This window comes from Cryptomeria japonica, chromosome 7, assembly GCF_030272615.1.
Source record: "Cryptomeria japonica chromosome 7, Sugi_1.0, whole genome shotgun sequence".
In the NCBI taxonomy this organism is placed as follows: domain Eukaryota; kingdom Viridiplantae; phylum Streptophyta; class Pinopsida; order Cupressales; family Cupressaceae; genus Cryptomeria; species Cryptomeria japonica.
In genome coordinates, this window is record NC_081411.1 from 412,644,131 (window position 1) to 412,788,309 (window position 144,179).

The window sequence follows — 144,179 nt, forward strand, 5'->3', positions numbered from 1 at the left end:
CAAAAATCCAAACACATTCTTTTCATTTGTTATTTACTTTCAAGCAATTAAAACCTTTAGAGGGTCTGCCTTCCTGAACACCTTGAGGGTGCTAGTGAGAAGGGAATGAGCCAAGTGGGAAATGACTAAATCCAAGTTTATCAACCCACTATAATCAAATGTGGAGGCTGATGAAAATCCCCTCCAACAGTAGCGTGTGTTTGATAGCCTTCCCCTAGCATCCTTGTGACGCAAAAAGCCTTTGTTCTAAAGGTTGGGAAGCCTCTTAATTGAGTTTATTATTTCCCACATTGAACAAAACCTTTACTATAAACCATAAAAGTAGAAACCTTGAGGTGAGTCAGTTTCCATACATTGACAATATGATAGTGCAAGGGTGGGGAAGAATCCGCCCCCGAGATCACTCACCATACATCTCCCAAGATAACTACTCAATTGAGAAGCAATCCTCTTTGGGTTAATTTATGGAAAAAGGCAAAAAAATGAGCGCCCCCTAGGAGGTGACATGGATGTTTTAGCTGAAGGAGTATCGAGTTGTGGGCTATGGTATTGTCAATGACCCTTGCATAAAGAGCCTACTTGGTGTGTCTTATTTTTATCCAAACTAGTGAAAACATTGGGGATTTGAACACATCCTCAAAGAACATACACTAAATTTTTAGCATTAGGATGATCATTGTCTTCATGTGTGCTATGTATTCTTGTCACAAATGTTAAAACATCTTGCAAAAATATCAATCAACGAACTCAAAAATTAGTTCAAGCAAAGAGAAATCATAAGTGGAGGATATTTTCAAATCCAAAAAAGCACCTTTTGAGGTGGTTATCAACTTTTCAACTATCTTTAGGAAAGACTTTCATCCAATAAGATTAGAGGAGTATCAAACCAAGTGATCACAAGTTATCATCCAAACTATCTCAACAACAATACCTAGCTAGGTATTCAAGTTTGTCAAATTTGCTTTCTATATTAGGAAACTTGATCCATATCATTTGACATACTTTGTCATAGGGGCATATCGAACAAACCCTCTATTAAGACTAGTAAGCTTGAGTATCTAAATGAAGTATCCCTATCCACCAACAACATCAACATTTTGATCATTTGTATGACCCCTCCCCATATTTTGAGAATAAGAAGTCTTTGTCAAAAGATTAAATTAAAGAAGAGACAACCTAGTCCTAAGGAGTTATTCAAGAGGATAAAGTTTCTCTACATTAACTATCACCTCTTTGTATCACATCATATCTTCTTATGTCACATGCAATTATATCTTCAAGGAAAAACCAATGAGTTTGATGAAGAGCCTTTGAGAAGTAGGGCTTATAATCAGAAGTTAGCATTCAACCAACGTCTCAACAAAGGGGGAAAAATTAATCCTGCCTTCTTTCCAAACATTTGCATCACTTACAACAAAGTTTGACCTGAACCACAAACTCCAATAAGAGAAGAATAAATATCAAGCCCACTAAGAGAAGAACTCACTTATCGAGAAGCATATCAATGCCTGTTTTCACTCGATCTCATAAAAGCAAAGAGTGGGACCCACAACTAGAATCAAGCATGTTTTGTAGGGAGTCCAATCCTTTTTATGAATACACACATATGGGGGAAGATGAGATCACTGAGGATATCATCCAACAATTCCAACAAAGTTCCACCTTCCAAAAACTCATGGAAAGGCTTATAGAATTAGACAAACAAAAATATCTCCTCATGCTAAATAGTAAAGGAATCAAGATTCCAAGGATTTTGACATGAAGAATTAAAGGAATACCAATGATAGAATCCAAAGAACAAGGGCAAGGACCTACATATTCAATACTCAGAATCAAGAGAACTTGGGAGGAGACAACACCCATGACCAAGACAACAACCATGACCAAGATGATACCTATAATCACAACAATATTAGTGAACAAGGGGATGCCAATCATCAAAGGTTCAACAAAGAAAATGTTCCCTTAGCCAACATCACACAATAACTCCAAGCACTCCAATGATAGATGCAAGATATGCAACAAGGGCCCATGACAAGGTACTCTTTGGAGGACATTTGTCCTTATCCTTTTAATACAAGATTAAACATGGTGCCCTTTCCATCGAACTTGAATATACTAAAGTATGACAAATACATGGTAAGAGTGATCCCCAAGACTACGTTAGGGAGTTTTACACTATGAGCTTAGAGTTTTCCCATAATGACACTTACATGATGAGGCTATTCCCAAAAAGTTGGGGAGGACAAACAATGTAGTGGCTTTCAAAACTCACACCTCCTATCAGGTCATTTGATGAGTTAGTGAACAAATTCATTTGCCAATATTCTTATAATATCCAACCTAAGGTCACCATTCTTGACATATGAAATACAAAACAAAAGAACAATGAAAATTTCATGGTGTTTTTACAAAGATGGAGGCGCATGGTCTCAAGGTACCCATGTGATGTGCCCGAAAAGGAGAAAATGGAATTTTTTATAGATAATTTGAATGGCGAAATAATTTATCAAATCAAAATACAATGTCTACCTAGTTTTCAAAAGTTAATTGAGAATGGCCTTCAAGTAGAAGAAGCCTCAATAAAAAAGAGAACCTTGAAATTCTCTAGGGAAGGTTCTAGTACATCAAACAACAACACCTATGACAATCAATGCAACAACAACTCAGACAAGTCCAAGTTTTGGACTAGGAACAAGAATGTTGTTAATGATGGTGTGGTTGATGCCAACAATGTAAAATCCAAGCAACTAGTGCTAAATTTATTAGGCAGTACACCACCCAACAACAATTAAAGAAAAATGACCTTATTCAAGTGTGCCTTGACCGAACTCTTATTTCTGATGATTGGTACAGTCAGTACTTCTATTCTTTATCTACTAATATCTGGGTTGGTTCTGATCACTTTCCAATTACTTTTAATGCTGATTTGATCAACAAAAGAAAAAATTATCCCTTTAGATTTGAAAAAATGTGGATTCTTCACCCTGATATTAAAAAGTATATTAAAAAATGGTGGAGTATCCAAGTTGAGGGAATGACAATGTTCAAAGTGGTTAAGAAGCTCAAAAGTGTGAAGGACAACATTTGAATCTGGAATAAGATCAACTTTGGGAATATATTTGAGGCTAAGAGTAAAATTTAGGAAAATCTAAAAGAGATACAGGACCAGATCCAGAAGGATGGTTTTAGCACTGTCTCTATTGCTGAGGAGAATGAGATTCTTAAGAAATACCATGATATTATTACTAAAGAGGAAATGTTCTAGAAGTAGAGATCGAGATGCAAATTGCTCAAGGAAGGAGACAGGAACACAAGATTCTTCCATATGTCAACTATCAAACATAAGGCTGCCAACAGGATGAACAAGTTAGTTGTGGACAGTGGGGAGTTGGTCAAGGAAGATGAAATAAGGAATGAAGCTAAGAGGTATTTCTCGGACCTCCTTTCGAGGGATCTAAGTCTGGATGCTGAAGCTCAGTCCTCTTTTCTTCAGAACATTCCTCATCTCATTGATGCCCAAAATAATGCTTTTCTCTCTTCCATTCCTTCCACCTTAGAAATTAAAAATGCTATTTTCTCCTTTGATGGAAACAAAGCTCCTGGTCTTGACGGCTTCCCAATGTTTTTTTTTTCAAGAGTTCTGGGACATTATCAGGTCTGATGTTGCTAATGGGGTTAAGGAATTCTTTGGGGCTAGAAAACTCTTGAAGGAAATAAATGGTACTTTTATCGCTCTTATCCGCAAGATTCAAGGTGCTGACACTTTGGATAAGTTCAGACCTATTAGCCTCTGTAATTCCTTTTACAAGATCATTTCTAAGGTCCTGACCTCTAGACTCTTGTCAATTCTTTTGGCTTTTATTAAAGACCAGCAGAATGGGTTTGTTCCTGAAAGACAAATTCTAGATTCCATTATTACTATTCATGAGAATATTCACTCTCTTGTTAAAGAGAAGAAGTAGGGCCTCATCCTTAAGCTAGATCTTTCCAAAGCCTATGATAGGGTGGACTGGTCTCTTCTACAGAAAGTCCTCACTGCATTTGGGTTTGGCCCAAGAGTTGTGGATCTTTTATCCCAACTTACCACTTCTGTGTCCTTTTCTATTCTTGTCAATGGTTCTCCTTCAAATTTTTTCCAAGCTTCGAGAGGTCTTAGGCAAGGAGATCCTATCTCCCCCATCCTATTCATTATAATGGCAGAATGCTTTGGATGAACTATGGAAAATCTAGTGCAGATAGGATCCTTTAAGGGTCTCCAACCTTCTTCTGTCGACCTTATTTGTTCACACCAGTAGTTTGTTGATGATACAATAATTATGGGGGACTCGAGCATCTTAGAAGCTAAAGTTTTGAAGAATACTTTGTGCAAATATGCTTCTGCAATGGGGCAGCTTATTAACTGGGCCAAAAGTGATGTATTTTTCATTAATACTCTGGAGAGAAGACAACAAAGGATCAACATAATTCTGGAGTGTAAGATTGTTGACTTTCCTACTACTTACCTTGGTCTCCCCATGGGGATTGCTCCTCTTGATGCCTACTAGAGTTCGCTGGTTGATAAATTTCACAAAAAACTTGCAGGTTGGAAAGGGGCTCTCTTAAGTCAAGCTGGTAAGCTCCTTCTTCTTAAGGCTACTCTTCAAAGTATCCCTATTTATGCTCTTAGCTTATTTAGAATTCTAGTCAAGTATGCTGAAGCTATTGAGAAAATTCAAAAAGATTCCTATGGTTTGGGGTGGAGGAAAAGCAAAGAATGTCCTTGGTGGCATGGGATCAGGTCTGCAAGCCAAAAAGCAAAGGTGGTTTGGGGCTTAGGAGGATTCAAACTTTAAATGAAGCTCTCTTGTCAAAACAAGCTTGGAGATGGTTTAACTTTGATTCTGATTGGTGCAAAATTTGGAGAAGTAAGTATTCTCTTCTATCCTCTTCTCTATCTTCTTTTCTTAATTCAGATCTTAGTATAAATAGATCTCATATCTGGAACCATGTTTCTAAATGTAAAGAGGTGATTGCTAAAGGTGTGACATGGAAACTTGGAAATGGTAGAAAATTGAGATTTTGGGAGGATCCCTGGCTTTTTGACAAACCCCTAATGGATTTCAATGAGTGGGCTCCCCATGCCCCTTCTTGTATTGGCTTTTATGGTACCTTAGTGGCAGATTACTGGGACAGGAACAACTGGTAGAACATTGATAGTATTCATCCCAACCTCTCCAAGCTCAAAACATAATTGTTTGCTATCTGGCTGAATAAGGAAGAGGATTCCCTGATCTGGAGATATAACCCCAAAGGTACCTTTACTATATCTTTGATGTATGGTATCCTCTCCCCCTCCCCTCCTATGAATCCTTTCTAGTCTAAAGCTTGGTTAAAAGGGCTAACTCCTAAAATCAATATGTTCTTTTTGACTATTCTCTAGAATAAGATCCTTACTGTTGACAACCTTAAATGCAGAGGTTTTGCCCTTCCTAATAGGTGTGTGCTGTGCTGTCAAGAGGAAGAGTTAGTGGACCATCTTGCCTGCACTATTCTTTCTCAACTTCTGTTTGGGAAAGCTTCCTCAAAAGCTTTAATCTTGCTTGGGTGTTTCCTAGTAACATTAGAGATTTGTTCTCTTCCTGGCAAATTCATTGGACCGATTCTTTTCTGAGGTGTATGTGGCAACTCTCTCTGCCTCACATTATATGGGGCCTTTGGAAGGAAAGAAACAATCAAATTTTTAGGGATGTGTCCTTAAATCAAGACATTGTTTTTCAAAAAATTAAAAGGGCTATTCAGGAAAATATGGGAACTATGAAGGTCTCTTGTTACTCAAACAACTCTTTGGAGTCAAATATCTTAAGAGCTTGGAATATGAAGATCATTGATGGTCACAATATCAACCACAATAAAAGGCTTGAAGTTAAATAGCAAACCCCTCCCCATGGTTGGCTTAAAATCAATTTTGATGGAGCAGCCAAAGGAAATCTAGGTCCTTCAGGCTGTGGAGCTATTCTCAGAGATGACATAGGCATTTGCAAAGGTATGGTTGCTGTCCCTATTGGCATTCAAACCAATCATAAGGTGGAAGCTATGGTAGCCCTTCAAGGCATTATTCTAGCCAAAAAATTGAACTGTACCCATCTCTGGATTGAAGGGGATTCCAACAATATTATTAAGTGTCTCAATGGGACCTCTCAGCCCTCTTGGTCGATCTACAATATAATTTCTTCTGCCATTGACATTATTAGAACCTTCAAAAAATGCCACATATCCCATATATATCGGGAGGCCAACTGTTCTACTGATTGGGTTGCAAACGTGGCAGTGAAGAATGATGCAATAACCATGTGGACAGGTGAGAGCGGTCTTCCCAGAGATGTAAGACAAATCATAATTAATGAAAGATAACAAAGTACCCCAAAGAATCTTGATTGACAAGGTAATTATGAAAAGTACCAAAGCTAGCACTTCGAGTTACTTTGATAATGAGGGAATTACTCATTATAACATCAAAGTTAGAAGATCGTGCATTACTACTTGTCAAATCACTAATGCTACACACGCTTTCTAGGCTTTTGCTTTAGCTTCGAAAAGCTTTCTATTTCAACAACTCTGTAACCTGAACTTGACTGTGAGAAACAACACCATGGGCGGAAATAGGAGAAGATATGAGCCAGGAAGTTGTAAGGAGTGGAAACAGAATGAAGAAGTGTGGGAGATTTTGCAGAAGAGCGGTCCTTCGAGCTTCCTTGAGAGACTCCATGGTCGTGACGAAAAGATAACCAGCTTCTTCTGCAAAAATTGGAAGAAGGGAAAGCTTAAAATGGGCGACCAACTGGTGGAAATTGACGAAGAGTTAATAGCTAAAGTTATGGGACTCAAAAGGGAGGGCTGCAATTTCTACAGAGACAGGAAGGTCAGTAGGGAAGCCATTGAAAGGTACCCGATCACAGAGAAAGAGAAGAAAAAATTGGTAAAGTTGAGCAAAGCCTATTTCCCACCTAGGGCATTTGCAAAGCCCTGGTGGGAAATTCTCTTTATTTTAATGAGATATATAACTCTAGATGGAAGGTTTACGAAAGTATATGGATATCACTTTGTCCTCTTAAATCATTTTAGGCATAACAATAAGGTGAATTTCCCTTATTTCTTGCTCTATTCTATGAATGCATCCCTAAAAGCATATAAAGAAAATCCTCGGGGTGACACTGCAATGCACCAGGGACTTATGGTCCTCATTTATGATCATCTAAAGGCCAATAAAATCAATTGAATGCAGCTCTTTGTGGATTCAGAAGAAGAAATGTCTGATTTTGATTTCTCAGAGGAAGAGGATTTCGATTATGATTCCTCGACTGATAATGAGGAAAGCTCTGACGACTCAGAGTATGAGAGGAGCAAGAAGAGGAAATCAAATCCCTCTTCTTCTAAGGGTAAAAAACCCCAAAGCAAACCCTTGATTATTTCTTTAGAAGAAGAGAACTTTGATTACCTTGAGGAGAAGAAGAACCCTAAGGGAGTGCAGAAGGGAAAAAGCAAAATCCAAGCTCGACCCAGGAAGAAGCAAAAGAAAATAGAGGAGATGGGCCAAGATCTAGAGGACACAAGCAAGGAACTGGAAGAGGACAAGCAAACAAGAACCCTGGAAGCTGAACAAAGCCTGGAGATGGAGACTATGGAGGAGACCCTCAAGGCCGCTGATACTATTTCTGCCCTCCATATTGCTAAAGATGAACGTATAACCCCTGGTAAAGTTCCTCCTTCTCCTGGTCCTCACCCTGAGGCCTTGAAGGGTTTTATGAAAACAATTGAATGGCTTATTGATGGGAATAAGAATACTGTGAACGATTACAAAAAACTCTACAACAGAGTCATGATTCTGGAGATCATTAACATTGGAGAGGGGAACACTATGACCAATTATATTGAAGATTTGAAGAATACAATTGCCAAAGCGGAAGACATCAGAGATGCCTTTAATCCTAGGTTTGAGAAAATTGAAAAGCAGATACAGGATAGAAAAACCATGGAGGAAACTAATGAAAAAACACTCTCGGATACAGCTGCCAAAGTGGACAAGATAGAGGAGTGCCTCAAGAACATTGTGGAGCAGAGTCTCAGCATTCTAAAAATCTCAGCCAACAACACCCATACCCTCATGAGAAAGCTCGATGTTGAAAAGGAAACCCAGGAAATTGACCTGGATGCAGAAGGAACTGGGGAAGCCCAAGGCCCAAGAACTCATACCCGTGGAAAGAAGAAGGAAAAGAAACTGAATAAGGACCTGGAGGAGCTAAAAGTAGTTGGGGCGACCTATGATGAGTTGGTGACCAAGGTAGAGGAGCTGTTGAAAAAAATTACTAGTTAGTGTCTCCTTGGGTTCTTTGCTGTTTCTTGTTGTTTTGCTTTTTTTTTCTGTTCACTGGTTTTTTGGACCAGTCACTTTGTATGTGGACTCTTTTTTATCAGCTTGTTATTATAACTATGGTGTAAAGGTTTCGGGTCGTTAAAACCTATTTTTCAATCAATCAGAACAATTAAAGAAATATCAATCAAGGCACTAATAACTATCAGTGCACTACCTATCAAGGAAACAAAAACAATCAAGGGAACACCAACAATCAAGGGATCAATAATCAAGGGAGTAACACCAACACTCCACCTCCCCAATATCGAAGAATGTTTACACCATTGGGCCAAACCTGTAATGCCTCGCCAGGAAACCTCGAAGGGATAAGGCTAAAACTCAAGAATAGAGTGCAAACACACACACACACACACATTTTAAGAGTTTTAAATACAACATAATGATACAACGAGTTACCATAAGCTCAGACCACACAATGGAATACTTAGCTAACACCTAAAGGGTTTCCCAACGTGATTACTTGATTCGACACTTAACTCAACCCATGCTAATTAACCCAATTACGTTGATTTACTTAATTACCAATTATTACTTTAAACAAGGATATAATTCATTCGGTAAATTAAACTTATAGCTAACAGGACGAGTTCATCCATTCTAGTTGAAAATATAGATAACATGATGAGTTCATCCATTAAGGTTAAAATATAGATAACTTGATGAGTTCATCCATTAAGGTTAAAAATATAGATGACATGATGAAGTTCACCCATTAAGGTTAAAATATAGATAATATGATGAGGTTCATCCATTAAAGTTAAAATATAGATAACATGATGAGTTCATCCATTAAGGCTATAAGTATAGATAACTTGATGAAGTTCATCTGTTAAAGTTAAAATATAGCTAACATGATGAAGTTCATCCATTAAAGTTAAATTATAGATAACATAATGAAGTTCATCCATTAGAGTTAAAATTTAGATAACATGACGAGTTCATCCATTAAGGTTAGAAATATAGATAACTTGATGAATTTCATCCATTAGAGTTAAAATATAGCTAACATGATGAAGTTCATCCATTAAAGTTAAAATATAGATAACATAATGAAGTTCATCCATTAGAGTTTAACAATGCATCTCGCCCAAACTTTTATTAAAACATAAGTCATGCATCTAATACATTACATACTTTAATTTTATAGTAAACTAACGAGTGCTTTCCAAGCATACTTTAATTGCATTATCAACAAGCGAATACATTCCAATTATTCGAATTTACATTCTTCGTGATCCAAATTACTGCATTAATGAGATGACTACATACGTGCATTTACGATTAAATTCATCTAATCCACATTACACATTTTAACATAATGCCATCCATACATAAGCTAAATTAAAGAGGAAACAAAGGGACATATACACCGCATAACACCGAAATGATATCAGAGTTCACCCCTAGTGAGCTACATCTCCAGGTTTTCTCAACTGCAAGACTCCTCTGATAAAATAATAGGGTGTAGAATACATAAGGTTCACATCATTTACATCTTGCCATCAAGGCATACGTAAACCAATAATACATACGACCACATCGGTCATTAAATACAAGAATGATCCTTGGATAGGAAAAGGATCCAACTGAACATAATAAGAAACAAATACAAAAATCGACTGGTGGATCCGCGAAACTAAGTCTTCGCAACCCATCATAAGCAACCCATGATCTAACATAGATATCATATTCTCACAAGGGCAAAAGCAACAGGATACGACCAGATACAACACCAACACATGGAAACAGTAAATACTCGAGATCAAGGGCATAAACAGGTACCCAAATCAACATGCAACAATATCCAACAATCAAAATAATAGACTTGCCATTTCTTAAGCAAATGAGAATACAAAAAATTAAACATGCAAAGGCATAAATCAGAAATGACAATGTACTCCCATATTGTTTAAACGTTATAGTCGACCCAGTTTTCTAATAGATCTAAGTTATTTTCTATCTGTCTACTTTGTCTAAAAACATGACATTTATGGTTTACTAACTCACTATAGTTTATTAGCATCACACAGTAACATAATTACATTATTATGAGTTTCCAAACCAAAAGCACAATTATATAATTGAAAACACATTAATAAACTAAAAATACGATACGCATTTTTAAATAAAACATCATTTTCATTTTTGATAAAAAACGATAATTAAATCTCATCTTTGGCAACACACATATAGACTTTCCAAAAATGGAAATGAATTTTTTAAAGGAAATAAAGTCGATGATCATTTCTCCAAATAAATTGATACCTCCTTGCATACATATAGGAAAAATACCAATTAAATATTAATTAATATATATATTAATCCACCATTAATAAAATATATACTAATTAATAATTAATAATAACATTACAAATTAAATATTAATTAATATATATATATATACATATTAATTCCCAATTAATACCATACATACTAATTAATAATTAATAATTAAAAAATTCCATTCTAAAACTTTTAATAAAATATATTAAAAATACTTTTTATATAACCCACATTGTAAAAAGGCGATAGTATATTTTTTTTGTTTTATATAAAAAAAATTAGGGCAATCCACGGGGCCCACCTCCCTCCACGAGAGTGGAGGTTGTGCCCTAGTCGCGGAGGCTATGGCCACCAATGTGGACGCAGACCCGCGACCTCCACAATGTAGACGTGGGACTCTGCAACCACCATGGGGTCATAGGTCTCTGTAGCCGCCATGGGGTCATAGGTGTCTGCGACCGCCATGGGGTCACATGTCCCCGTGGCCACAGTGGGGTCGCAAGCTTCTGCGGCCACACTGTGGTTGCAGGCTTTTGCGACCACCAGTGTGGTTGTAGACCTCACAATTGCGAGCCTGCAGAGGGTAGGGGGGGGCATGGGTTGAGCCTCGGCTCCTCGACCTTCCAAACCCTAAATCCGCCATTAAAATTACTTTATAAATTTCATTTTATTTATTTAATCATTTTTTTTATATATGCAAACATTAAAAGAAAAACAAAAACCCCAGATTTCATTTATTCACAGTCTCATACAGAGACTGAAATTTATTTTCCAGAAAATAAAAAAGAGATTAACACATATAAATGCAATAAGATAGACTTAGAAATTTTCTGAGATAAAATAAATAATGGATCCAATCATTTTTAATCAAAACATTTTCATTTCCAGGCAATCCATTCTGGCGAAATTTTGCCAGCATAACCCCTCTCAGGGTAAAATTAACAAATCTACTTAATCTAAAAGCATGAAATCCAACTAATTTAACTATCTACAAACCAAATTGCAAGATTCAAAAAGGAATTTTGGATTTCTTCCAACTCCCATATTCACACAAAATTTTAAAATGTAACACATCATTTCTTTCCCAAAATGAAGAAATGGATTCAGACAGATTTCAACAAAAAATAAAAGGGTTAACCAAATGCCAACCTTGAATGCTATCCTGGAGGTGTTGAAGATGAGCTCCACCTAAAAAATACCCAAAATCCTCCCACCAAATGCCCCCAAAAACTTTCCTCCCAAAAATCCTTCTCCCAAAATGTTTTAAAAAATGCTCTTTAAAAATAATCCCCCAAAAATATTTTCAATCCTAGGTTAAATGGAGGAATGTTTGACCTAATATTTATTTTTGAATTTAAAACACTTTCTTTTAAATAAAATAAAAAACCATTCTTTTCAAACTATTCAAATATTCTAAACTTGTTTTTCTAATTAAAAATCAAAATGCTTCTCTCCCTCATTTAATTTTAATTTTCTCAATTCTAACAAAAGCTAGCATTTATATTTCAAAATGTTAATGAGGGCAAAATATTTTCAATCTTCCAATTCTATTTAACCTTTCTCCCAAAATGCATTCAAATGTTTTAATTTACAAATTTTTTGAAAATAACCATTAATCAAACTTGCTTATATAATAAATTGATTTTCTCAAATAATTGAAATTAACCTTTCTATTCCAAAATGCCAAAGAGATTAAATTATTTCTATTTAGAATAAATTTCAATCTTTCTGTTCAAAATGCATAAACTGAATAAATTCATTATTTAAATTTAACCATTAAATTGAACTTGCTACAAACATGAATAGAGCGATCTTTTTAATTAATGATTAATCGCATAAAGGGGAACCTATTTAATTTAGTCCCTAAAATACTAATGCGTAGACACACGTTAAATCAAATTAAATACTAGGGATTAAATATTCAATTTAACCACACGCAAAACACGCAACCCAAGAAAGACAACCAGATACATGACCCGCATACCCAACTAAAGGGAAACTGACGAACGACTAACGACGCTCACTTGAGCATGACTAGGGTAAAATGAGGGTTTTACGACCACCTAATCCAAACTCTAAGGACCAAAGAGGTACACTCAAACCTGCGAATCCAGGTGAAGATGAACCTCACACCTAGGCAGTATTGTACTTGCAATCTCTTGCAACCATGAGTCACACAAGCATATATATATATTTAATGAAAGTGTTAGCTCGAGATTAATAACAAGAATCAGGAGAAAAATTAAACTTACATAAGAATCGATGTGAAAGCACTTTAATAGGTACACACAATACTCATAATATCTGACTACAACATTACATAATGGTAAATCAACCATCCACGAATGCTACACAAAAAAAAAAAATCAAGGTCAAACCGGTTTTACAAAGCTGACTAGGGTAGGGGCACTACAAAACCCTAGAATCCGCATTTTGAGAGATCTTGGCAAATAAACTCATCACATTGCCAAACATAGGCAATTTTTAACCCCAAGTCAAACCACCATGGTGGTATGACTCACACTATTGCGATTATCATCAAAACAAGGGGCATTGCATAAATGATTTCCTAAGGTTGAAGAACCCAATTCAAGACATGATAGACAAGGGTGATATAATGGTTGATGGTCATAAGACCAATGGTGATCATGGGGCATTCAAAGATCCCCTTCCTAATTATGACAAGGGAGGAGCAACAACATCCAACAACAACAAAGGAGCTCGCATAAACCACATCTACGACATTGTAATTAATCACATATCAACATATGACAACTAGGTGAATGCTATAAAAATCAAGAATAAACAAGAACATGTGCTGGTGAATGTGACAACAAGGGCAAAAAAATATGTCTTGAAGGGGAGCACCTCTAAAGCAACAACTCTTCCTGAAACACAATACAACTTGGTAGACCAATTCCAAAAGACACCAACCCAAATATCGATATTAGAGTTGTTCAAAATATAACCAAAATACAAAAGGACATTTTGGAACAAGCTCTTACAGATACTATGCTAGGATAACTGGTGGACAACTGAGAAGGGGGGGGTGAATTAGTTGTCAACAGATTATATTAATCAAACCACTTTATAAACTTTAACCGAAACACATAAACATTGAATACCAGAATAACAGAAACAAATACAGGTAAGCTATAAAACTTAGAATGAAATGAAGAATTAACACAATGCAACCATACCACATAACACCATGATTTGTATGTGGAAAACCCGGTAAGGGGAAAAACCACGGTGGGAAGCCTACCCACAGTCAGATGATACTTCTACAAAAAGTGTGTGATACAATGAGGGGCCTACACATGCAGGAAGGTACATTGCCTAGAGTGTACTACTCATTATGAAGGAGTCTCATTGACTATGGAGAGTGTACAATCATTAAATTTTCATTCCCATACCATTGCCATGATCTTCAATGTGATCTTACATCAATTTATACAAACCCTAAGGCCTAAACCAATTAGGTCAGCCACCTAAAAGATATTACAATAAGTTCATTACATACATCCACATTACAATGATATGCCATGTCGTCTTTAGGCCAAAACAACATTAACCAATCCATAAATCATCTTGGTAATGTGTAGAGAACGCGTTAACATGATATCGGTCCATAACCTAGATAGGTACTAGACCTAAATAGATTCACCATGACAAAGTGATGTCTCCAATCAGTCAAGGCACAAACAAGGATCCCCTTATGTATCTAGAAGTTTCACAATCACCACTTATGCATCTTGTCAGTGATTCTTAGTAAAAGCTTCGCGGGTAAAACCTTAAACCCTTACCGGTATAGGCTTACTAGAGTATATGATAGCATCCGATCACCAAGTCAATACCAACTGACCAAAACATGCTCCAAAAACATGTAACACATAAAACCAAAGATACTCCATTGATCCAAACATGCCGAAAGTGTCCAACAGATAGTCGCTTCTACCAGTAACACTAGTTCTTCTACTAGTAACCAAAACCTGTATGCCAGTAACCAACCATAATATCTAGTGTTGACATCAATGCAACACATAATCAATTCCTTCATATTGCCAACAATATCCCCCTTTGGCATTTATGGCAACACTAGATGTGAAAAAAAAAACATCTAAGTGCCAAGAAGCGCCAAACATTTCTCATAGAAGATATAACAATGAAAAACTGAAAAATCCTAGCAACTCCCGCTGAGGAGTGTAGTCCAATCTGAATCCGATGTGAATCTCTCCCATAAACATTATTTTTCACATATAACTCCCCCTATTTGACATCAATGCCAAATATATGACATATATATCAAAATTCTATGAATCTCAAAGCTAATTACTCCTCCTGAGTAGTAGCACTACTACATCAACTCAGAGCAAAGGATAAAGCTAATGATCCATACTGGACTGATGCCAACCTACATCACTTAAGTCTCTGCTGGAGGGGTAGATACCCCTAACCTGTCTCTCAAATACTCAAATGATTCCTTAGACAACGGTTTAGTGAATATATCTGCAATCTGCTCTTTAATGATCACATAAACCAATTTGACTTCATTTTATTCCACCTTGTCCTTCAAAAGTTATATTTTATTGATATGTGCTTATTCTTAGAGTGAAATACCGGATTCTTAGACATGTCAATAATTGTAGAGTTATCACAATAGATAACTACCGGTTCACTACAATTTACCTTGATATCCTTCAACATTTGCTTCATCCACAAGACTTGAGTGCAATTAGTTGTTGCTGCAACATATTCAACTTCTACAGTAGATAAAGAAATGCATGACTATTTTTTTCTGATCCATGAAACTAATTTCTTTCCAAGAAAGAAAGCTCCACTAGAAGTTCTCTTCTTGTCATCAGTATCTCCTGCCAAATCTGAATTTGTATATGCACATAAAGTGAAGTTATCATTTCTAGAATATCACAAGCCATATTCTATTGTTCCTTGCAAATACCAAAATATCCTCTTTAATACATATTCATGATTTTCTTTAGGATTACTTTGATATCTTGAAACAATACTTACTACATTCATAATATCTGGTCTAGTCCGAGTTAGATATAACAAGCCACCAATCATAGACTTATACCTTGTCAAATTTACCGGTGCAAATGTGTCTTTGATAGATAATTTCTCATTTGTCACCATAGGAGTACTTACCAATTTGGAATTATCCAAACCAAACTTCTTCAACAATTCCCTTAGATACTTAGTTTGACAGATAAAGATGCCTTTTCTAGTTTGAGTTATCTGCAAACCTAAGAAAAATATCATCTCATCAATCATGGACATTTCAAATTCATTCTTGATATTATTAGAGACTTCCATGCACAATTTATCTTCACCTCCAAAAATGATATCATCAACAAATACTTCAATAATCAGAATATCCTCATCAGTGATATTATAATATAAATTATTGTCAACACTACCTTTAGTAAAACTAAGCTTCAAAAGACATTTATCCAACCTTGCATACAAGTGTCTGGGAGCTTGTTTCAATCCATATAGTGTTTTCCTTAACCCACAAACCATATCTTTGTCACCTGTCAGTGAAAATCCATTAGGCTACTCAATGTATACATTTAACATCCATATGATTGACCTTATAGTTCTTATCAGCTGCATAGGAAATAAATTATCTAACAACTTCAATTCTAGCTATAGGTGCAAATGTCTCACCATAATCAATTCCTTCCATTTGAGAATATCCTTTACAAACCAATCTATCCTTGTTTATTACAACTTGACCATCCTCATTTAGTTTATTTCTAAAAACCCATTTAGTTCCAATATCATTCTTATTTTTAGGTTGGGGAACTAAAGTCCAAGTGTTATTCTTCTCTATCTGATCTAATTCATCTTCCATAGCCTTTAACCAATGTTTATCTTTACAAGCTTCAATAACAAATGTCAATTCAATTTGAAAAATAAGACATACCTCTTCATTTACTAGTCTTCTTCTTGTCATAACTCCCTTGTTCCTATCTCCAATGATTTGATCTTCAAAATGATTTAATCTTACATACCTTGGTGTCTTTTGAACTTTAGGTTCACTGTTCTGATCATCAATCACAGTTGAATTTTTTGATTGTACCAATGTAACTGTCTCAGTGTCTTGTACCAGTTGAGGCATTGCTTGTTCAGTTATGATCATTTCCATTGTTAGTTCCTTTTCATATGATATAGATTGATTTATGTATTGCTCATCCACTTTCACATTTGCACTCTCCACAGTTTTCTACAATCTTTTGTTATAACATCTATATGCTTTGCTCTAAATTGAATATTCAAGAAATATTCCTTCATCACATCTAGGATCAAACTTCCCAATTGAATTATCCCTTTTGATATAACATTTACTTCCAAAAATTCTAAAATATTTTATAGTAGGTGTATGTCCAGACCATAATTCATAAGGGGTCTTACCAGTTTCACCTTTGATATGAACTTTGTTGAATGTGTAGAGTGTTGTACTCACTGCTTCTCTCCAGTAGATGTGAGGCAATTTGACTTCCATCATCATGGTTCTTTCTGCATCGAAAATGGTTCTATTCTTCCTTTCCACTACTCCATTCTGCTGAGGAGTCTGGGGTGAAGATAACTATATCCTAGTTCCATTTGTCTCACAATAACTATTAAATTTATGAGAAGTGAACTCACCGCCTTGATCCAATCTCATAAATTTGATTTTCAATCCAATTTATGTTTCTAGCTTTGCTTTTAAGATCTCAAATTTCTCAAAAGCTTCATACTTCTCCCTTAGAAAAGTCACCCACATCATTCTAGAATAGTCATCAATTATTAGCATGAAGTACTCATCACCTTGAAAGCTTCTGGTCCTTGCTAGACCACATAAGTCAATATGAATCAAATCAAGCACATCATTAGATTTATCATGTATTCTCTTAAAAGAAGTTCTAACTTGCTTTCCAAATTTACATTCCTTACATACCAGATTATGAGGCTTTATAATCTTAGGTATATCTCTGACTACCTTTGTTGAATTGATCTTAACAATACAATCACAATTAACATGACACAACCTCTTATGCCATAACCAACTCTCATCAATATGAGCAATCAAACATGTCTTTTTTTTTTGGCAAGGTGGCAATGCCACTTGATATATTTTATTAATAATAAATATTTTTTACAATATATTTAAAAAATGGTTCAAACTGAGCTCCCAGAGAAAGGAACCAACAAGAAAAACTCTGGTCATTTCTCATCAACATGATTATACAAGAAAAATAGTGAACAATCCTCTAGCCAGAGCTAGTTACAAAATAGAGATCAACAAAGGAGTATGCAGGCTCATTTAGACATAGGAGCATGCAAGCTTGTTTTATAGAATAGATGCATGAAAGCTTATTTACAAAATAAGTTCTTGGGATATCTTGAAGGCCCTACAACAAAGAACTCCTGCAATCAAAATTGACATGCCCCTGCACCAAAAAACAACTGCAACCAAAATATATATATACTATAGAATGCAGAGAATTTAGAAGAAATGCAAGGTTCCAAAACATGACTGACACCAATGACATGAGATCTGTTGTCCACCATTATAGACAAATGCCAAAGGAGAAGAGGTGAATGCGGAAATTCTAGAGAGAAATGAAGCCCAAAATTTTTATGCCGTAAATGAAAAGAAAGAGGAGATATATCATAAAAAAAATCACAAACCAAAAGAAGTGGCGTACAGAGATAATCATGAAAACAACACTACGTCAAACTTTAAATGACATATGAAGGACAAATTCCCAATGTGAAAATAAATATCTCCAGATTTCACACTTAGAAAAGAGTACCAAACACACGAACAACATCAATAACAACCAACTCATCATTAATGAATGCCAAGTGATGATCAAGTAAAGAAAAGTACCTCAAATAAAAAACAAATGAAATTATGAAAAGAAATACCTCACCAAGAGAAGAGAATATCAACTCGTATAAATGAGAAATCATATAATAAGAAAGATTAAATCCTTAACTCTCTACAAGCTATAATTAATAGGTTTGGGAAGCTCATCAAATCACCCCCAATCAAGAGGAATCAATAATAGTTTTGTCACAACCCATATTAGCGAGGCAATCAACCAATGCATTACCTTCACGATAAACATGTGAGATGATGAGGTACTCAAACATATCAAGAAGAGTCCATATTTGTTCAAGAATATACCAGAAATGCCAATTATCAGCTTTTCTTGCCTTGCAAGCATTAATGACAATAGCTGAATCACCTTCAATATGAAGGTATTTAAAATTCAAATCCTTAGCCATAACAAGACCTTCTAAAAGAGCACAAGCCTCGGCCATATTAATTGTGCCAGGAGAAATTGGCATAGCTTTTAATGCTAATAAAGAACCCAAATGATTATGAAAAACTATCCCTATTCCTGAATCACCAAGATTTCCACGGGAGGATCCATCAAAATTCAATTTACAAAAAGGGGCATTAGGAGGATGCCATTTTATAGAATTTCCATCTACAGGTGTTTTCCAAATCCTTGGAAAGGCAGGTGATACTAGAATAATGATACTTTTCCAAGAAGAGATCATAAAATTGTCCCAAGAAGAGAACTTTAAATTCATGTTAAAATATTTTTGGACATGAGCATTAACTTGCTCAATAATACTTCTTTCCAAAATCCCAAGAACAACTAATAAATCTGATGTGTCACATCTAAAAATGTGATTGTTTCTTTCCCACCAAATGGCCCATATGACTGAAGAGGGAATTATAAACGACAAACAAGCAAATAGAGAAGATGAATACAAAACTGGCCAAAACTGAAACATGTCCCATAAAGATAAAGGTAAAGGGAATGAAAGAGATAACTTTTGGAGGACAAAATGCCAACAACTGCTCGCAAACTCACAATGAAGAAAAAGATGATTGACATCTTCAAGAGATTTACCACATAAGACACAAGAAAAGGAGGTTGTAATATTGAATTTGACTAAATGATCACTAGTCAAAATTCTATTTTGCAACGTGACCAGGAAAAAACACCAGCTTTAGGTAATACTGAATTATTACGACAAGTCAAAAAGGCATGATGAGGAGCATTTTGATTCACCATTTGTTGAACAACAAAATATCCTTCTTTAACAGAGTAGTTTCCCAATTTAGAAGGGCACCAAATAAGTTGATCTTTGATGTTAGAAACGAAAGCCACTCGGTCTTGCAAAACAGATTTAAAATTTTGAATTTCTTGCAAGGACAATGGCAGAGTAGAGGGATCCTTCCATGAGACCTTGCCAGAAAATAGATCAACACTATCTACATAATCAACCAATCTCACTCCCCATGATTGAAAAAGAATAACTGAAACAAAAGCAAGAGAATCATGCTGTGAAAGAGGGGGAAAGCCATTCTAGGAGTCTTTCCAAAAAAGAATATCCTCCCTCGAATGGACTTGCTAGGAGAGAAAATTATAGACCACTTCGCTACATGAGATCATAAAGTTCCAAATAGCAGACCCCTGTGGAGGATTAGAAATTGTGAAGATCCTAGCACGATTCTAGGAATCCAAATACTTAGCTTGCATAATTTGGCACCACAAAGATTGGGGCTTAGTATACATAGACAAAACTAGTTTGCCCCCAAAAGTCCTATTTATTTTATATAAGTCTTGAATCCCAGCACCACCAACTTGCTTGGAAAGAGACATCTTGGTCAAAGAAATTAGTGGAATCTTTTTATCTTCTATCATGTTGTTTTTCCAAAGAAAAGATCAAATAATCTTTTCAATTTGGGAGATGACTGATCTGGGAGCTTGAAGAACTGAGATATAGTAATTGGGAATGACAAATAGGACCATTTTAATGAGAATTATCCTACTTGAAAGAGACAACCACCTAGCCTTCCAAGCAGAAATACGAGATTTAAGTCTCTCAATAACCGAATTCCAAATAGAAGACTTAGCATATCCCATAAAGAAAGGAATCCCCAAATAGGTAGAAGGAAGAGAGTCTATTGGGAAACCTAAGATATTCACAAGTCTATCATCCACAAACTGAGGAGTATTAAAAATGAAGATCTTGGATTTATGGGGGCTAATCTGTTGGCCAAATCTAGCAATATAAGTATCCAGAATAAATTTAATATGAGTATCCTCTTGAATAGAAGAAGACCCAAATAAAAGTGTATCATCGGCAAAAAGGTTGTGATTGATTGACATATCATAGTTAGGAATTAATACCCCTTGCCAAAAGCCCATATCCCTTTGCTTAATAACCAATCGACTAAAAGATTCTGCCATAATGATAAATAAGAAAGGAGATAAAGGATCTCCTTGTCTAACACCCTGGGTTGAAGAAAAGTATCCAGAGGGAGCTCCATTAATGATGATAGAAAATGAAGTAGTAGAAATACAACTCTTGATCCATTTACACTAGCTTTCAGAGAAACCAAATTTTCTCAAAACTTTGAGCAAAAAAGCCCAGCAAACTTTATCATAAGCCTTCATCATATCAAGTTTGATGACAAAAGCTGGGATATTGGATGAATTTATGAAATGTAAAGTTTCATGAGCAACAATTGCTCCCTCATGATTTTCCTGACCTAGAACAAAACCTCCTTGTTGAGGAGAGATGATATGAGGAAGGAGAATTTTAAGTCTTAAATAAATAGCCTTGGTGAAGATTTTGTAAATAGAGTTGTACAAAGAAATGGGTCTAAATTTAGAAAAGGTTTGGGGATTCTTAGATTTTGGGATAAGGGCAATATAAGTGATGTTAATTTTTTTAAGGATATACCCACCCCTCCTAGACTCTTCCAAAGCCATTAATAAGTCAAAACCAATAAAAACCCAACATTTCTAAAAGAACAAGATAGTAAACCCACTAGGACCTGGAGCTTTGTCAGGGGCCATGGAAAAAACAATAGAATGAAGCTCATCTAAAGAAAAAGGCCTCATAAGAAAGTCATTATCCTCATGGGAAACAAGGGAGGGGATAGAATCTAAAAGAAAATCCACATGATGATCCATGGAGGAAGAAGGAAAAGAAGGAGATAACAATTCCTTAATAAAAGATACCCCCTCCTCTCTAATCTGCTGATCTGAATTAAGGACATAACCAGACTTAGAATTCTTAATACTAAAAATTGTAGAAGTAGCTCTTTTAAGCTTGGCTTCAACTTGAAAGAAGGAATTATTCCTGTCACCTTCTTCAAGCCAAACCTCATGAGACTTTTGCTGCCAATAGATTTCAACTCGGGAGCAAAGGATCTCCCACTAATATTGCAATTTCTTTTGAGCATCATTAGTGGAGGAATTAGTGCCATGTCTAATAATCTCCTCATTAACAACCTTAAAATAACTGGCAACTACCTCTTTTTCATGAAAAATATTCTTAAAGACCAATTTATTCCACACCATAATTTGAGATTTCACGAATTTCAGTTTGGAATAAAACTGGAACAGCTTAGTACCTTTGCAAAATGAAGCCCTTATCCACCATTGCTTTAATAAAGAAAGAAAATGAGGATGAGTGAACCACATTTTCTCAAACTTAAAAGAAGGTCTAACAGAAGGAACATGATCCAATTTATCAAAATTGAGCAAAAATGGGAAATGGTTAGAATTTGAGGAGGTAAGAATCTCAGAAGAAAAGGAAAAGTTGCTCAAACGTAGGTTTAGGGAAATAAGAAATCTATCAAGGTGAGAGGCAATCTAGCATTTATATCTCCTATTAGTCCAAGTGAAAGAACCATTAGAAGGGAAAATATTGAATAACACATTGTTTTGTACAAAGGAAGAAAAGTCATTAATAACCTTCTGAGCTGTAGGATTACCCCCTCTTTTTTCATTCGAGGAAAGGAGTGCATTAAAATCACCTCTAAGCACAATAAAAAAATCATCATATCATAAAAACAATTTAGATAAGGAATCCCATAAGTCAGTTTTATCTGAAGGAGAAGTCAGACCATAAATATTAAACATAACAAAAGAGACTTCAAACTAGTCAACCTTTAACAACTGCCAATGAGAAGCACAAGATAACTTCTCAACTTTGTCTGATTTAGGATTCCATAGTTATAAGACCACCAGAAGCACCCAAAGAAGGAACATGAACAACTTTCCAAAGGGACCATTTGGAAATTATGTTATCAAAAGAATCATGAGAAAGTTTAGACTCTTGCAATAAGATGATGTCCACTTTTGAAGAATCAAGAAATTTCTTGATCCTTCCCCTTTTGTCACGGGCATTTAAGCCCTTGACATTCCAAGATAAAATCCTCATTTATCACAAGGAGAGCAACATGCCCTCCTTGTTTTGACATGGGAAGAAAATTTCTCTACAATAGTGGATTGAATACCAACCACAATCTCCTCCTTGATTTTAGCCAATTTTGGTTTTCGACCCCTCTTCTTAGGAGTTTTAACAATAGGGGGGAAATAGAAGGAGATTGCTCCAAGGCTAGCTTCTGAGAGAAATCAAATCCATACACATTAGAAACAACTGAAGAAGGACTACCAATTAGATTCACATTGACACCTTCAACTAAATTTGGCCGAGAAGAGGAAACATGACAACCATCATGGATAGGCCCTGAAGAGGCAGAAGCAAAAGAAAAAGAAAATTTAGGAAATTCCTTTGCAACAATCTCATCAAATAGATCAGAAGAAACTGAAAACAAAATATTTGAAGCAATAGGCTAAATCTTCTCTTCAGAAATGGAAAGAGAAGAAGGAGACATTGGAATGGGAAAAAAAGAATCACTATCAAAAATCAAACTATGAACAATTTTGGTATCATCCACCAGACCCACAAAAGAAGAACGAGGAGAAGAATTAACAGAGTAATGATTTGTGCAACCATTCGAAGGTAACAACAATTTTGGAAAAGGAATCGAAAGACAAGAAATTTGAAAAAAACTCACAGAGGAGAACAAAAAAGGTTCAAAACAAAATTCAGAAGACCAATAATCCTTGAAAGGACTAGAAAAAAACTTAACAGAACAAAACTGACGAATGGCAGACAGAACAGAGAAGAACATGACTAGAGAGCAGAGAAAAGTAAAATCCATAAGAGGCACATCACATATTGTGTATCCAGAAAAAGGAATGAGAGATGTAACAGAAAGAGGTAAAGGAGCAGAATCCTTAACATTATGAACCTTTAAAGACTGACAATCCTTCCTTTAAAAAAGGGAACATTGGTGAAAATCAGATGAAAAATCTGAACAAACTTGTAAAGGTGCATTAGAATCACCACAACATTGAGAGGTGAAATGACCAAGTAATGAAGCACAAGAATGAATAGCGATCAAATCTTGAATCACCACAGGCTGAATCCATGCACCATATTTGGAGCAAATAGTAATCTTAGAGGGAGTGGGTTTAGATGGATTTAATAATAAACAAACTCTAACCGGAAGATGAGGTCGTTCAAAAGGAACTAAATCATTCTTAATAAAAATGCCAAATTTGTTTGCCAAGATTTCAACCATATACACATCACGATACTCCAAAGGAAGACCCAAGAAAGTTACCCAAAAGGGCATAAACTATGGCTTTGCTAATTGAATATCAAAATGAGGAGACCAAGCATAGGTAAATAATCATATCCCAAAACAAAACCACCCTTTAAATCTATGCACACAATCCCTATACTTTTCAAAATAAAAAATCATAGTGAAATATAGAGAATCTTTATCAATTAGAAATAAATCCTTCATACCATCTCAATTAGACTTTGCCCATGTTAACAGTTTACCAAAAGAAATTGGAGAAAGAAGCTTACCAATGAGGGCAGTAGAATGCAATAACTTCACAAAGTCTTGAATCATGTAATCAGGGAATATAACCTTATACTGCACAGAAGAATGGAGATTACCCCTTATCGAATTGGAAAATGTAGAGGGAGAGTTATGGGGAAGTGGATTTGGATGGAAGGGAGCTCATTTAGCAACATGAATGTTATTCAGGGAAGAAAGGAAGTGAGGGTTCGAAACCAAAGTGTTATTTGGCCAGGTGACATAAGATGGGAGGGAAGGATTACAATCTTGGGAGAGAGATCCAGAAGAAGCTAATGGGGAAAAACCATCAGGACGCGGGGAGCCATTAAAGATGCTGAATGGTGGTTGAGGCAAAACATATCTATGCTTCCTAGGTTTTTAGAACCAAAAAAGGAATGAAAATGCTTAAAAGGAGCCTTTGGGTGATCAATAGGATGAGGACCCAGAATACCCTGAAATATTAATGCCTTGGGAACAAAAGATTTATAATAAGAACGTGAAGTTTTTGGAACATAATTACCTTTAAATTTGCAAAAATATGACGAAGCCAGCAGGAATTTGTCATAAGCCAAGTCATGCCAATGACCATCCTTGACAACCCACTGAGGAGAATGATCAAAAGTTTGTAATTGAGCGAAATCATGATCGTCAAATGGCACATCTGTCCATCACATCTACCTGTTTGCCATTCCTAGGGGTTTCTTCAAATATCCCTGGATGCCATCACCATCCGCCATCCTTAGTGTGTCCTTGTGATCTGTATTGGTTGCCTAGTTTCCATTACTTAAACAATCCATGGCCATTCTAAAGACTTTTATTTGAGGCACCTCAACTATTGCCTAAAGGTCAAATATTGGTGAAGGAAGTTCCCAAAATCTCTAGATCTCTGTGCCTTCATTGCTACTTCCTTCCCTTTCCCTATGTTTAGCCTATGAGACGTAGAAGACATGCAATAACTGCCTAACTTCCAAACTCACACTTGAGAGACGCCCCCACAACCATGCCTTAGGCTTCCCCGCAACTGTGCCCTAGGCTTCCCTTCAGCCGCCCCTTTCGATGGTTTCTTACTAGCCTTGGACACCTCGTGTCCCTGCTGTTTGTCACTGCCGTGGTCTACTTCCGGGAGGTCTCGTAATCAAACATGTCTTATTACCAGTGTTCAAGTGAAATATATTACCTCTAGTCTGAATATCAGTTGCAATCTCCAAACTAGTTTTGTTAATGATTTTGCATTTTCTAACTTTGAACTGAAGTTGGAATCCCTTGTCCACCAATTTACCAACACTTAAAATATTATGCCTTAAACCTTCTACATAATAGACATTGTCAGTATTATGCTTACCATCCAGAGAAATAGTACCTCTACCTTTGATCATACATGCTTTTTCATCCCCAAATCTGACTTGACTGCCATTGTATTCTTGTAGGGGCAATTTTTTTCTTTTATCTCCAGTCATATGATGTGAGCATCCACTATCAATTACCCATTCATCCTTGTCTTCAACTTTTTCTTCCAAGGCCTTTCCTTCTTCTTGATAGCCAGTTATGTTTCATCTTCCTTTAAAGCATAGAACACCCATTCCTTTCCATTTCCAGATCCACTAGCAGAGTTTGTTGTCGGTTCATCCTAAGAGTCATCACTTACTCCTTCCTCATCCACTATGTAGCAGTGTTTGTTTTTCTTTTATCTATATCTATTTTGATTAGGCTTAAATGATATCTTAACTCTTTCTTCAAATATTGTATTCCTTTCAGGACATCTAGATGCAAAATGACCAATCTTATTACATGCAAAACATTTAAAATGTGCTTTTCCTTCATACTTACTTCCTATCGGTCCTTTAGGTACTCTTCTAGCAAATAAGGCTTCAAGTTTCTCAAATTCTTCATCCTCTTTCCTCATATATTTGAATTCTTTTGCATATAGGGCTTTCCAATTACTTTTGCTGGTAGATGATGATGCATGAAAAGTAGGTTCAAATTTTACAGCTCCAAAAGGTCCAAATTCATCAAGCTCAAAAGAAGATAATTTCCCAATCAGAATGTCTCTGTTAACTGAAGTGTTTGCCATTGTTCTTAATTCATTAATTTTAGTAACCTTCATCTTGTAAGTGGGTGGAAGGGCTCTCAAGACTTTAGAAACTATTTCATCTTCACTCAAAGATCCTCCACAACATTGAATTCCCATGACAATCTCATTTACTATTTCCATAAAATGTAGCAATTATTTCATTATATTCCATCTTCAAGTTCTCATATCTTACCCAGTAACCATCAAGTTTAGCAATTTTGACAGTAGGGTCACCTTCATTCAGAGTTTGCAATTCATCCCACATAACCTTTGCAGATGATTTATCAGTCAATCCCATGATTTTCTGATCAGTAAGTGCACACAGGAGGGCTTCTCTAGCTCTACAATCATTTTCAATATTCTTGTCCAAGTTAGTAGGAGTAGGATTTCCAGATACTGGATCATAAGGTGTATATCCTTTCTCAGTGATCTCCCAAATATCCTTGCCAAGACATCTAAGATGAGTCTCCATTCAAATTTTTTATATCCCATTATTTGTTCCATCAATCTTAGGGATTTCTCTTCTGAAAATAGTTGCCGGTGGATTTGAAGTATTAGTTGCCATAGGATCTACCTCAAGTGGTCAATCTTCTACAAAAGAGGACCAATGCTCTGATACCAATTATTAGGATAACTGGTGGACAACAGAGAGGGGGGGGGGGGGCGAATTAGTTGTCAACAGATTATATTAATCAAACAACTTTATAACCTTTGGAACACATAAACATTGAATACTGGAATAGAAGAAACAGATACCGATGAGCTATAAAACTTAAGAATGAAACAATGAATTAACACAATGCAAACATACCACATAACACCATGATTTGTATGTGGAAAACCCAATACAGGGAAAAACCACGGTGGGAAGCCTATCCACAGTCAGATGATACTTCCGCAGAAAGTATGTGATACAATTAGGGGCATGCACATGTAGGAAGGCACACTGCTTATAGTGTACTTCTCATTATAAAGGATTCTCACTGACTGCATAGAGGTTATAACCACATCAATATAATTGGACAACAATCCAGAAGATTGAACTGCCAGAGATAGCATCTACCATGCCTAATTATAGTCCCGAGTAAGCTCAATACCAGAGGCCTTTGACCTCTTACATAAACCCAATTCGATCACCTATGATCGACCAAATCTCCTTCACATATGATATTTCATTTTATGACCACGATCATTACATTTTCATTCCCATACCATTTCCATGATCTTTAATGAGATCTTACATCAATTTATACAAACCCTAAGGCCTAAACCAATTAGGTCAGCCACCTAAAAGATATTACAATAATTTCATTACATACATCCACATTACAATGATATGCCATGTCATCTTTAGACCAAAACAACATTAACCAATCCAAAAATTATCCTGGTAACGTGTAGAGAACACATTAACATGATACCGGTCCATAACCTAGATAGGTACTAGACCTAAATAGTTTCACCATGCCAAAGCAATGTCTCCAATTAGTCGAGGCACGAACAAGGACCACCTTCTGTATCTAGAAGCTGCATAATCACCACTTATGCATCCTGTCAATGATTCTTAGTAAAAGCTCTGCTGGTAAAACCTTAAACCCTTACCGATATAGGCTTACTAGAGTGTATAATAGCATTTGATCATCAAGTCAATACCAACTAACCAAAAAATGCTCCAAAAACATGTAACACATAAAACCAAACATACTCCATTGATCCAAACATGTCGGAAGTGTCCAATAGATAGTCCCTTCTATCAGTAACACTAGTTCTTCTATTGGTAACCAAAACCTGTCTATCAGTAACCAACCATAACGGCTAGTGTTGACATCAATAAAAAACATCAATGCAACACATAATCAATTCCTTCATATTGCCAACATACTACAATTCGAAACAACCTGGACATCAATTGATTCCAAGCTATGGTGGCACATAGGACGGTGCCTCATAACCTATCTTTTTTCAGAGAATGATGATGTCTCTTTGAGTCATCCACACAACACCCCACTCCATATCAAAGTTCTCATCTAAAACCATTAGGTAAAATGTGTGCTAATAGATGGAGGAGCTGGCCTAAATATATGTACCTTAAAACTTATTTGTGCATTGGGATTCTCAGAGAAAGTTATTGATCCCAAACAAAAAATCACTATCAAGGCATATGATGATGAAGAGAGGTCATCAGAAGGAATAGTGGTGCTACCCATTTAGGTAGGACCTGTGCAAAAGGACACAATTTTCCAAGTCTTAGAAATATACTTGACATATTACATACTCTTGGGTTGTCCTTAGATCCATGAAATGCAAGCAGTGCCTTCTACGTATCACCAATGTCTCAAGTTCCCTTACAATGGACAAGAGATCTCAATATCAGTGGACACCAACCCCTTTCAGTATTGTAACACTACGAGGGAAACTCAAAATGTTCTAGTACCACATAACAAGGAGGCCCAAGTTTCCTCATCATCCAATAATATGAAAAACTCAATTCTTTGTCAATAGAATTTTTAATTAAGATGAAGATAAAGGAACAAGGCATGGGGGAGTATTCTTTTGAATCCCTATCTGTCACAATTACCCATATCGCCAAGGTCTCATGGAAAACCTTCAACATCAAGCCACATAGTAGCACAACCCCTCAAAAAGTTTGATGGAAAATTTATCCAAGTAGGCACACTCGCAGAGGAATTAGAAGACAAGGATATCCTCAACTAGCTATACAAAGATGAGGAAGAGAAGAGTCGCTACTCTCGAAGTATCTAAAAAGACAAACAAAGAACAAAAAGATTAAGAATATGAGAAACAACAAGAGGAACTTTCTATTCAAAGAGAGAAAGTTTCCTATAAATAGATACATCATGTGCAAGCAATAAAAGAACTTGACAAACCAATACATAATCAACAACAAAAAGAGTAGTTGGAAAACAAAGAGAAGATGAATATAAACCACAGCAAGAAGAACTTGCCATTAAAAGGGAGGAAACTATTTATGAACAAATACAAAGAGTACAAGCAAGAACAATACCGGAATCAACACAAGCAATAAAACTTATATCAATTATGAGCGAACTCTTCTCGCCATATAATATTTCTATCAGATACAGTGGTGTAGCCTTAGAAAGTGATTCATGAGACATAATCAAATGAATATGAATGGGGTACTTGCTCTGATGTCAAGAAATTAATGTAGATACAATACACACATATAATCCCATACCCTATCATGGCCAAGGTTCGAGGTTAAGATCATTTGAATTTGGACCACTATATATCTATGAGACTAGTGAGAATGAGAAACATCAATACAAAACATGCAACATCGAAGAGAGTACTATTGAAGACCTTGATACCATCATAGACTTTGATACATCCAATGGAAACTATAACAATGTCTCCATCATGACTCTTACTATTGTAGACCTTAACGAGCTAGAAGATCCCTTAGCATTAATCCATCCTAAACTTATAGACTGGGAACAACCTAAACACATTGACATACCAAACTTTCAAAATGAGGACGCCATTGTCCAATACCTTTGTTTCGTGAACCTAGAAACATGATCCACCATTTGACTCCATGATGATATATACAATAGGGGGAGTATTGGAAACCAATAACACTGAGAGGGGGGGGGGGGGTGCGGCGTGAATCAGTGTTATACCGAAATAGTATATTTTAACTTTAACAAAACATTCATACACCAACTGGTATAACCGGTATAAACAAAATTGAAAGAAGTAATGCAACCAATAAGACAAACACATAAATGATAATCACAACACATATATTTATACATGGAAAACCTCAATGAGGAAAAACCACAGTGGGATTTGTGACCCACAATATCAATTCACTAGCCATATGAAGAGATATTAAAATGTATGATGGGCTTGGACTTGCAGGAAGGCTTACAACATAGAGCACACTGCTCAATAACAATAGGAGACTCACTGACTACAAAACAATATAGACAAAAATCCGGAGAATAGTGAACTGCTAAGATAGCATCTCCTATGCCAGAATACAGTTCCGGTTTAAGCTCTACTTGTTCTTGTTAAAACCCTAAACCTTTGTACCGGAATAACCCTTACAATAAATTCCCCTTACATAATCTCCTTGATATATTTCACATTACATTACATGCATATATCCATCCTATCATATCAAAATGTTCTAATCAATCTGCCCTATATACCTTATACAGATTTATGCCTTATGTTGGCTTACAAGGATATATATAATATCAGATTACACGTCGGCCATATAACATAAATGAATAAACATTAAAACAAGTTGTCAGTGTTGGATCCAAGATGTGTCGGCCTCCAATACTGATGACCTTTACTATACCATGTTAGCCTGCATTTTCCGGTGACTGAAGAAATCTTCTATCCTGCTAGTGCTGGTGCCGATGTAGAGTCTATGAAGTGCCTATCGATACACCATATGAAGCCAAAACCCAAAATCACGTTGCCATCAAAGACAATATAGTGAAACCAACCAATAGAGTGTTAATTGCCAACAATCTCCCCCTTTGGCATTGATAGCAATACTCATGTGAAAAATGGTCATGGTTTCAACTGTTGGTTTCATCCTGCCCTGTTCCCCCTGAGTTGAATATGCAAAGTAAAGTACTCCAATACTCCAAAATATCTATAACTTCCCCTAATGTATGCAACTCTTTATTTTTTTCACATGTATACTACTTTCCCTTTGACATCAATTCCCAAAAATTGTAAAAAGAATGTCAAAGAATAATAACTGTACACTGAATACCTCCAAAAATGTCTTACCAGAGCTTGACCAATTTCAAAATTTTTGGGTAAGATTTCTCAAGTAACTCCATATAAGTATCCCAACTGGTTTTGAATGTGCTAGAGATAGATACAAGTCCACTTAGTAAATATGCAAGTGATTCTTTCTCAGTGACCTCTGTTGGTGTGGGATTTCCCAGCATATCCAAGCATTCCTTCTTATGTACACTGAGTGAATCCAATCTTGGACTCACTAAACCTTTGAGACTTCTGGCTCTCTGAATGATCTTATCTCTTTCCTTTTCAAGAGCAAAAAATTGGTTCTCCAAAGTCAAAATTTGTCCATCAATAGATGTTGTCAGTGAAATTAGTCCATCGAAAGAGTTATAAATATTAGAAATTTTCTCATGTATCTCTTTTATCCTTTTATCTACATTTGTTGTCAGTATCTCAGTATTGCAACATACCTTGTATATATTAGTACATTGTTTCAAAGAATTTTCTATCAAAATCAGCTTCTCCTCAATCTTTTTCTTCTCTCTATCAATGATCTGATCAAAAGCAACTCTCTTAGCCAAAGTGAATTTTTCAAGTGCTTGCCAGTTTGAGATCTATTGTAGTGATTGAAAATCTTTAGAGATGTGCTATGTTATTACCTTAAGCTTTTTGAAAGGTCTCTCTTCATTCTCAATCTTACATTTTGGGACCAGTTTGTGCAAAACTGATTAATTGATCTATTATCCCCTTATCTATGGTGCCCTCCTTCATCAATTTTTGAGCAGTTGTCATCATTAGTTATGTGGGACTCATCTCAGTGATGGTTTTCTTTTCAACTAGAGATGTGTCAATTGTCAATAATCATTTGCCAGCAACTGGTTCCCTACCAGATTCTCCTATTTTCTTTGATGATTTATCCTTTAATACTTCCTCACTTGCATCAGTGGCTTCGCCACTTGGTGCAGTCTATACAACTACCGATTCCTCTATAGGAATAGTATCCTCAACCTGTACATTAGTATCCAGAGGATAATTGTCCTCAATATTAGTATCATGTACCATGTTCTCAACATTAACCAGTGTCTTTATGTTTTTCTGTACATCTGTCGATGGTTCAATTTCCACTATCTTGATATTTTTCAAAATTGAGGGTGAAGTACCCATAATTCATTTACCTTTTCCTTCAATTGGTATATCTCTAGTCTCAGTTTTTGTCTATGGTGAAGTGAAGAATCCTCTATGCTCTCCCAAAAATTTGATCCAAGCCTTTTGTGTTTCCTTTATCACTTCATTCATTCTCCCTAACATTAGGCTAGTTATTCTATGTTTTCTATTGAATACCTTCCTATCAACAACCTTAATTGTCTTTTCCATTTCATTTAGAGTTATGCTAGCACAGATAGCTAAAATTTCTTGCATCTTAATGTGTTTGTCTTCTTTCATTGCAGATAACCTGCTAGCATCCAACATGTTATATAACTCTGATGGTATTTGACTTTCTATTTCTATTAATACTTTCTTATAGATATCCAAATATAGAAGAAATGCTTCCTCTACCTCTCTCTGCTCATCAACTTCTAATGTATCATAATAAAACTCAATATTTTTCAATATTCCATCCTTAGTGATTTCATCAACAATTTTAGCACAAGTCTTTGGTAGAATAATTGTTTCATTGCCAGTCTCAAGTGCCAAGTCAATGTCACTCTTCTTCCTCCTCCTGGTAGTACCAAATGCAATTGTTGATGTGGCCTTAGGTTCCTTCTTTTGTGTTGGTAACTTGATGGTGACCTTCCTAACTAGTTGTTTCTTTGCTTCCTGTGTAGGAGAAAAAGTGACACTAAGCAAACATGCCCTAATCTCACTTTCAATCACACATTTGTGGAATACGAAAGAGCCTAGAGGTATCACACAATTGGCTACTTCTTTTTGTGGAAGAGAGAGCCATGGGATACCTATTAGGATTTCTATTCCTTTGTTGCAATTGAAAGATAAAATGATGCAAGTTCAATCCCTAACCCCAAAGTGCAAGTATGAACTAATAACAAGATTGCAGAATTGAACTTAAACAATGAAAAGCTGTAAACACAAGGATAAGGAAAGAATGAAAATTTGTACTTGGTGTTAAAATCTAATTGAAAATGTTTAGGACGGGGGCGCGAGCGCCACTGTCCTGATTCTGCCCCTGAAACTGCTCTGGAAACTACTGTTTTGCAACCTGGAAAAGCTGTCAAAAATGCTGAAAATGCTGTTTGTCAGGAGGACCAGGGCACCCAGCGTCCTTGTCCCAGGGACCAGGGTGCCCAACGCCCTTGTCCTGGTAGGACCAAGGCACCCCATGCCCCTGTCCTGGTCTTTTGCTCTGAAATTTGGTGGGAAGGTTGGTCTCAGTTTGCTTCTCCCGGATCTGCAACCTGCAGTGTTGTCCGAGTCCCAAAACCTGCACTTATATCTGAAAAGGTGTTTGGGCGGCTATATAGGGTTTTGCCTTAGTCAAACCCCCGCTTTGGTGATTTCCACCTCCATGAATAGCCAAGTTGTATTGTAAAAGTAATGTGTGTGCAAACCTTGTGTGTGTGCAAGATCCTAAAATGCAAGTAACAAACTAGAGCAACCTAGAAAGTAAACCCTAATTGCTTGTAAATGATAATGTAAATGCTCTAAATCAAGATGCAAAGTGATCTAAAGCATGAATAAGTAATGTATTGAAGCTTATGCAAAGACATGAAAACAACATGAAATCATACCCAACCCCAAGGGAGAGGTACAAGCCAATCTTCAGTCGGTAATCTCCTATTGTTCTTCAATGCCTTCCAAGCCCTAAATGAATGAATGAAATTGATGAATTCTTGATGGAAGGATGTTGAATGTTGTTTAAGTCTTCAAAGATCTGCTCTTTCGCTGCATAGAAGGTCCCTGAAAACAAAATTCGGATCTCTTCAAATGAAGAAAGAGAGCTCTTATGTAGGAAACCCTAGATCGTAATTTTGTCTTTTGGCCGACCTAGAGATTGAATATCCCACCAATTTCTTGGGGTTAAGCTTTATTTTATGATTGGATCACACTCCTAAAATTCTGGGAAAAATGTCTGGGACCATGTGCACTCCGGGCGCCATGGTCCTGACAACTTTTCACCAAATTTTCAGGGCCGTCAAATATGATGATTTTAGAGAGAATCCCGAAGTTACAGGTGATTTCGAGATGTTTTGACCCCCAAAATCAAGCCCCCAAGTTCAAAATAGGACCTAATTAGGGTTTTTGATTAAATGATGTATAGGATGAATAAAATGAAAGGGGCACACTTTAATGAAAGGGCCCAACTTTATGATATGGGAGATGATAAAATAGGACCTTAGACCTAATTAATTTAATTAATTAAGTGCTAAAGGGGAAATGAAATGCAAAATGTAAAATGTGCCAAGGCGGGTGCTAAACTAGGTGTGAAATTGTACCACCCTAGCAAGTGCGTACAATTTACGACGCTACACTTCCACTTTAGGTTCTTCCAGTTTCTTCCTCACAAATCTTTTGAAAGCTATTGGTATGTCATCTTCAGATTCTGAGTTTGCAGTCACAAGTTCAATGTGAACTACCAGATCCTTCCTCTTTCTCCCTTTCTCTAGGACAACATCAATGAGTTCCTTGATGTCTTTTGAAACTTCTTGTACAAACTTGCTCACCTTACTTTCTTGTTTTTCCCTCTTCTTTAGGTTGAACTCAGTTTCAACCTCAAGAGTCTTTTGATGTGTAGTTCCACAAGGTTTTTTTACTTCATCTATTTCTGTATCAAGTAGAATTTTTGCATATGCATCAAGAATTAAGGCATCTACCTCTTAGCCCATTTCTAGATATCCAAATCTTTCAGGGATTGACTACCTCCATGAGGGTCTCATCCTTTTTGACCATGAAACATATGTTGGTAGAGTATTTCTCTACTATATGCTCAGGTAATCTTATTCTAGGCCTCATAGATTTATCAAAAGCTTTAAAGTAACCCCATACCTTATCATCTCTAAGAATTCCCAATGCCGTAGTTGATTGCTTAAGCTGTCTACCTACTAGGATGTCAAAAGTCCATTGCTTCCTACTTGAACCAAGAGTATCATTCAAAAAGTATAGCATTAAGCAGACTAATAGATTTCCATACTAGAAGGTGCCCTTCTTCTCACCTTTAATCTTCCCTAAGTTGATCAATAACTTCTAAAGCATCGAGCCACAAAGATCTAACATGATATTATCCCTCATCATCTTATATGTGGCTAAAATACATGAACTTGAAACTGAATTCAGTTAGTTAGACTGACTTACCTTATAGCCTATAACCATGCTGCCAAACTTGATGTCAGTGTTAGTGATAGTGCTCACCTTCATCGATCTCTTGTCTAATGTGGCTTCGGTGATCTTCCTTATGAAGTCATTAGATACTTTATTATCTAGATGTTTCCCTATTGATGATAGGCCTTTAATTGCCTAGATGGATTCCTTAGTAATTTTATAGGGTCTATCCAGCCATATGAATTCCCCATATACTCTGCTTAGTACATATCTGACTATTTCATACTTAAACTCTAGAATATCCTGAATATCCGTGAACCCCAGATTGTCGATGTGTTGATATGTCGATTTGATCTTACCATATTCTCCCATGAGTTTTTTCATATACATCCCTTTGATCTTCGAAGTGCCTAAGTCCTCTATATGACAATGAATATAGGCCCTAACATATTCCACACATACCACTCCCTCCGGAATGCAAGAAAATGCTCCAACTGAATCTTCTTTTGTAGCCACATGTGGATACCATTTGAAGATTGGCCTGGGGTGGTCCTTAACCTCTTCTACAGTTGCATTTGCAATGAAAATAAGAAATGAAGATGATCCCACTTCCATGATTCAAGAAAAATACATTTGAATGTTGTTAGTGAAAATCTCCAATAAATCCTTCCAAATGTTAGTGTGATCTCTCAAGAAGAATTCTAAAAGCTTCTGAATCACTCTAAAATCACTATGAATGTTGGGTGAATAACAATGAAGTTTAATCAACTTTTTATCCATCGAGAAAACCCTAATCTTCCATTGACATAAATGACTGCTAGTGATAGATACCAGATCTCACTCTGAACATATTAATGCCGGATAATCCTTTCCAATATCTAGAAAATCTTCCAGAATCTCCTCCAGGGGCATATGCATCATCTTCCATGAAATTTACCTACCTCTAAGGCATCTGCCTTAATTATCGGATGAGCTCATTGCCGGTGTAGGAGCAACCTCTTCTGCTAGATAGGTAACTGGGATATTCCCATTCGATGATTTCTCTTCAGTATTCCTCACCCATATTTGAGTATGATCTTGCTGGACTTCATTAACCTTCTCTTTTCCTTTTTCATTTTATCCTCCATTGCCAACCGATGGATTTCTGCTTCTGCAGAACTTAGCAATATGTCTAATTTCATTGTATGCATAACATGTAATATTGTTCTTTTTAATTGCCTTGCTAAAATCGATGAAATTGCTTGACTTGGATTGATTAGCCATATGTCCAAATTTTCCACAAGCATAGCATTTTACATTCATTCTGCAATCTTCTATCTTATGACCAAATTATTGCATGGAGAACATTTACCGAGAGCAGAATCAGGGTTCTGATTTGTTCTATTTCTAAATTGCCTATCCATGTGACCAAATCTATTGCAAACAAAACATCTACCATTGAATTTGTAAGCATTGAATTGACTTACCGGTGCCTTATGGTTTTGATCTTCATTAGTAGTATTGGAACTCTATCCTTGCTCAAATCCAAGTCCACTGGAATCTCCAATCTGCCTTTGTCTCTTCAGTTACTCATCAAGTTGTGCTGAGATGATCTTGAATTTTTCTTTGTACTCACTTGTAGCAGTTAAATCATCTCTTAATATCATCATTTGTCTCTCAAGCTCTTTCTTATTGCTCTGGGATTTTACCAAATCAATCCTCAATATCTCATTTTCATGAGTCAACCTACCACACTCTTCAAATTTGTTCTTCAGGGATACAATGACATTTTCTTCTTTTTTCTTTCTATCCTCAATCTCCTTAGACATCTCATAGTCATAGTTTGCATTTAATTCTTCATAACCATGCTCTCTTGACTCAATTTCTAACATTGTTCCTTAAGTGCATTTTTCTATTCGTCATCATTTTTTGCACAAGTTGCTTCCTCCTAGCTTGAACAAACGAAAGTCTCTCTTGTAGGACAAGAATAAATTCTTTAGCAAAATTCAACTCATCTTGTAGCTTTAAGTTCTTCAATCTTTCAAAATCATAATCTTCAAGTGCCATCTCAAGTTGCTTCTCCAAAGCCATATTGAATGATTCCAGTTTCAAAATCTTCCTCAAGATGTTAAACTTCCTTAGAGGCACAAGGCTCTGATACTAATTGTTGGAAACCAATAACACTGAGAGGGGGGGGAGGCTTGAATCGGTGTTATACTGGAATAGTAGATTTAAACCTTAACAAAACATTCATACACCAACTGGTATTACCGGCATAAACAAAATTGAAAGAAGTAATGCAACCAATAAGACAAACACATAAATGAGAATCATAACACACAGATTTATACATGGAAAACCTCAATGAGGAAAAACCATGATGGGATTTGTGACCCATAATATCAATTCATTGGCCATATGAAGAGATATTACAATGTATGATGGGCCTGCACTTGCAGGAAGGCTTACAACCTAGAGCACATTGCTCAATCACAATAGGAGCCTCACTGACTACAAAAAAATCCAGACAACAATCCAGAGAATAGTGAACTGCTAAGATAGCATCTCCTATGCCAAAATACAGTTCCGGTTTAAGCTTTGTCTATTTCGGTTAAAACCCTAAATCTTTGTACTAGATTAACCCTTACAATAAATTCCTCACTTACATAATCTCTCTAATATATTTTGCATTAAATTGCATCCATATATGCATCCTATCATATAAAAATGACCTAATCAATCTGCCCTATATACCCTATACAGATTTATGCCTTATGTTGGCTTACAGGGATATATACAATATCAAATTACATGTTGATCATATAACATAAACGAATAAACATTAAAACAAGTTGTTGATGAAATATCGATGACCTTTACTATACCATGTCGGTCTGCATTTGTCGGTGACCAAAGAAATATTCTATCCTGCCGATACTAGTGTAAAGTCTATGAAGTGCCTATCGGTACACCATATGAAGCCAGAACCCAAAATCATGTTTCCATCAATGACAACATAGTGAAACCAACCAATAGAGTGTCAATTTCCAACATGGAGTGCCAAGTCTCTTAGTCACAAAATGAGTAAAATAAAAAATCGATCTAATGGTGAAAAATGTTTAATGGCACTATTAGATCATAAAAAAGTAAAAACAAAGGATGTATATTATGATGAAAACCTCTTTGAGGTGCTTGAGGATGAGACAATTGACACTCTTCCAAAACATTATTAGGAAAAATCACCAATTTTGATTGATCCAACTCAATTAATCAATATCGACACTGAGGCAGCAATAAGAACTATACATCTGGCAGAATCATTAATAGAACAAGAAAGACCTAACTTCATCAAATTATTCAAGGAAAAAAAAATTAAATTTGTTTGGTTTTATGTAGATATGTCGAGAGTTGATCCGAACCTCATTATGCATCACTTATCAATCACTCCAGGAACTAAGCCCGTTAAACAAAAACTCAAAAAGATGAATCCACATGTGGCATTGCTAGTCAAAGTTGAACTAAAGAAACTACTAGATGTCAGTTTTATTTGACCTATAGACTATACAAAATGGATTTCTAACATTGTACTGGTCTCCAAGTCAGACCAAAGCATTTGAATATGCACCGACTTTAGGGACCTCAACAAGGCTTGTCTGAAAGATGACTTTCCTCTACCAAGCATTGATACAATTGTATATCTCATGGTAGGGAATGCAATGCTATCACTTGTGGATGGTTTTTCAGGTTACAACCAAATAAAGATAGCTCCAGAGGATCAGGATAAAACAACATTCACATGTCCATGGGTTACATATTGTTAGAATGTCATGCCTTTTGGTTTGAAAAATGCTAGTGCGACCTATCAAAGAGAAATGACAACAATCTTCCATGAAATGATGTATACTTTTATGGAGGATTATGTAGATGACTTGCTAGCCAAATCATTCACAAGAGAGGGACACCTGGACATTCTTGATAAAATATTTCAAAGACTAGAGCAATTCAATGTTAGATTAAACCCTAAAAAGTGTGCTTTTGGGGTCACATAGGGAAAAATATTTTTCTACATTGTATCAAAAAAAGGAATTGAGGTGGACCCCAAAAATTTTCAAGAAATTATGGAAATGCCACCTCCAAGGAACATTTGTTAGCTACAATCTCTTCAAGGCATGCTACAATCTATCAGAATGTTCATTACTCAACTGGCAGAAAAATGTCTCCCATTCAACCATCTACTTCATAAAAATGTACCTTTCAGATGGGAGGACAAGTGTGCAGAATCATTCCATTAGCTCAAGAAATATCTCATGAATTCACCTATTTTGGTGCCACCAATAGTGGGCAAGCCACTCATTCTCTACATATCAGCAACAAAAGTGTCATTGGGGGCATTCCTAGCACAAGAGGACTCAACACAAAAGGAAAGAACCATTTATTACATTAGGAAAACACTGAATGGATACGAACTCAATTACAGTTTCATCAAAAAAGCTTGTTTAGCTATGGTTTTCACTTCCCAAAAATTGTGACACTATTCTAGCTCATACTATCAAGCTAGTAGGGAAGATCGACCCATCAAAATACTTACTTAGCAAAGCCGCTCTCACAGGGAGGTTAGCAAAATGGGTTATGATCCTAAGTGAGTTTGACATTAAGTACACAAAATGGAAGGCTATCAAAGGACAAGCAATAACAGATCAATTGGCAAAAGCACCACTACCAAACAAATGCCCACTACATGTGGAATTTCTAGATACAGATGTGCTCACTATTACACCAAAGAAATGGATCTTATACTTTGATGGGTCTTGTACAAATCATGGATCAGGTGTTGGCATCTCATTCATCACTCTAGGACACATAATTATGAGATCCTACAGGTTGATGTTCCCATGCACCAATAATATCATTGAGTATGAAGCTCTAGTGACAGGTATCAAAGTAGTTATGGAGTGGAAAATCACAGAATTGAAAGTCTATGGGGACTCTCAATTAGTTATCAATTAGATCAATAATGACTATTAGACGAAGGATGATAAGTTGATGCCCTAAAAATGTATCATGGATGATTTTAAGAAATACTTTGTACACATCACATTTGAGCAGATTTCAAGGCTAGACAATGGAGCTACTGACGCAATGACCACCATTTCCTCACTCCTTAAAAATACTAGACAAACAAAATTGTTATGAATTCCCAATGGAGCAAATTTTTTTCCCCACCTATGACACCTCAAAATCCCAAGTCATCTATACCCTAGACGGTTATGATTCCCCCGTATACGAAAATATATACACCTACCTAAAAGACAATATCCTTCCATTAGACCTATCCCAAAACCAGAAACACAACTTCATTCATCAAGCATCTCGTTATACCCTTAGCACTAACATGCTTTGCCACTAAGGTTGTGATGGTACTCTTCTTCGATGTCTTGATCGTAACGAATCTGAAATCGCCTTGCAAGAACTTCACAAAGGTATTTGTGGCACATATTCAAGTGGTCCTACTCTCACCAAGAAACTTCTAAGGATGGGCTATTATTGGCCAACCATGGAAAAATAATCATATTAGTTTGCTAGAAAATATCCAAAATGCCAAATTCATGGCAATCTTATACATTCACTAGCCCAGGAGTTACATCCATTCACCACATCATGGCCTTTATGCCAATGTGGACTTGACCTTGTAGGAAAGATTCATCCTTCCTCATCAAATGGTCACAAGTTTATCATCACAGCTATTGAGTACTTTACAAAGTGGATTGAGTTAGTTTTGTTGACCACAGTTATTGGCAAGTAGATATCTTCCTTCATTTTGTACTACCTCATTTGTCACTATGGAATTCCTAGTTCTATTATCACAGATAATGGATGACCTTTCAAGAATCAAGATGTACAAGAACTTTGTGAATGATTCCATATCGAACATCTCTTTTCAACACCATATTATCCACAAGGGAATGACCAAGCAGAGGCCTCAAACAAAACAATCCTGAAGATCCTCAAGAAGATAGTGAATGATGTTGGTAAAGATTGGCATGTCCAGCTTAATCCTGCACTTTGGGCATACAAAACAAGTATCCACACACCTACAAGAGATACACCATACTCATTGGTGTATGGATCAGAGGCTATCCTACCTATTGAGGTAGAAATTTCATCACTCGGGGTATTATTAAAAAGCCTCATTCTAGATGAAGAGTATCGAGTCAATAGACTACAAGAGCTAGAGCTACTAGATGAACACTGATGGTGTGCCTTTGATCATCTCAAGGCATATCAACAACGAATGTGCTGAAGCTACAATCACAAGGTCATACCAAGGGTATTCAAAATTGGTGATTTAGTCCTAAAAAAAAATCCCCGAAATCAACAAGATTGGGAAAACAAGGGGAAATTTGAACCTAACTGGTTGGGACCATTTGTCATCATATGAGCTTATGGATCAAGGGCATATCAATTATCAACTTTAGAAGGGGACATTATTGATGAGCCAACCAATAACATCCATCTAAATAAATTCTACACTTGAGTTGTCCAATGCATGGATCAAGTGAAAAAGCATCCAAAAAATCAAAAAATTGTCAAAAATAATCGTCCCTAGGGTGAAAACCTAGTAAACAGGCACCTTGTGGCATACAAAGAAAAAATCAAGAAAAATACAAAAAAAAATTTAAAAACAAATCAAAAGGTGCAATAAAAACAGGGTTTGAAAACCTAGCAATGGGCGCTATTTGTGATAGAGCAACTCCTCTATCTATTAATACCCATATCATATCTTTGGCTCCATCTGATATAAGCCAATAGCCATCATAGAACACTTATACACACAACATTATCTCAGACATACTTAGTGTAGTCACTATCCTTGATTATCTAAATAAGTTATCCAAATCATGTCCCACTATGGCTTGGTGATCTATGTACATATCCATATTGAAGTAGTATCGGCAGCAAGGGGAAAAAATCCTAACCTCGCTGGTATTTCAGCATGTGGGTTTAGACACTAGACCAAACACATACTAAGATAACAAGAATTTGAACAACCAACAATGAACATAGCAACATGAGAGTGCAACCATCAAGGATGGACAACAAGGACTTGAATTGATTTCAATTGAACAAAAGATCTATTTGCAAGATGTTTTATTTAACAAGAATAAACTTCAAATTAAAATGCATGCTTACTTATGGTTCTTGATTTTTACTTATCATATCTCCTAAGCAACTCAAGGATGTCTCAAATACTAGAGAAGAAAGGAAGGAATGTGATGTTTTCTTTGTCTATTGTTTGGGAGTGAAGCCTTATACTATGCAAATTTGTCTTATGACGTGATCAGACAACATATCACTGAGGACATTTCGGATTTGTATTGGACTAAGGTTAACTCTTGTCTATTTTACGCAAGCAACAGTAAGGTTGTCTTATTTCAATTATACCTTGACGCTTGTGTCATCTTGCAATATCAACATCCATGTAAGTTATACTTGTAGACACTTAAATTAATTATTTTAAATAATTTAACTCTCCCACATAATTAATTAATTTAATTATGTTGATCCTTATGCTTCTCAATATTAATTAAAGTTAATCTAATTAATATTGTCACTATAGTCCAATGATTGATTTATTTAATAAATAAATTTTATTTTCTTCTTCTAAGGAAATCAAAAGTAATTCTTCTTAATCCTCCCCTTTAATTAATTAATCTCAATTAATTAATTAATCTTTGTGATTCCTACAAATCACCTTTTCCTAATCCATCATTAGTCTAATTAATTCTTCTAGAAACTCTCTTAATCCTACTTAGCATTATTCTTCAATTTTTAATTACCTCCACTCATTATCTCTCCTCATCAAATCCTCCTACAAGTCCCACTTGCTCTAATCCCACCTAATCCCTTTTCTAATTTCTTCTAATCCATCTTCTAATGGGCTACTAGTGGCTAACCCCCATGATTAGCTACAAAGTCAACCCTTAGCCCTTCTAGGCTAGATCTCCTTGTCCTCTCATCCAGCCACTTTCCTTAAATGCCCTTCTCACATTTCTCTATGCATCCCCCCATCCAACCACCTTCCTTAAATGCTATTTTCCTAGGTTCCTCTATGAATCCCTTCACCCAAGGAATTTTTAATTCCTTTTTATTCCTCAAATCCCCATGCTCCCTTTTTGGAGAATTTTTAAATCCTCCTTCCCATCATCCAAGGAATATTTATATTCATTTTATCTTTCCTAAGTGCATTGGGAATCCTTCCCAATGAACCTTGAGGAGTGTGGAGATAATAAATGCCTTTATGGCATATCTCTTGGGTCCCACACTCATCATATCAGCCTCTATTGATCCATGTGTGGGCTCACATGCAATCTTGGCCCTCCATCTTGGATCAATCATAGCTCTCCATTTCTTCTCCCTTTCTTCTATAAATTAGGGACTCCACCCCCTCATTTGACATCTCAAAGTTTAGTAAGTTTATGTTGTCATTTTGAGTCCAAAATCCATCCAAGCAACTAGACTATAGCAAAATTTCCACCCATCCACCACTTAGTCATTTTTAACATCCACCTTGCATATCCATTCCATCTTCAACACATTCATCCCATCATCCTTTTAATCATCTTTGTGCACAATTTGAGAGCCACCACATTCAATCAAGGAGCACATCAAATCAGGTTGGAGAAGGAGTGCTATTTCAACCTCATCCTACTCAATCTGAAGAAGAAGGTAAAATGAAGGTATAACTTGGTTATTTGATTGATTGTGTTTTTTTTTTGTTCTTTAACTGTGTTATTTCCTTCCATCATTTTAGCTTGCTTCATTTTTGGCATGCTCGGTGGGACCCACGTCTCTAATTTAACATATTTTTGCAAGTTTTTGTGAGTTTTTGTCGAAGGTCATAGATTAGCGTGAATGAATGCATTCTAGTGTGAGTGATACAGGGTTTGGAACAAGCGCTCGCGTTTCGGCGTGAATGCCAACAATTTGAATTTTTCTTCCCGCCTTCGGATCAGACTGTAGTTTGACATGAGTGCTGCAAGAATACTGCATCCACCTGCAACCTTTCTCCATTCACTTCTCTGCTCTGATGTCCATTTATTCTACTTTCTATATTCTAACCAGTTATTAAAAAACACATAAAAAGGATAAATTCATCTAAAAAAAACAAAAATTAGTTAAACTATTTTATTTAGCTTTTTTTTTTCTAACGCCACTTTAGCGTAAGTGCTCTACGAATAGCACGAGCACCTTAGAAAATCTCCCACCTCCTTTTAAATTTTAATTTTTTTAAATTTGTCATTAATCTCTTACATTTTTTTTTGTCTCTAGCACAAGCGCTTGTGTTTCAGCACAACTGACTATAGAACAACACATCCACTAGTAGTATTTCCTGCTTGCTATTTTTGGGTTTAAATTTTTTTATTTTTGTTTGTTGTCTGTTTATTTTCCTATATTTATGTTTTAGCACTAGCGCTAGCATCTGCAGAACAATGGAAGCATTGTATTTGTAGAGTTTTGTGTTACTGATCAGATTTTTGAGTCTTGTAGATTTTATCCAAGCGGTCCAAGGCTTAATTTAAGATTACTAATCTATATTTTTTTGCAGGACGCTGTATACAAGAAAACATTCCCAATAGATTAGTTCTTGTGTGCATTTTTCTAGTTAGATAACATTTGGATTTTGGACCTAAAATCCACATTTGCTTTCTTTAGACTAGTTACACACTTGGATTTGTTTAAGGGAATTAACCACTTATCTTCCATGTCTTATTTTCCTCTTGTTTGCATGCTTTTTACCTTTAGCGAGCCTGTCCTCCTGACATGCCTGACACACTAGCACAAGCATTGGTGAGAGGAGAATAACCCAAGTGAGTACGATTGAACCCAAGCATTCCAACGCACTATAATAAAATCTCCTTTTGAGATGAAAATCTTGGAGGATGGAGCTATTTGAGTCTACTCTCACATCATGTACTTTGTAGGGCCCTTGAGGTCTAAATCATGCTTGTGTGACTACTATTGTTCTTGGTACTTTGTTGGGCTATAGGCCTCAATCGTGCTTGCATGACTACAAAGGATAGTCTTCGAATGGAAACCCTTACTAAGAACTCTAGGAACAAAAGCTACATGGTTCACCTCTAAAAGGTGGATAATCATTGTGCAAGGGAGATAGTAACTCCCCCAATAGACTTTCCATATCGTGCCCCCATTTGCGTTTGGAGTCGGATAATACAACATTGAGAATCCATTGTGTGAGACTCAATGGTTGTATTCTAATTAGCTATTGGGTATGTACCTGAGTCAATAAGAAAAGGTTTTCCTCCTCAACCAACTTCCTAAGATAGAATGTTGTGCTTTAAGTCTCTATTCGTGTCAATGGCTAATGTGTTTTCTATGTCTTCTTGCCAAGAGTAGAATTAGTATATCCTAGTCAACATCCTACTCATCATTATAGTCCAAGCCTAAGTCAGCCTTTGTCACAATATACTCCAAGTCAAGCATAGTCCAAGTCATAGTCCTTAGCCATTCTTAAGTTATGTCCTAGTCATAGCCAAGTCATGTACAAGTTGTCATCCTAGTCATGTCCTAGTTCTATCTTATTCATATCCTAGTCAAATTTTGAGTCAACCTTAGTCAATTTCAAGTCACACTTACGTCCAAATTTTCCAACAAGTCAAAATTACGTCGAAACTCCATCTGTCTCATGTATCACATGCCTAAGTTGTACAAGCATCCCAAGAAGTCAATCCATCATCCAATAAAGAAAAAGAATCTCACACAGGCACAACTCATTAGACGCTAAAATTTTTGGTATACCAATCGCAAACTCTTTCTTAAGCATAGGACCTTCTTGCATAGATTTCATGACTACACACATGGTCATAGAAATGAGTTTGATGCTAGAGATGAACTAAGATTCTGCGCCCTACACCAAGAATCAGGCTTGTCTTTCAATACCAACTATGTGTGAACAAGTGGAATAAGAATCTATAAGCTGCAAGACATAACACTTCAATTAAGTCATTAGATGCATGGTTAGTAAATCAATAATAAATGAATAATAAACCATTACAAAGTGACCAATTGCCTTCTAGTAAATGCGAGTATAGATTTCTCTCAGATTTGTATAAGCAAATACTAGTGACTAGACAATACCTAAATGAAGGATTTAATCTATATGAGCATGAGATTAAGCTAAATGGATGCAAGATTATGCTATATGGATGAATAGTAAGCTAAATGAATTCAAGCAATCATGATTAAGCTAAATATGCAAAAAGCTAAACTAAGATGCAAAAATCTCAAAAAAGCACAATATATTCAATGACTCTAGAGTGAAAAGTGTATAATAACGAATCTCTAGGGTGATTTGAATGAGAGTTGAAGGCCGAATTTATAGAAATTCACAAGAGAGGTCAAGAAAAAGCACAATTTAGGATTAATTGAAATAATTGAGAAATCAGGTTCAATTAACCTTGAGATAGATTCCAATTATAGCTTAATTGAAATGCATTCAGATTTTAAGTTCGAGTTGCATTGGAAATACGAATTAATTAATTCCATGCACTCGAGATAAAAAAATAGCTAATTCCATGCGTATTCTTTGATTTATTCAAGAAAAGAGTCTTTTTAATGAAACTGAACTTCTTTTATCAAAAGCTTTGAGTTCCAATTTTAGAGAATAATTAATAATTCAATTTAATTGCTTTTTCTGATTTCAAGTTCTCAATTTAGAAGAAGAAATAATATCTCAAGTTTGATTTCTCTTCGAATTCAATTCTTTTATTCTATTTTCAATTTAACTCTTTCTTTGCATATTGATTCTTCTTTTGTAATAAATTAATTCCTTTTTGCATGATTAAATGTAAAATTTATTAATTAATTAAATATGCTAGGATATTTAATAAATTAAATAGGATAATTGATCAAAATAATATTCTTGGAATGATTCAATTAATTAAATAAATATTTATTTAATATTGAATAATTGATTTGCCATGTGACATTTGATGATTAAAGAATTAATAGTGTTCTCAAGATTGATTTAATTGCCTTCAGTTAGGACCTTGGTGATGTTGTCGAAATTAGGGGCCCATGGTTTAGGTGACCAAATTTAGGGTATTACATTTTCCCCTCTTTGAATTAATGTGTGAGCAAAACGTTGGTTCAAATAATAGTTGATGTCTAGAAGATACTAGTTCTGAACTTGATTGATCATGAACCAGATGAAGAGTGAGATGTTTAGCTTGATTTGAAGCGATGAAGCTGAACAGAGTTGATTAAAGTGATATTGATCCCAAACTTGATTGAACTAGGAATGATAGAGAGAAAAGATATCAAACTTGAACTTGATCGATCAAGAAGCAGATCTTACTAATCTAGAACTTCATTGAACTAGACACGATGAGCAAAGATAAAATTGATCTTGAACTTGATGGATCAAGACACGATGAGAAAAGATAAACTGTCCAGCTTGATTTGATGCAATGGAACTGAACACCTTCTTAGATTGAGCATGTGATCAAGGATACTATTTAAACTTTTGATTGAGTTTAAATAAATAATCAGCTTGATGAAAAGTGATGAAACCGATTAACATTAAGAGACTGATTCAGATGAAGACAAATATCAGCTTGATATGAAATGTTGAAACTGATATGCCCCTAGTGATTGATTCAATTCAAATGATCAAGAGATCTCAACTTGGTATGAAGCGATGAAGCTGAGATGCCCATTAACAATAAGAATTTGACTTTCTTTAGTTTGAAAATATTTTTTCTCGACTTTTGATGAAGATTTGAAAATTTTTCTCAACTTTGAAGATGTGAGGTCATAAGGTCATGAGTATTCCCCCTTGGGAGCGAAATCGAAAGATATTGAGGGTACATGATTATAGGCAATTATTGGCAATGATAATGATTTGAGCACAAATTGATTCAGAGGAATTTTTGAAAATCTGGCTTTGATTAATGAGAAATTGAGTGCAAAGTTAATTTGTAGAATAAATTGAGATTCAACATTGATTACCGTGAAATTGAGCTCAATGTGAAGAAAGAATGAGCATTTGATGAAAAGCTTTAAGTGGTCCAAATTGTACAAAATTGACTAGGATAATGATCTCGAATTTTGATTTTGATCCAATTTTCATGTCTGTCGAAGCAAGTTGAAAAATTAGGGTTTTGGCTATATAAGGGGTAAAAAGTGTCATTTTCAATTCATTTTAACCTTGCAAGTTTGAAAATTCAAAAAGCCTTCTGAGAAGAAAAATGGTGGTTCCCACATAGGAGCATCAATTCAAGCACTAGAGATGACATAATCAACCTCAAAACTATGAGCTGGTGGTAAGTGATCGATCTTAAGCCTCTTAATCATTTCATTTTTGAATTTTTTGTTGAAATTTTGTTTTTTTAGGCATGTAAAAGTTAGATTTTGTCAATTTATCGTGCAAGACGAAATCCTATCTTGTATGACAAACTGATATAATTTCTTGTGTCGTTTAAGTTGACTAGTTTTGTCATCCTAGATATACCCTTGTATCGTACGAGAGTATGTCTAATAGACCATTTTGTCATCCTAAGGCTTGTCTTGTGTCATATCAGACTATATTTGTCATCCTATACCCATTCCTGACTCGTATGAGTTTTTGCCTCTACTGTGTTATGTCGTTTTAAAAAACAGTGAGTATTTTTGAAGGTGCAAACTTGAAAATTTGATTTTGCAATTGTTTTTTTTGGATTTGCATGATGTTTTACTTGTCTTATAGCATAAGTTGACATGTTTCCTGATGATCTTTTTTTTGATTCTTGCAGGTTCGACTACATCATGTTCTTTTCTGATGCATCTATCCACTGACTATGACATTAGTTTGTGAGTTATCTGATATAGATAGAGAACATATTGATTTGTGTGGACTTACTCACCTTTTATAGATGCCACATATCCATGTGAATCACAGGATGCTCACTGCGCTTGTAGAGAGATTCCATTCTAAGCATAACACATTTCATTTGCCAGTTGGGGAGATGACTATAACTCCCGAGGATGTATACAGGATTCTCTGAATTCCATTTGCTGGGGATAAGGTGGATTATGATTCAGCACAATGTCTCGACCTATTAGCTCTGAGGTAGGTATTCCATGATGTAGACATTCTTACATGGGAGATCAGCTGGGATGACATGATGGCTAGGTACAGTGATCAGTTTCCACTGGATTGTGTTTTAGCAAGGTTCATCAGTTGTTTTCTTATGCTAGATAGGGGACAAGGTTTCTTATGTGGTTGGGGTAGGATGATAGAGAGACTTATGTAGAACCCCCAAAGATTAGGATGGGGTTCTTGTATTCTAGCACACATGTATCATGAGATGCATGAGATTGTCTACCGGGAGGGGAAGAGCATGTCTGTAGGGCTGTTGATATTATAGATATGGGTTTGGGAGCACCTCCCAGTTTACAGATTGATTGTGGATGATGCCAGAGATCCACAACAACCCATTGTTTACAGATATTCTAGATACATTACGTAGCCCCATCTGGGCAAGATAGATTATTGGAGATGACAGCTGGTTGACTTGATAGTTGTGATATGGAGTTTGTACAGGAGTTTGGAGCCTTGGGATGATTGGAGAGATGTTCATAGGGACCTATTCATGACCCAACCTTTCATAAGTAGACCAGTGCTAGTGGTTGAGTGGTTTGTTCTTACTCAAGTGATGAGGCAGTATAGCAGATCTCAAGGGATCTCATAGGATTTTATTGCATATGTGCGTTATGTAGATGAGGAGAGGTGGGGATGGGAACTGAGGCTATCATACACCCTAGGCATGTAGAAGTTGACTGGGTTATAGAGGATGAGATGAGATTATTTAGAGGATATTGCAAATGCGGGGGTATTGCCCCAGTACAGGGATTGGTTCTAGTAGCACCCTTTCCCAAGATTTACTAATCCAATAGAGCAGGCACCTCATATAGAGGAGGTTGAGGATGATGCCCCCATGCAGGGATAGGGACAGGGACATAGATAGGGACCGAGAGCTGAGGCTCTGAGGCGGATAGGTGGTGATCCTAGTGCTAGCAGTAGCAGGGTGCTAGCTAGGGATAGGTAACAGAGAGGAGAGGGTGGATCCCTAGGGGTTGTTGGCATTAGAATGAGTGGAGGTAGGGTACCAAAGGGTGGAGGTGAGGAGGAGCGAGTAGCTCTCAGGTAGGTGAGATAGAGGAGAGATGAGCAGGGGGAGTCAGAGGTGGAGATGGAGGCAGTGATGGAGGCGGAGAGCCTGCGAGGGAGCATGGGGTGGATGCAACATGGATGATGAGAGCATGTTTGGTAGGTCTACAATCATAGTTGATAGTGGCATAGACACAGCTGGTAGAGCAAGACCGACAGCTAGCAAAATTTAGAGCTGAGCGGGATTGTCAGGTCCCAGAGATGAGAGTAAAGTGAGATTGTCTTCAGAAGGAGGTTCTCCATCAGATCAGTTAGGCAACCTACTATGGTGTAGCATATAGTGTAGCGGTTCTAGTAGCACAGCAGGTTTACCCTACTCACAGTATATGGCTCGATCTGAGGGAGCTTGGGTACCTTGTCAGGACCCTAGTCAGTAAGCTCCACCTCCTCCACCAACTGGCAATGAGAGAGAGGCAGAGAGCTAGATTTTTATTTTTTATTTTTATGTAGCTCTTAGATTTTTTGTAGACACACCCATTTTTTTGTAGCCCTTATGATTCTTTCTCCGATGGGAGTTTGTATATGTCAGTTGACATTATTTTGTACCCCGAGATATTGATGATTATATATACAAGATCTTGATTTGACTTCATCGTACTTGTGTCAATCGATTTATGATGCTTTATTCTATATTTATGCATATCTTTTCAGTATGGATGTATGTAATGCAAATGAAAATGAATATTTATTTTTGTTTCTTTTCATATGCAAATAAATGATGAAAATGAGTAACTAGTAAAGCAAATTTTATTTTTTCTATGCAACAAGATGAATGTAAATGAATGTATGAATCTATATAAAATGCTTATGTATGCAGCTAACATCTCAATACACAAGTACTCAATCTAAGAAATGATGAAAAACATACCACTTAGTTGAGAAATGGTGATGCTTCCAACTCTCATTTAGAAGATAAAGAGATCATTACTGTAATACCCTAAAATTGGTCATTTAAACCATGGGCCCCTAATCTCGACAACATCACCAAGGTCCTAACCAAAGGCAATTAAATCAATCTTGAGCACATTAATTAATTCTTTAATCATCAAATGTCACATGGCAAATCAATTACTCAATATTACTTAAATATTTATTTAATTAATTGAATCATTCCAAGAATATCATTTTGATCAATTATCTTGTTTAATTTATTAAATATCCTAGCATATTTAATTAATTAATAAGTTTGCCATGTAATCATGCAAAAAAGGAACTAATTTATTACAAAAGAGGAATTAATCACAAAGGAAGAGTTAAATTGAAAAATAAAATAAAAGAATTGAATTGAGAGAAATCAAACTTAAGATATTATTAATTATTCTCTAAAATTGGAACTCCAAGCTTTTGAGAAAAAGAAGTTCAGTTGCATTGAAAAGACTCTTTTCTTGAATAAATCAAAGAATTATCTATTTTTATCACAAATGCATGGAATTAATTAATTCTTATTTCTAATGCAACTTGAACTTCTTATCTGAATGCATTTCAATTAAACTATAATTGGAATCTATCTCAAGGTTAACTGAACCTGATTTCTCAATTATTTAATTTAATTCTAAATTGTGCTTGTTCTTGATCTCTCTTGTGAATTTATATAAATTCAGCCTTCAACTCTCATTCAAATCACCCCAGAGATACTTGAGAAACACCTTGGAGTTTATTATTATGCTTATTTTTCTCTGGAGTCATTGAAGATATTGTGCTTGCTTTTTTGAGATTATTGCATCTTAGTTTAGCTCTTTTGCATATTTAGTTTATTCATTATTGCTTGAATCCATATTGCTTGAATCATTGTTCTTGAATTATTCATCCATCTTGCATCCATATAGTTTAATATCATGCTCATATAGATTAAATCCTTCGTCTTGGTGTAGTCTAGTCACTGGTATTGCTTATAAAAATATGAGAGCAATCTTATACTCGCATCTTTTAGAAGGCAATTAGTCGCTTTGTTATGATTTATGATTTATTGATTATTGATTTACTAACCATACATGTAATGACTTAATTGAAGTGTTATGCCTACAGCTATCAGACCTTATTTCACTTTTTCACACACACAATTACCATACTGAAATCACTCTAAATTCACAAAATATAGAATGAAATACAAAATAAGATGCAACCTAAACCTTATCACTAGATTTGAAATGCTTAAGTTTCATCACTGAGCGTTAACAAACATAGCAGGCAAATTAGAGTTCCTTCCTTTTCATGTGCAATATTAATTATCTTGTCCGCAATGACCCTTTTTTTGTTCATATCAATGGACAGATTTCGTAGGGACCCAGATTGCATGATAAATAAACTCCATCAAAATAAACAAAGAAATGATGAGAACCTCCCTGTAGCATTCAAATAAGTGGAGTCAAGGTATGTGTGGTGATTTCACCTTGATGTGAAGGCTCTTATCACATACACCCAACTGATTAGATGTTTCTAGATCATCATAATTATTCCTACAAGAAGAAAAAAAAGAAAATATTATGCCCCCAATCCTTTCTCCTCTTAGTCAAGATATACTTCCTTGAGTTACTAAGAAGGATAATAATCAAAAACCAATATAAAAGACAACATGTAAAGAAAATTTTCATGCATAGCTCAAACTATTTAGTGATTGTTTTTTGTAATGTTTTTTTGCTTGTGTACTATGTGATAAAACTCTTCAGTAGTCAGGAGACAGGTGACTGAATTGGAGTGAATGATTGGGTATCATTGACAGAATGATGACTTGGTTGATACTTCTTAGGACATCTAATGTGCTTTGTCGATTACCCTAAGACTAGGGCATTAATCAGTTTCAAGCCATGAGGGTTCCAATGAAGCAGGATTTCACAAACATGACTGGAATATATGTACAAGCGAAAGCAAAGATGCATGAAATCAAGAATGCAACATTGTGTTGATAGATGGAGTGCTTGAGTACAAGAGGTGCCTGTTTGCTAGGTTTTCACTTGCTTTATAGAGACTCATTTTTTTTTACCAAGGTGTCTGTTTACCAGGGCATTTTCTCTTGTTTCTTTTTTTCAGGACTTTTTATAATTTTTAGGATTTTTTCAAGACTTTTTCAGCTGTACAGGTTGTTGGAGTAGAGAATACTAAGTGATTTTTTTTTGAAGTGGATAGTGTTGATCAATTCATGGAGCTATTCTCCTTTCAATGTTGAGAGTTGATAGGCACCAGAGCCAAAGACTGTAGTAACGATGTAGGGACCCAACTAGTTAAGTTCAAACTTCCCTTTGTTGTCTCAAAACTGTTCATTTTTAGGATTTTCTCTCATAAATAGGTCACCAACCTGAAATTCTCATTGTCAAACCTTCTTGTTATATCCTCTTGACATTATCTTTTGATACAGTCTTAGATGATCAAACACCACTTGTCGATGTTCATCCAACAATTTGAGTTCTTGCAATCTAGATATTTGGTAGTCTTCATCAGTAATAAGACCTTGCAAAGAAACTCTTAAAAATGGTATTTCCACTTCAATAGGTAATAATGCTTCAGACCCATACACCAAAGAAAAAGGTGTAGCCCCACTAGGTGTTCTCATACTTGTTCTATAAGCCCATAATGGAGGATTGAGTTGTAGATGCCAATCCCTCCCAGATTTGTTCATTGTTCTGTGTAAGATAGTCAACATGTTTTTGTTAGATGCCTCTGCTTGTCCATTACCTTGAGGGTAATATATAGATGAGCAGTGCTGTTTAATTTTGAATTTATCAAAGAGCTCATCTAGATCTTTATTCTTGAATTATCCTCCATTATCAGTCATGATGGACAAAGGTATACCATATCTGCAGATGATATAGTTAAGGATGAACAAAGCTACTTGTTTACCGGTTGCTTTGATGAGAAGAACCTCTTCTACCCACTTAGTGAAATACTCAGTGGAAGTTATGATGAACTTGTGTCCGTTGGATGATGCAGAATATATTTGACCAATGAGATCAAAGGCCCATTGCTGAAAAGCCCAATGTGTAATGAAGGGTATGAGATCTCTTGCTGGAGAATGTATGAGGTTCCCATGTAGCTGAAACTTCTCACAAGTTTTAGAAAACTTTATAGCATCCTTCTCCACGTCTGGCCAGTAGTTGCCAACCCTTAGTAGTTTTTGAGCTAAAGTAAGACCATTTGAATGAGAACCACAAATACCTTCATGGACTTCTAATAATGCACGTTTAGAATCTTTAGTTTCTAGACACCTAAGAAATGTACCATCCAAACCTCACCTAAATAGATCATTAGCGATGATGATGTATCGTGAAGCATTTTGGGTTAGGTTCCTTTTCTCATTACAAGTAAGATTTTTTGAGATAATTTGATCACGCAAATAAGAGTAAATGTGGCTGTAGTGAGATGAGTCATGTCCTATAATAGAATAGACTATCTGAGACTCAAGAGAATCATAGGCAGGGTAATGTAACTCTTCCACTAGGAATTCAAAGTGAAAATTAGATTCTTGTAACTCTAGTATGGATGCCAAGGTGGCCATAGCATATGCTGCTCTGTTTGCAGATTTGGGAATCTACTGAAATGATACAAAAGTAAAATATTTCTTGAGATCATCTACCATTCTCTTATAAGGCATCAATTTCTAATCTTGAGTCTGATATGTATCATTGATTTTATTGGTGATTAACTGAGAATCTCCATAGATGTGTAATTCCAGAACCTTCCATTCGATAGCCAACTTGATCCTGTTTACCAAATCTTCATACTTTGGAATATTGTTTGTGCAAGGGAAGAGAATTTTGAAGCCTTTGGGATTGAATATTTTTGAGGAGTAATAAATAGTATTCCAGCATTGGAACCATGTTGGGTGAAATATCCATTAAAGAACATCTTCCATGATTGTTGAGTAAGGTGCATGATTGACCAGAAGTGCCCCCAATGATGAATCAGTGGCTGATATGTATAAGATCAATGGTTTTCCCTGAATTGGTGGCATTAGTATTGGTGGATTGGATAGGTACTCTTTGATCTGCTGAAGGTGTTGTTCACATTCTCGATACCAATTGTATATTACTCCTTTCCTTAATACTTTTGTGAAAGGTTGAGATTTGTCTGCTAGCTGAGAAATGAAGCATCTGATTGATTGGAGATGTCCCTGTAAACTTCTCATTTGACTGATGTTCTTTGGAGGTGGCATTTCCATTATAGCTTGGACCTTCTTAGGATCAACCTGGATTCCCTTCTTTGAAATGATGTAGCCAAGTAATTTTCCCGATGTTACCTTAAATGCACATTTTTTTGGATTTAGCCAGAGTTTGAATTTTTCCATTCTGTCTAGTATAAGGCCTAGCTCTTGAATATGCATGGATCTCTTCATAGTCTTCACTAATGTGTCATCAACACAGTCTTCCATATTCTTATACATCATATCATAAAAGATAGTAGTTACCGCTCTTTGGTAAGTTGCTCCTGCGTTATTTAGCCCAAATGGCATGACATTCTAGCAAAAGGTTCCCCATGCACAGGTGAAAGTTGTCTTTTCTTGATCTCCAAGAGCTATTTTGATATGGTTATAACCAAAGAATCTATTCATTAGTGAGTACATATCATACCCAAAAGTCATATCGACTATCATATCAATGTTTGGCAATAGAAAGTCATCCTTTGGACAAGCTTTGTTGAGATCTCTGAAGTCTGTGCAAACCCTAATAGATTTTTTTGCCTTTGACATAGGTACTATGTTAGAAATCCCTTCTGCATAGTCTATAGCTCTAATAAATCCAGCTTTTAGCAGTTTTTCTAGCTCAACCTTGACTAGTAGTGCCACTTGAGGGTGCATTTTATGGAGTTTTTTCTTGACTGGTTTAACTCTTAGTATGATAGAAATATGGTGCATGAGAAGATCAGGATCTAGGCCTGGCATATTAGAGTATGTCCATGCAAAATTGATCTTCTTTTCTGAAAATAGATGAGTGAAATCTTTCAATTCTTCTGCTGATAGTGATTGAGCTAAGTGAATGATGTGTGGTGTCTCTTGACTCCCCATGTTCACTGGCTAAGTTGGCTCGATTAATATAGAAGACATTTCCTAAAAATGACTTGGAAGTATATCAAGTATCTCACCTTCAGGCACCTTAGAGAGGTTTGCACCCTTAGGTACGTCCTTTATTTTCTCTTTTTAAGATTCTGACACTGCCACAGTGTGGTTTTCACCATTAGATCTTTTATTTTGATTTTTTTGATTTTTGCGACCAAGATACTTGATATTTGTTTCAGTCATGTTTTCACTCTGTCGCTAGTGGAAGAGTACATGGGTTCAACTACGGTAAGGTATTAGGCTAGTGTGTAGTCATTGGTAAAAGTAGGTACATTCATGGGTTGGTCTTGTAGACTACAGTCAATTAATTTAGGATGGACCAAGGATAGAGTTTGGATAGGTTCGAGGGAGTTCACAATATTGTCATCATGGATGTGGACCAAAAGTTCAAGTTCCAAAAGGATCCTTACGTAAATGTCTCGAGACCAGGAAAAGTCTGAACATGATTATTAAAGTGCAGGTTAATATTTAGTTGACCTAATTCAATAGAACTACTTGTAGCATCGTTCTCTATGCCAGACTGCATTTCATATTGTGGTTCAATAGTGACAAGATCAGTAGACAGATTTTCATCATTTACATCAGATGATTCAAAATTTAATGCTGAGTAGATCTTGTCCTAATTAGGACCACTGTCAGAGTCATCAGAGTCATCGGATGAAGTTTCTAAGTCTTCTTCAAGTGATTGAGTGAATGTATGTATGGTATTAACACCAACATCTTTAATGCTGCAAGTTCCTTCGAGCTTTGGCTCATTTATCATTTGTATCTAACATACCTGTTGACACAACCTTGACGGTTTTGTGAGTCCCTATCATCTACTCCATTCAACTTCCTCTGGACTAATGACCGGTTCTGCTTCTATAGCTTCCAATTCTTCTTGTGTAGTCCCATACCTGATTTGTTCTATCTTAGTAGAGGGGTATATAATAGATGAAAATTTTTCTGGTATTCTTCCTTCTTTCAACCTTTGTTCATAGTCTTCTTATCTTTTAGTCTTATTTCTTGTATCTCCTTTTCTAGCTTTAAGTGCATCAGCTCTTGAGTTTCATCTGTGATTTCAATCAACTCTTCTAGAGTTTCTATAATGGATGTATCTGAGAGGTGGTCTGGACCCCATTCATACTCATTTGAGTCAGTCTCTGAATCTTCTACTTGTTGCCTACCAGTGTATGTTACTAGAATTTTTAGTGGTGCAAACAATTCTTTGATTCTTTCTACTTCGTCTTTCATATCTTCTAGAACTTCAACTTCTTGTAGTGTTGTAGCTAATACCATTGGAACTTGAGTACTAATTATTGTTTCTTCTCTCTTGATTGGTAGTTCCTCTTGTTCTTTTCCACACTCTACTTGAGTTTGTTGAGTGTTGACTTCTTATGATGTTGAAGGTGATATCTTTTTCCCACTTAGACTTAGAAGCATGTTTTTGGTCTAATGTCTTTTCTAGATTGTATCCCAGTCCAGCCTTATCATTTGTAGATTTTGTTTGCAGCTGAATCGGTTCAATAATACCCTCTTGATGTTTTCCCAGGGGACCAATACCTGATTATCCCATGCGTTGAATCATTTTGTAACCTGGACCATATTGTGTTGAGGAAATATCACAATGTCGTACTTCTTTGTTTTCACTATCTTCTTTAAAAAGCCATTTTAGAACAACATCCTCTTCTATTTCATCTTCCAAGGAAGTAGAAGACTGTACAAAAAGAGCATCATATATGATATTCGGAGTTGAAGTCTGTGTTTTCATAGCCTCTGATGGTTTGCCCAACTGTTTTGGTGATGGAGGGAGAGAGACTAATGAAAGTATCGGTTCTATCTTGTAGCCATCCATACTGGTATTGGTAATTTTAAATTTCTTTTCCAAGTCCTTCATCAGGGTTTCTAAACTTTCATTTGTAGAGGTTTCTCTATTATGAGGCACAAAGGTATCAACACCTTTTGTCAATGCATTACAGGGGACATTTGTATCAGCAGGAATACTGACCTCAACAATATTATAAGGAAATTTTAAGCATTGATGGAATGCAGATGGAAATGCCATCATTTCATGAATCCATGACTTGCCCAGTAAGATATTGTATGACAGAGGAAGATCAAGTACCTGGAAAATGGCATCTCTTTCTACAGGTCCCACCCTGATTGGTAATAATACCTGACCTTTAGAGGTCCTTTCTTCTTCATCATAGGATTTAATTGTTATTTTCTTGGCCAGATCAATGATATTTTTAGAAAATCCTAGTTGTGTAAGTAGACTATAAGTACAGATATTCAACCCCGTGCCTCCATCTATCAAAACACGTTTAACTCTATGCTTATGGATCATGGCTTCAATATGCAATGGCTGGTTATGTGGACGATTTAGCGAGTTGTCATCTTCTTCGGAGAAGTTGAGTTAGTGAGGTGAAGTCAGATGACCCACCATAGATTGAAACTAATCAATATCTAAATCTTTTGGAACATTAGTGGTGAGCAAGGACTTGTCCAAGATCTCTTTGTGAGCAGAATAGATTTTTAGTAATTCAAAGATGGAAATTTGAGCATTTATCCTTTTCAACTATTCAACAATGCTATATCCAGAGGTTGATGATGAAGTTAGCCTTTTAAATTTATCAAATGTTTATTCTTTTTGTTTGTTTGACGAGGTTGGTAGGTTTGGCATTGTTTGAGCAGGAGTTGAAAAACTAGCTCCTTGGAGAGTGACTTTCTTTTGAGAACAAGTCATAGAATTTGCATGTCATGATTCATGTTGTTTGTCTTTGATTATAATCACATTGCAATATTCAGATTGGGAAGACTCAATCATGTTGATGACGTTGTCATTGATAGTATAAGTGTAATTTACTTTGGCAGCTCCTTTTGTCTTTGAGGATTCACCTTGTTCGTAAATAGGTAAAGGATCTTTAAATGCTTTGTGATCAGCATTTGTCTGGTGATTCCTGACAACAATTTTACCAATGTCTATGAGATATTGAATCTCATGCTTGAGCTTCATGCAATTATTCATGTTATGACCTTTATTTCAATGGTAGTCGCAATATTCATTTTCTCTCCACCATTTTGGTTTGACTTCGGGATCATATGGCCTAGAATTATCTGGTAACATTATTAGATCATTTGCAAGTAAAGTTTTGAAAGTAGATTCATATGATTCTTCCAGAGGAATGAATTTGCATCTAGGTTTCAAAATCCAAGGTTTCTCTTTGAACCACTCCTTTACTTTCTTCTAAGGATTTTCTGCTATGGTTTCAACTACTTTGAGTGCTTATGTGCCACTAGCCAAGTTGAATATTGTGGGATTCGAGTTGGTTTTAATAGTGTCTACTACTCTGTCATTAATAAAGTTCTTGTTTTTGTCTTTGCCATATTTCCAATACTTGTTCTTTTCTTTAGAGCTAGATTCTAGTTGTGTTTCTTTCCAAGGTGAGATACTCCTTTCTTTATAAATATTCCATTCAGATAGAATTATCTACCATTTTTTTGAATGATGGGTGCACTTGCATTTTGATACTATATTTCAATTCAAGGACCAGATTGTTGATGAATATATCCATTTTCTCAGAATTTGGAATAGGTCATGAATATCTAGAGAACATCTTTCTCCAACGTTGGAGGAAAGTGAGAAAAGGCTCCCCTTTTTTCTATTTGGTATTGCAAAGCTCGATCATAGTCACGGGATGCCAAATATTATAGGAGTATTGTTGTAGGAATGATTGAATTAATTCTTGAAAAGTTTTAATCCCTTTAGGTAGACTTGAGAACCATTCCATAGCTTGTCCTCCCAAACTCCTCGGAAAAAGGTGCATGAGATACGTTTGTTCATGCATGAACTCCATATTAAGCACAAAATTCTCTGACATAATCTTGAGGATCTGAGTTACCATCATATTTATCAAATTTTGGGATCTCAACTCATGGAGGAAATGGAGGCATGCATAGGTTTTTGTCAAAGGGAAATGGGCATATTGTCTCCAGAGAATGTTGTTTTGGGGATTTATCCTTGTTTTTCAGTTCTGTGATCTTAGTCTGTAAGGCTTGTAATTGTTTGTGTACCATTATTATAGGAAATTCTTCCTTTTTAGCAATAGAGTTTGACCATCATAACCAATAGGAAGTTTAGCGTCTTGTTTTGCTAGTTCTAGAAAATAGTCTTCTTTTTCTCTAGCCATGATAGCCTTCATCATTTTTCAGAATTCTTTATCCTTTTGACATTTATGAATATCTTTTTTTGGAGGTTCAGGGTCTTGAGATTGACTTGATAAGGAATCATTAGTGGTTTCTTGAATACTAAGGTTGTCTTCGTCATTTTGTTTTATTCTAGGTATAGTGGGAGATAAAGGTTGATAAAAATACATCCGATGATGAAGGTTTATCAGTGAGCAGGTCCTTTACAAAAAATGGATTATCTTGATATGAAAAGGATTCTCCTTTCCCTTTGGCATCTTTATTATGAGAACTTCTAGTTTGAATAGGCATTTTTATTGATTGAGGTGACCTAGAGCTATTTGTGATGCAAAAGTCAAGATCAAAATTCAAAGCTAGTTGTTCGGTTAATGTATTGATTGAGAGAAGCAACTAAGATTTAGTCTGGTTTCATGATAGATCTATCCTATGTAAGATGTTTATCTAAGTTGATTCAAGAGAAGTGACTAAGACTTGGTCTGGTTTCAGGAATGATCTATCTTGTATAAGATGTTATCTAAGTGACTTATGTTTGATAAGTAGTTGATTGAACTAGCTGAAAGATGATCAACAAAATCGTGCAACACAAATGGTAGAGGTACACTGTTTTAATCTGTTTATGCTCAGGATTATGATAACCAATTTAATGCTCGTGGTAGACTATTTTAGGCAAGTTTGACTATTCTGGACTGACAAAATTAGAGATTCATATGACAGGTTTTACAGGACCAGACAATAGTTTAATAGCTTCAGGACGATGATAATAGTATTCCGTACGAGTTGCTGCCTAGTACCGTACGACAGATGGGTATATCTGAAATGACAAACTGATCAATGTAATGCTTTATTGTACAACACATGATGTAGGCTCAAATGATAGATCTCTAAACAGGATGTCAGATAATCAAGACTCGTACAACACCGAATGCAGGTTCAAATGACAGACTATTAGGATTAATGGAATTTCGTACGATGCAAAATATGAAATAGGACAATAAATCAGAGGACTCATACAACTGTTTTCTGGACAAAGGCAAAATTCTGAGTTTTCAATGACCGAGTATGACCAGTTTTGAGATGGATTGAGTTTTTGGACAACTGAGATAGACTAGTTTGTAACATGGACAGTTTTGATCACTAAGTTGTTTCTTGTTTTCTCAAGTTTTGGTATTCTAGTTTTAGTTTTAGGGATGAAAACACAAAAAACATGTAATATGAATAATAACTCCAATCACAACATGCAAACCCTACAGAAATTGGTGAGTGAAGAAACCCTTTACTTGTAGACTCAGGTACACATCCAATAGCTAATCAAAATAGGGCTATTGAGTCTCACACAATGGATTCTCAATGCCATATGAGCTAACTCCAAATGCTAATGGGGGCACAAAATGGCAAGTATCTTGGGAGAGTTACCATATCTCTTTCACAAAGATTATCCCCCTTTTAGAGGTGAATCGAGTAGCTTCTAATTTTAATTGGAACTAGTAAGGGATCCGTTCGGCCCATAGAGGTATAAACTCAATTAAGAGGTCTCTCAACATTGAAAACCAAGGTTTAATATACCCTAAGGTACAAAGGAGAGCTATTCTCGAGCATTTTCGTTGACTTGATTTTCATCAAATCATGTTTATTTTATAGTGCATTGGAGTACTTGGCATTTAGCCATTCCCACTTGGGTCATTCCCCTCTCATTGACTGTGGCTATAGAGTTATTAGCTCCTTGGGAGGGCAGGCCTGCTAAAGATATACAAATCTCAAACTTAAAGAAAATGCCTCAAGGGTTTGGATTTCTGATTGTCTATACAAACAAGAGCATACTCTCCTACCTCTCAGAATTTTATTAAAACACAAAATACAGATTTGTTCTTTAACCAGATAGCAATTTAGGTGCCTAAAAATGAATATAAAGAATACACGATGTTTGGTCGATTCTCATTAGGCAACCTGCAAAGACAACGAATTAGTATTCATATTGTCTTTGTGCGACAAGCATATTCTTCGACAAGCATTCTGCAAAAACTAATTAGGCTATGAAAATTTCTCAGATAGATGAAGAACAAGCCAGGGTCAGCATTAGTATGATAAAAATTGAATGAGAAAACTTGACAAAATAAATCTTCTTTTTAACCCAGAAATACAGATCCATATGACAATTCACACTGACTCGTATGATAATTCATACAGGATCGTATGATAATTCATACAGGATCGTACAATACCTGCAATTTCTCATTCTAGCATATGGGAGATGTATGATAATTCACAGAAACTATATGGACGAAAATCTGAAAAGATAAAAATCCGAAAAAAAAAAAAATAGTCTTCGAGGCCAAAAGATGTAGTCTTCTGCCCCATGGTGGGCACTAAAAAAGTGTGTGAAAAAGTGGAATAAGAATCTGTAAGCTGCAAGACATAACACTTCAATTAAGTCATTAGATGCATGGTTAGTAAATCAATAATCAATGAATAATAAACCATTACAAAGTGACCTATTGCCTTCTAGTAAATGCGAGTATAGATTGCTCTCAAATTTGTATAAGCAAATACTAGTGACTAGACAACACCTAAATGAAGGATTTAATCTATATGAGCATGAGATTAAGCTAAATGGATGCAAGATTATGCTATATGGATGAATAGTAAGCTAAATGAATTCAAGCAATCATGATTAAACTAAATATGCAAAAAGCTAAACTAAGATGCAAAAATCTCAAAAAAGCACGATATATTCAATGAATCCAGAGTGAAAAGTGTATAATAACAAATCTCCAAGGTGATTTGAATGAGAGTTGAAGGATGAATTTATAGAAATTCACAAGAGAGGTCAAGAAAAATCACAATTTAGGATTAATTGAAATAATTGAGAAATCAGGTTCAGTTAGCCTTGAGATAGATTCCAATTATAGCTTAATTGATATGCATGCAAATTATAAGTTCGAGTTGCATTGGAAATATGAATTAATTAATTCCATGCACTTGAGATAAAAATAGCTAATTCCATGCATATTCTTTGATTTATTCAAGAAAAGAGTCTTTTTAATGCAACTGAGCTTCTTTTATCAAAAGCTTTGAGTTCCAATTTTAGAGAATGATTAATAATTCAATTTAATTGCTTTTTTCTGATTTCAAGTTCTCAATTTAGAAGAAGAAATAATATCTCAAGTTTGATTTCTCTCTGAATTCAATTCTTTTATTCTATTTTCAATTTAACTCTTTCTTTGCATATTGATTCTTCTTTTGTAATAAATTAATTCCTTTTTGCATGATTAAATGTAAAATTTATTATTTAATTAAATATGCTAGGATATTTAATAAATTAAATAGGATAATTGATCAAAATGCTATTCTTGGAATGATTCAATTAATTAAATAAATATTTAATTAATATTGAATAATTGATTTGCCATGTGACATTTGATGATTAAAGAATTAATAATGTGCTCAAGATTGATTTAATTGCCTTCGGTTAGGACCTTGGTGATGTTGTCGAAATTAGGGGCCCATGGTTTAGGTGACCAATTTTAGGGTATTACACCAACTATCATCAAAATCGGGGTGGTCGCATACCTTCATACAATTTTCCATTTGAACCTTACTTATTGAGTCATTCCCATTTCAAGGATAATCTAGTCATCAAGTTCTTCTAGTCATTGTTATAGCCCTCTGATCTTTCATTACTCACACTTTCTAAGGGCTTAGAACATCAATCAATCCTAAATCAATCATCCTTAATCAATCATCTTCAATCAATCAATCCTTGATCAATCATCCTTCAATCAAATCAACCTCAGTCTAAGGTTTTATACCTTGTGAAGTTCCATTTAGACATCATATTTATTCAATTAATCATTTGGCTTTTGTGTTTGAGAAATAATCTCCCCCAAGTACCTTTGCCTCATCTTTTGAGTCGATCAAGAATCCTATCCTACATCTTTATTTTGCTCAAGATCATTAGTCAATCCTTAGTAGAAGAGAGAGTTTGATCATTATCTTAAGGTCTAAATTTTACCCAACTTGGTTGTCACCTTGTTTGTGGTTCCATCAACATCCCCCACCTAAAATCCTCACCCAAGGACTAAGGTGCAATCTTAATCAAACTTTTTTCCTAATCCAAGGACCTCATTAATCATCCTCTCCAACTTCATCAAATCCAAATCAAATCAAAATCCAAAATCCTAGCTAAGTGCTTTCATCAAATCTTTTCTTCCAATAAATTTTCCTAAGATTATTCTTGCATGGTCACAACTCGATCTCAAAAGAAGAAGATGGCCGAACAACAATATGGTATGCTGAACATTAGTGTCCTATATCAAGACCCTACAAAAGATCCTATACAAAGTGTGCAACCCTACATCCAAGATCCACAACCACAAGGGGACCCTAACATGGTTGATCAAGATGACCTCTCCCCAAAAGTCTGAACATTCCTAAAGGATTCTTACAATCAAGAAATGATGGAGAAATTCATCTGACATAATCCTAGTGGTCTTCTAAAGACTCTTATTGAAAATGGAGCTTGCCTTCCACTTGATTTTGATAGATCCATTCTTGATCAACAACCACAAGGAGAATTTACTCCTACTCACATTGTTAGACCTATCATTCAACCCCAATCAATCGTGCCTCCTCCTATCATTCAACCCCAATCAATAGTGCTCGCGGTATCTATCCCCATGATTTCCATCCAACCTTCTTCCTTCTTGACATTCATACAATTATCGAATCTGATCACATCTATTCTCCAACATTATTCAATGCCATCTTCTTCTACCCAACCACATGTCTCTATTCCACAATCCTACATTCCTCATAACAATGCTGCTAATTTCATCCATTCTTCTCTTCCTCCCATCACAAAAAATCACAGGTCGCAACCAATCATCACTGAAGTCCCCATTACATTTTTCATCACATCTCACATTCCTACTTCTTCATCATATCAATATATTAGTGGTGGTGGTATACCTCCCATGATTCACCAGATACTTGGGGTGAACATAGTCTATCATGTCCAAGACCCATAACACAATATAATTAAGGAAATCCAGGACATGAAAAACATCATCAAAAACATGAAGGAGGGAACTAACAAGAGAAAACCTTATTCATTTGAGGAATTTTTCCCTTGTCCTTATGATCTTTCGATATCAGTTGCACCTTACCCACCAGGGTTTGAAATGCCTAAGTTCACAAAGTATGGGGGTCAAGGGGACCCCCAAGACCATGTCCGTGAGTTGCATATCTTATGCCAAGAAGTCTCCTATAGTGAGTTATATCTTCAAATTCTCTTCCCTAAGAGTCTCACAGGAGACGTTCTTGCATGGTTCTCGTCCTTGCCCCAAGTTTCTATCATCTCCTTCCTGAACTTAGCAGAAAAGTTCATGGCCCACTATGCTTATAAAATTGTCAATGATGCTTCCATGATGGACCTTTGTAACACAAAACAGAGGCTTGGGGAAACTTTCGCTAACTTCTTGTAGAGGTGGTGAAACCTTATCAAGAAATTCCAGTGGGATATTGCTAGAACAACACCAAATTGAGTTATTTTAGAAAAATCTGGTGCCCTAACTATCAAAACCCTTGACATCTCAATGCATAAATTATTTCCATAAGTTGATTGACAAGGGAATATCCTTTGAAAGTGTCTTGTTAGAGGAAGGTACCCTAAAGAATTATCAAAAATCAAGTCAGCATGTATCCTCTTATCACAATGACAAACCAAAATTTTGGTCTAAGAACAAGAACATAGTCAATGATGGTGTCACTAATGCAAAATGGGTTCAGACCATGGTTTCTCCTCCAAAGTCCACCACCACTAATCACCAATTCAATACTCATCAAAACAATCAAAATCAATCTTAGAGGCCTCCCAATAATGTCTCATTCTAGGGGTGACCACCCTGATCTAACAATCAAGCTCTAAGAGAGTATACTCCCCTTGCTGAGCCCATTGAGATTGTGTTCCAAAAGCTTTTCCAAGAAGGTGTAGTCATCTTTCCAATAACTCACTCATCTGATCCCAATAAACCTAAACCTAGGTGGTATGATGAGAATGAGTATTGTGACTATCATCGTATCAATGGGAATGGCGCATAGAAGTGTATGAAACTGAAGAACTACATACAAGATCTCATTCATAAGGGTGATATTGAGGTAGCAACATCAAAACTTGGTAACAATAATGACAAACTCAAGATGTACTAGGAACCTTTCTTGAAGCATGACAAAGGAAAGGGATAATCATGTAATGTCATAAACTATGATTATACCAATCATAAAATCAGCTTTGACTTTTCGGTGGGTCGCATTGAACCTGCAAATAACCATGTCAATGTCATCATTATCTAGGGAACTAACCTTCCCCCTTCTAGAAGTAGACCTATGATCATTGTTCAAGGTGATCTTTCCCCTCCTCGATTGGCAAGAAGACCTAACCCTGCTAAGATAGTCATTCAAGGCATCACACCTTCCACTTCCCACTCTCACAATGACTGAAATGTAACTACTCATCGTGGGAGGGTAATTGTCCAAGGAGCCCCTCCACCAAACCCTCCCCCCATGTCATCCACTCATCGATATGACATCCTTGAACATCTTGGGAGGACTCCTACATAGACCTCCATCCTAGAGCTCCTCAAGACCTCCCCTGTCCTCAAGGATATTTTGGAACAAGCCCTCCTCGACTCACGTGTCCCTAACAACATTAATTCTACCAATTCCAAGCCCTCATTGGAAACCTCGCAGCCCAAAAACACCTTGTTTTCACCTCCAATGATGCTCCCATGGATGATGATCATAATAAACCATTGCATATTGAAGCCCTTATCCAGAAACACAAGGTTAAATGCATCTTGATAGATGGTGGATCTGGACTCAATCTTTGTACATATCATGTTAAGGTTACGTTAGATTATGTTCTCATTATCATTTTCATATCATGTTAAGGTTGCATTAGATTGCATTCGCATTATCATTTTCATATCATGTTAAGGTTCCATTTAGGTACATTCTCATTATCATTTTCATATCATTTTATGAGTGCATTAGTTGCATTACCATATTAAGCATTGCATTAGTTACATTTTCACATCATTATCATTTTCAAGATACATCTGACATAGTCTCATATCATTATCAATATCATTTTCATTTGACTTCCCATTTTCAAGATATATCTCAGATAGTCTCATATCATTATCATTATCATTATCATTATCATTTTCATTTTACATCTCATTTTCAAGATACATTTCAAATCATTATCATATCCTAATAAAATTGCATTAGATGCATCATCATTATCATCTTATATCAAAGAACATTCACATACATGAACATTACGATATCAAATCAGAAACATTAAAAAAGAACAAAAACAAATTAAATGCATTTACATATTAATCTATGTACATTCATGCATTGCATTTAGTAGCATAATAAAAATCATACATTCATCACATTAAAAATCATCAAAACATCTTAAGCATGTCACCTTCAAAACATATCGATCATAGTGTCATAAAATCACATCATCACACACATCACATAGGCAATCTTCTGCATTATCAAAACAAAAGTCATATAGATACTGCATATCATATAGCTCATCAAAATAAAGGCATCCATAACATGTAAAAACATATCTAGAATCATATCATCATGCACATATGTGATCCATGTTGACCCAAAGGAAAATCAAAGATATAAGTTAGAATGAATCATTAGTGAAACAATAAATATCCAAAGTCCCTGGATATCACATCAATAACAAAGTACATAAATCAAGAACATTGGTATCAATAAATCAATGGCTATCATACCAAAGAGATCATAAAAATAAAACAAATGTACATATTGGAAACAAAATAATGATGTGTATATATATCATAATACATCATGGTACATCATCAAAGTGCTCAACAGATACAACAATGTATACATCATGCAATAAAAAATGGAAAACCTCATATGGAAGACTCTATGCGTTGCTATCTTTGGAAGTGGTATCGGGCCTACCTATACCTGCACCACTAGGATGATCTCTCCTAGGACCCTTGATACCCTCATTGTATCCTCATCCCTAGGAGCTCCCACTCTGAGAATTGACAACATAGCTAGGGGCACGTCAATCTAGGGGCATAGCCTGAAAGTATAAAGTCTTGTTGTATGTGCCCTGTCAATATGATAAACCAGAGTCCTAATACTATCAACAATGGCACACTATGTCACAATATATTGTAGGGACTAGGAAAGATCCTCTGCAGGGCCCCGTTGTTGTATCTTTGTATCTCACTCAGTATTCAATTGAGCAACTTGCACCAGTAACTAAGCAATTTATCCCTAAGCTTAGACAAGCTGAGTCTGGACTCCCTATAACCGAGCTATTTGACCTTGTGCCTATACCAAAATGTGCCTACACGCTCTCCACTAAGGACTATAACCCTGCTATCTATGCCTATTTCTGGTGTGAAGGTACTATAATCTAAACTGAGGGAGGTTGTGATGGTTGCAGGTCCTATGTTGCTCGTACCTGTCCTCTTGTTGGTGGGGACATCTCTATCCTCCTTCATCATGTCAAAGGCTAGACATCCTCATCCTCCTCCTCCGCATCAAATCCCATGCCACCCAATCCTACCCTCCAACTCCTCTGAATCCTTGTTCTCGTCAAATCCACCATCAGATCCCTCACCCTTGGAGGTCTCCTCCTCATCCCTACCTCCAACTACTACTATGACCTCTAGCTATTTAGGCCCTCCTTGACCTAGCATCTATCGCCAACCACCACCCATACCCCTCACCCCTTTGCCACTATATCCTCCTCCTCCTCCCCTCCTATCTCCACCATCATCCCTACCACCATCCCCACCTTGGTCCAACTATCCTCTGCCTCAACCTACTCCTCGATCTCCCCCTTGGCCTCTTCTCCCTCTCTCTATGTAATGCCCCACCAGGAAACCCCAAAGGGTTTAAGTTAAAAACACTCAAATAGAGTGTAAATATATATTTTTTTAAATGATAATTAAGAGCGTTAATGAAAAGTTATAATATTAAGATAGATTGAAGTTATCTCAAAGTTATCTCTAACTAGATAACACAGCGGAAGGCTAAAACGATCCTAAGGAGTTTCCCAATGCGATTACATAACCTTACACCTAACTCATCTTGCGTCATTAGATCCATTCAACTGGATATTATAATTACGAGATAATGCATAGATCTTGATTATATATGTGTTCAATGGTTTGACATCTTATAATTTTAGGAAGCGTTCATTTACTTTGGTGGCTAGGAGGCCATTGAGAGGTTATATATTCAATGCTCTTAAATTCATAATTTCATTTAGAGGCCTCCAAATAGTTTCCAAGTGTTTAAAATAATGAAGTTCATTCAATGGGTTTAGGGTATCCATTCACAATCGATATCATCCTTTAATATTAAAAGTATGGATAATTAGACGAGCATACATTCATTAAGGATTAACTACAATTAATAGAGTGAGGTCTCTTCATTTGTTTTCATGCATAGCCAACTAATGAGTTGTAGATTCTTATGTGAAAGATAAAATGTGAGTAACCATAGAATTCATTGAAGTTTTATTAATACTAATAAATGGACTAATTTCATTACGGTGGATATGCATTAGGACACATGAGAGCATCCTTTAAATTAAAATATCGTTAGCTAGATGATATTCATCATTTCAAGATTTGAATAATAATATCATAGTGATGTTCTTCTATTAGGATTGAAATACCATTATCTTATTGCATATTACTTTTTTTGGTTATATGAAGTTAATATGAAAAGGTACATTTACTAAGATTTAGATATAACAACTATACAAATACTTCCCGTTTTAGTTCATTTTAGAAATCATAAGGGATTCCTTTATTAAGGTTACATCTATGGATATCCAGTTGAGTTCACCCAATTATCAAGTTAATTTTGGTAAGGATTATCGTCAAGATTAAAACGTGAATTAACTAAACAAGTTCATCCAATGTAGTGAACATAATTAACATGGCGTTACTCCTTTAAGAAGATAAAAGTAAATACCTATATGACGTTCATCCTTTAGATTTCAACTTAGCAATTATAACATCAATTCTAACTTTGTTTTCCATTCACATTTGTTCAATTTACATGCTTAATAACAAGTTTATCCAATAATGTAACCTAGCAAGATTCTTTCCACTATTACTTCGTTTGATTGACCTTATCAAAATACTTTTTCCACAACTTTAATTACAATGTTTTATGAACCTAAATAACTACATTTATCCAGATGAATAATGTTATGCACTTAGATTTGAATTCATTAAATTTCCACCATACACTTATGCAAGAATACAACCATCCATGAAAATTTAAAGCATAAAACAAAGTAAGCTAAAAACATTGCATAACACAGATATGATCTCGGAGTTCACCCCTAAAGGGCTACATCTCCGGGTCTGCTCAACTGCAAGACCCCTCTGGCATTTAATATAGTTAAGGTTACATATTTACATGTCTTTACAACTCTGCCCTTTAGGCGAACACATACACTATTCATCATCTACCTCGATCGATTATTACATAGTGATCCTTTTTAAAAGCGGGTCAAATTGAATCATAACAAAAAAAAAACAAACCAACTTAGATTCTATTGTTTGACGGTACCCTAACTAGGGGCTTGACCAACTTATGACCAAACACTATCATATCAAGCTCTACCATTACATAACCAAATTCGATAATAGAAATTTAATTCAGCATAGGCATTATCCGGTCGAAGTATTCGTTTACCGTATTGCTCTAACTAGTAATGTCGATCCATTGGTAGACTTGCTAAATTAACTTTTATTTAAAAATTCATATTAATCCACCATTACTATTTAGTCCATGTTAATAATAAGTATTAACCCGAGTATGATGTAATCAATATGAAATTAATCTAGCTTGAATTATAGTATGGATTTTCTAAATGTTGAATCTCTAAATTCCAAATCTATTATTTAGCAATCTGAGATTAAGTAACATAAAAGAAACTGAATTTGAATAATATAAAAAAAACTAAGTTTAATTCCCTTATACTAATTTTAAATTCACTTATCAATTGACTCTTCTTTATTTTTACATATTGTACACATACATTTTTTTTTTTTTACCTTAAAACAATCATTTAAATTAATAAAATTATATATATTATTAAAAATAAATAAAATAGAATAATTATTTTTTTTGTTTTAACTTTTAAAAAAAAAGGAGTGGGAAGGTACCCACGTGGACAACCACGTGGGCCCCCCCTTTTTTTGCAGTCCCTGCTACCATTGGTAGTGCAACTGCCATGGTAGCGCTGCTACCATTTGGTAGCAGTGCACTACCAATGGTAGCGCTGCTACCAACTGGTAGCAGTGCTGCCACTGCAGCTACTCCCTCCCAGCCATATGGGGGGTAGAGTATGTAGATTTTTTTTATATTTATTTTTGTTAAGAAAATTTTCTGTTAAATTTACACTAACAAACACAGTCAAAACTGCCAATATGTGCAACAAGTTTTAATTTATTAAATCTATATATATATATATATATATATTTTTTTTTTTTCTAACTAATTAGAATATGTAGTAATACAAAAATATATGAATATCTCTTCAAAACACAGTCTGAAAACACAACTTAAAGCATTTTCCAGCAACCCTCTTTTTTTTTTGAAAAAACATTCACAGTCACAGCCATTTCTTCCCCCTTTTTTTTTTTCTAGAATGTCAAAGGGTTTCTAAATAATAGTAGAAATTGTTGAATAACCCTTCCATTAAGCAAATCTTTGGCACAAGGGAGCTCTCTTCTCACACAAAGATCCAACAAAACTAATCCTTAACAATTTTTCTACAAGAAACTTACTCATGGGCAAACAATGGAAAATCTGAGAACCAAAATTGCAAGAACAACATACAAGCCTCTTTTCTTCCCTTTTTTTTTAATTAAAAACAACTTGAACCAAAATGATAAAAGAGATTCCTACCTCAACAAGCTTTCCTGGAAAGATTTTGATGATGAGCCCCCAAATCTGCTGCTCTAGAACTCCATCCTTCTCCAAAATTCTCAATCTTTCCTCCAAAGACCATTATTTTTCCCAAAAAAAAAACCAAAAGAAAAGAACCCCCAAAAACATTTCCCAACTAGTTTTAAAATGAGAAACCCTATTTTTGCCCTAATTTTCAATTTCGAAATTAGGCATTTATTTTTAAAATAAAATGAGTGAAAATGAAAATGGAAGTCATTCATTTACATTATTTAATACATCTTATTCGCTTTCCTTATCAAAATTAAAATGCTTCTATTTCTTATTGCGTTTTTAAATTTTAATTTCTCAATATAAATTTTAGGCCTACTTCTTATTTTGAAACTATTGACCAGGGTAAGGCATTTGATTAATTTAATTTTCTAAAAATCAAACTTTTATACTATATCGACTTTACAAGTAAAAAGGAAATAATTTCGTTTAAATAATAATAATTTACCCCTTTTTCTTCCAAAATGCGGAAATGAGTAATTTATTTCTATCTCCCAAATGACTTTAAAATTTTTCCTTTCTAAAACACATAACTCAATAAATTCGTTATTTTAAAATTAGCTATTAAATTAACTCGCTATAACATAATAAGGCGACATTTTTAAATAAATGACTAATCTAATGCAAGAGTCTTATTTATTCTAATTTCTCAACTACAAATGCGTAAATGTCACAAATGTGTAAATGAGCACACTAACCTCAGTTAAATACCTTAAGCTTGCTACAATAATAATTTAAAGCAATCTCTTAAATTAATGATTAATCATATAAAGGAAGCTACCCATTTAAATTTCTAAATTACTAATGTGCACGTCGACTTATAAATTTGAATTTAATACCTAGAACAACAAACTCCACTTACCTCATGCAAGGCACACAAAACGAGGAAGTCCTCCAAATCTCTCGACACGCATCCCAATGAAAAGAAAGCCCCACGAATCCACACACGATGCTCACCTAACCATGGCGAAGGCAAGACGAGAGTTATATGACCGTCAAATCCGAATTCTAAAGATGAAAGAGGCATACTCAACCTTGCAAATCCCAAAGGAGATGAACCTTGCCCTAAGCGGTGTTGTGCCTGCAATCTCCTGCACCCCTGAATTCATACAAGCATGCATATACATATACATATTCAATGAAGGCGTTAGCTCAAGATTTATCACAAGGGTTAGGAACAATTACATTTACATGAGAATCGAAGCAAAAGCACAATAATAAGTATGCACAGTTATTTATATTATCTAAACTACACATTGCATCACGGTTAACCTACCATTCAAGAATGCCACATAGGAAGTCAATCATGGTCAAATGGGTTTTACAAGTCTAACTAGGGTATGGGCATTACATTCTCCCCCCCTAGGCTCCGACTTACTCCTGGAAGTCGCAAAGCTAAATGGAAGTCCTGCAACACTTATTTGTCCTTAAACTCAATTAACAATTATCAATTTGCACAAACAACTATTTTGCCATCATCTTAGAACATTATTCATAAGTCCTCTACAAGTGTCATCATCCATTAACAAAAATGCATCTAACATCATTCACATCTTAGAACGTTCTAGAATTTACACACAATTATAGTAAAGATACGAGACTTTTCCTTTCTTATTACACCAAATTAAAGCAATTAAAATACATATAGACACAGTTATCATACTCATTTATCAAACATGACAAGAAAACATGCTCTCAAGGTCAATTTCTTTCATCAATTCCTCTCTTTCACAAAATTTTATCGCATAGAACTAGCTTCACACATCAATTTTTTTTTTACAACCAAGTTAACTTTCGTCAAATAAGAGCAATGTAAGAACTCAATTGTTTACATTTTTCAGACATACAAGAACCTTTCCAATGACTATGCCCCATAACATAGTGACAAGTTAATACCATTTAATCCATGATTACACATAATATCCATCCACAAGACTGGTTTGCACAACACAATAGGCCACATGTGAGCATGTCTAATGCTCGGTCAAAGGTAACATATATGATCCACATCTCTATTCCTGCTCTCAGAATAAATACATGATCAACAAATGTCCAACATCTCACTCGAGGGCTTGATGGTGCTAGGGTACACCATAGCGGTGCTACCTTCCATACAAGTCCCTCGTGAATATCCCTTGTTGTGTAAGGTGTTTAGCCTCCAAGAGATAGTCACCACTCATAGGTAGGTAGTGGATCCTAGTTGTTTCACAGCCTCACATACCTCCATCCTCAAGGTTCCCTGCGTCTACTTCCTCGTATACACTCATCCAAGCCCATCTCCTACGCTCTTGGAGAGGAATTCACATTGCAACACAAGACCAGCATACGAAAACAACAAGGATAAACCAGTTTAGCCACCAAAGTACAAAAGATTAAAGATAATAATTGTCAATTCCAACAATAAAACAAGAAAATAATTTCTGGATTTGCATCATCAAATCAAGTAAGATCAAGATTGCAAGATCGTGGCTAAACTGTCAAGGTCAAAGTAAAATAAATTGCTGGCCCATAAAGAAATAAATAAATAATTAAAAGAAAATCATAATTGCACATTACATCACTACGTGACTAGTAGCTAGCCACCAACGAGGAAGGAAGGAACAATCATCTAGCTATCCTAGTAGCTCATCATGTGGTGTGGCCAAGTCACACATCCACATGGCATGGCAGTGTGCACCTCGACATCACCCCGCATCACGTCGTCACGTGGCATGGCTCTACCCAATACCTAGCGGTAGGCCGCATGGAAATGTCTACTACATCCCGCATCGTGTCTCAGCACGGCATGGCAATACTCCAAGCGGACAAAGCACGCAATGGACGTATCCCACATGGCAGTGTACCCCGCGGATAAGGCACGCATTGGTCACACTCTGCATAGCGATGTTCCTCTCAGGATACTCGCTGTAAGCCAGAGGTATACATGGCTAAGGTCTACCCACAATTCTACCAACACTAGTCAGTTGGCAACTTATGTAAAAACAATAACACACCTCTCATGAAGACAAGGCAGCAAATGCTCCAATAGAATTCCATCAATATGCTCAAAAACTATCATCTATATGCTCAAAATAAAGGATAGGAATAAGGCTGGCACACATGAACCTTGTAAATCGGTTCATCACAAGGGGAAGTATAGAGTACACCTATGTTATAGTTCATTACAAAACCATACTTTTCCTCAAAATAGGGAAGCTAAAGTCGCTTTGCGTCGACATTACTCGTACGCTGTTCATACTATTCAAGGAATGGTGACTTCTACTACTACCCCTTCACATACTGACTTATCAACAACCCGTGGGTTGGCACTCAGTAAGGAAACAAATAAGCAACATCACATAGATAGGTATGGTTTCCCATACTCATAAACAAACATATTCCCCATGGTTGATTACTTCACCATCCCATGGGCACACAAAACAAGTACGGGTTTTCTCACAACACACACAAAATAACACCATTACTAGTTTAGTCACATTTACGGGGAGTACTTTACATTATGCTAACATATGCTTAAGGGAAGTTTTAATTATGCTTTACACATGAATCGCCAAACAAAGTTTACTCTAGATCCATGTACTGAAATTTTCAACAATTCAAATTTACACAAAGAAATAACATCATTCTGATATCTTTCTCAATATTCCCTAAGCATTTTCATTCACATTACTAACTATGCAATTTCTCTTTTCAAGATGAAAAACTTTCCCGTTTCAATTAGAAGCCCAAAGCAACATACAATGTCATATGCTTTATAACAAAATTTCTTCTTAAATCACTACATTCCAAATAGTATTTCAAAGACAACAATTCCTATATTTTAGACAAGAGGAGGAAGAGAGTTGGAAAATCAACTATTTCCTGTGAATACACAAGAATTTCAAAATCACACCATATGCTTGGATATAAGTTTATCATTTGAGTTGCACGGTTTTCATTTTGCTATCTTTTAGGAAGGTGCCAAAACATGCTAACATGACATTTCTAATCATTATTGTTGCACTATAATGTTCTAGTTTTCCAATCAAGAATTCAAGACAACCAACCTTTCTTTTGTAATACAAGTCTTCTAGGGCACAATCACTATTCGTAATACAATACAATACAATAACACATAAAATCTAACATTGAAAATTTATAATACGACAAGGAGGTAAATGAAGAGCTATCTACTAGATTTTACACATTTAATGCTTACAATTCAACAAGTCTTTCACTTACTCTCTCTTTAACACAATAAGGCAATTATCTATATCCAAAGCAAGTTAAAAGTGCGTCACTTAATAGGTCCTAAATCACACTAGTTGAATAAGCACATAAAACAATCTTTTGAGGAGCACATTACTTCACTCTTGAAGCTACTACAACATGCCCTCTTTTGGTATTCTTTTTCACATCAAGCAATTTTCACAAAATCACTATGCGCATTTTAATGCACCTTACTTAAAATGGAATTTAACTATACTACTCCTACCAAGCACATGGAGAGTCCTTAATGCAAACATACCATTTTCTATCATTAACCAAAAATTAACTCCCAAGTCATTCCCGTTTACAATCTAAAACACAAAAATGTTATAAGGCTCACACAAGGCTCAAGAAACATTATCCTTTCTCTTGCAATAAGAAAACTTAAATAAAAGATAACTACACATATCAATTCCTGTTAATTTACTTAGAGAGAGAAGAGGAAGAATCATAATCACTCAGTTTACTACATAATAAGCATTAGCATTGGCCATACTAGTCTTTCAAGTGGACAATCATTAAGATAGATCAAAACCATAAACAAGCACATTTCGTACTTTCAGATTCAAGATATTAACAACCAACCCAAATGGATTAGTCAAAAGAGTAAAACAAAGCAAGAATGAAGGTACATACGAATCCCTTTCCAAGGTAAGAGAAGTCATAGACCAAGACCTTAATAAGGAGACAAAACACCTATAATCATTCACAAAACACCCACATCAAGAAGGTGAAGCAAGGTGTGAACACACACACGTTACACACAAGTAGGGTTTGTTAAATCACACCCTCACATCAAGGTGGACAAGCATAAAACATAAGGTAGACCCACACACACCAACTAAGAGCACAAGTGAAACCAGAGATCCCAATGTTGCAACATGGGCTCTGATACCAAGTGTAATGCCCCGCCAGGAAACCCCAAAGGGTTTAAGTTAAAAACACTCAAATAGAGTGTAAATATTTTTTTTTTAAAATGATAATTAAGAGCGTAAATGAAAAGTTACAATATTAAGATAGATTGAAGTTATCTCAAAGTTATCTCTAACTAGATAACACAGCGGAAGGCTAAAACGATCCTAAGGAGTTTCCCAACGCGATTACATAACCTTACACCTAACTCATCTTGCGTCATTAGATCCATTCAACTGGATATTATAATTATGAGATAATGCATAGATCTTGATTATATATGTGTTCAATGGTTTGACATCTTATAATTTTAGGAAGCGTTCATTTACTTTGGTGGCTAGGAGGCCATTGAGAGGTTATATATTCAATGCTCTTAAATTCATAATTTCATTTAGAGGCCTCCAAATAGTTTCCAAGCGTTTAAAATAATGAAGTTCATTCAATGGGTTTAGGGTATCCATTCACAATCGATATCATCCTTTAATATTAAAAGTATGGATAATCAGACGAGCATACATTCATTAAGGATTAACTACGATTAATAGAGTGAGGTCTCTTCATTTGTTTTCATGCGTAGCCAACTAATGAGTTGTAGATTCTTATGTGAAAGATAAAATGTGAGTAACCATAGAATTCATTGAAGTTTTATTAATACTAATAAATGGACTAATTTCATTACGGTGGATATGCATTAGGACACACGAGAGCATCCTTTAAATTAAAATATCGTTAGCTAGATGATATTCATCATTTCAAGATTTGAATAATAATATCATAGTGATGTTCTTCTATTAGGATTAAAATACCATTATCTTATTGCATATTACTCTTTTTGGTTATATGAAGTTAATATGAAAAGGTACATTTACTAAGATTTAGATATAACAACTATACAAATACTTCCCGTTTTAGTTCATTTTAGAAATCATAAGGGATTCCTTTATTAAGGTTACATCTATGGATATCCAGTTGAGTTCACCCAATTATCAAGTTAATTTTGGTAAGGATTATCGTCAAGATTAAAACGTGAATTAACTAAACAAGTTCATCCAATGTAGTGAACATAATTAACATGGCGTTACTCCTTTAAGAAGATAAAAGTAAATACCTATATGACATTCATCCTTTAGATTTCAACTTAGCAATTATAACATCAATTCTAACTTTGTTTTCCATTCACATTTGTTCAATTTACATGCTTAATAACAAGTTAATCCAATAATGTAACCTAGCAAGATTCTTTCCACTATTACTTCGTTTGATTGACCTTATCAAAATACTTTTTCCACAACTTTAATTACAATGTTTTATGAACCTAAATAACTACATTTATCCAGATGAATAATGTTATGCACTTAGATTTGAATTCATTAAATTTCCACCATACACTTATGCAAGAATACAACCATCCATGAAAATTTAAAGCATAAAACAAAGTAAGCTAAAAACATTGCATAACATAGATATGATCTCGGAGTTCACCCCTAAAGGGCTACATCTCCGGGTCTGCTCAACTGCAAGACCCCTCTGACATTTAATATAGTTAAGGTTACATATTTACATGTCTTTACAACTCTACCCTTTAGGCGAACACATACACTATTCATCATCTACCTCGATCGATTATTACATAGTGATCCTTTTTAAAAGCGGGTCAAATTGAATCATAACAAAAAAAAAAAAAACCGACTTAGATTCTATTGTTTGACGGTACCCTAACTAGGGGCTTGACCAACTTATGACCAAACACTATCATATCAAGTTCTACCATTACATAACCAAATTCGATAATAGAAATTTAATTCAGCATAGGCATTATCCGGTCGAGGTATTCGTTTACCATATTGCTCTAACTAGTAATGTCGATCCATTGGTAGACTTGCTAAATTAACTTTTATTTAAAAATTCATATTAATCCACCATTACTATTTAGTCCATGTTAATAATAAGTATTAACCCGAGTATGATGTAATCAATATGAAATTAATAGCTTGAATTATAGTATGGATTTTCTAAATGTTGAATCTCTAAATTCCAAATCTATTATTTAGCAATCTGAGATTAAGTAACATAAAAGAAACTTAATTTGAATAATATAAAAAAAACTAAGTTTAATTCCCTTATACTAATTTTAAATTCACTTATCAATTGACTCTTCTTTATTTTTACATATTGTACACATACATTTTTTTTTTTTTTACCTTAAAACAATCATTTAAATTAATAAAATTATATATATTATTAAAAATAAATAAAATAGAATAATTATTTTTTTTTGTTTTAACTTTTTAAAAAAAAGGAGTGGGAAGGTACCCACGTGGACAACCATGTGGGGCCCCCCTTTTTTTGCAGTCCCTGCTACCATTGGTAGCACAGCTGCCATGGTAGCGCTGCTACCATTTGGTAGCAGTGCACTACCAATGGTAGTGCTGCTACCAACTGGTAGCAGTGCTGCCACTGCAGCTACTCCCTCCCAGCCGTATGGGGGGTAGAGTATGTAGATTTTTTTTATATTTTTTTATTTATTTATTTTTGTTAAGAAAATTTTCTGTTAAATTTACACTAACAAACACAGTCAAAACTGTCAATATGTGCAACAAGTTTTAATTTATTGAATCTATATATATATATATATATATATATATTTATTTTTATTTTTTCTAACTAATTAGAATATGTAGTAATACAAAAATATATGAATATCTCTTCAAAACACAGTCTGAAAACACAACTTAAAGCATTTTCCAGCAACCCTCTTTTTTTTTTGAAAAAATATTCACAGTCACAGCCATTTCTTCCCCTTTTTTTTTTTCCCAGAATGTCAAAAGGTTTCTAAATAATAGTAGAAATCGTTGAATAACCCTCCCATTAAGCAAATCTTTGGCACAAGGGAGCTCTCTTCTCACACAAAGATCCAACAAAACTAATCCTTAACAATTTTTCTACAAGAAACTTACTCATGGGCAAACAATGGAAAATCTGAGAACCAAAATTGCAAGAACAACATACAAGCCTCTTTTCTTCCCTTTTTTTTTTATTAAAAACAACTTGAACCAAAATGATAAAAGAGATTCCTACCTCAACAAGCTTTCCTGGAAAGATTTTGATGATGAGCCCCCAAATCTGCTGCTCTAGAACTCCATCCTTCTCCAAAATTCTCAATCTTTCCTCCAAAGACCATTATTTTTCCCCAAAAAAAAACCAAAAGAAAAGAACCCCCAAAAACATTTCCCAACTAGTTTTAAAATGAGAAACCCTATTTTTGCCCTAATTTTCAATTTCGAAATTAGGCATTTATTTTTAAAATAAAATGAGTGAAAATGAAAATGAAAGTCATTCATTTACATTATTTAATACATCTTATTCGCTTTCCTTATCAAAATTAAAATGCTTCTATTTCTTGTTGCATTTTTAAATTTTAATTTCTCAATATAAATTTTAGGCCTACTTCTTATTTCGAAACTATTGACCAGGGTAAGGCATTTGATTAATTTAATTTTCTAAAAATCAAACTTTTATACTATATCGACTTTACAAGTAAAAAGGAAATAATTTCATTTAAATAATAATAATTTACCCCTTTTTCTTCCAAAATGCGGAAATGAGTAATTTATTTCTATCTCCCAAATGACTTTAAAATTTTTCCTTTCTAAAACGCATAACTCAATAAATTCGTTATTTTAAAATTAGCTATTAAATTAACTCGCTATAACATAATAAAGTGACATTTTTAAATAAATGACTAATCTAATGCAAGAGTCTTATTTATTCTAATTTCTCAACTACAAATGCGTAAATGTTACAAATGTGTAAATGAGCACACTAACCCCAGTTAAATACCTTAAGCTTGCTACAATAATAATTTAAAGCAATCTCTTAAATTAATGATTAATCATATAAAGGAAGCTACCCATTTAAATTTCTAAATTACTAATGTGCACGTCGACTTATAAATTTGAATTTAATACCTAGAACAACAAACTCCACTTACCTCGTGCAAGGCATGCAAAACGAGGAAGTCCTCCAAATCTCTCGACACGCATCCCAATGAAAAGAAAGCCCCACGAATCCACACACGATGCTCACCTAACCATGGCTAAGGGAAGACGAGAGTTATATGACCACCAAATCCGAATTCTAAAGATGAAAGAGGCATACTCAACCTTGCAAATCCCAAAGGAGATGAACCTTGCCCTAAGTGGTGTTGTGCCTGCAATCTCCTGCACCCATGAATTCATACAAGCATGCATATACATATACATATTCAATGAAGGTGTTAGCTCAAGATTTATCACAAGGGTTAGGAACAATTACATTTACACGAGAATCGAAGCAAAAGCACAATAATAAGTATGCACAGTTATTTATATTATCTAAACTACACATTGCCTCACGGTTAACCTACCATTCAAGAATGCCACATAGGAAGTCAATCATGGTCAAACGGGTTTTACAAGTCTAACTAGGGTATGGGCATTACACTCTACACCTCAGCCCTATCATCCCCTCTTCATCCTCCATCGCCACCATCATCATCATCACCCTCTACCTCCTCTAGTGGTGGTACCGGCTCTTCTGGCCTTGTCAATCAAGGGAAATGATGGCACATCAAATATAGGGCATAATCCTGGTGCATGCCCATATTGGTCACTGTCGGCCTCATATCCCAAACAACAAAAAAAAAGAGATCAGAACTCTACATAGGTTTTGGCATAATCTAATGGAAGGCCCCACTCTGCTCTCTCCTTGTACACTCTCGCATACAAGGTTTTCCCCCATGGCATCGGTTGTGGCCAACCAAACTATTGATATGCTTGAGACAAGATGAATCTCTCTACTACATAAGGTGTCTGCCCAATTAGATATCTTCTTTATAGACAAACTAGAACCTTTGTGGCACCCTCAGGCCATGACTCACAATCCAAGTATGGGAGCTAGACCACTACATCCATATCATATATAACATGCCTCCAATACTCTAGCTTCCCAAGCATAGGCAGAGAAACTGCCTATCTATACATGTAGAGATATGGGTACCCAACTGGTTGAGATCCCTTCCATATACTATTTTTTTATGGTGAAAATGGATAACAACAACATTGAAAGGCTATAAGGAATTCAACCACAAAACCCTAGCCTAACAACAACAAAGATCCACCATAACATATGAAGATTACCTAAGACAATGCAAATCAAATGAAATCACAAAGATTATACCATCACATGTCCAATAGGGTTTGGATCTCCATTCTTCCTATATCCATTGATCTTTCTTGATATATTTTCTCTTAGACTTTATGTGCACAAGAGCTCAACAAAGAACGGAAATATGGTTGCAAGTAGGCTTGATTGCATATGCAAATTCGAAAGCGTAGTCGGGGTTGAATGCATAGTGAGTAGAATGATTGGTTAGTCAGGATGCATAGGGTTGATAATGAAGAAATCATCTCCTTACATAGAAGACACCATATGAAATGAAGGGATAAGATTGAGAGGTGTAAAAGATAAATGGTCAGCTATGATTAAAGGGTAGGTAGAAGAAATAATAATATAATGAGAGGGTAGGTAGTGTATGAATTAAGAGATGAATGACATGTGTCATGGGAGGAAAAGGTTAATGAATTAATTAAATATATAAAGATTTATTTAATTAATAGAAGAAGTGGGATCAATTAAATAAATAAGATATTTATTTAATTTAAGAAAAGGATAATTTAAATAAATAAATGTATTTATTTAAATGAGAAATAAGGCTAGAAGAGGATAAATGAATTAATTAAATAAATAAAGATTTATTTAATTAATAGAAGAATTAGGATAAAGATAATTAAATAAATAAAAATATTTATTTAATTAGACATGACAATTTTAGGTGTCTACACTATCTGGTGTAACTCGTGATACAGGTGGGCCAAAATGCATATCCCCCACACAGAATAGGTCCACTCTCGCACCATCCATCGAAGCACATGGCCCCATCCAAGTGATAACCCATGAGATCTCCTATCAAGAATGAGAAAACCACTAACCAATCCAGCTACAACTAATGGAAGTGGGGCATATCTATCCACCATATCCTACCAAGGCACTAAATATCGAACAATATGGGGATCACCAAAAATCTCTTACAATGCATCAGTCCCTCCAATTTCCTCAACATCATAGACTACTAGCTCTTTGGTGATTAGAATCCGGAGAATCCAATAAACATCCTTAGGAGTGATTGTGATATCTCCTATCAACAAGTGAAAGGTGTTATGATCACTGTGCCATTGCTCAACCAAGGCCGTAAGAAGTGCTTTGTTCTTTTGATAGGAAGGCATGTGTAGTAGGTGTATCAATCCGCAAGCCTTGAGCACTGTTTGATCACCATCAATCAATCATTCTTGCATGGAGAGTGTCTTCGATTATTGCTCCTAAAGCTAGATAACACCTAAATGCACCTATATCAATACATGAGTACCATATCAGCTCCATCTATTATAAGAAATCAAGCATCAACACTCAATCAAAAAGGGGCACCTATCAAAGTGACAACAATCATGATATCACACAAAGATTTCCAAATCATACAGTCTTGTCAACTAAGTGAGTTCCACTTAACCTATCTATCAAAATCAAGAATCATATCCAAATCAAAGTCTCATATCGAAATCCAAGATTCATATCAAAATCAAAGTCTCATATCCAGATCAAAGTATCATATCAAAATCTAAGTATAATATTGAAATTAAAGTATCATATTGAAATCAAAGTATCCTATCGAAATCCAAGAATATTATCAAAATCAAAGTCTCATATCAAAATCAAAGTATCATATCAAAATCCAAGTATCATATTGAAATCAAAGTATCATATCGAAATCAAAGTATCCTATCGAAATCCAAGAATCATATCAAAATCCAGGTATCATATCAAAATCCAAGAATCATATCAAAATCAAAGTCTTGTATCAAAATCAAAGTCTTGTATCAAAATCAAAGTATCTTATCAAAAACAAAGAATCATATAGAAATCAAAGTATCCTATCGAAATCAAAGTCTCATATCGAAATAAAAGTCTCATATCAAAATCTAGGTATCATATCAAAATCCAAGTATCATATCAAAATCAAAGTACCATATCGAAATCAAAGTATCCTATCGAAATCAAAGAATCATATTGAAATCAAAGTATCATATCAAAATCAAAGTCTCATATCGAAAACAAAGAATCGTATCGAAATCAAAGTCTCATATCGATATCAAAGTATCATATCGAAATAAAAGTATCCTCTCAAAATCAAAGTCTCATATCAAAATCTAGCAACATATCAAAATCAAAGCATCATATCAAATAAAGTATCATATCACAACTAGTCAACTAAATCAATCCAAGATGCATATCAAGCATCATATCGACAAGCTTGACCCATATCGACAAGTTTGACCCATATTGACAAGTTTGACTCATATCAACAAAGTTATACCCCTATCGACAAGGTTTGAACCATATCAAAAAATTTGGACCCATCTCGACACTTTACTCATATCGACAATCAGGATCCATACCAACATGACCCATATCAAATTTGAACCATATCGATATTAGACTCATACAAACCCTAAAACAACTTTTTGACATCTCGCATCTCAACGGACACAATCAACGCATATCAACACATCGACAAGGTGCAAAACATCACAACAAACCCAAAAATCTAATTTGCACATGTTAAAAATTTCAATTTAAAAAAAAAATTAACCACTATTTCAAATGCGCTAAAACAGTTAACACATGTGCTAATTCAAATGTGTTGTACAAATTAACGTATGTGCTAAAATATCACACATATGTGTTGTACAACATAACATATGTGCTTCTATAGTTAATATATGCGCTAGAAAACTCAACATATGTGCTACAAAAAAGAGAAATATGCACTAAAAAAATCAACAAAAAAAACCTACCATATGATCGAGCGAAAAACTTGAAAAATATAACCTAAAAAAATGAAAATATAGCTAAAAATTCACAAAAGAGGGTTATAAGATCAAACTCACCGGTGGGTCATACTCTGTTGGTCGCTAGTAGCATTGAACTCTCTCAAATAATTGCTTGTGATAGGGGGGTCCATTTCTTCTCTCCTCTCTAAGCTCCACTCTCTAAATGCCAAGTGCATAAAAGAGGTGGAAATGGGCCCTTGAGGGTTTATATAGCCCATGTTGATGCAAGCGATTGTGGTGCCTTAGTGGACGTGTGGGGCATGTACGTGCTATTCCCACCTAGTCTCTTCATCATTTTAATCTATTCGTTTTAATAATATTTATCAGCAAATAAAAATAAAAAAAATTAAAAATTCTCACAAAAAATCAAAAGATTAAAAATTCAAAAAAAATTAAAATTGTCCAAAATTTTAAAAAATTGTCGTGCATCGCAACACTACACCAAAAATCATAATTTTTCTCAATTTATCTCCCGAGGGGGAATATCGACATCAATTCTTCATATCCAAGGCTTCATATCGACAATTTTGATGACAACACCATATCAAGAATTTTGGTGACATATCGAGCGTTTTTCTTTGAATTAACATGTGGTCACACATCGTTTCAAAGAGGGGCAAAATGTAGACACCTAAAACTTGCACAACTAATTAAATGAATTTTATTCATTTAATCATCATTTATTTGCCTATTAATTAGACTAAGGTTTAATTAATATCCCTATTCTTCCAATCAGCCTATTAATCAAATTAAAGATTTGATTAAAATCCTTTTCTTCTACCCTAACCTATTAGTTAAAATAAGGTTTGATTAAGTACCCTTTAGCCATTTAATTGAATAAATCTTATTTATTTAATTAAAACCCCCCTTTTCCCTTTTAATTGAATTTACATTTGATTAAAATCCCTTTGCATTTAAATAAATCATTATTTATTTGTGAATAGTCCCTCCACTTGCAAAATCCTACAAATACAAGTTCCACCCCTTTTGGCTAAAATAAATATTTTACTTTATCTAAAATGCCTATTCCCCTCCACTTGCATTCTCCTACATTTTCCATTAGCATGTTAATATTCTTCTAGGACCCCTCTAGTCCCTCATTAACTAGCTTAATTCCTCTAATCATGTCACATCCCTAAATTTGGGGGAGTCACTTCTCCAAATTTGGGGAAAGTCTTCAAAATGTGTTGAAGACTTTACCTCTTCAACAATTTAACTTGTTTATTCTTCCAAACTTGTAAGGCTCTTACAAAATCCTTGAAGGTTATCTACCTTCCAACAATTTAACCTCCAAAGTCTTCAAAGGCATTTAATGCTTCTTACAAGACATCACCCTAACCCATGATGGTTGTCCCTTTGGCCATCCTTCAACTTTGCACAAGAGTTTACCTCTTGGAAAACAACATGATCCCTTGGATAATAGCATTATCCAATGATGTCATCCCTTGAGGTTATCCCTAATTCTTACTTAGCATCTAATTCTTTCTTAGCATCCTATCAAGCCATCTCAAGGTGACATTTGTCAACTTGGGATTGGATTGAATTCCCCGCATGGATTGATAACTTTTAATCCCAGCCCTTGTTAATATTGCTCAATCTTGGCCATCCATTTCTCTATTTTCTTTATAAATAGAGCCCATTTCTTCAATCTTAGGATACATCATTTTGTGCATAAAAATTATAGTCATTTTGCAAGTTATCAAGGAGCTCAATTTGTCATCTTCAAGCATTTAGATCATCTTAGTTGCATGCTAGTTTAGCTTTCATTATGTTGATAGTATCATGCTAATCCCATTTTCATGCTAGCTTAATTCATAGCCATTGTATATCAATTTCATAAAAAACTCAATATTAGTTTCATTAGCACACCTAAGCTTTCTATTTGGAATTGATCTTAGTCTCATATCTTGCATTTCACCTTTTCATATCATTTGATCATCTAGCTAGATTCTTATTTGCATTCATTTTGATCTCAACATATCCTTGAATCTCGTTCTTTAGGTTGACATCTCAAAGATCAAGTTCTCTTCCAAGTGAGAGTCACCTTGAATCTTGAAGATCCTTGGAGATAGAGGACTATAAGACATGCTTGGGGTTCTTGATTTTGAAGCTAACTTAGTTTAGGTTCTATTTTAATTTCTAACTCTAACATAATGTTTCATGTGTGTGTTTGATGTTGTTTGATTCTCTTTTGTAGATAAGCCAACAATAAATAATTGAATAAATAATAAGCAAGTAATTAAATGTACGGATAAATATAAATGCTTCAGAAAATATAATTTAAACTCAATACTATAAATATCTCCCACCTATACATAAAATATAATAAATAAATAAATAATCTTTCATACATAATTTTAAATGCCAAAATCATGATCCACAAAATTACATTAACAAATAATAACCCTTGATAATTAAATTACACAATGATATCTAAACATTAATGCTATCCATTCAATTAATTAATAAATAATCATAACTTCTACAAGGCAACCTGTCATGTTAGACAATTCAAATAACCGGAAGTCCAATGATCGACCAAATCCCTTGCCTGAATGATATTACATTATTCACACATTGCACATACATATCCAATTCCTTGACCTTCTACCTATGATCTAATTCTCATGATGATCTACAATGAGATCTTACATCATATATATATAAACCCTCGATCATAAATAATTAGGTCTTCCACCAGACAAAAAACAAATTACATAATTACAAAACATGTCGCCCTTAGACCAAACAAGTAATATCCAACTCATAAGACAACCCGAAAACACATCGAGAGGTCTAATCTACAGGTTACATTAAGCCGATCCATAACCTAGATCAACTGGGACCCAATATAGGTCCACACGCTAAAGCAATGATCTCACTAAGTCTTGAACATGATCACCATCAGCATCCTGAAACTCCACTAGAAGCTGTACCAACACCACTTATGTAACTCATCAAAGATTTTCAACAAAAGCTCTACCCGTGAAACCCTCACCAGAACCATAAACCAAGCTTCCAAGAAAATATGATAGCATCTGATCACCAGACCAAAACCAACTGACTGAATATGAACATGAGTATCATAAATAAGCCAATGCCATCACCAAACCATATCAGAGCCTATCGGATCATGTCGGATCCAAACCAACCAGAAACTACTCAACCTATTGGGACCAGAAGGGTGTCGGTAAAGCATCCAAACAACTAGTGTTGACATCAATAATATAACATCAATGCAACATATAATCAATTCCTCTAAATGGCCAACAATCTCCCCCTTTGGAATTGATGGCAACATTAGATGTGAAAAACATCTAAGTACCAAGAAATGCCAAACAAGTCTTCCCCAATGGAAGACAACCAACAAACTCCCACATAAAGATATAGCAATGAAGTTCTAAAACAAAGACAAAACTCCCCCTATAAATGATATCTATGTAAAGCTCTAAATTATACATATATCTCTCCCCTAATATATACAACTCCTTAAGTTTTTCTTTTTCACATCAGTATCTCTCCCCCTTTGACATCAAGGCCAGAAATCTAATAAAAATATCAAAGAAAAAACATAAACCACTGAATTTTGAATCTAACTACTCCCCCTAAGTAGTAGCATCCCCAAATCAGTGTCGAAATGAAAAATATCTTTGATAATGCATATGGGACTGATTCCAAAAAGAATCAATCAGTTTTCTATTGAAGGGGCAGAAACTCCTAACCTGTCTCTTAGGTACTCAAATGGTTCTTTAGGAAAAGGTTTAGTGAAAATATCTGCAATCTTCTCTTTAGTGCACATAAACTAGTCTAACTTCATTTTCTTCCACCTTCTCCTTTAAAAAGTTATACTTGATAGATATTTGCTTTGTCTTAGAGTGAAATACCAGATTCTTTGATATGTCAATAGCAACAAAGTTATCACAGTGAATAACTACTAGTCCAATGCAATGCACTTTGATATCCTTCAACATTTTCTTCATCCATAAAACCTATGTACAGTTAGTAGCAACAACAACATACTCAACTTCAGTGGTAGATAAAGAAGTACATGATTGTTTCTTGTTGATCCATGAAACCAACTTCTTATCAAGAAGGAAATCTCCATCGGAAGTACTTTTCTAGTCATTAATATCTCCAGCCTAATTAGCATCTGTATATGCACATAAAGTAAAGTCATCATCCTTAGGATACCACAAACCATATTGTGATGTACCTTGCAAGTATCTAAAAATCCTTTTCACTGCACTCATGATTTTCTCGAGGATCACTCTGAAATATAGATGCAATACAAACAACATTCATTATGTCAAGCCTAGTCTAAGTCAAATAAAGCATACCTCCAATCATAGATTTGTATCTTGTAGGATTTACCGATGCAGAAACATTATTTCTTGTCAATTTATCACTTGTACCCATAGGAGTAATTATTGGTTTAGAATCTCCCATACCAAATTTCTTCAACAATTCCCTAGCATACTTAGTTTGACAGATGAAAATACCTTTGTCAGTCTGAGTAATCTGCAAACCTAAGAAAAATTTCATTTCCCCAATCATTTATATTTCAAATTCTTTCTCCATATTCTTAGAAACTTCCATGCATAACTTATCTTCACCTCCAAAAATAATGTCATCAACAAATACTTCAATAATTAGTATATCATCATCAGTGATCTTATAATATAAATTATTGTTAGTGTTACCCTTAGTAAAACCAATCTTCAAAAGATATTTATCCAACCTTGCATACCAAGCTCTAGGTCATTGTTTGAATCCATATAAAGCTTTCCTTAACCTGCAAACCATGTTTGTATCATCTGATAGTGAAAAACCATCAGGTTGCTCAATATAAACTTCCTCATCAAGATCCCCATTCAAAAATGCACACTTAACATCTATCTGATAAACCTTGTAGTTTTTATGGGCATCATAGGCAAGAAATAATATTACAGCTTCAATCCTAGCTATAGGTATAAAAGTCTCACCATACTCAATTCCTTCTTTCTGAGAATATCCTTTACAAACCAATCTAGCCTTATTCCTTACAACTTGACCATCCTCATTCAATTTGTTCCTAAAAACCCATTTAGTTCCAAAAACATTCTTATTTTTAGGCCAGGGAACCAAAGTCCATATGTTATTTTTCTCAATCTGATCTAATTCTTCTTCCATAGCTTTCAACCAATATTCATCTTTACATACCTCAATTACTGATATGGGTTTAACTTGAGAAATGAAACATACCTCATTAGTTGTCAGTCTTCTTCTTGTCATCACTCCATTATTCTTATCCCCAATGATCTAATCTTATGAATGATTCAATCTCACATATCTAGGAGTCTTCAGACTCTTTGTTCCTCTTCTCGATTTTTCAGTTACTGTAGAATTTTCTGATACTACCGTAGTAACTGGTTCAACACTTTGTTCTGGTAAAGGTGCTACCGGTTTAGAGATACTCAATTTCACCACTAGTTTCTTCTCATAGACTCTGATTTGACCTCTATTCAGCTCATCCACTTTGACATTAGCACTCTCCACAATTATCTGCAATCTCTTGTTATAACATATATATGCCTTCCTTTAATTAGAATTACCAAGAAATATGCCTTCATCACATTTAGGATCAAATTTTCCAATGATATCATCTCTCCTGATATAACATCTACTATCAAATATTCTGAAATACTTAACTGTAGGTGTATTCCCAAACCATAATGCATAAGGTGTCTTATCGGTTTCTCCTTTGGTATGTACTATGTTGAATATATAAACTATTGTGCTCACTTCTTCTCCCCAGTAGATATGAGGTAGACTAGCTTCCATCATCATTGTTCTAGGAACATCCAAGATAGTTATGTTCTTCCTTTCCACAACTCCATTTTGCTGAGGTGTCTAGGGAGCAGAAAATTGTCTTCTTATACGATGCTTCTCACAAAAGTTATTAAACTCATCGGATGTGAATTCTCCACCATGATCTGGCCTCAAACATTTAATTTTCATTCCTATCTCAATTTCCTTTTTAGCCTTAAAGATTTTAAAATTTTCAAATGCCTTAGATTTTTCCCTTAGAAAAGTAACCCACATCATTCTAGAATAATCATCAATGGTTAGCATGAAATATCTATCACCTTTAAAATACAATAACTCTAGCAGGGCCACACAAATCAGTATGAATAAGATCAAGAACATCATTATATTTATCTTGTATACTCCTAAAAGAGGTTCTGACCTGTTTACCCATTTGACATTCTTTACATACTAGATTATAGGGCTTCACAATCTTAGGTATATCTCTAACTACCTTAGTTGAATTGATCTACACAATGCAATCAAAATTCACATGACACAACCTTTTATGCCATAGCCAACTCTCATCAATTTTTGCAATCAAACATGTCTTTTCATTGAAATTTAAATGAAATATATTACCTTTTGTCTGTGTACCAGTTTCAATCTTCAAACTAGATCTGGTAATGATTTTTCATTTTCCATCCTTGAACTATAATTGAAATCCCTTATCCAACAATTGTCCTACACTCAAAAGATTATGCCTCAAACCTTCAACATAATAAATATTGTTAGTATTGTTCTTACCACACACTGATATAGTCCCTTTTCCTTTGATCATACATTCTTTGTCATCTCCAAATCTAGCCAAACCACCATCAAATTCTTGCAAAGATAGAAACTTCCCTTTATCTCCAGTCATATGATGTAAACAACCACTATCAATTACCCATTCATCCTTGTCTTCAATTTTAGCAGCAAGCACCTTCTCTTCAGGTACATTTTATTCCAATGCCAGAACATCTTCCTTGATAGCTAGGAACACCCATTCCTTCCTTTTGTCGGAACCACTAAGAGAATCTTCTTCTGTTTCATCATCAGAATTAGTAATGCCTTCCTCATCTGATATGTAGCATGATTTGTCTTTGTTTTTCCTGTACTTATATTTGCTATGATATGAAGGATTAGACTTAAATGATCTTCTAACTCTTTCTTCAAATCTTGAATTTATTTGAGGACATCTAGATGCAAAATGACCAATCTTATTAAAATGTAAAACATTTAAAAGGTTCTTTTCCTTCAGACTTACTTCCTACTAGTCCTTTAGGTAATCTTCTAGAAAATAGTGCTTCAAGTTGCTAAAACTCATCATCTTCTCTCTTCATATCATCCAATTCCTTTGCATATAAAGTTTTCCAATCTTGCTTACTGTTTGTTGATGCAGATGCATGAAAAGAAGGTTCAATCTCCACAACTCTAGAAGGTCCAAATTCTTCAAACTCAAAAGTAGATAATTTTCCAATCAAGGTATCTCTATTGAAAGATGTATTACCCATTGTTCTCAACTCATTAATAGTAGTAGCCTTCATCTTGTAAGCTGATGGTAGGGCTCTGAAAACTTTAGAAACAATTTCATCTTCACGCAATGTTCCACCACAACATTGAATTCCCATAACAATCTCATTTACCCTTTCCATGAATGCAGTAATATTTTCATCTTCTTCCATCTTCAGGTTTTCATATCTCACCTGGTAACCATCAAGTTTAGCAATCTTCACTGTAGGGTCACCTTCATTAATATTCTTTAACTTATCTCATATAGCCTTTCTAGATGATTTGTTAGTTAATCCCATTATTTGCTAATCAGAACAAGAGGGCTTCTCTTGCTCTACAATCATTCTCAATCTCTTTATCCAAGTTTGCCCGAGGAGGATTGCTAGATGCCAGATTATGAGGTGTAACACCATTCTATGTGATCTCCCAAATCTCCTTACCAAGACCTATCAAAGGAGTTTCCATTTGAATCTTCCATATTGTGTACTTTGTTTCATCAAGCCTAGGAACATCTCTTCAAAATATAGCTCCAAATGAACTGGATGAACTTGAACTGTTAGTTGCCATAGGATCTTCCTCAAGTGGTTAAGATTTCTATAGAGAGGACCAAAGATATGATACCAATTGTTAGATAGATCAAATAACTGGAAGACAACTGAGAGGGGGGGTGAATTAGTTGTCATAGACTACCATAACATTTAGCAATTAAAACTTTAATACCGGAACCCAAAACATTAATATCGGAATGCTTAAATCAAATACCAGAATAACAATTAAACCAATTAAGCATAAACAATCATCACACAATAAATACCATCCATATGACAACAAAGTTTATACGTGGAAAACCTGCTAAATGGAAAAACCATGACGGAAGCCTACCCATAGTCAGATAATACTTCTATAGTAAGTATGTGAATAACAATTGAGGGGTCTGTCATAAATAATGATGAACAACTAATACCCTAACTGATACTGAGAGGGGGGGTGAATGAGTACACACAAAAACTTGCTTCAATATTTTGACTCTCTCTGAACACAGATAACCGGTTATCTATACCACTATACTTAACCATAGCAATACCGGTTAAACAGAAATACTTCAGACAGCTAAACCGGTTAACTAAAAGTACTTCAAACAATAGTCAACAGATCTCAGATCTTGATAGCTACTTTACCAGTTTAGTCATGCACAAGTTGAATCAATAAAACCACAAAAATTTAGCACCACATGCATATTCAACTTAATAAAAAACTACTCAATTATCACATGAAAATTCACAACCCATAACACATAGATTTTTCACGTGGAAACCCAAATGGGAAAAACTACGGTGGGGATGAATACCCACAAGCTTGTTTTGAAATATTTTGAAGTCCACTTTGTTAGGAGCCTAGTCTGGTTAAAGACTTTACAATAAGGTTCTGTTAGGAACCGATCCTGTTAGGGATCACCCAGTTAAGGGGTGGCTATAAACCTTGTTAAAGGTTACCTCGCTAGAGGATTTAAAGAACTCAATGAACTTGAGTCACCTGGTTAGAGAATTTGCAACAAGCCTATTAAATCTACCCGGTCAAAAGATTTTCCTTATGTTGAAATGGTTAGAAGACAACAGGTAAGACTCCGATTTGATAACAACACTCCTTGCTAAGGCAGATCCTTTTCAGTTCCTCTCTTCTGCAATCACACTTTGCAGATTCCTTACTCTAGTTTGGCAAGTCAAAATATGCAGACACACACACAAATTTTGCCAACACAAACAATAACAAATATCATCAACCTTATAGACAATAAATAGGTCGGTAGCATAAACCCTAAACCCTAAACATTTAGGTTTTCAGTTACAAGCGGTCTGATCCTGACCATTAAAATGTATTGCATAGAATAAAACAATCTAAGAAATATCTCAAGTCATTATGTATCGTCCAATCTTCACCACACCTAGAAATTAGTAACGCATCATGCATTCTTCACACACTGCTAAGAGAAACACACATTCCTGAGGTAGACATTCAATGCATTCACTCTTCACATGCAAGATACTCAAAGAGATTCTTCACATGCACTTAGCTGATATGGAATCTTGATTTCATCCTTATCTCTTAACAAACCCATCACAAAATGTCATCGGTTGCATCGCACAAGTCAGATCACCAAACCGAAAACTCTTGAGCTGAACTAAGATTACAAACTGATAGTCAAACTGTGAACCTTGACACCAGTTCACTCCATCCCAGTTGACTATAGCCGCTTCCAGTCTTCACACTAGTTCACCTTCTTGAGCACCATATACAGGTACCGGCTCTCTTATTGACATCAATGACAACATACATTATCACCACTTCGTCATATGCCAACAATCTCCCCCTTTGGCATTGATGGCAATACTCAATGAATCATTGCTCAGTAAAATATATACACCGGTTGACACTATACCTATGCAACTTAAAAGATCACCATCACCTAGGTTGATCAATGTGTACAAGCTAAACATCTTCTCCCCCTTTGACAACAATGCCAAAGTGGAGGCATAAGCTTTCAAGCTCCACCATGCTGCTCCCCCTATGGAGTAGCATCCTTCAACACATCGATTCTGTAAGATTGGTCACTATAGTACCTGACTAATGTGGAGCACACATCTTTAATGTATTTCATGAAGAGGAAAAACCCCTAATTCACCTCTCAAATAGGTAAATGTAGTCTTTGGTAAGGGCTTAGTGAATATATCTGCTAGCTGCTCCTTACTAGAGACATGTCTTAATACCACCTCTTTATTCTGAACCTTCTCTCTCAAGAAATGATACTTGAGCTCAAAATGCTTGGTCATAGAATGCAATACCAGATTTTTGGAAATATTGATTGCACTAGTATTATTACAAAAAATACTCACCAGTTCAGATACAGTCACTTTGAAGCCATTTAGTCCATGCTTCATCCAAATTGTCTGAGTGTGGTTCATAAATGCTACCACATACTCCACTTCAGCTGTAGACTGGGAGATACAACTTTTCTTCTTACTCATCCATGAGACTAGTCTTCCACCAAGGAAGAATGCTCCACCAGTTGTTCTCTTCCGATCATCCACATTACCTGCCCAATCTGCATCGATAAACACTTTGAGATCAAATTCGCCATTATATGGATACCACAATCCATAATCAACTATTCCCTTGAGATATCTAAGAATCCTCTTTACCACTACCGAGTGGGTTTCTCTTGGATTCTTCTGAAAGTGAGCAACTATGCCTACTACATGAGAAATATCTGGTCTGTTGTGCACCACATAGTGCAGTTTACCGATCATTGATTGATACTCCTTCTCATCCACCAATGTTGAATCATCCTCCTTAGTCAGTTTGCAGCCAGTCATCATCAGTGTTCCAACTAATTTTCTCTCCTCCATGCCAAAGGTCTTCAATACCTCTTTGATATACTTGGACTATGTAATGAAGCTACCCTCCTTCATCTACTAAATTTGTAGACCAATGAAGAACTTTATCTCTCCAATTAGAGACATCTCAAACTCTTTCTTCATTTCATCTACAAATGCATAACTCATTTCATCATCTCCTCTGAATATTATGTCATCTACAAATACTTCACATATCAGTATCTGATCACCTTTAGATTTCAGGTATATGTTGATGTCCTCACTTGTTCTCTGAAATCCTATCTTCACAAGATGAGAGTGTGGTTTATTGTATTTGACACAAACCAGACCTGATATTATGAATGTAGTATGTATTGTTTCAAGATTTCAAAGTAATCCTAGAGAAAATCATGAATTAGCAGTAAAAAGGCTTTTTCGGTACTTACAAGGCACTATAAATCTTGGATTATGGTATCCTAGAGATGAAAACTTTGAATTATGTGCATACACAAATGCAAATTGGGCAAGAGATGTGGATGATAGGAAAAGAACCACCAGCGGAGCATTCTTTCCTGGAGACAAACTAGTTTCTTGGTTAAGTAAGAAACAAAGTTGTACATCTTTATCAATAGCAGAATTAGAATATGTTGTAGCAACAACTAACTGTACATAGGTACTATGGCTTAAACAAATGTTAAAAGATATAAAGGTAAAATACAAGGAATGTATTACTATCTATTGTGATAACACTGCAACAATTGATATATCTAAGAATCCGGTATTACATTCTAAAACCAAACATGTTTCTATCAAACTAAATTTTCTAAGGGAGAAAGTTGAAGCTAAGGAGATAAAATTGGTTTATGTGAATACTAAAGAGCAGATTGCAGATATTTTCACTAAACCTTTGCCTAAGGAGACTTTTGAATATCTCAGAGATCAGCTTGGAGTCATACCACCACTAGTAGAGACTTAGATAGTTGATGTTTATCATCAATCGACAGAATTAACAGAGAAATATTTTATTCCGATCTTTGATGAGGAAGCTACTTCTCAGGGGGAGTAGTTGGTATATTAAATTGGTTGGTATTTTGTATATGAACTTGGTTTTATTATAACTTTGACATTTGATGTCAAAGGGGGAGAGATATATATGGAAAAACACATGTTCTTTTGGAGAGATTGGTATGGAAAACACATGTTGTCGAGCCCCCCCCCTACTATAGTTGGGTTACTCGACTGATAATTCTGGCAATCCATCTATTATACAATTCCTCATGCTAGCCAACTCGACTGAAGCGGGTAGGTGCAACGGCGATGGATGAAGAAGAGATGACAGCAGCTAGGCCAGTGGGGCTGGTCGAACAACTGAATATCTGGTAAGGAGGTGGGAGCCTCCTTTTTGCAATGGTATGTGATCGGTTATGAGATTGAAGGTTGCTCCCAGGGGGAGAGATTGTTGTTTAGGAGAGATTATTACTCTCTGATTTCTGGTTATGATCTTTTTGGAGATTGTTGGTTTTTGATACTTGGCATTTTTGTTTTGGCACTTTGATGGTTTTTCCATCTTGTGTTGCCATCAATGCCAAAGGGGGAGATTGTTGGTATTTTGGTATGGTTTTGTCATTGATGTCAACACCTACTAAAACACTAGCACTTTGGAGATCCAACAACATTCCCTGGCAAGCAAGTAACTATTGCACAGTTACTGGTATATGGAACACCAACAAGATATAATGATCACCGACACTTAGAATGGCATGGAAGACACATGGTTATGTTGAAGACATCGTTTGGACATCTTGTCTTGGAGTTTTGATCATTGGTATATTCATAGTTGCATATTTGTTTTTACCAGAAAATAGGTCCACGGTTACACCGACATGTTTATCTTTTCCAGATCAACATGGCACGCTATGGAGATGATTAATTATTATTGTAAATGCATTAAGCCGACATGTTCAATCGGTTATTGCATCAGATATTATATTGTTTGTAAAATATTTTTATTGTAATATCTTGTAGAGACGACCTACTAAAATTGGTCTTAGGTTATGGTATAAATGTAAGATCTTATTTGTAAGATCATATGTGGAATACGAAAAAGGATTGTGTGAAGGTATATGCGAGTTTAAGTAGAGCTATACATGAAGACATCATTTGAAGGTGAAGCTAGGTTTTTGTGAAAGCATATCAGCATTACACTGGTACTGAATCCAGCATATGAAGATGCTATTCAGTGCAGTACATTCTTATTGGATTTAACCATCCAATTGTAGTCAGTGTGACTCCCATTTTGTGATTGAGCAGTGAGCTCTAGGCTATTGGCCTTTCTATATGTGCAGACCCCATTTATGTACACTTACTATCTACAGTAGTATCATCTGATTGTGGGTAAGGTTTCCCACCATGCTTTTTCCCCTTATAGGGTTTCCACATACAAATATTGGTGTTATGTGTTGTGGATGACTTTGTGTTTATGTTTCATGCACTAATACTTACTGGTATAGCAATTAATTGTTAAAACTGTCTATCAGCATACTTAACTGGTTTACTAGTATTAAGCATTAAGTTGGTTAAGTTGTTTTTGGTTTAAATTTATTAGACAATTGATTCACCCCCCCCTCTCTCAGTTGTCTCCGGGACCTAACATTCATACCATGCCCTTGGTGCTTGTTTCAATCCATATAGGGCCTTGTGTAATCTACACACCATGTTACTATCTTTCAATAAAGTAAACCCATCTGGTTGCTCAATATACACTTCTTCTTCTAGGATTCCATTCAAGAATGCAAACTTCACATCTATCTGGTATACCTTGAATCCCTTGAATGCTACAAATACAAGTAGCATTCATACACCTTTTAGTCTAGCCACTAGGGCAAAGGTTTGTCCATAGTCTTCTCCTTCTTCCTAAGAATATCCTTTGCATACAAGTCTTGCCATGTTTCTTATCATTGTGCCTTCTTCAATCAGCTTATTTCTGAAGACCCATTTGGTACCTATGGCATTCTTGTGTTTTGGTCTGGGTACCAAGGACCATGTTGCATTCTTCTCTATCTGGTCTAGCTCCTCTTCCATTGCCTTTATACAATCTTCATCGATAAGTGCCTCTCTAGTGGTCTTAGGTTCAAATTCTAAAATCGTGCAGGAGTTTTCTTTCACCTTTCTCCTTGTGATTATCCTTGCATCTTTTTCTCCAATGATCCGTTTCGGGTCATGATGCAGTTTTACATACCTAGGAATGACCCTAGCTAGTTCCCCTTGCTTTTCTTCTTCTTCTTCTTCTTCCACTTCATCTTCTTCTTCTCCTACTGTAGCTTCTACCGATATAGAAACACTAAGGTCTTTCTTGTGTTTGCAACTTATTCCCTTCTCAACCGGTTCCTAGAAGACTACATCCAATTCATGTTCTTCTTTCTTGTTGCTGGTTTGCTGAGGTTCCTCAGGGGATTCATCAACCTTGACATTGATACTCAACAATTTTCTGAGTCTTGTTGTTGTAGCACTTGAGAGATTTTCTTTTAGTGGACTATCCTAGAAATATTCCTTCATCACACTTAGCATCAAACTTGCTTAGATGCTCACCTCTCCTGATATAGCACTTGCTACCAAATACTTTGAAATAACTTACGTTAGGAGTTATCCCATTCCAATACTCATAGGGGGTTTTGTCTTTACCTTTCTTAATGAGTACCCAGTTCATAGTATAGACTGCAGTGCTTACCGCTTTTGTCTAAAATGTGTGAGCTACCTTTCCTTGGATCAACATAGTTCTGGCCACTTCCACTACAGTCATGTTATTCCTCTCTGCTATGTCATTCTGTTGTGGTGTCCTTGGTGTAGACAACTTCCTCTTGATGTCATTCTCTTCACAGTACTTTTTGAATTCATCAGAAATGAATTCACCACCTTGATCAATTCTAAGGCATTTTATTCTTTTGTCGCTCTCCTTCTCAACCAATGCTTTAAAGGCTTTGAACTTTCCAAATGCCTTAGACTTCTCTTTCAATAATATGACCCACATCATTATTGAGTAGTCATCGGTAAGAATCATGAAATACCAATCTCCCTGAATACTTCTAGTTTTCATCGGACAACACAAATCGGTTTGCACAAGATCAAGTAAGTTCTATGCTAAAAAGGACTTACCCTTGAATGTTAAGGAAGACATCTTCCCAATTTGAGATTCTCTACACAAAGCATTCTCTAGTCTGTTCAACAAAGGAAATCCTCTTACTGCCTTGATCTTACTCACCTTTACAATATTGTCAAAATTCATATGACAAAGTCTCCTATGTTATGTCCAACTGTCATCAAATTTCACCATCACACACTAACTAATCTTGGCATTCAGCTAAAACACGTTTCCTCTGGTCTACTTAACTAGTGGCAATAAGTTCACCACTCTTTCCAATTATTTTGCAGACTCCACCTTTGAACTCAAGAATAAGTCCTTTGTCGTTCAGCTGAGCAACACTCAAAAGGTTGTGCTTAAGGCCTTCCACCCAATAGACATCATCTGCACTGCTCTTTCCATTCAATGAGATGGATCCTTTTCCTTTTACCATGAAAGGTGCATCATTTCCAAACCAGAAAACACCTCCATCATATTCTTCCAGAGTCAGAAATTTTCTCTGATCACCAATCATGTGGTGAGAACACCTGCTGTCAATGATCCACTCATTAGAGTTGTCAATGCGAGAGACAAGGGATTTTTGGCCAAACACCTCTTCCTTGGTAGCTACAAATGCTATGTCCTTACTCTCTTGATGCTCAGATTCTTCATCGGTAACACCTTTATCCACTGCAACAAGACAATTTATCCTACCTCCTCCTTTATACTTTCTAAACCTTTCTAGTTTATCCTTATTGTCATTGTTAGGGCAACAACTATATGTCCTATCTTATTGTAGGAAAAGCACTTTAGAGGAAGCTTCCCTCTATATTTACTAGTGCCTTTTGGAAGTCTCTTGGAAAGAAGAGCTTTAAACTCCATTAGATTCTCCTCATCGTCCATTTCTCTACTTGGCTTGGATTCATAACTGGTACTAACCTCTTTTCCTTTCCTAGTCGGTGTAGAGGAAACACATGCTCTAAAGGCTGACTCGATCTTCTGAACACTTCCATCATAGCTATTCAATTCATATGCAATCAACTTTGCAATAATTGAGTCAAAAGGATACCTTTGTTTTGTCGATAGACCTTAGCTCTTAGATAGCGGCAACCCTGATTGCATAGACTGGTAACAATGATCTCAAAAATTTACTGACAATGGTGGCATCATTAATTGTTCCACCAGTTCTTTTGATTTCTCCAACCATTGTCTTGATTCTTATGCCATACTGCTGAATAGTCTCTCCTTCAACCATCCTCATATCTTCAAACTTTCCTCTAAGGCTTTCTTTGTTAGCCTACTTGACATGTTCATCACTACCATAAATGGATTCCAGTTTTTCCTACACATCATTAGGATTGTCCTTATCTTGTACATCAATGAACTCTATATCAAACAAGCTACTAATGAGGGCTTCCATGACTTGCCCATTTTCTTGTATCTCTCTTTTCTGATCATTAGTTAGAGTGCCAGTGGGGATCACATATGGATTCTCAACATAGCTCCAGTGTTGTGTACCCAAACTCCTGATGTATATCTTCATCCTGTCCTTCCATATTGTAAAGTTGTCCCTGTTGAACTTAGGACCTTACCTCTTCATCATTAAAACATGATCTTTTGCCTCAAGAAGTTAAGCTTATATCATTGGGCACCAGGAGGTGCTTTGATACAAATTGATGAATAATGATGAACAACTTGTCGTGCCCAAACTTTAGGGCACAAAAACGGGAACAACAAATTTTTTTTTTGACATCAAGAACTCGCAATATATCCTAATAATAATATTAACTTTACGAGAGTTTTTTCTTATCTAGTGTGAGAATAAAATTGTTTACTAACGTTGGGTTAATTAACCAACTCGAACGAGCGACTAGTTTAGCGAAGATTAAATTAGGATCACGGATTATTGGCTAGCTCAATTACCTAACTCAAGTTGTCGCTAATTAAATCAAGGGATAATTGGTTATCTTAATGAGTTTAATCATTCCCATTCCTATAATGAAAATACCAATAATTAATTGATGCTCATGCAAAATTTATTATTTAAATCCAACCGATGAGGGTTCGAATTACTACAATGTCATTTGCCCACAAAAAACCAACAATAAGCTAAGGCCAATTCTAATTTTCCCTAACCTCTTAATTTGATGATTAAATTAAAATTCGGCCCAAACTGATCACAAAGGCTTATGGTCCATAAAATTGATTCTACAATTCCTCCTTTTAAATTTTCCTAATGTCCAAATATATTGAGGGAAATCTATTGATTAATTAAATAAATTAATCGATTTAATGTATGGTGTTTCCAACTATGATAACCCTTTCATTTTTAAATCCCTTTACCTTTACTATATTAAAATTTTAATCTCCTAAAGAATAAATGGACATATAATAATTCCATTATTAAAATAACCCCATTATATATATTAAAAATCAAGTTTAAAATCCCAATTTAAATTTTCTTGTATATATATATATATATAAAATAATATATATAAATTCTTAAATACTAACCCTCATTATAAATTAAGAATCAAATTATAATACTCCAATCTAAATCTCCCATATATATATATGTATATAAAATTCCTAAAATGCTAACCCTAACCCGAAATTGGGTTAGGGTTGCCTTTCTATATATTACTCCTTGTATTATTTTTTTATCATTTTATACCCTAACCCGAAATGGGTTAGGGTTTATTAAACCCTTTATTTTATTGCTTGTTTTCTTTTGAGTGAGGGAGATTGCAGGTACGGAGGCGGAGGGTTTCCAAGTGTGAAGAGGCAGGGGGTATCCGGGCGCCGCTGTGCGTACACACAGTGGCGGACGGCATAGCCGCCGCCCACTGTGTATACACACAGTGGCGGGTGCCGCTTGCTGTGCGTAGCACAGTGGCGGCTGCGACCGCTCCATTGTGTTACACACAGTGCGGTGCCCTTCGGCGCCGCCCACTGTGTGCAACACAGTGGCTCGGCCGTGGCCGTCCACTATGTTACACACAGTGGCCCGCGGCTCGTGCCCGCGTTTTCCCATTTTTTTATTTTTTATTTTTTAAAAAAAATATTTTTTTTTATATTTCATGGGTTTGAAATTGTTAAATGATGTGTTTTTGGGTATTAAAATGTTATATGATGTGTTTTTTTTGAATATCAAATATGTATTTATATTTATATATATATACGGTGCACAATATCCTCTATGAATATGCAAATATTTTCTTCTACAGGCATCCACAGAATATGTTTTTCAGATGCAGAAATATATATATATATATATATATATATATATATATATATATATATATATATATATATATATATATATATATATATATATATATATATATATATATATATATATATAGGATTAAGAAGTTTATTCTGCAATATTTTTATATGTTTTGTAACAGGGATGCACAAGATTCAGAATATATCTTTTATTTCGTTGTTACAGGGGTATGCACGTACAGGGACTTATATATATTTATATATATATAGGTATATATTTTCAATATATATACTTATATACCTATAGATATATATAATTATATGTTGAAATAATATGGCTAAAAACCCTTATATTGGTTTGAATTTTTTTTTTTAAAACCATTTAAACATTCTATTCTTAGTCTTCTAACAGCATTAAGAATAGGTCTATTTTTTTTTTCTCCTTATTTAACAGTCATACATCCTACTTTCTACAGAAATAAAACAATACTAGTTCTCTTTTTTTTTTAACAGTCATAAAATAACAGTAATCTAAACTATGCAAGTAAATAATGAAGAAATAAAAACAATACTAGTTCTCTTTTTTTTTTTAACAGTCATAAAATAATAGAATTTAAACTATGCAAGTAAATAAGGAACCCTAATACATTTCTTTCTCTTTTCTTTACTAATGCAGTAAATAAACAGGTTAACAGACCAGATTTAGATGTAGTCTACATCAATACAATGGACATCAAAATATAAATAAAAATTACATTGCTTTCCAGATTTTTAATTTACAATGACCCATATATAAAATTGGTAAATAGACTAATCAGTCTTTTCATTCCTAATCTTTGTACAAAGGATAACAGAAAAACAATCTAAAGTTCTCTATTTACATATACATTTTTTTTTGCTACAAATCATAAAAATTACATTTTCTTTTTGCTTTTCTGCTTTTAAATAGAAATCAGAAATCTGAATAAAAGTCTGCAACACAACAATCTGCAACTCCTAGTCTGTTTTCCCAAGCCACCTGCAAGTAAAATTTAGGACTGTGACCATGGGATGCTCACCTCCCAGCCTAGGCTTACTAGAAGCCACCCCCGAGCTAGGAGAATCAAGACCTAGATGAGGTTACAATCAAGCAATACAACACAACAATAGGGCAAACACTCAAACATACACTTTCCCATCCTAAGCTACACTTTCACCACACTTTGTGATGATCAATCTATGGGTGGAAGTGGACCAAGTACCATTGGGGAGACTGCAGCCAAAATATAACTCAAGCCACATCATGGCAACACAAATACACAACAGATTCATCCCACACACCTTATGCCCCCCAAAGGCTCAAAGCCATATTCTCTCCCCTTATGACCCCCAAATGCATACACAAGGCTATGCAGCAAGGGTCACAAAGGACACCCTTGAGATCACTCTCCTTAAGGAGAGCCTCTCACCCAAGGCTGTCATGCTTCTTCCACCCCAAGATCATCCTACTCTCCCAAGAGTAGAAGATCTTGGACACTCCCAAAACAAGAACACAAAACAAAAAAAAACATAGAAATGAAACTACACATTCTTTTCTCCAACAACAGTTTACATAAACACTTTCTTTACAAGAATTTCTTTCCTTCAACAAACAACATAAACTAACATAAACAACATAAACAAGAGGAGATAAAAACCAACCTTATTCTACCAATAGGTATGCTAAATTTAGTTGGAGATGAGCTGCCCAATCCACACAACTTTCTGCAATTCTTTGGCCCCCAAATTCCTCTATTCCTAAAACTGGTTTTTTTTTTTCCTCCAAAGTTTTTCCAAAAATCTCCAAGGATAGAGAGTGGGTGATTAGCTCACTAAGCTTCCATTCTTAGCCTAAGAAGGCCTCTCTCACTCCTTCCAACCTCTTGGATAGAGTGAGAGATCCCCCATTGGGTTGGTCTTCCCTAGGTCTTACACACTCCCTAACCTAGGTGTCTAGAGAAGGGAAATGAAATGGGGAAGAGGGATTACTATCTCCAAGAAGGTTATCCTACCAAGGATGGCACTCCTATAGATGGAATTCATCCATCTTGGGAAAACCACTTTTTTGGGTGGTTAAACAAGTCCTAAGGGAAAGACACATGGCCAATTTTGGCCTTCACCCATAGGTACCCCATGAGGCCTAATAGAAAAGCTCTAAAATTGACTCTAGGAGTTGATTTGACCTTTAGTATGTCCACCTGAAGTTAACCTACGGGTCAACTCTAAGCTGACCTTCCTTGTGGCTCTCTAACCTAGATTTCTTGGTTCCTTCAAGGATAATTAGGAGATATAACAATTAACAAAAATAAAACTCTCAAAAAGGTGACATGACAAATTGCCAACACAACATACTACATAGGTGTCAAGTGACACTACAAAATAATTCCACATCACAATACACACATGGCAATTGTCCCTTAAACAATTTAAACAATCCAATAAATACAAATTACACTCATGCAACATTTTACATTTACGAATAAAATACAGTACATACGAGGTGTTGTCTCTCCAAATAGACAACCCCTAGTTTTACTAATGCACATTGGCCTAGGCTTGATTCTCCATAATATTTCCATGGTCACATGGATAATTTCCTGCACATCTCAATTTAGACATTAGTACTTCCCAAATAGCCTCATATAATATATAACACATAATCAGAATACAATACATTCATTCTGCAAAGACTTGACATTATAAAATACGATTTGTCACAAATCAAAGCAATTTCATCATAATCCTCAAGATTTGATCCATCTACAAGATATGCAAACATTTTTCTAACATTATAACAAATCCTGAAATTCAGATAATAACCTACATCATCACAATATTACCCTAATCTAGAATCATATAATATTCTATAATCCACAAGGCATAGAAATGAAGCATCCATGTATATCCATGTTACCAAAATCATGGGACCATGTAAAGTTCTCTATCCATAGTGTCTCAAAACTAGCATCCAAAATAGTTCCAAAATAAAAATAGCTGAAGAGATAGGATGGGTCGGGGTAGGGCCTCACACCCTCCCCCTCTAGGCATGAACGTCCTCCTAGAGTTCATCAAAAAGATGAGGGTACTGTGATCTCATACGTGTTGCATCCTCCCATGAAGCTGTAACCTCATCATAGCAATCCCACTGGACCCTAACCTGGTCCAGCTCTCGACCTCGAAGGGCCAATGTCCGGCGAGCCAAAATGCGAATGGGCTCCAAGGCTAGCTGCCCGTCTGACTCCACCTGCAAGGCATCCCAATCTAAAATATGAGACTCATCATAGATATATTTTCTCAAAACTGACACATGAAACACATCGTGGATGCGTGACAGGCTAGGTGGCAAAGCTAGGTGATAAGCAACTGGTCCTATCCTCTCAAGGATCTTGAAAGGTCTGACAAAGCGAGGTGCGAGCTTAGAACCCTTTCCATAGCAGATCGGACTCTTATGCGGTCGCACTCTCAGGAAAACTCTGTCCCCAACCATGTAACTCCGGTCTATCCTCTTTGCATCTGCATATTTCTTCTGCCTATCCTGTGCCTCTCTAAGGCACTGTCTAATCAAAATTATCTGCTGCTCCATATCATGGACCATCTCAGGGCCTATGGCCACTCTATCCTCAATACGGTCCCAACTCAAAGGCGTCCTGCAGGGTCTGTCGTACAAAGCCTGAAAAGGTGGCATCCCTAAAGAAGTGTGATGCCCATTATTATAGGCAAATTCTACTAAATACAGGTACTCCTCCCATTGGGTCTGATGATCCATGATGTACATGCGGAGCATATCCTCTAACACCTGGTTAACCTGCTCTGTCTGTCCATCTGTCTCTGGATGATAGGCTGTGCTGAAGTTGAGCTTGGTGCCCAATGCTGCTTGTAATGCCTTCCAAAAGGAAGATGTAAAGAGAGAATCCCTATCAGAAATAATCTTGCGCGGGACACCATGAAGCCTAACAATGTCTCGCAAGAACACCTGTGCCACTTTTGGAGCTGTGAAGGTAGTCCGGACTGGTGAGAAGTGGGCTACTTTGGTCAATTTGTCAACTGTCACCAAGATAGCATCATGGCGACGAGATGACATAGGAAGACCAATAATGAAGTCCATGGATATAGTATCCCACTTCCACTCTGGTATAGCATGGGACTGGAGTAACCCACCTGGATGGCGGTGTTCCGCCTTGACTCTCTGACACTCAAGGCATCGGGCTACTAACTCGGCAATAAGCTGCCGCATTCCTGGCCAATGATATAACTGCCTCAGGTCAGCATGCATCTTCTTAACCCCAGGATGCGCTGCATAAGGAGCTCTATGAGCCTCCATGATAATGAAATCTTGCAAACCCCCAGGAGAGGGTACATAAATGCGCCCTCTATGGCATAATAAACCATCAGACTCTAAAGAGTAGTCCACAAACTTCCCTTCCAGGGTCTCCTGATTACGGATCCTCTGACAAACCTCTAGATACCAATCATCCTTTGGCAATCGCTGCAAAATACGGTCTCTCAAATCCGTGCTCATGGATATGGTGTAAACCTCATGTCGTCTCCTACTTGGGGCATCTACGACTACGTTCTCCTTTCCTTTGATGTAGTGAACATCAAAATCATACTCACAAAGGAACTCCATCCATCTCCTCTGACGTGCATTAAGGTTAGGCTGGGTGAAGATGTACTGCAAACTCTGATGGTCTGAATGAAGCTCGAAGTGATGACCTAAAAGGAAGTGTCTCCACCTCACAAGTGCATGTACAACTGCTGCAAGCTCTAGGTCATGCGTAGGGTAGTTAAGCTCGTGAGTCTTAAATTTCCTAGACTCATATGCTATAACCCTACCCTCCTGCATAAGAACTGCTCCCAATCCATCTAAGGAAGCATCTGTGCATACCATGAAGTCGGCCATGGGGTCTAGCACAATAAGAATAGGTGCACTAGTAAGTGCCCTTTTTAGATCCTGAAAAGCCCTCTCACACTTCTCTGTCACTCGAATTTCTTTCCCTTTCGCTAGAGGGATGTGATGGGGTGTGCAACTCTGGAAAATCCCTCCACAAAATGTCTATAGTATCCTGCTAAACCCATGAAGCTCCTGACCTCTGTCACACTGGTAGGCGCTGGCCAATCCATGATGGCTCTAATCTTTGATGGGTCAACTGAGATCCCATCACCGGATATAACATGCCCTAGGTACTTGACCTCTGATCTAAAGAAAGCACACTTCGACAAACTGCCGAACAACTGGTTGTCCCTCAAACACTGCAAAACCTGCCTCAAATGCTCCTCATGCTCCTGCTCATTTCAGGAATAGATCAATATGTCATCGAGGAACACTATCACAAATCGGTCGAGGAAGGTGTGGAATACCCCATTCATGAGACTCGTGAATACAGCTGGAGCATTCGTAAGACCGAATGGGACCACAGTGAACTCATAGTGGCCATATCTGGTGCAAAATGCGGTCTTGTGGATATCACTTTCCACAATCCTCAATTGATGGTATCCTGACTTCAGGCCTATTTTGGAGAACACTTTGGCACCTTGAAGCTGATCAAACAAGTCATCGATCCTCGGCAATGGATAGCGGTTCTTGATGGTTACTTTATTTAGTTGCCTATAATCCATGCACAACTGAAGGGATCCGTCTTTCTTCTTCACAAAGATGACTGGTGCACCCTAAGGGGAGACACTAGGATGGATGTGACCCTTCTCTAAGAGTTCCTCTAGCTGCATCTTGAGCTCATTAAGCTCATGAGTGGTCATCCTATAAGGTACTCTCGAAACTAGCTCGGCTCCCTGTACCAAATCTATGTGGAAGTCAATCTCTCTACTGGGTGGCATACCGGGTAGCTCATCAGGAAATACATCTGCAAATGCCTCAAGGATGGGATGATCATCTATGGAAGGCTCCTTCTCATTTTCTTCCTCTCAGTCACTGATTGTGATAGCAAACAACTAGCATCCCTTCCGCATGCTCCACTTAAGCTGCATAGCGGATATCATACGAAGAGACACGGGTCTCTGAATCCCAGTGATTACTATGGGAGCACCATGATCATCCTCACACTCGACCTTTTTCAAGCGACAATCCATCTTGGCTCTGTGGGCGTAAAGCCAATCCATGCCAAGTACGATGCCATAAGATCCAAGTGGTGTAACTCTAAGGTCTACTAAGGTGGTGGTATTACCGATCTGGAGCGGACATCCCCTAACCTCTAAATCCACTGACACTCTAGCCCCTGAAGCTAACTCCACTTCCTAACTGACACTTTGCCTTACTGCCACTAGCCCGCAACGCTCCACAACCAATGGAGATATAAAGGAGTCAGTCGCTCCTAAGTCAAATAATATAGAAATTGTACTACCTCTGACCTTACCTGCAGCCTCGATGACTGTGGCCTGGTGCTCTGCTTGGCGGTTGTCAACCGCTGCGAAGACTCTATGGGACTTGCCCATGTCCCCAACTGTAGGCTCTGATGTTGCCATCCTCTGATTCCCTGTCATCTGTCCCTGTGGACACTCTCTCGCCATGTGCCCCATGGCTCCACATGTGAAGAAAGCACCACGTGCCTGAAACTGTGTGCCCTGAGGCCTAGAAAAAGGATGCCCACCTATCTGGCTCGAACCACTGTACCCACCCCTGGAGGACTGCTGAGCCCGTGCCAGGGGTGTGTATGTACCCTGTGCTCTCTGGTCACGCCTAGGACCCTGTGACTACCACTGCTTGGGCCTGGAGCCCTGCTGTCCCTGAGGTGGCCTCTGTCTCTGACTTTGCTGTGACTGCTGTGGAGGAGGGGGTTTATGGGACCCCGAAACATTCCTGTGGTTGCCCTTCCAATGGGGTTTCTGAAACCCGAAAGGTTGGGGAGCTGGGTTTCAGTTTTGGAACCGATCCCTCGTGTCCTGTGGCCTGATCTGAATCTCCTCAGCTATAAGGGCCTTCTCTATGGAAACCCGAAGGCTCCCTAGAGCGGCCATCCTCACTAGTCCTGCTATCCCAGCATTAAGTCCCCTAACAAATCGGTTGACGAGCAGCTTCTCGTCCTTCAGGTAATCTACATAAGGTAGGAGCTCAATAAACTTACTCTCATACTGGGTCACTAAGAGACCCTTCTGCTGGAGGTCATGGAACTCATCGATCCTACGCTACCTGAAGTGCTCTGACAAGTACCTCTCTCTGAACCTCTCTGTGAAGATTTCCCATGTGATGGTATCTGCAGTGAGTCCGCACTTGAATTCCTCCTGCTTCCACCATGTGGAGGCTGTCGATCTCAGAAGGTGGACTGCAACTTGTGCCTTCAGATTGCTTTCATAAGATCGCAATGCGAAGCACCGATCTAGGCTCAAAAGCCATGCCTCAGCCTCTACTCCATCAGTAGTTCCTCCAAAAGATGGTGGCTGGAGGCATAAAACCTCTCTAATCAGGTCTCTTGGTTCCTGACGTGCTCTCTCAAAGTACACAGGTGCTGCTACTGGAGGGGGTTCGGGCAGGTGAACGAACTCTGGCTCATGCTCTGCCTCGCCCTCGATGGAATTAGGAGGTGGACTCCTACTCCGCCCCCTCTCTACTGACCTATGACTCCCTGAGTTCTGATTGTCTGCATGACGGTCCACTGCTGGAAGCTTATCCTGCACGATCCTGATCAAGTTTTGAAGAGCTAGCAAGATGTCTCGGTTAGGGTCAACCGATGGTTCGGGACGTGCTTCCAGGTTCCCTTCTGGAACTAGTTCCTCCCTAGCAACATCCTCGCGTGCCATACATGTACGCCTAGGACCCCTTCCGTGCTTGCGAGCTTGTCGCGTAGTCGGAGGCATCCTAATGAGGAAACAAAAATAAAATAAATAAACAATTAATTAAATAATTTAATTTTCATATATTTATATTTTTATTTTCTTTTTAAGAAAATATTTGATCAATTTAGATAATTAAAGCGAAACGTAATGGAGAAAGGTTCCTAGTTTCGGAAACCTTGCTCTGATACCAAAATGTCGTGCCCAAACTTTAGGGCACAAAAATGGGAACAACAAATTTTTTTTTTGACATCAAGAACTCGCAATATATCCTAATAATAATATTAACTTTACTAGAGTTTTGTCTTATCTAGTGTGAGAATAAAATTGTTTACTAACATTGGGTTAATTAACCAACTCGAACGAGCGACTAGTTTAGCGAAGATTAAATTAGGATCACAGATTATTGGCTAGCTCAATTACCTAACTCAAGTTGTCGCTAATTAAATCAAGGGATAATTGGTTATCTTAATGAGTTTAATCATTCCCATTCCTATAATGAAAATACCAATAATTAATTGATGCTCATGCAAAATTTATTATTTAAATCCAACCGATGAGGGTTCGAATTACTACAATGTCATTTGCCCACAAAAAACCAACAATAAGCTAAGGCCAATTCTAATTTTCCCTAACCTCTTAATTTGACGATTAAATTAAAATTCAGCCCAAACTGATCACAAAGGCTTATGGTCCATAAAATTGATTCTACAATTCCTCCTTTTAAATTTTCCTAATGTCCAAATATATTGAGGGAAATCTATTGATTAATTAAATAAATTAATCGATTTAATGTATGGTGTTTCCAACTATGATAACCCTTTCATTTTTAAATCCCTTTACCTTTACTATATTAAAATTTTAATCTCCTAAAGAATAAATGGACATATAATAATTCCATTATTAAAATAACCCCATTATATATATTAAAAATCAAGTTTAAAATCCCAATTTAAATTTTCTTGTATATATATATATATATATATATATATATATATATATATATATATATATATATATATATATATATATATATATATATATATATATATATATATATATAGGATTAAGAAGTTTATTCTGCAATATTTTTATATGTTTTGTAACAGGGATGCACAAGATTCAGAATATATCTTTTATTTCGTTGTTACAGGGGTATGCACGTACAGGGACTTATATATATATTTATATATATATAGGTATATATTTTCAATATATATACTTATATACCTATAGATATATATAATTATATGTTGAAATAATAGGGCTAAAACCCTTATATTGGTTTGAGTTTTTTTTTTTTTAACCATTTAAACATTCTATTCTTAGTCTTCTAACAGCATTAAGAATAGGTCTATTTTTTTTTTCTCCTTATTTAACAGTCATACATCCTACTTTCTACAGAAATAAAACAATACTAGTTCTCTTTTTTTTTTAACAGTCATAAAATAACAGTAATCTAAACTATGCAAGTAAATAATGAAGAAATAAAAACAATACTAGTTCTCTTTTTTTTTTTAACAGTCATAAAATAACAGAATTTAAACTATGCAAGTAAATAAGGAACCCTAATGCATTTCTTTCTCTTTTCTTTACTAATGCAGTAAATAAACAGGTTAACAAACCAGATTTAGATGTAGTCTACAGCAATACAATGGACATCAAAATATAAATAAAAATTACATTGCTTTCCAGATTTTTAATTTACAATGACCCATATATAAAATGGGTAAATAGACTAATCAGTCTTTTCATTCCTAATCTTTGTACAGAGGATAACAGAAAAACAATCTAAAGTTCTCTATTTACATATACATTTTTTTTTGCTACAAATCATAAAAATTACATTTTCTTTTTGCTTTTCTGCTTTTAAATAGAAATCAGAAATCTGAATAAAAGTTTGCAACACAACAATCTGCAACTCCTAGTCTGTTTTTCCAAGCCACCTGCAAGTAAAATTTAGGACTGTGACCATGGGATGCTCACCTCCCAGCCTAGGCTTACCAGAAGCCACCCCCGAGCTAGGAGAATCAAGACCTAGACAGGGTTACAATCAAGCAATACAACACAACAATAAGGCAAACACTCAAACATACACTTTCCCATCCCAAGCTACACTTTCACCACACTTTGTGATGATAAATCTATGGGTGGAAGTGGACCAAGTACCATTGGGGAGACTGCAGCCAAAATATAACTCAAGCCACCTCATGGCAACACAAATACACAACAGATTCATCCCACACACCTTATGCCCCACAAAGGCTCAAAGCCATATTATCTCCCCTTATGACCCCCAAATGCATACACAAGGCTATGCAGCAAGGGTCACAAAGGACACCCTTGAGATCACTCTCCTTAAGGAGAGCCTCTCACCCAAGGCTGTCATGCTTCTTCCACCCCAAGATCATCCTACTCTCCCAAGAGTAGAAGATCTTGGACACTCCCAAAACAAGAACACAAAACAAAAAAAAACATAGAAATGAAACTACACATTCTTTTCTCCAACAACAGTTTACATAAACACTTTCTTTACAAGCATTTCTTTCCTTCAACAAACAACATAAACTAACATAAACAACATAAACAAGAGGAGATAAAAACCAACCTTATTCTGCCAATAAGTATGCTAAATTTAGTTGGAGATGAGCTGCCCAATCCACACAACTTTCTGCAATTCTTTGGCCCCCAAATTCCTCTATTCCTAAAACTGGTTTTTTTTTTTTCTCCAAAGTTTTTCCAAAAATCTCGAAGGATGGAGAGTGGGTGATTAGCTCACTAAGCTTCCATTCTTAGCCTAAGAAGGCCTCTCTCACTCCTTCCAACCTCTTGGATAGAGTGAGAGATCCCCCATTGGGTTGGTCTTCCCTAGGTCTTACACACTCCCTAACCTAGGTGTCTAGAGAAGGGAAATGAAATGGGGAAGAGGGATTACTATCTCCAAGAAGGTTATCCTACCAAGGATGGCACTCCTATAGATGGAATTCGTTCATCTTGGGAAAACCACTTTTTTGGGTGGTTAAACAAGTCCTAAGGGAAAGACACATGGCCAATTTTGGCCTTCACCCATAGGTACCCCATGAGGCCTAATAGAAAAGCTCTAAAATTGACTCTAGGAGTTGATTTGACCTTTAGAATGTCCACCTGAAGTTAACCTACGGGTCAACTCTGAGTTGACCTTCCTTGTGGCTCTCTAACCTAGATTTCTTGGTTTCTTCAAGGATAATTAGGTGATATAACAATTAACAAAAATAAAACTCTCAAAAAGGTGACATGACAAATTGCCAACACAACATACTACATAGGTGTCAAGTGACACTACAAAATAATTCCATATCACAATACACACATGGAAATTGTCCCTTAAACAATTTAAACAATCCAATAAATACAAATTACACTCATGCAACATTTTACATTTATGAATAAAATATAGTACATACGGGGTGTTGTCTCTCCAAATAGACAACCCCTAGTTTTACTAACGCACATTGGCCTAGGCTTGATTCTCCATAATATTTCCATGGTCACATGGATAATTTCCTGCACATCTCAATTTAGACATTAGTACTTCCCAAATAGCCTCATATAATATATAACACATAATCAGAATACTATACATTCATTCTGCAAAGACTTGACATTATAAAATACGATTTGTCACAAATCAAAGCAATTTCATCATAATCCTCAAGATTTGATCCATCTACAAGATATGCAAACATTTTTCTAACATTAGAACAAATCTTGGAATTCAGATAATAACCTGCATCATCACAATATTACCCTAATCTAGAATCATATAATATTCTATAATCCACAAGGCATAGAAATGAAGCATCCATGTATATCCATGTTACCAAAATCGTGGGACCATGTAAAGTTCTCTATCCATAGTGTGTCAAAACTAGCATCCAAAATAGTTCGAAAATAAAAATAGCTGAAGAGATAGGATGGGTGGGGGTAGGGCCTCACACAACTAATACCCTAACCGGTACTGAGAGGGAAGTGAATCAGTACACACAAAAACTTGCTTCAATATTTTGACACTCTCTAAACATAGATAACCGGTTGTCTATACCATTGTACTTAACCATAGCAATACTGGTTAAACAAAAGTACTTCAGACAACTAAATCAGTTAACCAAAAGTACCTCAAAAAGAAGTCAAAAAATCTCAGATCTTGATAGCTACTTTACCAGTTTAGTCATGCATGAGTTGAATCAATAAAACCACAATCATTTAGCACCACATGCATATTCAACTTAATCAAAAACTACTCAATCATCACATGAAAAATCACAACCCATAACACATAGATTTTTCATGTAGAAACCCAAATTGGAAAAGCCACGGTGGGGATGAATACCCACAAGATTGTTTTGAAATATTTTGAATTTTGAAAACCCTCGAGGTGAACTAAGATTACAAACTGGTAGTCAAACTGTGAACCTTGACACCAGTTCCAGTGTTCGCACTGGTTCATACCGGTTCACCTGCTTGAGCACCATATACCACTACCAGTTCTCTTATTGACATTAATGGCAACATACATTATCACCGCTTCATCATATGCCAACAGTCTGCACTTGCAGGAAGGCCAATAGCCTAGAGTGGACTGCTCATCACAAAAGGAGTCTCACTAACTACATAGAAATCCAGACTACAATCTAGAAGAAGGAATGAACTGGAAAGATAACATCTCCTATGCCTGAGTACAGTACTGGTTAAGCTCAATATGAGAGGACTAAATCCTCTTACATAAACCCAATTTAATCTCCAATGATCGACCAAATCCTTTTCCTGAATGATATTATATTATTCACACATTGCACATCGATATCCCATTCCTTGAACTTCTACCTATGATCTAATTACCATGATGATCTACAATGAGATCTTAGATCATATATATACAAACCCTTGACCATAAATAATCAAGTTGGTCACCAAATAATAAACCAATTACATAATTACAAAACATGTCTGGCTTAGACCAAACAAATAATATCCAACTCATAAGACATCCTGAAAATAAATCAAGAGGTCCAATCCACATGTTACATTAAGTGGATCCATATCCTAGATCAACTAGGACCCAATATACGTCCACATGCTAAAACAATGATCTCCATACACTAAGTATTGAACATGATCACCATTGGCATCCTAAAACTCCACCAGAAGCTGCACCAACACGACTTATGTAACTCATCAAAGATCTTCAACAAAATCTCTGTCGGTGAAACCCTCAATAGAACTACAAGCCAAGCTTCCAAGCAAACATGATAGCAGTCAATTGGTTTGGTTTGGAAGCTTGACTTGTGGTTCTAGTTTGGTGATTTTGGTTTGGATCTGGATCCAAACAAACCAAAAACTACTCAACCTACCGAGACCAGAAGGGTGCCAGTAAAGCATCCAAACAACTAGTGTTAACATCAATGAAAAAACATCAATGCAACACATAATAAATTCCACCAAATGACCAACATGTCATAGGGTTAAGTAACATACCACATGACTCCTACAAGATGACTCAAGCTAAGATACTAAACTGATAATTTAGCAACTTAAGCCTAGAGTGTGTAGAAGGAACCCATGTCACCTCTGATCAACTTTCCATTGGGATTAAGACATGCTCAGACCTGTGAGACCAGGTGGAGTTGATGTCTAGTACTTGTAATCCTATAACCACCAATAACCACAAGACAACATATATGACACATATCGTAAATACTCAAACATGTGAAAGGTAATCACAACATCATATATTTCTCATGAATGAGTGGTCTAAACATCATCCCTAACACAACCGCAGTAGAAGATAGTCATGACAACCAAGAACTATCATAATTATCATATCATTTACATCCATGAACTGAGGTTAGCACATAGTAAGATACCATCAAATCACCATAAGAAAATATGAACCTGACATATAAAATAAGTACATATATCATCAAATATGAGTCCGATCATCATAATAGTCCAAGATATAAAACCATTTGCATAAATTATAATGAACCCACTAATGTCAAAGAGAATATTAGTATAAAGAGTGAAACAATAGGCATTCAAGATCATGAACAAGTCAAAAAATATTTATCACATCCTCTCATTAAGGATGAATTGGGGAGGGGCAGTACATCCTCCCCCCAAAAAACTCAACAAAATCCTAGAAGTGGCAAATCTTAGGGTGAAGACATGCACACATTATCCTAAAACTTCTTTTAAACACAACCAAATTATATATTTCCTTTAAAACAATTACAAACAATATACCTAATCTTCTCACTAAAGGGTTCATCAATCATTAAAACATCTTAATTCAAACATTTTTCTAATCTCGAGGTAAAATAATAACAACAAAAGTTCCCTTTATATGCTTCAAGTATTCAAATTAATGCATTTCACAAGAGGTAGAATAGGACATAACACCCTTACTAGTTATAATGAGCATTCTAAATCATAAAAATATTTTCAAGTGAGCATCATCTAACAATAATTTTTGCGAGACAAAACTATAAATCCTGTCACCAAGCTAGCATCTATAAGAAAAAAAAATAATAACTCACATCAATCAAGCATGACAACACTCCTTTAACATCTAGTTGCATGCAATTAAGACAAAATATACATTTTACACAATATTTTGCACATAGAAACACCCTTATATTATTAAAGAAGCCATGGAGTACACCTATGTGAGGGGAAATTCTTTGAATATGCTTCATTCAAGACCAAATAAAATCAAAACATCCCATAATTTTTAGAAATCTATATCCCATAAACTCAAGAGGAAACAAGATTTACTGCATTCAAATATCCTAGTCTCCACCACACTTTTGCTACGCTACTTTGATACAAACATTTGATGCATCCTTTATCCAATCAAATCATTATGTAGTGTCATAAAATTGTGACCCCTATAATTTTAACCACATTTGGGGTCCTCGCCTTGGAAACAACGTCTCCTTCCTTAACCAGGACCTTTTTTTGCATTTCCAACCCTTCTCCCTTCCTCCATGTCTTGTATTTTCTCTAAACCCTCTCAGAGCCCTGAAATAGGGTAGGACAGGGGTGTGGCACCTTGTCACCCCTAGCATAGGAGCGTGGCACCCTTCTCCCCTAGGAAAGTGGCATGGCATCCACACTGCTCCTTTTTGATGAAGGTAGGTATCTTTGTTCTACTTTCCTTAAGATATCATCATTAGTCTATGTTGACATCTTAAGGGGGGGGCACCCACACTGCTCCTTTATACTATACTTCTCTTATGCATTGAATAGTGAGACATTCTTGGAACCAGAGGGAAACCTCTTAAAGTAAGACATCGTCACTTTTTGTACAGTGGGTCATTCTAAGAACTAGAGCACGGTCTCTTAGAGAGAGATGTCTTCACTTCTTTTTGTCTTGTACAGTGAGACATTCTTGGAACTAGGGGGAAACCTCTTAGAGAAAGATGTCATCACTTTTCTCTTGTATAGTGGGTCATTCTCGAAGCCAGAGCATGGTCTCTTAGAATGAGATGATGCCACTTTTCTCTTATTCAGGATGATTATTCTCGAAACCAGAGCATGGTCTCTTAGAGAAAGATATCACACCTTTCTTGATGCTTGTACTATACATTCTATACAGGTTGTAGCGTACTTGGGCATAGACTCCTATGAGGTGCTTTGAACCTCACTTGCACACATGTGCATGAGGTTGAGTAGAACTAATAGATTTCTCACTCTCTCTCTTTACATGGATCACCTAGGCAAGCTCTAGGGGAAATATTTTCCATGTCCTCTCCATGAATCACCTATTTTTAGGGTCGAGACATCCATGGTTTCTTTCTTATTTGCCTTTCTTCTCATGGATCACCAAAGTGTGTATTCATGTTCTCTCTCTTCTTCCTCTCATGAACTCATAGTTTTTTTATTGATAGTTCATGAATGACATCATCTTTTCTCTTTTATGTGGTCACTCATTTTTATGTGATGGCATTGGTCTTTGTGTATTGATTAGATATTGAGACATTTGAGCTCGAGATCTCTTTGACTAGTTAGTTTGTCATCTTGTGTCTTGTTCTTGTCATGTGTCTTTTTGCACTTTGTCTTTGTTTTGTGTGTCTTGTGCCTTTTTATTTTGTGTTCTCTTGCATATGTTGGTGTGAGTCGAGACCCTAAGATTGGGGGCTTTTTGCTCCTCAATATTACTGATGTCTTATACTCCTTGTGGTTTTTCTCTACATCTCTCATCTTCATCTCTCTTTTTCTTCTACTTTACCAGCAGTAGTGGCATAATCCATAATATCGCTAAAGTGGGGGATAAATGTAGTGTCATAAAATTGTGACCCCTACAATTTTAACCACATTTGGGTTCCTCACCTTGCAATACCACATAGTATCATATAGACATCACTCACATCCAAGAGGCATGCATAAGAAATGAATACACATATTGCACATGATTAGGATTTATAGAAAGGATTAGGGAGAAAACACAAAACATAGACATGTAAGATCTCCAAGGTTCGAATGACCTTTTCTAACACAAATCTTAAAGAACAACTCAAGTTAAAGAGAACATTATAGCACACCACGCAAGACTAAATTATAAGAACAAATAAATACAAGTACCCAATTAAATCCACAAAATAAATAAATAATTAAATAATATTATCTCACAACACAACTACCAAAAAGACAAATAATAACAAGGGGTAAGTAAATAAATAATGACAAATAAATAGATAAGCCAACAATTAATAAATAAATAAGTAACAAACAAATAATTAAATGTACGAATAAATATAAATGATCCATCCAATATAATTTAAACTCAATACTATGTTGGCATTGAGTAGTCATTGATGTCAATCAATATTGCAGGCTATCGGTAGAAGTATGTCAAACCAATATGAAGAAGATTTAACCAACATAAGGGAGATTAACATGAAGGCTTGTCGACTTGTATGGTGGAAGACAAGTAGTTATTGAGACTATCAGTGACTTCACTGGTATGAGGTGAGATGCATGTGTGTGTTAGCATGTTGAGTGATAACTGATAGAGCATAATAAGTTTGGAGGTTGGATTCCTATTTATGATGAAGAGGCAGAATGTTAAAATGATCACAAACCACCGGAGGTGGAGATGTGCTACCAGTGTAGTGTGCACTACCGGTTAGTAGGAGGAGAAGGTCTCACTGGTAAGGGCTTGTTCTGGTATGAGTTTGTTGAATGTTCAAGATTAATCCAACCTTATGTTAGTGAGATGAGTGTATGACCGATGTGATGCCATGTGGAGTTGAGGTGGTAAGCATGCAGAGGTTGGTGAAGTTTCCATTGACATGGTTGTTGGAATAGTTAGTCGATATTAATGAAACAACCACAAATCACAGGATGGTAAAAAATTGGTATGGCTCGAGGAAAAATGAATGACAAAGAAAGATCAGTGAGTAGTTGGCACCTAGATCAAAGCAAATAAATTAGATTGCAAGAGGACCTTAAGAAGGAAATAGCTGGGCTATAAATGAGTCGACAAATTTCAATGTTGAAAATCATGGCCGGGATTGCTATCTTTAGCAAATATGCATTGGATGATGGAAACGCATATAGATGCATTCCTCCAATGCAGCTAATTGATCCAAGCCATATTGGATTGGATCCGATGTAGATTTGGTCATGTGAAGAAAACCCTAACCATCCTTCATTAGAAATAATTTTTAGCGGGAAAGATCAACATTAAATATGATGACTTTAGAGTGTGATCGGTGTTGCTAAAGATTGAAGGCAAGTGTGAAATTGATGTCTGAGAGCCAAAGAGATAAACCCTTGAAGTGTTTCTGAGAGAAGATTATATCGTTAAGGAGAGGCAGGGTAAACTAGTGCAAGAAACAAATCGACAGAGTTAGCATAGGATGCAGAGGTGAAAATCTGGAGGAAGCAACATCTGATAAAGTGTGATTGGTGTGAGTTGAATTGTGAAGACATTCTGAGAGGAGACTATTAGAAGAGTTGATTATGGGAATATTGTTGGCATTATGGAGGAATTGATTGTGTGTTGCATTGATGTTTTGTCATTGATGTCAACACTAGCTGTTATGGTTGGTTACCGACAAATAGGTTTTAGTTACCGACAGAAGATCTAGTGTTATGGCAAAAGGGACTATCTATTGGACACTCTGGCATGTTTGGATCAATGGAGTATGTTTGGTTTTATGTATTACATGTTTTTGCAAAATATTTTGGTTAGTTGGTATTGACTTGGTGATTAGATGATATCATACACTCTAGTAAGCCTATACCAACATCAGTTTAAGGTTTTATCGGTAGAGATTTTATTGAGAATCCTTGACGGGATGCATAAGTGGTGTTGGTGTAGCTTCTAGATGGAATTTAGGATGTTGAAGGTGATCCTTATTCGACACTTGACTGGTTGGAGACATAGCTTTGGTATGGTGGACCCAGATTAGGTCTGGTGCCTATCTAGGTTATGGACCAGTATCATGTTAACATGTTCTCTTTACGTTACTGGGATGATTTATGGATTGGTTAATGTTGTTTTGGTCTAAAGCTGACATGGCATATCATTGTAATATGGATATATGTAATGATCTTATTGTAATATCTTTTAAGTGGCTGACCTAATTGGTTTAGGCCTTAGGGTTGGTATAAATTGATGTAAGATCTCATTGTAGATCATATCATGATCATGGAATGAAATATCATATGCAAAGGAGATTTGGTTGATCATTGAAAATCAAATTGGGTTTATGTAAGAGGTCAAAGGCCTCTGGTATTGGGCTTAACTAAGACTGTAATCAGGCATGGTAGATGCTATCTTTGGCAGTTCATTCTTCTGGATTGTTGTCCAATTATCTTGAGGTGGTTATAACCTCTTTGTAGTCAGTGAGACTCTTTTGGAATGAGCAGTACACTCTAGGCAGTGTGCCTTCCTACATGTGCAGGCCCCTCATTGTATCACATACTTTTTGTGGAAGTATCATCTGACTGTGGGTAGGCTTCCCATCGTGGTTTTACCCTTTACCAAGTTTTCCACATACAAATCATGGTATTATGTTGTATGGTTGCATTGTGTTGATTATCTATTTTATTCTTAAGTTGTATTGTTTACCGGTATCTGTTTCTATTGGTATTTGTTTTTGCTATTCCATTAATTAATGTTTATATGCTCCGGTTAAAATTTATTAAGTGGATTAACTGATATAATCTATTGACAATTGATTCATCCCCCCCTCTTAGTTGTCCACTAGTTATCCTAACAATTGGTATCAGAGCATTGGTCCTCTTTTGCAGAAGCTTAATCGCTTGAGGTAGATCCTATGGCAACTAATCCACCGGCAACTATTTTCAGAAGAGAAATCCCTAAGTTTGATGGAATAAATTATGGTATATGGAAAATCCGAATAGAGACTCATATTAGATGTCTTGGTAAGGATATTTGGGAGATCATTAAGAATGGATACACACCTTATGATCTGACATCTAGCAATCCTGCTCCTATAGACTTGGACAAAAACATTGAAAATGATTGTAGAGCTAGAGAAGCCCTCCTATATGCACTTACTGCTCAGCAAATCATGGGATTGCCTGATAAATCATCTACAAAGGCTATGTGGGATAAATTGCAAACTCTAAATGAAGGTGACCCTACTGTCAAAATTGCTAAACTTGATGGTTATCAGGTAAGATATGAGAACTTGAAGATGGATGACAATGAAAGAATTGCTACATTTATGGAGAGAGCAAATGAAATTGTCATGGGAATTCAATTTTGTGGAGGATCTCTGAGTGAACATGAAATAGTTTCCAAAGTCTTGAGAGACCTTCCACTAGCTTACAAGATGAAGGCAACTACAATTAATGAATTAAAAAATAATGGAAAACACTTCAGTTAACATAGACATTCTGATTGGGAAATTATCTACTTTTGAGCTTGAAGAATTTGGACCTTCTAGAGCTGCAAAGTTTAAACCTTCTTTTCATGCATCTTCATCATCTACCAACAAGAGTGATTATAAAGCCCTATATGAAAAAGAATTAGAAGATATGAGGAAAGAGGATGAAGAATTTGAGCAACTTGAAGCCTTATTTGCTAGAAGAGTACCTAAAGGACCAACACGAAGTAAGTATGAAGGAAAATAACTTTTTAAATGTTTTGTTTGTAATAAGATTGGTCATTTTGCATCTAGATGTCCTAAAAGGAATGCAAGATTTGAAGAAAGAGTTAAGAAATCATTTAATCCTAATCATAAGATATATAGATTCAAGAGAAATAAACAATGCTACATAGCGGATGGGGAAGGAGTAAGTGATGACTCTGAGGATGAACTGGAAAAAGACTTTGCTAGTGGATCTAGCAATGCTAAGGAATGGATGTTCTATGCCTTAAAGGAAGATGAACCAGAACCACCTATCAAGAATGAAGAAAAGGCCCTAGAAGAAAAAGTTGAAGATAAGGATGAATGGGTAATTGATAGTGGATGCTCACATCATATGACTGGAGATAAAAGAAAATTTCTATCCCTACAAGAATAGAATGGTGGTCAAGTCAGATTTGGAGATGACAAAGCATGTATGATCAAAGGTAGAGGTACTATTTCTTTGGATGGTAGGCATAATATTGATAATGTCTATTATGTAGAAGGTTTAAAGCATAATCTTTTGAGTGTTGGTAAATTGGTGAACAAGGGATTCCAACTTCAATTTAAAGATAGAAAATGTAAAATCATTAACAAGACTGGTTTGGAGATTACAATCGGTATTCAGATTGGAGGTAATATCTTTCACTTGAACACTGGTAATAAGACATGTTTGATTTCTCATATTGATGAGAGTTGGCTATGGCATAAGAGTTTGTGTCATGTTAATTTTGATTGTATTGTTAAGATCAAATCAACAAAGGCAGTCAAAGATATACCTAAGATGATGAAGCCTCATAATCCAGTATATAAGGAATGTCAATTGGGAAAGCAAGTTAGAAATTCTTTTAAGATCATAAATGATCAATATAATGATGTTCTTGATTTGATTCATACTGACTTATGTGGTCCAGCAAGGACTAGAAGCTTTCAAGGTGACAGGTATTTCATGCTAATAATTGATGATCATTCTAGAATGACGTGGGTGACTTTTCTAAGGAAGAAGTTTAAAGATTTTGGGAAATTCAAGATCTTTAAAACAAAGGTAGAAGCTGAAACTGGACTGAAAATCAAATGTTTGAGATCAGATCAAGTTGGTGAGTTCACTTCTCCTGAATTTTATAGTTACTATGAGCGAAATGGAATTAGGAGATAGTTATCTGAACCTCAAACTCCTCATCAAAATGGAGTAGTGGAAAGGAAGAATAGAACCATTTTGGATGTAGCAAGAACAATGATGATGGAAGCCAAATTGCCTCACATCTACTGGAGAGAAGCAGTGAGTATAATAGTCTACACATTCAATAGAGTTCATATCAAAGGTGAAATCAGTAAGACTCCTTATGAATTATGGTTTGGGAATACACCTACTATTAAATATTTCAGAATTTTTGGAAGTAAATGTTATATCAAAAGGGATGATTCAATTGAGAAGTTTGATCCTAGATGTGATGAAGGAATATTTCTTGGATATTCAATTCAAAGAAAAGCATATAGATGTTATAACAAAATATTGCAGAAAATTATGGAGAGCACAAATGTGAAAGTGGATGAGAAACACAGAAATCAATCTATATCATATGGAAGGGAACCCATAGTGGAAATGATCATAACTGAACTGACAATGCCTCAACTAGTATAGGACACTAAGATAGTTACACCGGTACAATCAAAAAATTCAACTGTGACTGATGATCAGAACAGTGAACCTGAAATTCAGAAGACACCAAGGTATGTGAGATTAAATCATTCTAAAGATCAAATCATTGGAGATAGGAACAAGAGATTTATGACAAGAAGAATACTAGAAAATGAAGAAGTATGTCTTATTTCTCAAATTGAACCAGCATTTGTTATTGAAGCTTGTAAAGATAAACACTGGTTAAAAGCTATGGAAGATGAATTAGATCAGATAGAGAAGAATGAGAAGTGTAATTTAGTTCCCCAACCAGAAAATAAGACTGTTATTGGAACTAAATGAGTTTTTAGAAATAAACTGAATAAGGATGGTCAAGTTGTAAGAAACAAAGCTAGACTGGTTTGTAAAGGATATTCTCAAATGAAAGGAATTGATTATGGTGAGACATTTGCACCTATAGCTAGAAATGAAGTTGTTAGAATATTTCTTGCCTATGCAACACATAAGAACTATAAGGTCTATCAAATGGATGTTAAATGTGAATTTTTGAATGGTGAACTTGAGGAAAAAGTATACATTGAGCAGACTGATGGATTTTCATTGAAAGATGACAAAGATATGGTTTGTAGGTTAAGGAAATCATTATATGGATTGAAACAAGCTCTTAGAGCTTGGTATGCAAGGTTGGATAAATATCTTTTCAAGCTTCGTTTTACTAAAGGTAGTGCTAACAGTAATTTATATTACAAGATCACTAATGATGATATTCTAATTATTGAAGTATTTGTTGATGATATCATTTTTGGAGGAGAAGATAAATTGTGCATGGAATTTTCTAACAATATGAAAAATGAATTTGAAATGTCCATGATTGGTGAAATGAGATTTTTCTTAGGTTTGTAGATTACTCAAACTAACAAAGACATCTTTATCTATCAAACTAAGTATATAAGGGAATTGTTGAAGAAGTTTGGTATGGATAATTCCAAACTGGTAAGTACTCCTATGGTGACAAGTGAGAAATTATCTATCAAAGACACATCTGCATCGGTAAATTTGACAAGGTATAAGTATATGATTGGTGGCTTGTTATATCTAACTTAGACTAGACTAGATATTATCAATGCGGTAAGTATTGTTTCAAGATATCGAAGTAATCCTAAAGAAAATAATGAATGTGCAGTAAAAAGGATATTCTGGTATTTGCAAGAAACAACAAAATATGGCTTATGGTATTCTAGAGATGATAACTTCACTTTATGTGCATATACAGATTCAGATTGGGTAGGAAATACTGATGACAGGAAGAGAACTTCTGGTGGAGCTTTCTTTCTTGGAAAGAAACTAGTTTGATGGATCAACAAAAAAAGTCATGCATTTCTTTATCTACTACAGAAGCTGAATATGTTGCAGCAACAACTAATTTTACACAAGTCCTATGGATGAAGCAAATGTTGTAGGATATCAAGGTAAATTTTAGTGAACTCTTAGTTATCTACTATGATAACTCTATAGCTATTGACATGTCTAAGAGTCCGGTATTTCACTCTAAGACTAAACATATATCAATAAAGTATAACTTTCTGAAGGACAAGGTGAAAGAAAAGAAAGTCAAATTGGTTTATGTGAACACTAAAGAGCATATTGCAGACATATTCACTAAACCGACATCTAAAGAATCATTTGAATATTTGAGAGACAGGTTAGGGGTATCTACCCCTCTGACAGAAACTTAGCTAATTGTGCAGTGTATCATTCTGGTATTAATCAACAACTTTATCCTTCGCTCCGGATTGATGTAGTGGTGCTACTACTCAAGGGGAGTAGTCAGCTTTGAGATTCACAAAATTTTGATATCTATGTCATAACTTTTGCATTAATGTCAAAGGGGGAGAGTTATATGTGAAAAATGTTTATGAGAGAGAAATTCAGATTGGATGCACGCCTTAGGGGGAGCCAGTTTTTCATGAGAAATGTTTGGGAATTCTTTGCAGTTAGATGTTTTCTTTTTCACATCTAGTGTTTCCATCAATGCCAAAGGTGGAGATTGTTGGAATAATTTATTATGCAAAGATTGTTGGCATTATAGATGAATTTATTTTGTGTTGCATTGATGTCAATACTAGCTGTTATGGTTGGTTACCGACAGACAAGTTTTGGTTATCGATAGAAGATCTAGTGTTACCATTAGAGGGGAATATCTGTTGGCCATTTTTGGCATGTTTGCATCAATGGAGTATGTTTGGTTTTATGTATTACATGTTCCTGGAACATATTTTGGTCAATTTGCATTAACTTGGTGATCAGATGTTATCATACACTCTAGTAAGCCTATACCAGCATGGGTTTAAGATTTTACCGATAGAGCTTTTATTGAGAATCCTTGACAAGATACATAAGTGGTGTTGGTGTGGCTTCTAGATGGAATTCGAGATGCTGAAGGTGATCCTTGTTCAAGCCTTGACTAGTTGGAGATATCGCTTTGGCATGGTGGACCCAGATTAAGTCTGGTGCCTATCTAGCTTATGGGTCGGTATCATGTTAACGTGTTCTCTACACATTACCGGGATGATTTATGGATTTTTTAATGTTGTTTTTCTCTAAAGCCGACATGGCATATCATTGTAATATTGATATATGTAATGATCTTATTGTAATATCTTTTAGGTGGCCGACCTAATTGGTTTAGGCCTTGGGGTTGGTATAAATTGATGTAAAATCTCATTGTAGATTGTATCATGGTCATGGAATGAAATATCATATGTGAAGGAGATTTGGTCAATCATTGAAGATTTAATCAGGTTTATATAAGAGGTCAGAGGCTTGCAGTATTGAGCTTAACCAAGACTGTAATCAGGCATGGTAGATGCTATCTCTGGAAATTCATTCTTCTAGATTTTTGTTCAATTATCTTGAGGTGGTTATAACCTCTCTGTAGTCAGTGAGACTCTTTTGTAATGAGAAGTACACTCTATGTAGTGCACCTTCCTGCATGTGCAAGCCCCTCATTCTATCACATACTTTCTGCAGAAGTATCATTTTATTGTGGGTAGGGTTCCCACCATGGTTTTTCCCTTTACTGGGTTTTCCACATACAAATCATGGTGTTATGTGGTATGGTTGCATTGTGTTGATTATTTGTTTTATTCTTAAGCTGTATTGTTTACCGATATCTGCTTCTGCTATTCCAGTAATTAATGTTTATATGCTCGAGTTAAAGGTTATTAAGTGGATTAATTGATATAACCCGTTGACAATTGATTCACCCCCCCTCTTAGTTGTCCATCAGTTATCCTAACAGAGACTAAGCTAAGTTAGAATCAACAGCAAAGCAAAGCTTGCAAAGTGTATAGAGGAAACACAGACCGGTAAGGTTGAAACTGGTACAACAGAATATTGTAAGGTTGCAAAACTTCTTTTGTAACAGGGAACTCATTCATTTAACTGAGTCTTATATTATTTTTCACTAAGTTGGTGCTTAGTGTAGGGTTGTAGCTCCTTTAGGTTGTGGCCTATAAATTGTACAGGGGTTGGTGCTCCTTTGAGTTGGTGCTCATAAATCAGGGGTTGGTGCTCCTTGGGTTCGTGCCCTAAAATTATAATCAGATCTTTTACATTGTGAGGTTGGATTAGAGTGGAAGATCTTCAACAACTATTCTCACTGAGGCTTTTCCCACATTGGGTTTTCCTCATGTATTTGGTGTTGTGAGATGCATTGTTGTGTATGAGTTATGTTGATGTTATATAAGCAAATTATTTCACACACTTAATTTGCATTGTTTGAGCTACTGGTTAGCACTTAGTTTGTTTTATATGTTACCGGTGTATCCCTATTGAAGGGGAAAAGTGCTTAAATCACCGATTCACCCCCCTCTTAGTGATCCATTGTGTCCAACAATTGTTATCAGAGCCTAGGTACCCTATTTTGTCAAAAGAGTTCTCTATCTTGGGTAGATCCTGTCAAGTTTTCGTAATGGCAAGAAATGAATCCACCTCCTCAAAAACCCCTATGTTTGATGGTGTCAACTATGCATTTTGGAGTAGAAGAATGGAATCCTATATGTCCTCTCTAAGTTGTGATGTATGAATGTCATTTGTGAATGGGTATACAGTCCCTAATAATCCCCCTACTAATCCAGATGCTAAGAAGGAATATGAGAACAATGCTAAAACTAAAAATGTCATTCTTAGTGGTTTATCTAATAATGAGTTTGTTAAAGTCATGCATTGCTCCTCTACCAAAGAAACTTGGTATAAGTTCTAGAAGATATTTGAAGGTGATACTAAATTCAAGAAAGCCAACTTACAGACATTGAGAGAATAGCTTGAAGGTTTGAAAATGAGATATGAAGAGAAGATTGTTGACTATCTCCAAAGGATTAATGAAACAACAAACACCATTAGCGGGCTTGGCGAAGAAATAAAAGATAAAGTGGTAGTGAAAAAAGTACTTAGATCTCTTACATCTAAGTATGACACAGAGGTCTCAACAATAGAAGAAGCAAAAGATCTAAAAGTCTTTAAAATGGATGAATTGTATGGCTCCCTAACTGATTATGAGATGAGGACTGTCGATACCGATGCTGTGAAGAAAGAACCAGCATTCAAAACATCAAGAAAAGGAAAAGAAGAATCTACTCATGATGCAACTAGTGAAGATTCTGATGACATCATGGCAAAATTTTTTAGAAGACTCAAGATGGGTTCAAGCAAATACAAAGGTAAGATGCCTTTGAAATGTTTCAAATGTGGAAAGATTGGACATTTTTTTTGCTAAATGTCCCTATGGTGATAAGAATAAAGATGATCAATCAAGTCGTACCAAGTCATATGGTAAGGATAGGAAGAAGAATATCTACCGGCATGGTAGAAGAGGCTACCAAAAGTAGAGTAGTCTTTACACACATGAAAATGATACCACAGACAAGGAAAGTGACTTAGATGACTGTTGCAGTGGAGATGAAGTCAGACTGAACCTTCTTGGCATTAAGTTGTCATTGATGTCAATCAGTATTGCAGGTAGGCTACCCATAGAGGTATGTCATCTGGTATAAAGAAGAGTGAACCGGTATGGTGGAAGACACATAAGGTATTGAGAAGATTAACATGAAGGCTTGCCAATCAGTATGATGGAAGACAAGTAGTTATTGAGACTATTAGTGACTTTACCGGTATGAGGTGAGATGCATGTGTGCGTTAGCATGTTGAGTGATAACCGATAGAGGATAAATTAGTCTAGAGGTTGGCTGCCTATTTATGATGAAGAGGTAGAATGTTAAAGTAATCACAAACCACCGGAGGTGAAGATGTGCTACCCATGTAGTGTGCACTACCATTTAGCAGGAGGAGAAGGTCTCACCGATAAAGGCCTATACTGGTATGAGTTTGCTAAATGTTCAAGTGTAAACTGATTGTGTGTCAGTGAGATAAGTGTCTGACCATTGTGATGCCATGTGGAGATGAGGTGGAAAACATGCAAAGGTCAATGAAGCTTCCTTCGACATGGTTGTTGAAATAGCTAGTTGACATTAATGAAACAACCAAAATCATGGGATTGTAACTGACTGTTGCAGCTTGAGGAAGAAATAATGATAGAGGAAGATCAGGGAGTAGTTGGCACCTGGGTCAAAGCAAAAAAATTAGATTCCAAGAAGATCTCAAGAAGGGAACAACTGAGCTTTTTAATGAGGATAGATTTCAAGGTAGAAAATCATGTATGAGAGTGATATCTTTAGCAAGTATGCATTAGATAATGGAAAACATGTACAAATGCATTCCTTAAGTACAAATGATCGATCCAAGATAGACTAGATCAGATCTCATGCAACTTTTGTCGGGTGAAGAAACCCTAACCATCCCAAGTTTGAATTGATTCTTGGTGGGAAAGCTGAAGCTTAAATATGATGACTTGAGACTGTGATTGTTGCTATTGTAGAGAGAAGACAAGAGTGAAATTGTTGTCTAGGAGCTGAAGAGAAAAACACTTGAAGTGTTTATGAGTGAGGATTTGACTAATAAGGAGAAGAAGAGTAAATGGGTGTAAGGAACAATTAGTGCAGTGTGCATTCAACATAGAGATGACAAGTTGATAGAAGTTATTCCTAATGAAGAGTGATCAAGTGTGAGTTGGAGAAGAGGAGACATTGTCAGAGGGGATTTAGAAAAGTTATCAGAAAAGTCACATTGTTGAGTGGGTGGAGAGAATACAAACCGGTAAGGGTGAAATCGGCAGCGAAGAACATTGTAAGGTTGCAAAACTTCATTTGTATTTCTTAGTTTTATATTGTTTTCACTAAGTTGTAGCTTAGTGCAGGGGTTGTAGCTCCTTTAGGTTGTAGCCTATAAATTGTGTAGGGGTTGGTGCTCATAAATCAAGGGTTGGTGCCCTAGATATTGTAATCATAGATTTATTGTGAGGCTGGATTGGAGAAAAAGATCTCTAGCAGCTATTCTCACCGAGGTTTTTTTTCCGACATTGGATTTTCCTCGTACATATCTAGTGTTTTGTGTTACATCTTTATGCATGTGGTATACTAATGTTTTAGCAAGTCCATTCACACACCTTGTTGCATAGTTTAAGCTACCTATTAGCACTCGATTTGTTTTATATATTACTGGTATCCCCAACAATTAGTATCAGAGCCAAGGTACCCTATTTTGTCAAAAGTGTTCTCTATCTTGGGTAGATTCTGTCAAGTGTTCACAATGGCAAGAAATTAATCTAGCTCCTCAAAAGCTCCTATGTTTGATGGTTTCAACTATGCCTTTTGGAGTAGAAGAATGGAAACCTATTTTTCCTCTCTAGGTTTTGATAACTTAATGATGAATGGATAGTACTAACCTAGTATTGAGAGGGGGGGTGAATTAGTACAGACAAAAATACAATCCTAAACTAGTTTGATAGCAGACACTTCAAATGACTGGCAGACAGTGACACTGGTTTGAAATAGAGTGCAACCAGTAAATCTAAGAATGACTGAGACAAGCATTAACTGGTTACTCACTTAGCTTTTCACTCAACTCAATACTACACTACCATTTCACCCTTATGCATAAATAGGTAATCTATCATTAGATCATAATAACAGCTAGTTCAACATGTTTATTGACAGGCATAAAACACATAACCATCATATGCTTGACAGATAATAGCAAAGCATCACAATGTAAAAGCATCACACATGACACACATATTTTTCACGTAGAAACCCAATTGGGAAAAACCAAAGTGGGGATGGATACCCACAAGCTATTTTTGAACTCTTTAGAAGTCCGCTCTGTTAGGAGCCTTGTCCAGTTAGAGACATTACAATAGGTTCTGCTAGGAACCAGTCCTATTAGGGATCACTTGGTTAAGGGATGGCTAGAATACCCGGTTAAGGGTTAAACCCTATTAAAGGTTACCTTGTTAGAGGATGTCAAGAACTCAATAGCTAAAGGATTTCAAACTCAATAGCTTTGAATTACTCTATTAAAGGATTTATAGCAAGCCGATTAAGGCTACCCTGTTAAGGGATTTTCCAACTGTTGAGTTGGTTAGAGACAAACAGGTATTACAATGATCTAGTAACAGTACTCAATGCCAATGCAGATCCGCTCAAGCTCCTCTTCACCTTCTGCATGTACACTCTACAGGTATCACTTCTCTCCTTTTGGTCTAGCAAGAATCATGTATCCCTTCTCTTGGATACACACACACAAATTTTTCCAACTTCAGAAAGAGACACAACATCGACCTTATAGGAAAATAGATAGATTGGTAGAATAAACCCTAAACCCTAAACCTTTTAGGTTAAGGAATTCAAACGGTTCAATCCTAACCATTGAGCACACTGCATTAAATGCAGTAGTTCTTGATTCAATCTCAAGGCATTCTCCATTGTCCATTTCCATCGATTTTATGGCAACTGATAACCCATCACACGTTATCACCATTTTACAGACTTCTCACATTCTCGAGGTAGATAGGAGCAATCTCCTTCATGCAAGATCCTTCACGCGCACAAGGCTTACGTGGCAACATGACCTGTTCTTTGTTACCATGCTAACTCATCACACAAAGTCACCGATTGAGCCACACAGGCTTGAAGCACTTAAACCGGAAACCCTAAAGTTGAGACTACCAACTAGTAGTCATACAATACTTCCATGTGTTGGTTCTCATAACTATATGCGGGTTCATCATGAACAAACACACCACTTCACTTTGGCACAAATGCTGGTTCATAGTGTTCTACCGGTTCTCTCATATGTTGGTTCTCACTTCTTTAGCATATTGACATCAATGACAACATACAATGTCTTTATGTCCTCATACCAGTTCACATAATGCCAACAATTTCCCCCTTTGGAATTGATGACAATAAACAAAGATATCTTCTCCGCTTCACATCTTCTCCCCATTTTTTGTAGATATCTTCTCTGCTTCACATATTCTCCCCCTTTGACAATAATGCCAAAGTGGGGGCACAAGCTTCCCTGTTCCATTATGCTACTCCCCCTGAGGAGTAGCATCCTTCAACACATCAATCCTGAAGCAAAAAATTTGACTATGCAATACCTGACTGATGTGGAGCATATATCTTTAGTTTACCTCCTGAAGGGGTAACACCCCTAATTCACCTCTTAAGTACATAAATGTAGCCTTTGGGAGAGGCTTGGTGAATATGTCTGCTAACTACTCCTAACTAGAAACATGTTCCAGTGCAATCTCTTTGTTTTGAACCTTTTCCCTCAAGAAATGATACTTAAGCTCAAAGTGCTTCATTCTAGAATCTAAAACTAGATTCTTGGAGATATTAATTGCACTAGTATTGTCACAAAATATACTTACCGGTTCAGATACAGGAACTTTGAAGCCATTTAATACATGCTTCATCCAAATTGTCTGAGTGCAGTTCATGAAAGCTGCAACATACTCTGCTTCCACTGTAGACTGAGAGATACAACTCTACTTCTTACTCATCCATGAGACCAGTCTACCATCGAGAAAGAATGCACCACCGGTTGTACTTTTTCGGTCATCTATATTGCCTGCCCAATCAACATCTGTGTATACTTTCAAGTTAAAATCCTTTCTATAAGGATACCACAATCCATTGTCAACAGTTCCCTTTAGATACCTAAGAATCTGCTTGACTACAACCAAGTGAGATTCTCTTGGGATTTTTTGGAATCTTGCAGTAATGCCAACTGCATGTGCAATATCTAGTCTGCTATGCACTACATAATGCATCTTACCAATCATTGATCGATATTCCTTCTCATCAACCAATTCTAAGTCATCTTCTTTAGATAGTTTACAACCGGTCACCATCGGAGTACCAACTAGTTTTTTATCTTCCATGCCAAAGGTCTTCAACACCTCTTTGACATACTTGGACTGAGTGATAAAGATTCCATCCTTCATCTGCTAGATTTGCAACCCAATGAAGAATTTAATCTCCCCTATGAGTGACATTTCAAACTCTTTCTTCATCTCATCTGCAAAATCATAACTCATCTTGTCATCTCCACCAAAGATAATGTCATCAACAAATACCTCACAGATCAGGATCTGATCTCCTTCAAACTTCAAGTAGATATTACTATCTTCACTTTTTCTCTCAAATCCAATCTTCACAAGATGGGAATGCAGGCGTTCATACCATGCTCTAGGTTCCTGCTTTAGTCCATATAAGGCTTTATGTAGCCTACATACCATGTCACTATCTTCAGATAGGGAAAACCCATTTGGTTGCTCAATATACACCTCCTCTTCAAGTAAACCATTTAGGAATGCAGATTTTACATCCATTTGATATACTTTGAAACCTTTAAAAGCTGCATATGCAAGAAGCATACAGACTCCTTCCAATCTGGCTACAGGAGCAAAGGTTTCTCCATAGTCTTCTCCTTCTTCTTGATCATATCCTTTGCACACTAATCTAGCTTTGTTCCTAATCACTATGCCATCCTCATTCAACTTATTTCTGAAAACCCATTTAGTACCAATGACATTTTTGTGCTCTGGTCTGGGTACCAAAGACCATGTACCATTTTTCTCTATTTGGTCAAGTTCCTCTTCCATTGCCTTGATCTAGTCTTCATCCTTATGTGCCTCTTTGAATGATTTAGGCTCAAATTCAAAGATCATACATGAGTTTTCTCTAACCTTTCTTCTTGTAAGGATTCCTACATCCTTATCTCCTATGATTTTCTTAGGATCATGATTCATCTTGACATACCAAGGAATGGTATTGATAGATTCCTCTTGCTTTTCTTCCTTATCCTCATCTCCATCAGTATCAGCATCTATATTTGCCGATGTAGGAACATTGTTATTGGTACTTGGTTGGCTATCAACCGGTTCCCAAAAGGTTGCAACCGGTTCATTTACCACTTGCTCACTACCGGTTTCCTCAGTTTTCTCAGAGGTTTCATCAACTCTTACATTGATGCTTTCCATAATTCTTTGAGTCCTATTGTTGAAACACTTGAGACCTTTTCTCTTGGTGGAATATCTTAGGAATATTCCCTCATCACATTTCGCATGAAGATTGCTCTGGTGTTCACTCCTCTTGATGTAACATTTTTTACCTAACACTCTAAAGTAGCTAACCACAGGTGTCTTACTGGTCCAATACTCATAAGGAGTTTTATCTTTACCTTTCTTGATGAGTACCCGGTTCATTGTGTAGATTGCAATGCCCACCTCTTCTCTCCAAAAATTGTGAGCTACCTTTCCTTGAATAAACATGGTTCTGGCTACTTCAACCGTAGTTTGGTTATTCCTCTCTCCTAGGCCATTCTGTTGTGGAGTCCAGGGGGCAGACAATTGACTCTTGATGCCATGTTCTTCATAGTACTTGTTGAATTCACTGGAAGTGAATTCCCCTCCTTGATCAGTTCTCAAGCACTTGATCCTTTTATTGCTTTCCTTCTCCACTAATGTTCTAAAAGCTTTGAACTTTACAAAGGCTTTAGACTTGTCTTTCAAGAATGTGACCCACATCATTCTTGAGTAGTCATCAATAAGAATCATGAAGTACCTATCACCCTACACACTTCTAGTTTTCATAGGACCACACAAATCAGTATGCACAAGGTCAAGCAAGTTGTCAGTAGTGAAAGATTTACCTTTAAAGGTTGAGGAAGAGATTTTCCCCAATTGACACTCTCTGCACAAGGTAATATCCAATTTTCTTAGCACTGACAACCCTCTAACTGCCTTGATCTTAGTAGCCTTCACAATGTTATCAAAGTTTACATGACATAGTCTCCTATGCCATATCTAGCTATCATCAAATTTAGCCATAAGACATGTACTTATATTTGCATTCAGCTGAAATAGGTTACCTTTGGTCTACATGCCGGTGGCCACCAATTCACCATTCTATCCTTTGATTCTACAAACTCCATTCTTGAATTCCAAAGTGAGGCCACTGTCATTTAGCTAGGCAACACTCAGAAGGTTGTGTCTGAGACCATCAACCCAATACACATTGTCAGCACTACTCTTTCCATTCAAAGAGATGGACCCTTTGCCTTTGACCATGCATGGTGCATCATTGCCAAAGCGAACCACACCACCATCATACTCCTCCAAGGATAGAAACTTGCTCTAGTCACCAGTCATATGGTGAGAACAACCACTTTCAATGATCCACTCATTGGAATTATCAAACTAGGAGACAAGAGCCTTCTTGTCTGACACATCTTCCTTGACAACACAAAACAAAATATCTTCATTTTCTTCATCCTCTGATTCTTCATCTGTGACACCTTCAGCAACTGCCACAAAATAGTTTCTCTAGTTTCCTCCTTTGAACTTCTTGAACCTTTCCAGCTTGTCCTTGTTGTCTCCATTAGGACAATTTATAGCAATATGTCCTATTCGGTTACAAGAAAAGAATTTAAAAGGTAACTTACCTCTGGATTTGACGGTTCCTTTAGGAAGTTTCCTAGAAAGGAGAGCTTCAAATACCATCAAAATCTCCTCATCATCCATTTCTCTGCCCTGTCTTGGTTCACCACTAGTGCTAGCTTCTTTTCCTTTTCTGGATGGTATCACAAAAGCTTTAAAAGTTGATTCAGTCTTTTGAACACTGCCATGGAAACTATTTAGCTCATAGGCTGTCAACTTTGCAATGATGGAGTCTAGGGATACCTTAATCTTGTCTATTGATCTTAGCTCTTGAATAGCAGCAACCCTTATTGCATAGACTGACAATAGGGATCTTAGGACTTTGCTTACCACAATAGAATCTTCTGTTTTACCACTTGTGCTCTTGATATTTCCAACAATGGTTTTGATTCTTATTCCATACTGTTGAATGGTCTCACCTTCAACCATCCACATATCTTTAAACTTCCCTCTAAGGATTTCTTCCTTAGCCTGTTTTACATGCTCATCACTACCATAGATATTTTCAAGAGTATCCCATACCTCTTTGGGATTTACCTTATCCTAAACATCAATAAACTCAATGTCAAATAAACTGCTAATTAGGGCTTCCATAACTTGCCCATTCTCCTACATCTCTCTCTTTTGGTCATCGATGAGAGTATCGGTAGGAGCAACGTAGGCAGTCTCAATATAGCTCCATTGTTGATCACACATGCTTCTAATGTATATCTTCATTCTGTCTTTCCATATACTAAAATTTTCTCTATTAAACTTTGGACCTTCCCTCTTCATCATTAGAGTGGGATCTTTACCTCAAGCGGTTAAGCTTATAGCACAGAGGACCAGGAGGATGCTCTGATACCAATTGATAACTCAATGATGAATGGATAGTACTAACCTGATACTAAGAGAGGGGGGTGAATCAGTACAGACAAAAATGCAGTCCTAAACCGGTTTGACAACAGACACTTCAAATGACTAGCAAACAGTGACACCGGTTTGAAACATAGTGCAGCCAGTAAAGCTAAGAATGACTGAGACAAACATTAACTGGTTACTCACTTAGCTTTTCACTCAACTCAAGACTACACTACCATTTCACCCTTATGCATAAATAGGTAATATATCATCAAATCATAATAATAGCTAGTTCAACATGTTTTATTGACAGGCATAAAACATAGAACCATCATATGCTTGACAAACAATAGGAAAGCATCACAAGATAAAAGCATCACACATGACACACATATTTTTCACATGGAAACCCAACTGGGAAAAACCATGGTGGGGATGAATGTCCACAAGCTATTTTTGAACTCTTTAGAAGTCTGCTCTGTTAGGAGCCTTGTCAGGTTAGAGACATTACAATAGGTTCTGCTAGGAACCGATCCTGTTAGGGATTACCTAGTTAAGGGATGGCTAGAATACCCTGCTAAAGGTTACCTTGTTAGAGGATTTCAAGAACTCAATAGCTAAAGGATTTTGAACTCAATATCTTTGAATTGCCCTATTAAAGGATTTACAACAAGCCGGTTAAGGCTACCCTGTTAAGGGATTTTCCAACTGTTGAGGTGGTTAGAGCTCAATAGGTATTACAATGATCTAGTAACAACACTCAATGCCAATGCAGATCCACTCAAGCTCCTCTTCACCTTTTGCACTTACACTCTATAGGTATCACTTCTCTCCTTTTGGTCTGGCAAGAAGCATGTATCCCTTCTCTTGGATACACACACACAAATTTTGCCAACAACCTTAGAAAGAGACACAACATCAACCTTATAGGAAAATAGATAGGTTGGTAGCATAAACCCTAAACCCTAAACCTGTTAGGTTAAGGAATTCAAATGGTTCAATCCTGACCATTGAGCACACTACATTAAATGCAACAGTTCTTGATTCAATCTCAAGACATTCTCCATCGTCCATTTCCACTGATTTTATGGCGGTTGATAACCCATCACACGTTATCACTATTTTACAAACTTCTCAAATTCCTGAGGTAGATAGGAGCAATCTCCTTCATGCAAGATCCTTCATGCACACAAGGCTTATGTGGCAACATGATCTATTCTTTGTTACCATGCTAACTCATCACACAAAGTCATCGATTGAGCCACACAGGCTTGAAGCACTTAAACCAAAAACCCTGAAGTTGAGACTACCAACCGGTAGTCATACAATACTTCCATGTGCCGGTTCTCATAACTATATGCCAATTCATCATGAACAAACACACCACTTCACTTTTTCACAAATGTCAGTTCACAGTGTTCTACTGATTCTCTCATATGCTGGTTCTCACTTCTTCAACATATTGACATCAATGACAACATACAATGTCATTATGTCCTCATACCAGTTCACATAATGCCACTAGGTTTTGATGTATGGATGTCGGTTGTGAGTGGGTATACAGTCCCTAATAATCCCCCTACTAATCCAGATGTGAAGAGGGAATATGAGAACAATGCTAAAGCTAAGAATTCCATTCTTAGTGGGTTGTGTAATAATGAGTTTGTCAAAGTTATGTATTTCTCTTCCACCAAGGAAACTTGGGATAAGTTGCAGAAGATATTTGAAGGTGATGCTAAAGTGAAGGAAGCTGAGTTGTAGACATTGAGAGCATAGCTTGAGGGTTTGAATATGCAAGATGAAGAGAAGATTGCTAACTATCTACAAAGGGTTGATGAAACAACAAACACCCTTAGAGGGATTGGAGAAGAAATAAAAGACGAGGTGGCAGTAAAGAAATTACTTAGATCTCTTTCATCTAAGTATGATACAAAGGTCTCAACAATAGAAGAAGTAAAATATTTGAAAGTCTTTACAATGGATGAGTTGTATGGCTCCCTAATTGCTTATGAGATGGGGATTGTTTGTATAGATGCGGTGAAGTAAGAAGTTGCATTCAAGACATAAAGAAAAGGAAAAGAAGAATATGCTCATGATGCAACTGGTGAAGAATCTAATGACATCATGGATAACTTTGTCAGAAGACTCAAAACTGATTCAGGAAAATACAATGGTAAGCTTCCTTTAAAATGTTTCAACTGTGGAAAGATTGGACATTTTGCTACTAAATATCCTTATGGTGATAAGAATGAAGATGATCAATCAAGTGGTAGTCGATCATATAGTAAGGATAGGAAGAAGAATGTTTATTGGTATGGAAGAAGAGGCCACTAGAAGCAAATAAGTGTTTACACTCATGAAAATGATACCACAGATGAGGAAAGTGCCTCAGATGACTGTTGCAATGGAGATGAAGTCAAAGAAAACCTTTGCATGGCTCAAGAGGTTCCAGTACCTGAAGAAGAAGAAGAGGAAGAGAAAGAAGGAGAAGTAGATCTTGAAGAAGATCTCATTAGTACCTTAGATGAGCTAAATAAAACAAGAAGAGACTTAAAGAAGGTAAAAAGGGTTGCACCTAAAGAACAAGAGTTGTTGGAGCAATCCCTTGAAGAGTCCAAGAAAACTATTGCAGATCTAAAACTCTAGTTGGAAGAGGCCAAGAGGATGTGTGAAGTCACTAGTACCAGTCTGAGTGAAAAGGAAAACATTATAATCTAGAAGCAAAAATAGTGAAACTCTGGAAGGACTTAGAGAAAAGTCAGGAAGAAATAAAAGTGAGAAGCAAATTTGAGGGCAGCACTGAAGCCCTAGACAAGATGCTGAGAAAACAAAAAAAATATAAAGATATCAGTGGCTTAGGTTTTCAAGAAGGTAAAAGTTCAAATAGAAAAGACACATTTGATAAGGAGATACAGTTCACTTCTTTAAGTGAAAGTGAAGAAAATAAGACATTTACGGTAAGCAAGGATATTGGCAAGAAGACATATGCAGATGCTGCTAGAAACCACCACACAAACCGGTATACTCAATCAATGAACCAGAGACCATACCCAATGCAATGACATGCAGAACCAAGGAGAAATGAAAGTATTGATCATGAAGGATTCATAAGAGTAAGAAGCATGAAAGGAAGACCCCCAGTGAGGAAGCTATTTACAGGTTCAAGACAAACTAACTGATATGTTCCAAATTTTCATGGTTATTGTCACCAGTGTAATAAGTTTAGTCATAGAATGGAAAATTGTAGGAAAATGAATATAAACCCTAGTTTTGAGAGTAGAATGTCATTTGTTGCATTAGAAAGTACAAATGACACATGTTATAATTTCAATGAGTCTCGTCACAAGAGTTATGAATGTAGGAGTAATATGCAAATGTCCTACAAGAATGCATTGAATTAATCTTACAGTGCTAATGTAAAATGTTATAAGTGTCAAAATTTTGGTCACATAGCAAGGTATTGTAAGTTGAGAACCACCAAGCAAAATAAAATAGTATCGGATGAAAAGTTAGAAACAAAACTAGAACACAAAGTCATAGAAGAGGGAAAGAAAGAAGAGAAACCGGTTTGGGTACAGAAGGAGAAAAACAAGACAGAGTCCAGCTTGATTGTACAAACTGCTCTACATGCTAAAAGGGGGAATTTATGGGTAGTTAAGAGTGGTTTCTCAAATCACATGACGGGAGATAAGAAAAATTTCATCAAGCTTGATGACTAGAATGGTGGTTTAGTCCAGTTTGGAGACAACTCCTCCATCAAGATCAAAAGCGGTGGTACACTGAATATTGATGGCAAGCTCAAGGCTCATGATGTGTACTATGTTGAAGGACTGAAACATAACCTGCTAAGTGTAAGTTAGATTGTGACAAATGGTACAAGTTCTCATTTGACTCTACCGGGTGTTAGATAAGAAAGCAAAATACCAATCAGGTGGTAGCAGAAGGAAAGAGAATAGAGGATAATATCTACAATCTAAAGGAATCCTATGAGTCCCAATGCATGATGGGACAATTTGATGAAATTTGGTTGTGGCACAGGAGATTAGGCCATTTGAATTTTGATAATCTGGTTAAGATAAGCAAGAATCGGTATGTGAGAAACATACCTCAGATCATAAAATTAGCAAGCACATTCTATGATGAATGTGTCTGAGGTAAGAAAGAAAAGGTCAGTTTTAAAACAAAAGAATATAACACCTCAAGACCTTTGGAGTTGATACATACAAACTTGTGTGGGCCAACAAGGACAAGAGCATTGGCTGGAGAAAGGTATTTCATGTTGTTCATAGATGATTACTCAAGAATGACCTAGGTAACCTTCATGTATGATAAGTCACAATCATTTGAGAGATTGAAAATTTTCAGGAAGATGGTGGAAAATGAAAGTCGACACCGGTTAAAATTCTTAAGATCTGACTAGGGTGGAGAATTTTCTTCCAATGAATTTGTTGACTACTATGAGAAACATGGAATTCGAAGACAATACTCGGCTGCAAGGACACCTCGGCAAAATGGGGTGGTAGAGAGGAAAAATAGGACAGTGAAGGAGATGGTTAGGACTATGTTGAATGAGGCTAGCATACTGTATATATACTAGAAGGAAGTAGTTCATACTGCAGTCTACGCTTTAAACTAGGTATAGTTAAGAGTCAATAGTAGAATGACTCCTTATGAGTTGGGGAATGAAAGGAAACCATCACTCAAGCACTTCAGAGCATTTGGAAGTAAGTGTTTTATCAAGAGAGATGTTGATGGATTGGGAAGTTTTGATTCTTAGAGTAATGAAGGAATCTCCTTAGGATACTCAACCAACAGTAAATCCTACAAATACTACAACAAGAGATTGAGAAGGGTGCTTGAAAGTGTAAATTTGAGAATAGATGAAGACTCACGTAGAGGAAAAACTACACCGAAACCTTACATTGGTGAATCAAATGTTTAATATGAAGAACAATCTAACAATGGAGCAGTATAAGATGCACCAAACATGATTCACAATTAGTATGTGTAGAAGAATCATCCAGAAGAACAGATCATAGGAGATAGGAATGAAAGTGTGGAGACCAAAAGAAGATTATCCAGCGAAAGTGAGTAGGTAAATTTGTGTCTCATAACTAAAGTAGAGCCCAAAATGTTTGATGATGATTCCAAAAGTGAGAAGTGGGTAGATGCCATGGATGAAGAATTAAGACAAATTGAGAAAAATCAGACTTGGGAACTTGTTCCTAGACCAGCAGACAAGAATGTCATAGGTACAAAATGCATCTACTAGAACAAGATGAATGATGAAGGTAAGATAGTCTGGCATAAAGAGAGGTTCATTTGCAAAGGGTATGCTCAAGTGGAAGGTATTTATTTTGAAGAAACCTTTGTACCGATTGCTATATTAGAGGCAATAAGAATGTTTTTATCCTTCTCAGCATATAAGGGATATAAAGTGTATCAAATGGATGTAAAATCTACTTTTCTCAATGGTAATCTTGAAGAAGAGGTGTATATGGAACAACCAAAAGATTACTTGTTGCATGAAGATGAGAGTTTTGTATGTTAGTTGAAGAAAGCCCTGTTTGGTTTGAAGCTATCTCCTAGAGCATG